Source organism: Macrosteles quadrilineatus, unplaced genomic scaffold (assembly GCF_028750875.1).
Source record: "Macrosteles quadrilineatus isolate MER2022 unplaced genomic scaffold, UCM_ALF_1.0 Scaffold_9__3_contigs__length_116548681, whole genome shotgun sequence".
Classification (NCBI taxonomy): Eukaryota; Metazoa; Arthropoda; class Insecta; order Hemiptera; family Cicadellidae; genus Macrosteles; species Macrosteles quadrilineatus.
The window spans coordinates 1412416-1556594 of record NW_026542602.1 but is presented as its reverse complement, the minus strand read 5'-3'; the positions used below and the strand labels follow the sequence as shown (position 1 = coordinate 1556594).

The 144179-nt window shown below is 33.6% G+C and overlaps 2 protein-coding genes and 2 non-coding genes across 10 annotated transcripts; 2 read left to right on the top strand and 2 right to left on the bottom strand.

The window, feature by feature from the left end:
• Positions 1–32262: 32262 nt before the first annotated feature.
• Trnas-gcu (transfer RNA serine (anticodon GCU)) lies at positions 32263–32344 on the bottom strand. Its single transcript has one exon. It is a non-coding gene; the product is annotated as a tRNA-Ser (tRNA).
• A 14520-nt stretch (positions 32345–46864) lies between these two features.
• On the top strand, positions 46865–46946 carry Trnas-gcu (transfer RNA serine (anticodon GCU)). The gene has a single exon. It is a non-coding gene; the product is annotated as a tRNA-Ser (tRNA).
• Positions 46947–52224: 5278 nt separating this feature from the next.
• On the top strand, positions 52225–101813 carry LOC129002277 (potassium voltage-gated channel protein Shab-like). Of its 6 annotated transcripts, none has more exons than XM_054429959.1 (10): positions 52225–53047; positions 74395–75241; positions 81135–81331; positions 83628–83705; positions 88157–88351; positions 89066–89308; positions 95631–95784; positions 96764–97000; positions 97716–97975; positions 98669–101813. In XM_054429959.1, exons 1-9 carry the CDS (start codon positions 52271–52273, stop codon positions 97964–97966), a joined length of 2979 nt encoding a protein of 992 aa, XP_054285934.1. In that variant the 5' UTR covers positions 52225–52270; the 3' UTR covers positions 97967–97975; positions 98669–101813. The 6 variants fall into 6 exon arrangements, with proteins under 6 accessions (XP_054285934.1, XP_054285933.1, XP_054285932.1 ...); XM_054429958.1 differs by having other exon boundaries at positions 81102–81331; positions 95631–95775; XM_054429957.1 differs by having other exon boundaries at positions 81102–81331.
• Positions 101814–105020: 3207 nt separating this feature from the next.
• On the bottom strand, positions 105021–143606 carry LOC129003140 (transmembrane protein 184B-like). 2 transcript variants are annotated; one of them, XM_054431384.1, is made up of 9 exons: positions 143283–143606; positions 138457–138660; positions 122077–122242; positions 120580–120670; positions 119626–119793; positions 118694–118863; positions 118052–118293; positions 115662–115746; positions 105021–105584 (listed from the first exon to the last, which is right to left on the bottom strand). In XM_054431384.1, exons 2-9 carry the CDS (start codon positions 138655–138657, stop codon positions 105412–105414), a joined length of 1296 nt encoding a protein of 431 aa, XP_054287359.1. In that variant the 5' UTR covers positions 138658–138660; positions 143283–143606; the 3' UTR covers positions 105021–105411. The 2 variants fall into 2 exon arrangements, with proteins under 2 accessions (XP_054287359.1, XP_054287360.1); XM_054431385.1 differs by lacking the exon at positions 105021–105584 and adding an exon at positions 110291–111601.
• Positions 143607–144179: the final 573 nt, after the last annotated feature.

Below are 144179 nucleotides of genomic sequence, written 5' to 3'. Positions count from 1 at the left end.
GGGGTAGAATTCCGGGGTCGTACATTTATGATTTGACCACTGGGGGTACATTTCTGGGGGTAGATTTCCGGGGGTAGATGTCTGGGGGTAGATATCCGGGGGTAGATGTCCGGGGGTAGATGTCTGGGGGTAGATTTCCGGGGGTAAAGTTCCGGTGTCAGGTTTATTAGCATTTTTATTAATTACAACTGTTAAGTAAACCGTGAAATGCGAGTTGATTGAATAAATAATAATTTATCCATCCTAAAAGTTCGCGGCCGGAAATTTACCCCCATACATGTGACGTCAAAGTGACGTAGGCGTTTTTTCATGGGGGTAAATATCCGGGTGTAAAATTTAATTAATTATAACATAGTACTGTAGTACTACTTGGAGCTGTTTCTTCGGGTTCGTAACAGTGAACAGAAAAAGTATTTCAAACAAATTTAAAAAATTTACATGTTGACTTTCTTCCGAGAAGTCGTACCAACTTGAACTTACGAAACTATCAAAGATATTTTCCGTGGGGTGAGAGCTGGTCTTACGGTAGACTGCGGGGACCTCGCTTCCCTAGGTCTCGGGTTCAAATCCCACCAAAGATTTTATAACGCTCTACGACCTGAAGTAATGTGTAACAATTTTCCAGCTAGAGTTTCACGACTAGGATGTGAAAATTGAAAACCTCAGATCTTTGAAACCCAGCCAAGTATTAGATTAAAAACAAAATATGTCTGTGGTAATCCTGAGTGAATCAATTATCATTTATCAATCATTGTGATGGGGACGCCACTTAGGTGCGTATTTTAACCCAAATATGAGTGAAGGATGAGTGTAGGATGGTGTGAGGTGATCAATCGTGTTTATGCAACATTTGGGATATTTGGTCAAGTAGGAGGTGGACTGATGCCTCACTTAATAATTTAGTATGGATACAATCCATTTATTGGAAGGTATTATATCACTTAGAAGCATTTGGATTATTCATCGAGTTAGATTAAATTTTGAAATTTATGTTCAATATAGAATGACCCGGTTTATTTTTCTATGCAGGAACAGCTCTAGTTACCATAATACTACTATGACTCAGAACCATTTATATACCCACATTATTTTAAACTGTCTTGTCTGTTGGGATTAAATTCGATTCATTTTAGGAGTGGACAAAGATAACAGAGATTTAATTAATTCTTTTGAAAATTGTTTTATAAAACAACTCTACTAAACTCTTGCACTGTTTCTCAGTGGAAACAACCCTTTTTGAAGTGCAATTTCTTTACTTGAACTCTATACGTTGGATTGATTAGAAATTTTGTCAGTTAAGAATTAGTAAACCAAGTTTCAGTTAAATATACTTGTAATAACTAAACATAGAAGAATTGTTACATGTCATGAGTGTTATAATTTATTTTAAGAAATGTACATTAATATTGATTGTTGCCCAGAGAATCAACATATGTCAATAGTTTTGGTCAACATTATATGTTTAACAGTACCTTGGTTTGCTGCTACAGGGAGGCCAATTAAGTGTGATTTTGCTAATACACTAGTTGCTTGCAAAGTTTGATCAAAATATTTCCATTAACAAGCGAACCATAACATTTTACAGTATTTTCTAAAAGAGTAACATGGGGATTTTGAATTTGCATTTTTTAATTTTCTCCGTAACCAAATAACCGTAAAAAAACACTTTGTTATACTATATTATTAGTTTTTTAAGCTCTTTAATATGGTCTAGAGAGAAATTGGGAACATTAGTGTTTCAGAGTCAAAAATTAGAAAAAAAAATTTTGCACCATAACCCCCCCCCCCCCCCCCCCCCCACGTAAAAACCCTGTTCCCATGGTCCAAGCATGCTGGTTTACCAACTCATTCGAGTTTATCCCGCCTTACACCTTCAAACCAAATTTCATAATAATCGGTATATATAAAATTAAACTAATGGTGTTTTTGGCCTCTAGGGACATCAAAATGAAAAAGTATATCGGTCCTGGGTTCTAGGTCTTACAGTGACACCTAATAATAGTTTCTCAATGGAGAAAACTCCCTCAAAAGTGTTTGAATCCAAACTAAACCACATATTCAACTTCGCCCAAGGTTGACATAGAATCTAATGTATTCATACAAGTAAGGTCACAAGAGTCCCTGCAAAGGTACAACTGCAGATGGTTCTGTATTATGTTAATTATACTGTTTATGAATGCGGTATCAGTACTACCAACTTGAACTAAGTCATACATTAAATACCTAAATAACGAATGCAATCTATGAGAGAGTGGGCGAAATATTTGTAACCAATACTTTACTAGATCAATCTAATTTCTAACCCTTAACTTTGAACAAATTAAAACTGCAAGAATTTTTAAACAAACCTTTGGGAAAAACCTCACTCGTACACTGGATCAACCAAACTTCGGTTGACCTAATTATTGTGCAATAATAGATGAAGCCTGATAATCAGGGATTTGCAGTAATCACAAATTTGTACACCGGGGTAGGGAAGGGGGGGGGTGAAAGCTTATAGATTGTTAGGGCTGTTATCGGAAAGGGGGGGGGGGGGTAAAGCTTTTAGAATATTGGGTCCTAAACGCTACATTGGGTCATGCAGAGAGGCCTACAGAACTGAGCTGGCTTAACAATCAATTATAAATACATTTGGTATTATATTTACATTTTTATTCTAGTTATTTAATTTTAGTTTTGTGAAGAGTTAAGCACAAATTCAAATCCAACTGGGTTTGAGATTCGTTTACAAATCTATAGTGATTTTGTTTAAAACTTTGGGTTTAGTGATTTCATCTATGTTACATGTTGTATTTTATTTGAATACATAATATAATGTGTAAAATTCGTGTCATAATTTGTATAGGATGTTTCATAAAAAAAACTATAGATATAATTACATTGAGCTTAAATATTAAATAAGTTTGTATATGACATCAGGAGACTCATTTCGGAAATGTGTAAATTACATACATGGTAGCCTTACCGTACAGTTTATAAGAGCTATTGCTAGTAATTATGTTTTAAATAAATTTTAGTATTTGTTATAATGTAAAGTATGTTATTATAGGCAATACCATCTATCTCTATTACTACAACATTAGTTGTAGTAATAGAGATCTTTGGACATTACCTGTACTAATTTTTAGTCTTTCATACTAATTCGCCGTTTGCATAACGAGGAGGTAGTTTATTTGGAAAAAATCATTGGACGCTTAGTAAATATTACTAGGAAATATTACTCGCCTTTATTCAGTAAGTCGCCGCTCAGTTGAGAAAACCACATAAGTTCGTTCGATGCTATTAAACCGTCCTTGATTGTGGGTCTAAAAACAATTTGATTAAATAACAGCATGTCATATCAATATGGTTATCCAAGACATTTCACTCCTCTCATTATTTCTCTTATGCATTTTAAAACATTCAGTCCCTGGCTTAAATTAATGAAATTGCTCTAGGACGCTAGGCACGAGCCCGGGATTGTTTTCCTAATTACTTCAGGCTAGACCTAGGTGTTGCGGCAATATCACTTAGATAGAATTGGTGATTTGTCAGGATTTGAACCCGAGACCTCATGGACTTAAGTCCCGCGCTTACCACTATACCAGCTAGCTCCTTCAATTAATGATAGCAATAATTGTTCAACTATCGCACAGTTGGTTGGCGAGGTACCATAGATAATAATAATTTAATATATGTGTTTGTTAGTTGCCACAAAGTCAGTCCAAACAAACAGTTTACTTTTTATTAATAATCTGTTGCTTAAAGTGTGTTTTAAAAAAATGTATTTGGTGATGAACATAGACTAATTAACGAACCCTATCAAGTCTCAAAGTACCTAAAAATTCCCACAGCACCTAAAGCAAAATCATTTTATGCCACTGAATCATACACCGAATTTCTTAGTGAAATCCTTTTGAAAATGTACGTCACATAATTTTATTTCACAAAAGACAGAATTGGGATAGCAAATTTGCGTGAAATAAAGGGGTTAAAAGTCCAGAGTGGGGTGGAAGGGGAGGAGTTAATGCACTTAGAATATTGAGCCCAAAACGCCAGATCATTAGTATGGTGTTATAACAGTCCCAAGGGCCCTCAGACTATTACCACAGACTTTGATATCACTGTCGGTGTCTGTATATCACTATCGGTGTTTGTATATAACTATCAGTGTCTGTGTATACTATCTGGTACCTTTCCATCCCTAGTGGCATTGTAAAGGACCTCATTTATGGATAAGACAAAAATAAATGATACACATTAACCTAGTTTTGTAATCTTCAATTAGGGATGTGGATGGTTTATTGGTTGGAGGGACTCCAGTTTTGAGGTCAAGGGTTCTAATCTGCATTATAAACAATGTAGTTTAAAAAGTTAAAAGAAAAATTGCAGAATCAGAGATTAAGATATGAATGTTTCATAAGTTAATGTAGGACTTTAAAGCATTTAATTGCAAAAGTGTAACAACTCATATAGAGTTTTTAGCTGACATAATTTGTTAGAAGTTTAAATAGGTTAATTGTTTAGGGTGAAACATTTCTCAATTGAAAACTTCCTTCACAGTAACTCGTTTGTTTGTATTGCCTGTTATCGACAAAGATCAGAATCTAAAACGGTTTAATATTAACAACAAATAAAGGTTTTTTAGTTCAAATGCTTACAAATATATTCCATCTTATCGAACGCTTATAAAATTGGTTTGTAGCAGTTTATTTTAATGGTATATGACCTGGAAATATATACTTGAAAATTAACTGTTCGTCCAACTTTTTCGCGAACAAATAGATCAAATTACAATATAAAAGTAAAATACTGACATGATGGCGTTTTCAGAATATTTTCATTATGGTGAAAAAGCTAAACCACTATGGTGACTTATGGTGAATAGACTATGGGAAATAAGTAGTGTAATAAGGCGCGGGCAAAACTTCTGGTTCGATTCAAAGATGCAAACGGAAACGGCAATGGTTCACAAAATAGTAAATCTTAAAATTTTGAATTACATAATTATAGTACCTTAACAATTATGGTAAATTGTATAATACAATAACTTTTTCTCACAATATAAATCTTGAAGATAAAAAAGTTAACAGATTTTTTGTTTAGCTAAGACTGTATGAAAAAGGTGTCATTAGGCCTATTTGTTACATTTTTTTAAAATTAAGTTTAGTAATCTTCGAACTGATTAAAAAAAGTTATACGGTTTCAGCTATTATATTATGTAGCACTAGGATTTTTTTCCCTTCGGTCATACCATTGACACAATGAATCAGCTGTTTTATCAGGCTGAATGCATTTAAATTTGTGTTTTAAGCAAATTAGTCAATTAATTGAATGAATTGAGTCATCCGGAGCTTAAAGCTGTTACACCCATTTCGTATAAACAGAACAGTTAAATTAATTAGATGTCTGCCCTAATGTGTATTATCTTACTACAACATACAAAGTACGTATAATTGAAAGCTTTCTTGATACATTTAGTGGACTTAAACTAATTAGTTTTCATAATTAAACACAATATTCCGTTTCAACTAAAATTTATCTGTAATAAAATGAATGGTAATTGTATAAAACATTAATCGAAGCCATAGAATAAAGTATTCTAGATAAATACGTATACAATTTAAACAAATTGTCGTAGTGGCGATTCATATAAACTATTTCTATTTAACTACTAACATGAAAGGTTTTTACAGCAACAAATTTAATTTATCGTTTGTTATTAGTTTCAATCACCTTATAACTATCTAAGACATTGTTTTTTTTTTTTTTAAGGGTATCGCATTACATTACTTGGTTTGCCTTCAAATTTAACCCAATTAAAATGCACAAGGGTCTTTATTTGTATATGATAGAGCATCATTACAACGATAAAAGTGTACAACTGGTGAGAAACATATACTATCCAAATACTGCATACCAATATAATGAAATACACATACAAACTCCAAACGAAGATAGAAAACCGTATATTAAATGATCAGATGCTTGCTTTTCTAATATTCACCGTTATGATATAATATGAAATCGATTCAAGGGACTAAACTGGTGCCTACCCCTTTAAAATAAATAACATAAAAATTTATTCTCGACCGAAATTAGTTTTTTTGATATCTGTGAGAATCGTTTTTACCAAGTTTAGCTGTATTTTCCCCATCAGGTAGTCTATTAGGAATGTTAGTATCGATTTCGGTGTCAAAAAGATAAATAGCCACATCAATCGACTACAATGTCTCTCCACGGTATAAAACGTGCTGTATGAAAAGGGAGGGGCTTAAAAGGAGGTTTTAGTGGGCTTTTTGTAGCCACCACTCCAAGCTTCATAACTGTGACATGCCATAAACATGCGTTGAAAATTTGCGTTGTTTGAGTACCTAGGTGTTTTAATAGACGTATTATAACTTTTGTGATTGGTGGATATGGAGACTACACAATTTTGTATTTAGACGTGATACATATTAAACTGAAGGATAAAATTTGCTATTTAAGGAAAAATATGAAAACCGTATACGTTGATGACCTTAGAAATAATTATGCCTGGAACGTTCTAAAAGATAATAATTTAAAAAGTAATAGTTTTTTTTATGAGAGTGATGTCCCAGTAGTGCCAAAACATTTTACTCTAACCCCTACTAAATATTTCAGGAACGATTCATTTCTAAATAAGTTATAAGCTAGTTTACTTACATAACATCAAACATAACTTATTTAAACAGATTTTGCCTGTTAAACAGTCAAATTTATCGTTTAAACAATGCACTATTGTTATACTGACACCACCGAACAGCTGTCTGATCCTGTAAACGATGACGTAGTCACAGCTTGCATGCGAGGCAACGGTTGCATGAGTGTCACAAGTGGTTGCAGTCAGGATTATCTGGTTGCAACCAGGTGTTACCTGTTACAAATAACTAATATCTCAGCACATGTCACTGTCACACTGATGCACCTGTGTACATCATATACACTTGCTGTACCAGAATATACACTGATATAGCTGTATACACCTATGATATACATGTATACATCACTAATATAGCTGTATACACCACTGATATACCTGTATACCTACATCACTGACATACCGGTACACATCACTGATATACCTGTATACATCACTGATATAGCTGTATACACCACTGATATAGCTGTATACAACACTGATATAGCTGTATACACCACTGATATAGTTGTATACACCTATGATATAGCTGTATACACCACTGATATAGCTGTATACCTACATTACCGATATAGCTGTATACACCACTGATATAGCTGTATACCCCACTGATTTACCTGTATACCTACATCACTGATATAGCTGTATACACCTATGATATAGCTGTATACACCACTTATATAGATGTATACACCACTGATATAGCTGTATACCCCACTGATTTACCTGTATACCTACATCACTGATATAGCTGTATACACCACTGATTTACCTGTATACCTACATCACTGATATAGCTGTATACACCACCGATATACAGTACCTGTATACATGACTGATAGCTGTACACACCACTGATTTACCTGTATACCTACATCACTGATATAGCTGTATATACCTATGATAAAGCTGTATACACCACTTATATAGCTGTATACACCACTGATATAGCTGTATACACCACTGATTTACCTGTATACCTACATCACTGATATAGCTGTATACACCACCGATATACAGTACCTGTATACATGACTGATAGCTGTACACACCACTGATATACCTGTATATTAGTTGTTTATAGCTGTATACATCACTGATATACCTGTAAATATATCACTGATATAGCTGTATACACCTCTTATATAGCTGTATACACCTCTAACATACCTGTATATATCACTGATATAGCTGCATACAACACTAAAATACAAGACTGATATCTTATATCTATTGGAACCTGTAAACCAACATGTATATTTGAACAATTTCGCAAATAATATCACTATAAAGAAGCGGAAAATTTACTTTGCACGTGCGACAAGGGTATTCCTATACCAGCGTAGTATGTATTGAACTAGCCAACCAAATTATGAAGCAGTAGTAGAACTTTCTCCCTCTATTTCAACATTGCGTGTAGTTGATTGGTGCTTTCATTTAGCTGATTAAATATTAATGGATGTGATAGATTAGATGTATTCAATTGTGTTAACACGATCGACAATAATGCATTTTCCTTGGACATTCAATAATGTTAAGACTTTAATAATTTACAAAAAGAAATTGAAAAAAAAAATACAATGATTTAATCAGTTTAAATATTCCATCGTTATTAAATTCACAAATAAATTTTCATCAAGCACAAATAGTGCTTGGAATAGTTAAGTTACTGCAGTTTGTACCAGGAAATACTTAATGAACTTATATTTAATAAGTGTTTTAATTTAAATCGGTAGCAGTGTCTCATAGCGGCAAATCACTTTGAACAATAATAAATAAGCTTAGTACATTTTTTCACTATCAGTGTAACAATACGGTAAATATTTAATTGTAACATAAATACTTTCCTTAAAATAATTTGTTTACTACTAGCTGTAGAGAAAAAACAAGTACAGTATTGAAGCGTTGAACCTTTTTAACAAAGAATTAAACTCCTTTAACTTTAATATTGTATTAAAATCAGACATTGTGACAATAACTGCTAAAGAATTTAAATTGCTGATAGTCTATGGATGTAGCAAAATGATTACATGTAATAATAAACTATTTTTACAGCGGATTTACATTACAATCAGTTTATTTTAGTAATTCAGCAAAAATGTGATATAGTAACAAAATAATTACTATAGTAAATTATTAAAACTACTTCAATGTAGCAAGCAAAATCAGGATTTTGTAGTGTATAATTTCACCAAAAGTTCCAAACTAATGGCAATATAACAATGCAGATATGTAGAGTTCCAGTGAATTATTTTTTATAATTCAAAATTACCACCAATGTATCAGGCAAAATCAGGGTTGTGTAACGGGTAACTCTTTCGTCAAAGGGTTTAAATTGCCGACAATGTGGCAATGTAATTTCGGCGGTTCGTGTTGTCCCCTCATATCACAGCTGCCGTGTGTGTTAACATTCATGATAGAGGGGCCATGTAAATCGTCAGCACAGTACAATGTTCATGCAATAGAGTATGAAACTCGGCATCAACACACATTACTGGTTAAATTATCTGTTTGGGTCTCTGAACTCAATGCAAGTTGGGGTCGATAATCCCTAAGCGTTCTTGAGTTGATATAACTTGAAAATGTGCGTAGTTAGGTTTTGTATTTTTTGGTGAGATTCACACAGACAAAACATATAGTTTTCAGTCTATCAAATATTTCCACAACCAAAAATAGTTCATCTATCTTGTACATTTAGACTATTATCTAGCAATTTTTATTAAAGCCGACTTTAACGGTGGGTAGTTTAAAATAATGTTTTAGAGAAATGGTTGTAGATAAATATATATGTGTTTGTGATCAAAAACAGCCGGTTTAAATTGTTTGAATTTTATGCTATGGAGTTTGTTCAATTCATCACTTATGGGATCACAGTTTGTTTTTTAAATACCAATAACCTGTTGATTAAGATTTTGGGTTTATGCAATTATAAGTATACGAAAATACGATGCAATAATTCTGCCACTATATTTTAATCTTACCACAATTAATATTGTTAACATTTACATTATAAATACGTATATAGGATGTTGAGGTTTCCCTATAACACTTTTACATCCTATATACACATTACACATCCTATATATACTTCGACTAGTGCTTATAAGGTTAATCGATTTATTTTAAGGAAGACCACAGCCTATCCATGGGGGCGGCTCGCTGCAGCCAATAATGTAATTGTTCCGATACTACTGTCCAATGTATCACTCCCTTACGATTCCCCCCTCATACATTCGTATAGCATTCAGGCCTTGCTAAATAGTTTTAGGGTGGTATTATAAAAGACGAGAGTAATAGTGGCTGGTAGTCCACGGAACATTGGAAGTTTTGGTGTGCTTGAATGTATTTCAGCCCACCCCCATATAATAGAATTATAAATTTCATCACTCGGGCCTAAATTAGATCTGCTTTAAAAGAGCTGTAGTTAAGACCAAGGAAAATCCAAGGATGGATATTTTTAGTAAGCTGTGTTCTGTGTTAATATATTTTTCATAAATGACTACACTTTAGGATAAATAATTCACTAAACGTAAATTTCGTGGACATTTGATTTTACCTGTATAAATTGGCTTTCACAATACTGTAGTTTCCTCTTGACTTGCTATTGTATAGGTTGTTACTATTAATTAGACGCAATATGTATTCCTCCACCGTTACTGTTATTTAGATTCAACGTGTATTCCTTAATACAATAAAAAAATTACATTGAAACTAAAAATGCTTACATTTCAATAAATTAGTTTTAATTTTGGTAAAGGGATAGGCTAAATACTGTAGCAAAATATACAATTCACCTCAAACATAAAAATTTGAAGACTTAATCAGTACTACTTTCTTTGTTACAAGCGGACCAATTTAGTAAAAAGCTGATACCCTTGACTCCATTCTTTTTCGTCCTAAAAAATAAACAAATTTAGCCTCACAAATATATTTAATACAGCAGTTTTTGATACTGTAAGGCGAGATAATAGTATATATCATAACTAGGGAATAAAATGACTCATTTTAACCCGAGGTAAGGTTTTACGATCTAGGTGAAGCCGAGGTCGGAAAATGAGCGAGAATTTAAAAGTCACTTTTTGCCTACGTGGTGAATTATATTTTTCGTCATAATGCATCATTAATTAACAAACGAAGCTAGAAAACGAAATTATTTGTATGTAAAGATAACCTCTCAAAACGACTTCCAGCTTGTTTATAATTCTACTAATGCAAATAAGCAGCTGTTTAGTAGGTGATTCAATCATTTCGTCTAGTACGATTGTAATACAGTACATTGTACCATCGATATGTCGAACAATCGACAACAATAGGCTAAAAATGCTAAAACCTTAACTTATAAATCAATCGATACGATTGCCACCATCGAAATTTACAACTGTTTACAACAGCTGATTTTTACTCCCTAGAGACTTAAAATTATTTTTACTCCCTAGAGAGTAAAAATGCTACTTTGGCCCCGCAACGCATGCATTAAAAACGGCTGTTTTTTTCTGCAGTATGACGAAAAATTAATTTATCTACATTTAAAGAAGGTACGAAATTGTCAGTTTTGGTAGCGCCCACTAGAGGGGGTCTGTTCTACTAGAAGGGTGTCTCATTACTAGCTGTAATGAGGGGGGGGGGAGTGGTGACGTCATAACACTGAACTAAACTGTTGCACACTACTAGGTTTATCAAAGTATAAAAGAGTGTTTTCGCTTTTGACCTAAGTGAAGTGAGTGAATGTAAAAATTAAAATTATCTTATAACTAACAAGCTGTATGTTTGCATACAGCGTTGAGGTTTGGAAAAAAATATAAATGAAAATTTCAAAATAAAATGATAATAAGTTATGATAACACAAATTATTAAACTCTGCACAAACATGTAACTTCTCCTATAAAAACAATTTTGTAGCCCATCAACGCGTGTTAATTTAATAGCTGGGAAAATCAAGTGCTAAAAGAGCAGGAGAGATGTCATGCAGTCTTTTCAGAAAATTTTAGAACCTTAGCTAAGTGACTTCTTTCGTAAATGCGTTTAAATTTTTTTTTTATGTCAAATAATCACATTTTGTAATTTATGCTACATCTGGTATATTTGTGAACTACATAACAAAGAAGTTAATAAAGCTAGAACAAACATTTAAAACTATAATCGTAATAAGTTATAGAATAAAAGGTAATACATAATACATACTCCCTTATCATCCTAAAGGATAAGCTGCAAATAATGTCAATATCGTCATGTAAGTTTTATGTAGAGGTTGTTTTGTTATTTTATGTTAAATTTTAAACAATTTAATTTATGTAATGCATTTTTAATCCCTTGTTTAATCCCTTGTTTTTTATTTCGTTCTCCCTGTTAAGTAAATGTACATAAATCGAAGCTAAAACTAGAGAAAAACTTTTAGTCGACCCATCAGCGTGAAACATAAAAAAACTAAAGATTTTCCAATTCTATAGTCTACATTCTCTATTTAAAAGTCAGTTGTCATGTTTACAGAAAATTGTGGGAACCCACAAACTGGACTAAGTACTACGGACATACTGTACAATTTATGTACAGCTTAAATTAGTGTTAATATTTGTTTTTCTTTGAAACAAAGAAAACATTAACCTGCAGCCTGTAATGATGTTTGTTTCATATCCTGTAACGTTAGAAAGCTCTATTTTCGATTAAATGTTTTCTCTAATTTGAAGACAATTTTACAACTTTTAACTCTTAGCTTATACAACTATAAAAGACAACCAATAGCTTGAAATATTTTGTATTGTTGAACAGTATTCCTCCAAACACATTTTCAGAATAGCTTCATTATAATATTGTTACTGATCCTCCAAAATTTAAATGATGTGTACTTTTACCTCTACAAGTTAATATTTTTTATTAAAATATCTTTTGAGGGTACGTCAAAGTATTACTAAATTTAATTTAAAATCAACTGTATCCCTTAATGCTTTTAGGTGTGAATGAATGAGTTATTTATTTACGATTTCAAGTTTTCACTCCCCTAATTTTTTTTATCGCCCTCTAGAGGCGCCACCTCTTAACACACTGTTGTTTATCCGTTACCATGGCAACCGAACGTCGAAACCGTTTTGTATTCATTCAACCTCATACTTTACCCCTCAGCCCATTAAGAGTGTTAAGAAAACCTCTTTGAAAATGGGGTATTATTTTTTTACTTTTTCAATAGTTAGCCATGATGAACGTGTAGATAGACCATTGATATTTGTCTTTTTAAAAGGTTGTAATTTTTAAAAGATTTTTGTAAGGGAACGGTCCAAACCCTGGTCTTGCTACTATCTAATTTTGACCTTATTGGTAATCATTTTTTTAGCCCGATGACATTTGAAATCTTGGTTGAGAATTGATCTCATGGAATCGAACTAGCAACATAGATTTGAAGGCGAACACTTTAACAACTCGGCAACTAAACAATTTTGTGTTAAACATTTTTGTAAGAATAATTATATTTAAATCATAAGAATGTGGATGTTGCGGACATTTTCTTGGTTGTCGTTAAGTTAACCTAAATGAAAAGTGTTTTGTATAAAATACCAGTGTTATTATGATTAACCTATAACATTAATCAATTCTATACTCGGAGGAAATAATTAAATTTGGAAAGGGGAATTGGAAAGTTGCCATGATTAAATCTTTTTTTTCTTCGATAAATTCGTCAGTAATACAAATTGTAATAATACATAAAACATTATACATAATACATATACATAATACATATAATACATGGAGAAAATAACCATTCGTCCAACAAATTTTAAAGTGTCCCTTATTTTGAAAAGACTAAATCAATTGTTATTTATTATTATTAGTATTGTGTTAGTAAAAAATAATGTAAATTAACTCATACCAAAATAATTTTTACGAATAATCAATAAATTTTACCAGTAATGTATTCTATGTAGAATAAAGAATAAAGCCTATAATTTCCATGAGAAATACATTTTTCCTTTGAAAGTTACACGAAAAATCTCTTTAACAAATGATTTTTAGGCGTTTGTAAATGTAAATCTGTATTAAGCCATAATTTTACACCGAGGTATAGACCCAATATAAAATCAGTATACCAAATTCTATAAGGATGAAAAAGAAGCAAACAGAGTCAAGGAAATACAGTAAGAGAGGGAAAGAGTTAGAACAGGGTAGCCTAAGGGAGCACACCTCTTAAATTAACAGAACCTATTTTTACTCCGCTTTCTGAAAAGCTTTTGTCTTTTGTCTCAAACGTTGTTTTACAATTTTATTTCAGTTTAGTCAGTGCTGTGTTTTTAAGATCGATTTGATCGTTTATGCGTTGAAGATATTTTGTTCAACTGGTTCTTTTTTTGTTTTGATTTATTTGAGATTTTCTTGAAATGTAAAGTTTAGAGTTTTAATCAGGTTTACAAACTTGAGTAGACACATTGGGTATTGTGGTTACTGCACATGACTTCCGCCCAGAGTACCCGGGTTCGAAACCGACCAAACACCAATGACTTTTTAAGCTATTCGATTATACAGGATGTAAATAAAGTCCCGCACTGGATTAATATGTTCTAAACGATAAAAGGTAAATCAATAAGATTTGGTAAATTAAGGGGATACGCCACTATCTCCAACTTTTTTTTTATTTTTAGAATTTCCTCTACTTAGTTAGTATATTCTGTTTATACTTGACTAAATTAGAGGATTTATGCCCAAAAATCTGGCATTTTAAAATTACTTAATTATTTTATATGGGTTTTTAGTTTTTTTCGTTAAAATTTTTAAACATTCGGTTTCTTGAATAACTTTTTTTCTACTGAACCAAATGAGGTATTATGATTATATCCTGATTCAGGATGAAAAGATGAAACTTTCTGTGTATAATTGTTATGGTAACTCAAAGTACAACAATGCTAGGAGACTTTATATTCATAATATAAAAAAATGCTGAAAATTTTTTCAAAATTATTTTTTAAACCCTGATATTTTTAGTAAATATGATGCTATTATGTTCTCTATACACACAAACCTTTATTACTATATTGAGAAGACCTGGTAAAAATTTGAAGCCAATAGGTACAGTACTTTTGGATTTATTCAAACTAATGTACAGGGTGTTTTTTTTTAAACTTGCATCTTTATTTATGTAAAAACCGCAATAGATAGAAATATGCAGTTGGCGGGAATCATCTATTGACGTAGGGGGCACAATTTTTTGGAATTCAACGTTACATTCACATTCCCCCCCTTTCCCCCCTGCCCCCAACTGAATTTTTTTAAACAGCAAGGTACCCCTTGTGACATATCAAATAAAAGAGCATGAAAAAAGAAAATGTTTGATGAAAAAATATTGAAAATCGGTTCATAAATTTGTGAGATATTCCCCCCTCCCCCCCCCGGAACTTAATTTTTTTTTAAAGCAAGGTACCCCTTGTGACATATCAAATGACAGAGCATGAAAAAAGAAAATTTTTGGTGAAAAAAAAATTAAAATCGGCTCATGAATTTGTGAGATAATCCCCCCCCTTTTCCCCTACCCATAACTTGTTTTTTAATAGCAAGGTACCCGCCCTTGTGACATATCAAATGGAAAATAAATTTCACCAAACATTTTCTTTTTTCATGCTCTTTCATTTGATATGTCACAAGGGGTACCTTGCTATTAAAAAAAAATTAAGTTCCGGGGAAGGGGGGGGGAAAGATCTCGCAAATTTATGAACCGATTTTCAATTTTTTTTCATCAAACATTTTCTTTTTTCATGCTCTTTCATTTGATATGTCACAAGGGGTACCTTGCTATTTAAAAAAATTAAGTTGGGGGCAGGGGGGGAAAGGGGGGGAATGTGAATGTAACGTTGAATTCAAAACGATTGGGCCCCCTACGTCAATAGATGATTCCCGCAAACTGCATATTTCTATCTATTGCGGTTTTTACATAAATAAAGATGCAAGTTTTTAAAAAAACACCCTGTATAATAAAAACCTGAAAAACACAAAGTTGAAATAAACGCGTTTAAACTTTACAAAAGAGTCTGCTCATATCAGAACTCGCCTGCACCATATGATATGCCTTCTTTTTCTATCTTCTTTTCTTCCTCTATCAGCTGGGCAGTTTTCAGCATTTTCCTGTACTGTTTGTACTTGTTAGTGTCTCTTTTTTTCCGCAGCTTCAAACGACGAGCGTCCTTTTCCTTAGCGTAATGCACTGTGTAGCTGCCAGGTGAGATACCTGTTGATGAATAAAGGCTTGTCATAGTAATTAAATAACCCTCATTAAATAGACTCACACCCTCTGACACTAAGCCTACAACTTTTTTCTTGGAAAAAACATTGTTTTTGGACATTTACTCCAAATTAGTCCGTGCAGGGCCTCATTTGCATTTTGAGTTTGTCCAGAGCTGCATCTGCTCAAAAGAACATCAGATGAAAGACGGCGATAGAGTGGTAAAACATTATCATAAACAGTTTGATTGATAGGTGTTCTTATGGCATCTTTGTGTTTTCTAGGTTCCCTGCCATTTGCCTTATCCCTTTGAAAAAAGCACCAGCTGTCTTTTCCTGCAGGGCAATTATCATGTCGAGGTGCATCATCTGTTGAGCGACAGTGATCTAAGGTTGCGAATATGGATGTTTTCATTGCTTTTGGATCTCCCAGATTAGATGTCACAGCATTTCTGTAATATTGAGTCAATTTGTTTATTGTCACACCCTTCAGACTACCATGGGCTTTACCTCCAAGCGTAACTTTTTTCTTTTTTTCTTTTGAGTCCTTAGCTTGTCTTTTACTAAAGTCCTTGACTAGGTTTCGCAGGCCGGTGCCAAGTCGCTTAGCAATGTGGTTTACACACTCTTGTTTTTCAATGCTTTTATCACTGCCATATATTTGGAGAGAAGTCAAGTGATCGTGCGTTTTTGAATCACCATCTGACACCATGCTGGTGTAGCGGAATCCTATATCCGTAGACCGTTTCCAAAGACGCTCCGCAGCTTCAGCCTCCATGGCCGGAGAAGATCCATCAAAATTAGCTTGACATGTAAGCCAGTGATCCAGTAACCATTCTTCATATTCATCTGAATCTTCACCTAATTGGCTTGCCTTTGTCTGACACACTCGGCAGTATTTTGAGATTACCTCAAAATCGATAACGAGGCCTGTAATAACTTCAACCACGCACCCTAATCCATATTTGGAGGTATACCCCCTCTTTTGCCATGAACCATCATAACTTACTGTAATGTCCAATGGTTGTTGTGAGTCTAACTCCTCTAATAGGCCTACATCAGTATACGCCTTTACAACTTCAGTTCGTGCTCTTTTTAACGATTTTGATACGTGCTGGTTTGCCGTGTCAATAATTAAATTTATTTGCTTACCGTAGGCAGAGTGATGGATGCATGGCATATTCAGGCCCATGCAAAATAGCTGTAGGCCTGTATGGCCTTTCCCTAAGGATAGAAATGTTTTTGTCATTCGCCTGTTTACATCATATGGTGGTCTAGTTTTGACAGAGGCATCGCTGATTTTTTTTGACGTATCAAAAATCAGGGTTTCACCACATGATAGGCAGTGCACCGATATTTCCCTTGCAAAGCCTTTTATTTTAGAAGCAAAAGCATGGGTATTCACATCCAAGCAAAACTTGCAAGGTAGGCTCTCTAAAAAATTTGTTAGATTGGCCAAATCCACTAAACAATAGGACGGTGCGTTCTCATCGCAATCATTGATTTGTGGATTGTAGGATGATACCAAATCAAAACCGGTTGGTCTTTTATTCACAGGAGCTTCATCTTCAGAATCAGAACTAGGCATAGGCTCTGGTGATAATTGCATATGTCTATTATCAGCAATATGAACTAGGCCTACCTCACTGCTCGTTCCAGGCCGATGGATGTCGTACTCGATGCGCAGAGGACTATCATTGTTCATGTTTTCTCTTGAAAAAATTGTGGCATTGCTGGAAGTTGGCTCTTCTAACTGTTTACAGTTGTTGGCCCACCTCTTAGACACAGATATTCTGTTCAGTGAAGATCTAATTCTTCTCTTTTCTTTTACTCTTCCCATTATTTATATGGCGCGAATGAAAACCAAAAAAAGTAAAACTAAAGTAAACTCAATAATATAATTCCTTTGCACACACTTGGATACTGTATTACTAATTGTTTACTAAAACAACAAACATAACCTCAAAGCAATAATAATAAACAATAACTGCACAACAGCAGATGACAAGACAACAGTGCTGCAAACACAATGGCAGTAATGTATCAGCTGATTAGCAGAACTAAAATTCCCATTACTGGATTGGTAGAGCTAAATTTCCCACTATTTCTATAGACAATGTACTTGTTTTTTACAAAATAAATGTGATTTATACCTTTCCAGTCCACAATTATCATTATCATAACAAATAAAAGTGTAAATATCAAGATCTCTAAGTAATAGTCCAAAATTGCTGTATTTCGCTCAGCGCAATGTTTTATTCATATTTTTTTTTTTATTGGAAGGAGTTGTCAGATTGGCAAAAAAATTTAGGAAAATGTTCACAATTAAATGTACTTTTATAAAATACAACTTTTGGAAAATGTCAAAAAATTCAAAAATATGGCCCGGAGATAGTGGCGTATCCCCACACCTAAATATCTACTTTTTGAAGGAACTCTCAGTTGTCTATCATATTATGGGGACGTCCCGCAAGGAGTCAGAAGGAAATCTTAAATAGAAGCATATGTACGTATATAGAATTATAGGTCTCTACTAGTAGAACACAATGATTATCTATGTTGAATCTCTAATATCTTGTTGAATGTTTGTTTGTCTTGAAAATGAAACCTTCAGATGAGTAGGATTAGGTTTATTTGAAAAGTCCTTTAAGTAAACCATGTTCTTATTATTCTATTATTATATCTATATATTATTCTAATACCTAACCAAGCTATACATCCAGACAAAAATACATTAAATCAAATAACAACTCAAAAGACATAGTGAAAATGCCAAAAATAATTATCATTCCAGTTTCTTAGCATTTAACCTTTTTGATAATAGTGAAGCGAATTTCACACTTCTGAAAGTTAATTATCACTCCTTCCCATTTCAAATCGATTTATATAGTTTTATAGAGTTTGTATTGTCACGCTTTTTACGTAAGATCTGTTCTCTATTTGTCCCAGTATTAAAATTAGGTTGTAAATTGTTGTTTTAAAAAAGCAATTCACGAGGCAATAATAAAGATATTTTCGCCAACATGATCACGGTTTACGAGTGGTGTTTTTCATGTAAAGGGTGTGTCTCAAATCATTAAAGGGGTTTGTGTAGCATGTAGACTATGACCTCATCAACCCCACATTCACTGCTCTCGTAAACACAAATCTTGCAAAATAAACCTTGGACTTGTTTCCGCCCTTTCATGATTCAAACAGAAATGTTTTGGATTCGATTATAATTTCTGAAATAGCTAAATAAATTAGTGTTTTATTATTTTACACTAATTGTAACATACTCTTAGTTTAAATACTATTGTTAAAGTAGGCTTGTGTCTATAACGTGTTTAAAACTCAAATATTCGTTAAATAGTTTTGTATATTCGGAGTTTAAGAGTTTTTGAGTTTTGTTTTCTAATACTTCGTCGAATAAAAGTTAAAATATTTTATTTATGACTAGGCTTAAACCCCTCTTGAGGATGATTTTTTTATGAGCAGTAACAAAATGATAAAAAAAATATTGTTAATACTATCGAACCCTTACAGACTCTATTGATTAATAAAATAGTCAAATTTTATATATAGATCATGAACGCAATTTTATAACTGTTTGTACACGAAAGCTGTGAGTTTTATTAATGAACAAAATGAAAACCCAGGACAAAATGTTCACCATTACAACATTTTAGCTTAGACTATGAATGGTGATATACATTAAATCTTGTGTTTAAAGTTACAACGTGTTTGGGAATGAAAATGAACACAGTTGAATCATAGGTTGAATTGAGTACTGGACAGAAAACTGCTATAAACTATTGCTTTCTGGTGTATGCACTAGATGTTCAACTGACAATCTAATGGCAAAGCTTTTAGCGAATTTCCCATATAGATATAAGCTATTACCATAAGCCTTATGGTAAGACCTAGACCCTAGACCGATTTGATTTTTCGTTTTGAGATCCTCAGACGCCAAAAACATCTCAGTTCAAATTCACATATACATATGTATGTATATGTGTCCGTTAGCTGGATAACACAAGCAAAAATGATTCAATTTTGATTAAATTTGGTACAAACTTACGTTTATTTGAACGAATTTGGGAACCAGCATGATCAGACTATGGGAACTGGGGTTAATGGGGTAAATATTAATTTTTCCCAATTTTTACCCTAAAAACACAAAATTTCCTAATTTATCTCCAAACTATTTTGTGGAGCTTAAAAAAGAAATAATTGTATTACTATCCTTTGTTATTCTTACGGAGAATAAATAAACTGTTGTAGTTTACTTATTTATAGATATTTTTAACCAAATTTGGAAATGTTGTTTATTTTATACTAAGCTAACAACATTGCATTAAAAACACACACCTCAATATCTTCCCTGTAGCAGCAAACCTAAGTACTAACTAAAATTAATGTTATTTAGATAGGAAATAAATCTGACAACTTTTAGGAAATATTTTAGTAGAAGTCCAGGTAAATGGAAATTCCCTTATCCTGCAGGTTTGCTGTAGTGGGGTATTTATAAAATATGCTATCTTTCCTATTCAATCTACGCCGAATTTAGTGTCGAAACGAATAGATAAAATAGAATTTTCAAATTCAGTTCGTGGTTTACTAAAAACGTTCTATTAGGGTTCTACAACGTTCTGAATTCCAACCAAGATTGATTCTAGATCCATTTGTCTTTTGGGCAATCAATTAATAACGCTAGGAATTACCTACGTTTCATTACTGTTCATCTTTAATCATGTCAAAGGTGGAAATAGATATTAAATAAAAAAATCTGACAAATTGTCGACTTTAAAACAAGGCCAGGAATCACTGTCAATGATAAGAAATTGTTCAAAAATGATGTAGACAAACAACGAAAATATTTAAGTTTCGACGTATTTGACTTCAGATTGAATTAGGCACATCCGTTTCTTGAATTTATTCATACATAATTAACGTAGATTTTTTCCCAAGGAAAGTTTGCTATCTCTGTCTCCATAAACGCCAGGGCCACAACTTATTGCAGTCGTAAATAAATAAATACACTGGGGCACCTCGACCTGCCCAAGAGCGGCAGAGTTTTGGGGATTGTTGGGGTCGGTTTGGTAGGGTGGGTGGTTTCCTGCTTGGCAGATCAATTCTTGCTGCGCATGCGCGTCGCTTCACACTCATTCATAATATCAATGTGAAGAGATCGATTCCGTGTACAGATAACGCGTATTTCCAACATCAGTAGTAGTAAACAGTGCTTCTTGAAAGTTTTGAGAATTAGAGATATGATTGGGAATTAAATAATGGGATGAAAAACCTCTAAAGGGTGTTATAGGTTATGTAATTAATTTAAAATGATTCTATCGATGGTTGTAGTCGTATTTGTAAGTGTTGTTCACTATTAGGTACTACAGTAGACATCCGTACTATATGGGCTAATTGCCAAAAATTTTTATTAAAAAAGAACATCTTCGAATGAACTACTCGAGGATTTTGCAAAACTATAATAAACTGTATCAGCAATCTGACACATACTTTCTCCCATTAGCTTGTCAACAACCTTTATCATGGGTAAGTGATGAGAGTAACTATGATATTTAATAAGTAAAATTACAATAGTTTAATCAACTTTTCAACAGTAATTTTAACAGGAATGAATGGATGCACTATTTTGTTTAGAATTATAAGGCCATAGCAGAAGAATTCAATCAGAATCGGTTTTTTTAATACATTTTTTCTGTTTTTAGCGAATTTCCCTATAGGGAAGTAGCTATTACCGTAGGTCTCATGGTAAGACCTAAGCCCGGGACCGATTTACTTTTTCATTTTGATGTCCCCAGAGGCCAAAAACACCATTCGTTCAAATTTTTATATATCTATATATATATATATATATATATATATATATATATATATATATATATATATATATATATGTGTGTGTGTCCATCCGCACGATAACTTGAGTAATTTTTGTCCGATTTTGATGAAATTTGGTTTGAAGGTGTAAGGCGGGATAAACTTGAATGAGTTCGCGAACCAGCATGATCGGACTATGGGAACGGGGGTTTATGGGGGGTTTTATGGGGTAAAAATAGGTTTTTCCCTTTTTTGACCCTAAAAACACAAAATTTCACAATTTCTTTTTAAACCATTTTGTAGAGCTTAAAAAAACAAATAATTTAGTATATTGAAGCGTTATTATGCGCCTAATTGTTACGGAGAAAATTCAAAAAAATTGTAATTTTAAAATTCTCATGTTATTCTTATGGAGAATAAGTCAACTGTTGTAGTTTGCTTGTTTATGAACATATTTTGATCAAATTTGGAAAATATATTAATTTCTTACTAAACCACAGTACCTTTTAATATTTTACATAAAAAAAACCAAATTTTACCCTCCCTGTTGCAGCAAACCTAAGTACTCATTGAACTACAGTAATTCTGTTTAAACTTGGAATAGGCTAAATGTGATATTTTTAAGGAGACATTTTAGTTTAAATCCAATCAGGCAAATGGAAATTCGCTAAGTCTGCAGGTTTGCTGCGGCGGGGGTATTTAATAGGTTTTATGATAAAATAACATAAGTTACAATAACTTTTGAACCATAATTTTTACAGCAATGGGGGGTTGCAATGTGTTGTTTGGAGTTATAAGGAATACACGTACTAATTTCAATAAAAACCGGTTTCTTTTTAAAATACGATTTTCTCTTATTTTAGGCTATGGCATTTTTATGGGAAAATGACATAATTTTGATATCTTTTGAACCGTATTTTTACAGAAATGGGAGTTCTACCATTTTGTTCAGAATTCAAAGGGCTACAACATACTAAATCTCTATTAAAATCGTCCGGGCCATTTTTGAGAAAATTTGATTATTTCGTTATTTAATGAGTTTTTATGGGAAAATCAACATTAAAAATCAAAATTTAAAAATATATAAAAAAAACTCCGGGAGACCATGGATTAGTACCTACATACCAAATTTCATCCAAATCGGACCACAGGTGTAGTCTGTAGCTCTTTACACATCCACACACACACACTCACAAACATTACTTCGAAAACCACTTTTTTGGGTCCAGGGGGCCCAAAACGGATTTATTCACTGAAAACTTTAGTAAGTCGTCAGTAAGATACAAAGAAAAGCCATGAGCTTTTTGATGGTTCGAAAGTAGACCCAGCTGTCTCTGATCAAAGGACTTTAAAAGATCCTGACTAATGAAACAGCTGATCTTAGTCAAGTCAGCTACACATCATTATCATCTTCCATTCCACATTCACCTTGCAATCATTAGCGTTAAACACCTCCAATTATTGTGCTTAGCTCAAAGAATTTATAATCGATTGCAATTCCACAGTAGCAATAATGCACTAAAACCTCTTTGAAACATATCTGCACCAACATCAAACATAACATAACATCAAACCATCGTTAACAGCTGGAATTGCAACTTAGTGACAACACACGATAAACAGAATCAGCTGATGTTGAAATACAATAAAAAATAACTAAACACCACTTGACAAAGTACATGTAGGGTAATGAAACGTAGGCTGATGGTTGGGGGAAGGGGGGGGTAATTATGTTAAGTAAGTAAGGATTAGGCATCCAGGGGATTAAACCCTTCTGGACCTTGTTTAGTAAAACTCTCAGACCGCGTGTAATAACAGATAGCTTAAGCCATTTTGTTTTAATTTTGAGTTCAGTGTGGATCATTATTCAAATCTCATGGTAAACTTTATTTTATTGACTCGTCAATATATTTTGTTGGTTTATTGTTGTGTTTCGACTATATAAGCAAGTTTGCTTTTAAATTTACCTGTGCTTTATAGCAAGGTATGAACCTAAGGTTGTAAAGAAGTTTTGTAGTTGCAAAAAATATTATTATATTTGATTATCGAATTGTTTTGATCATTGAATAGGTGCACTCCGAGGCATGTTTTGAAGTTTTATAATATTCAATAATCTTTAAAGTCTTTGTAAATAAAATGCGTAACAACTAAAATAAAATATAATCTCTGCAGATATTTGTTTACAACAGAAAAGATGATAAATTATTCCTATAAGTTCAACTTAATAGCTTTGAAATGCCGAAGAACACCCGAAGGGGGTTAAGATCGCAAATAGACTACTCCTTAAAACATGGCGTATAGAAAATGTCCCTAATTATAGCAATTGGATTCGGTAATACTTAAAAACGATGTAAGTTTAAATAATGAGTTAGGTACATATGACGAAATAAATAATACAACGTATTATAAGCCAAAGATTAAAATGACATGGAATAGTATAAAACATTGTACTCTAAACATTTTTAGTTTTGGATCGTGAAACCAAACTCTATTCACTTTGATAGTTGACCTAATTACTCGATCAATACAGCCGATGTATGATTAATTATATGAGGTGTAGTACATGTACTCATAACAAATAGCTATAGCGCTATAGCATGTTACCCTAAGTGATTAGTAACCTCATCATATGGTTATCCAAATAATAGGATTCAGGTAATCGGTTTATCAGCTCAGAATGTGTTTGGTCTCAATAATATCAATAGGTACTGTATCAAGTACTCATATCACGAACAAAATAACTTAATAATGGATTAGGCCTAATTGCGGTAAATCTAATACCAGTTTTGCTTAGGGGGTAAAAAACAGGGGAATTAAATCCCACTACCCCAGCTATCTAACCAAAACAAAGAAAATCCTATCCCTAAAAACATTGACTTAAACTACACCCTTGAACTTTAATACAAATTTTACTTATCAAAACCCCCAAACCTTTAAAACACAATTCTTTGCACCAAAATCTTGGATACAATACTAGTGGTCGCTTACCCCATGCAAATGACCGGAGGGCAACCCCCCTAGCAATGGCCCCACTAAATGTTAAACTATCTAGATCCTTACAGTAAACAGTAATTAACTTATTGGTAAAAACAACATCGATGGTGTGAGTCTCGGAAATTGTCTATGGCAATTGAAAGCATTGAGATCCCGTTTTTGAAAGACTTTTTGAATCCAAACTTAATACCCGATGAATCTAGCATTTATGGTTGAGTTTCAAAATAGTGTCTGTGCGACATAGAATACTGTAGTTTGTAGTCAGCAGAAGGAACAAATCTTTCAACATTGTGTGGGTACCTTGTACAGTGGTGATGTGTTATAAAGTTTGGACGTTTTTAAATATGGAAGTTTTAGCAGAAATTGAAAAAAAATGTGTGTGACTTGTAATATTCCTGTGTCACGAATAAAAATGTGTGTAAATAGTAATATTCCTGTGTCACGAATAAAATGTGTGTAAATAGTAATATTCCTGTGTCACGAATAAAATGTGTGTAAATAGTAATATTCCTGTGCCACGAATAAAAATGTGTGTAAATAGTAATATTCCTGTGTCACGAATAAAATTGTGTGTAAATAGTAATATTCCTGTGCCACGAATAAAAATGTGTGTAAATAGTAATATTCCTGTGTCACGAATAAAAATGTGTGTAAATAGTAATATTCCTGTGTCAAGAATAAAAATGTGTGTAAATAGTAATATTCCTGTGTCACGAATAAAAATTTGTGTAAACAGTAATATTCCTGTGTCACGAAAAAATTGGTGTGACTAGTAATATTCATGTGTCACGAATAAGAACGTTAGTCGAGTACCTTTTTGAAACTAAAATAATAGGTAAGGAATCCTTATCAGTACAAAACGCTTCCTTATTATATCACAAAATTAACGATTGGTTTATTGAAAATAAGATATAAACCTCCAACTCAGTAAAGTGTAATAATTGTTAACTCCAAGCGGTGGATTTTCTGGGTACATTAGTCACTGAACATTAATCTCTCAGGGTAAATTACTGATGAGTTTATATAATGACTGTCTCTAAAGTCTGGAGGTGGATTTTTCTTGTATCTGAACAAGTTCTTAAGAAAAAATATTAATATGTATAATTTGTAAGTAAATATAGTCTACTTAGGTCAAATAGTTATTTGATAAATATATACTAAACGACAATACTTGGTGGCAAAAAGTGAAATTAATTCTTTGAAATTTTCAATTTTCATTGAGTAAACCTGTTATTAAGTAAATTCCTACTTAGTTTAACAAAGGGAAAATGTATTGTGAGTTTTAGTCTTTTAACAGTTTGCATATAAATATGTAGCCTAAACAATGTTGTGACTACTAGTATATTTCTGCACACGAGTATTAAAGAGCTATAGCTTTCATTATTAAACTTATTTTCTTTAGAGTTCAAAAATTGAATTTTTATCATTGAAGATTTACGTTTATTTTTTTGAGTTTTGTTTAAATAATAGGTTTAAAATAGCAGATAGTTGCATATTCAAAAGCTTTTTCATCATTTAAATGTTTGCTCTGTTCCATATTTTCATTGTTGTGTAATAAAATATATTTAAGCATTTCAAAAACTTTTCCTACACTCTGTATCTCAATGCCTAACTGAGAAATCTTATAACACCGATAAACTGGCAGAGGTAAGGTTATAATGTTCGAAGTTTCCCCAGCTAGGTAGGAAACCCGATAAGGCTTTTATCATTGGAAACGAGCCAAAAGGACATAATGTAAACATTCAGTATCCTTATGACTATGTACAGTAGTGTGTATTTATACAATTAAAATATTTTTTTCTAAATATTAATTTCATAGGAATCTAATTAATTATGTCAGTAACGTTGTAGTGAATGATATTCAAGTCCTTATCCTGGGTACGAAAATGAATTCCTTCGATTTTCCTTTCTGTATATTATTATGGTTTTGAACTACAAATTTTTATTTTTCCCTCTTATATAAAATTATATAAATTTAACATCATTATTTTAAATATTAGGTGAAATTATATCATAAAGTTTCATTTACTAAAAGTTTGAAAATATTAATTTAAACTTGAGTTGATGGAGCTTAATTTGTTATAAAGTTATATATTATGTGTTCTACACATTATCATCTAAAAATCTAATATTTTGCCTAGCTAGAATCTTTTTCGAATTTAGAATAACAAGGTAAATTTTTACTCGAATGCATTTGTTCTTTTACACTGTAAATGCCAGGTTAGTTTTACCTTCATACTAATGATTTTAAAGATGATAAATACATATACATATAATATACTTTGCGATTTTGAACTGGTAGTCTGAATTAAAACAAATATGAAAAAGAGTTCATATATATCGTGCAATGTATTTTCCGGCTCTCTTTTGTAAAAAATCCCTCGTTTTCCAACGTTTACATCGCCTTGGAAAATTATACACTAGTCATATAATCATTCTAAATGTGATAAGTCTTCCTGTCTCATCTACTGTAGTAGAAAACGTTCTTTTTATTGAAGATACCCCTGAACATTGTTTTTTTTTAATACTTGATAATATATCACCCTTCTAGATATGTTTAAGTCAAGTTTAAGTAGTAGTTTAAGTAGTTCGGTGCTGTTTACATAGAGAGTGTTTAGTTGTTTATTTCTTATTATCTGACATTAAAAATTAGTTCATAAAAAAAATAACAATACATTCTCACACTATTACACTCACACTGTTACGACATGGAACATGGATCAAAATTGTCTTAAGATTTTACAATAGAAAGATACTATCGTACAAAAATTTTGCACAACATTGTAGGCTAGTATAGCCAGAGGAGAAGAGTTAGAACTTACTGAATACTGAACTTGTTCTTAGTAACATTGGTGCGAACCCAGTAGGCTACGACATTTGTCAGCTGTCTGTCAAACCAGTCAAAAACAGCTGACTTCTAAACAGCTGATTTCTTTGAACCACTTTGACAATGTTTACATTTGTCTCATGTAACAGTAAAGCCAATTTTCCTTGTATTCTGAGCAACATATTCCGTTAGATGGATAGAAATTTAAAATTTTGTGCAATCCTTTCTTTAGACTGACTAGCTGTGGGAAGCGTTATTTTGTTAACAAATCTACTTAAATTCTTTGGTTTTGTGTTTTTTGTTAATTTTTATTCCTGTATTTTATAAAACGATTCAAAGTGTTGGTCTTCTTCATACCTCCTGTTCTTAGATATCATCCCTAACTTGATCGCTCAAATAAATTGAAATTACCACATTGTTTTTGTTTTGATTTTTAATCCTGAGACGTTTAACGTTGTCAAAATTATTTAAATTTTCTTATTTAGATAAAATTGTACGGTGTGTTCTCATCAATGTGGGGTCTAGGCATTATTCCTTAGCCAAAAGCAATTTTGTTGTATAAAATGTATACATACATACCTACATGCTTAATACAACACAATATGTAGTATAATATACACAGTTCTTACTAGTATCTAAAGTAAACGATCCTACACACTATTTAGCATAAGTAAATTTACGTTCAAACCACGTAGCGTTGACTTAGTGCTAAAAGATTTATCTTCAAATTGTAAAATCAAAATCTTGTTTTGACGTCTTTCGAGGTTACGATTGAGTGTTCTGGTGTATACTCGATGTTTATTTCTGTTATGAAGTGGATTTGTGCTCTACTCTTTGGTTTAAATATGTAGGGAAACAAATAGATTGAAATAAATTACAAATTTACAAGGTATAACGTTTAATCTCTTGCACTTGCCTAACAGAAACCCATTATCTTGATGACAAATTAATTATAACTCATTCCAGATTCTATTTAATTTTGGATCGAACCCGCAGTCTTTAAGCTAGAAGGTAAACGTTGCAACTACTAGGCAAATCAGGTGTTTACAAGTTATACTAAAATATTGACTAAAAATCTTTGCCCTTGCTTAAACATAGAATGCTCAAAACGTATAAGCGAGTCGACATTTACGGTTATGGTTTAATTGTATTTTATGATCTTCGTGACGGGCCTAGTCGACGTTCAGCCGATGGTGATTTAGTGACAAGGAACTCATTGTATACGTCCTGGCATCAAACTTCATAACTGACTCGTGAATATCAAAACTACATAGATTAAAATTATTACTTAATTCAAATTAAGAAAGGTTTAAAATTCAGAATTGATTTCGTACAGGTAAATCGGTGTCAAGAATAGCAGTAAAATAAATATTATTAATTAGATAGTCTTGTCTATCCGAACCACCAGATCATAGCTTTTGGTGTTTTGAAGGGTTTGAACTCGAAACTCCATTATTGACAGAGAACAATTATTAGTGGTTTGATAGTGATGTTACTTGTTTACATTTTTCGTGTAACTGGAATTTTTACGTCTATTGTCAGGGATTAATCCAAACCTAGATCTTGTTATTAACAACAAACTTAATTAATAGCTCAGCAACTAATATATTATGATCTGTATCAAGATTCTACTCCATATGGTTTATTTTCATGCTATTTATAATTGTTCTCCATACATCACAGCGTCATTTTAGAATCTAGAGTAATTATCAGTAGTTAATTTGTTCTAGATAAATCTACTTTTACGGCATTTTCTTTATTTATGAATTTATTCAGATGGTTTTACAAAACTTGTACTATCCAAAGTCAATGTTTGCATCATGGACGCTGCTGAGTTAACAAAGCGTCGGTCAGCTTTAAATCAGCGGAGTGGACGGCTTTCGATTTACAGAGCCTGACTTTTAATTGGCATTCGGTTGTCCAAAACAAGTCTAACGGTCTGTGTTTGCCTTTTGTGGGAAAACAAACGGAACACTTTGTAGTTACAAGAGGAATCAAATTCAGTATTCAAATTGTATCTTGTTTGTTATTTAGAAAAGAGTGTTTCTATTTATGTTTTACTCAACTCTCTTCTATCCCCAAGTTTGTAAATAAATCATTACTACCTATACCATATAAGACATTTCCGATATTTTAGTATCAAGCATTTCTCATTACTAAAAATACCCCCGCCGCAGCAAGAAAAGAATTTCCATTTACCAGACTGGATTTTAACTAAAATATTCCCTTAAAATTGTCAGAGTTATTATATTTTCCATGTATTTTTTATATTTAATTATTTTTATCTATGCAATAGCAATCTGTTTCACTGGAAGTTATGTTATAATTTATATTCTGCAATATTTTTGGAAATAAAGTATGTTTTGATTTGATTTGATTTGATTTGATTTGATTTGATTTGATTTCATTATTTAATTAGAGTTATTATATTATATTTAAATAACATTAATCAGTACTTAGGTTTGCTGTTACAGGGAAGGTATTTAAGTGTGTTCTTTTAATGAAATGTTGATAGATTAGTATGCAAAAAACGACATTGCCAAATTTTATTAAAATATATCCATAAACAAACATGCTAAAACAGTTTATTTATTTTCCATAAGAATAACATGGGAATTTTAAATTTACAATTTTTTTAATTATCTCCGTAACCGTTAGGCATACCGGTACAACAATGCTTCAGTATACAAAATTATTTTTTTTAAGCTCTACAAAATGTTTTGGAAAGAAATAATGAAATTTTATGTTTTTAGGGTCAAAAATGGGAAACCCCAATTTTTACCCCATAAAACCCCCATAAACCCCCGTTCTCACAGTCCAATTATGTTGGTTCGCAAAATCGTTCGAATAAACGTAGTAGGTTAACAAGTTTGTACCAAATACCATCATTATTGGATCATTTTTGCTCGAGTTATCGCGCTAACGGACACATACATATGTGAATTTGAACGGATGGTGTTTTTGGCGTCTGGGGATCTCAAAACGAAAAAGTAAATCGGTCCCGGGTCTAGGTCTTACCATGAGACCTACGGTAATAGCTTATTCCCGATATAGGAAATCCACTAAAACAAAATAAAAATTGTCTATACCATATGATATCAATGAAAACTATCGTTTCCCATGATGCAATTTAGAGCGAGGGAAAACGATCAGCTGATTTTCTCTTTGTTCTCATTGAATTTATCTTGATTCTGTTTGGTTTTCAATCTGTCCATGTGAAATAAAATTTCTTTTCGTTCGGGTTTGTAATTTATATAAGCTAGTTTGGTTGGGTGATAATACAAATGAAAAATACACACAGCTCAGTATTTTATATATCTTTTGCTTTGTGATAGAAACATTTTTTTATTACATAACCCGTAGCAATAGTGTGTTGTTTTAGTAATTTCTGATCCTTTAGCGAAAACGGGAAAATATTATTTTACACAGTTTAATTAAAATACAGACTAGCCCCAAGGTCATAAGACGCTCAGGTATATTTTTGTGTAAATAATTCTGACCTATAACCATGTTAGTGGGATTAACTTTTAAAAACTTATAGACAAAAATTTTTACTGTAGAGTATTTCTAAGCAGTCTTCAAGCTTTAGATTATTATTTTCAACCCCTTCAAGTTGCATATAGACCGCACCCTTACGGCATGAGCCTCCGTGGCGCAATCGGCTAGCGCGTTCGGCTGTTAACCGAAAGGTTGGTGGTTCGAGCCCACCCGGGGGCGAAAACTTTTAATTTATAAACACTAAGGGTAGGTTACCCCAAAAATTAAATATCAGACAATGAATTTTTATAAGAAACATTTTACAGTGTTTCAAACAGAATGTCGTGTTAAATATTTAAATTTCCGGCACTAAATTGGTTTGTAGGTTGCTTTTGCTAGTCTGAATGTTAATTGTTGAAAATCTTACATTGACAGGACTGGGCCGAACAGTGTCGGATTGGCAAAATAAAAAATTACCGAAAATGGTATTAAAATTAACCCATAATTTAAGAAAAGTAAATATATGATACCTTGCTATGTTCTCATCGGCAAGTTAGTGTTCAAATAAAGTTAGAAAATTTTATTTTTCAAAAACCAAAAGGCTATTTAATTAATACATTACATGTATCAAATTCCGCAATTGCATACTGATAAAGGGTAATTATTATACATTCAGTCTGGTCGGATTATCGAGTGTGTCGTACCACCAAACGCCGAATAATTGAGTGGCAACTGTAGGAAGCGTACGGGTACATGATTTTGTAATCGTTATATTCTTAGTTTTTAAGTTTTTAAATGTGCAGTTTGTAACATATTTAATGTTTTGCAGGTAATGACCTCGTCTATTGGTCCATTTTCAGTGAGTATATGTTAATTAAAATATGTATTGTTTAAATATACTTTGAAACTGAATGACCTGAATGCATTGTGAAAGTAAATAAGTAAATGTATTCTATCGTTTGAATGGTCTAATTGCAAAGTGATTGAGAAGTATTTTTATCAGCTCCTGTTCTCTTTTGAACTGTTAAAAATGTTTAGATGTTTTTTTTTTCGTGAAAAGGGTGTAACATTGAAATACTGGATGAATATAATTTACTATGTATATTTTTTTTATTTAGGCAAAAAATAGTTGCTGTAGGCCTAGAAGAAAAGTTTGGTAGGATTAAGATATTTTTCGATGAGGGTGGTCTTTGAAATCCACTTATTGTGTCAAAATATTGATTTTTTCCCTAACACAACAACTATCAGCCTCAAAAGGGTGCTAAGAATAAAATATTTTTTTCGACGAGGATGGGATTCGAACCCACGCGTGCAGAGCACATTGGATTAGCAGTCCAACGCCTTAACAACTCGGCCACCTCGTCCGTGAGATATAGCACATTACTTTATATAATACAGTTTGTTTATAAATTTTGTTGTGCAGTATAGATGAAAGGCGTAGACATAGTACAGTATTAAGAGTAGATTGTCTACTCCTTTAATCTATGATAGTATTTATAGCTTTTATAAGCGGTTCTCTGTTTGGTACGATGAAGTATAAAATAATAATGATGTATCTACAAATAATAATGTATTTATTAATTTTTGACAATTATGCATTGTATACCAAACGTCAATCAATACAAAAAATGCAATAAATAAGAAAAAATATAATCGCTGTGTAAACTAAGGTCAGAAATTGGGTCTTTTATTTATAAATTCGACCGAACTATATCTTTGACTATATTCAAAAGTAAATGGTAGCATCATTGAGTTTGTATATTACTGTAATAGTAAATAGTACTACAATAGAGATAGTGTACACGTATACGCACATCGTATCACTAAAATTTGAAGCATGCTTTGTGGGGGTTTCATAACTGACAAAGAGTACACTAATATCTCCTAAATTTGTCATCTTTTTAATGCATAATTTACGGGTTTTATGCTATTTCGCTATAATACCTAAGGAGATTATTTTTTTATAATTATGTGTGTTCATTTTGACTAAATGATTTAAAAATTGGTTAAATAACAATAAAAATAAAAATATACGTATTTAAACTAGCCCTGGTTAAACCGGATTTAAACCGTATAAACGTTTTTATCTGGTCTATGAGGATTTTTCATCTGGAGTATTTTTAACCCATATGCAACGATAAGTTGTATAATTTTGTGTACTGCACATTATTTATTTTATTTATAGATTATGTTGGGTACTTTCAAAAAATTCTGTTATGGCCAGTCGTCCTATTTTGCTGAAGCCCAATTTGATGCGTGTTTCGTGTCCAGATTGGAGTTTACAATTCTAGTCATACAAACAACTTATATAGACTGTACCACAAAATTAACCTTGACTTTTTTTTATGCATCAGGGAAGAAATTTTAGCTGATATTTATGGTTAGCAGTAAGGTAAACTTAGTTTCAGCAAAAGTAAATGTTTTTAACACATTCATGAAGGATTGTTAAAAAACATATAGATAAAACTAGATAAAAACCCAGGAAACACAAAATAAAAACAAAACTAAAATGATAAAACAAAAATATCGAAAAATAAACAAATTATCAGTTATACGTTGTAATTAAAAACTGGATATTAAAAAAAAAAACGTGAACAGAAATTAAAATGGATATAACAAATACTGCAGTACTGTTATTGGAGCTAGCATAAGAAATCAAATGAAATATTACACACCCAACGTACCTAAATACACTAAAAAGAAAATGTCTTAAAACACCTACTAACACCACGTACGAAGAAAGGTACAACACAGCAAGGAAAGTATAATTGTAGAACATCATAACTAAATTAAGAACAACATCGAATTTTCTGTGACCTAAAACTGATCAAAAACGGAACCATCAATTTTTAACAACAATCGAATCAATTCATCGATGACATCATACAGTCCACAACTAGGGAGTAAAAGTTGACTATTAGCAGATGAAGTTTGTTTAGCAGAATCAACTGGTGGTTCTCCCGCAGGTTATCAGTGAAATGACAACCATCAAACAGTGGTAGACAGATAAAAATACGGACAGAAACGTCAGCGATCAATAGTTGGTAAAGGTCAAAGGTTATATCCACCCCCTCCCCTCTAACCTCCTCCCCCCCCCCCACCGTCTCACTCTCCTACAAACCTACATTACCTACGTGTCCGGTTGTAAGGTTGTAAATTCTGTAGTATGCTCAATTTGAGGTTATGACTCAGCGTGTGACTGGAGGGGAGGGGGGTTTAGAGCTAGGTTTTATCTATAAATGAGACCTAGATCTCCTTGATCATTGAGAAAATGGTTTGGGGTCAAGAAAAACGTAATCGTTGTCAGTAACAAAGCTACATATGTCTTCAGACTTGGATTCATACTTAACTTAAAATATAATAAAAACTTCTTAGGTTATAAAAAAAAATTTTTTATAAATAGTGGTTTAAAAACCTTATGATGTCAGAGTGATCGTAAGTAGTCTAGTAGTAGGCTACTGCAGTTTCGTTCCCAAGGGGAACTTCATCAGGCTGTCAAGGACATCAAATTCCGTTCCAGGATGTCGTCGAAGTTAAAATCCTTCGATGTCACACATTTAATTACATCAAAAACGAAAAGACTAACACAATAAACTTCACAAAAACACCGGTACCGGGAAAACGATATGCACTGAGGGTAGGTCTAGACGATTTTTTATAGACTATTATTAAAAGTTAGAGTGTGCTTAGATGTCATAACACCTAGTTTCCCTCTTATGCAAATTTTACGAACAGCTGAAATATCAAAACTATGATAAATACCTCACAGCAGCAAACCTGCAGGCTAAGTGAATTTCCATTCTTATGGATTTAAGCGTGGACGCTGATTTCAGTTAAATATATCCTCAATCATATTAGATGTATTCTCTACTTAAATAACATTAGATTCAACACGTGCTTTGGTTTCCTTCTCTACAGGGAAGGAAATAGTGTTGTTTTAGTAAAATGTAAAAACTTGTATAAAATAAATACATTTTTCAAACTAACTAACAGAAAATACCTTTACGTGAATTTTAGCGGATGGTGTATTTTGTCTCTGGAGACATCAAAACGAAAACTCGGATCTTCGTCTAACTATGAGACCCACGGTATCGGTAATAGCTATGGATAAATGTGTATCAATTATTATCGGTAATAATAGGGGGAATTCGCCAAAATATACAATACGATAATAAATGAATGACAGAAGTACATAAAAATAAATATCACATGAGAGATAAATAGATAAGGATAAACGAATATTTCTTTATAAAATACAAGCAAATAGAAGAAATGTTTTGGAACAATAAAGTTGGTGAAAGTAATTTTGGCAAGAAAACTCTGGCGATGGATAACCATATTTCATACTCTGTTGTTTTTATACTATAGTTGCTGTATTGAAAATAAATAATACGTCTTATATTAATATGGTTTCCTTTTTCCTACGTTGAACTGCTATTTTAGCCATAGATATTAAATTAAAATATTATGTTTGTTACTTATTGTTAAAGTGCAAATACATATTTCACTAGTTTCGTGTGCGATTTTATGTTCTTTGACATACGGTATAAAGTTTCTTCTTAGTAAGATTTCTATGTACACACTTACTTAATAGGACATTTGTGGGCGTGGCTGAGGTTTAGTGGGAAGAGCGCATAGTCTCTGAACTAGAGGTCAGAGTTCAAATCCATATGGTCACCAACGGCTTTTAACTGTGATAAATTATGTTTGGCTATGTAAATGTTGGTTCTGGTATAACATAATCAAATATGTCTAACACCTATTATACACTAAAAACTTGCAAGATGGACGGGTTTCAAAAAGTTAAATATGATCAGTATAACATGCCTTGTATTTTAAATTTCGGTCTGTCATGCCCAATACAGGAATGACATGTATTTTGTACATTTGCTGTATTTTAAATTTTTAAACTCTGTGTTGAGATGGATCTAAACGTGTTGGAAGACTGTTTTTGATCATGATACTTAGTGATGATATCGTTACCCTAAACCAACTGAAGCTGTAGGCAATCCGTGAAACCCAACTGAGTAGCTCTGCTCACCATAGTCCAAAGGCGCTGGTTCAATCCTGGTTAAAGTCTAAGTAAGGTTTGAAACTGGACCCAGCTGTCCTTGATGATTGTACTTTTAATAAATGGTCCTGGATAAATAAACAGGTGAACTCATTTAGTAACAAAGCCATACACAGCATCCCATTCTTCTTTACTCATATTTAGATGGAAACACTGCAATAGTATCCCAATCTCAATCAGTAATGTAATAATAATTACAAAGCAACAAGACCAGAGTTTTGACAGTTGCCTTACAAAAAATGTTCATATGCCAATGGGGTAGAGAGACACAATAAATTAATAAAATAAACTAAAAAAATATATCCATCTGCCAGGTGGCAAATTCATTCTAGCTAATAAAGAACTACATTTTCTGAAATGCGATTTTTTAATTTTAACTTTTAAAATTAATGATTGAACAGATTAATTTGACCTAACCACATGACATGTGACTATTATTAATGTCTACATATTGATCTTTCATTAAAATAGTTTCATCGCTTTCCCATAAACATTTGTGCAGATATCTCATACTGAAGCATGGAAAGATGACCTGTTTAGTATGCAACCTAAATATGGGCACCTGCACCTTTTGTTACGACTACGTTATACTCAGGTACAAGACATTGGTGATACCCTCTGATTTAATTTTATGGGTTTTCCCCTCTCTAAACGTGATAAAAAAGTTATGCGAATATAATAGAAGATTTTTCAATATCAATTCACCGATGAAGATGATTTAAGATACAGTAAAATGTACCCCTCCAGTAAATTTACTTTGGAAATCAATTCTTAGAATGGTGTAAATTATTAACGGTAATCCCAAAAGATGAAAGTATAATTTTTATGCTGATTTCTTTGCCGAATGGTTGTCTTCCTGATCTGCTGTAGTCATCTTCTTATGAGAGTTACTTAATTATTAGAAAGTGCATTGTAAAGAACTGTTTTTGTTTCTTTTTCTCTAAAAAATATTCCAAACTGTTCCAATCAAATAAAGTATGTATATTTGTACCATTGATAAAACATACTCCCTTTACATAACTTGCTGAATACAAGTAAGGTGCGTTCCTGCTAGATGTGTCTAGAGTGCATTTTGATATGTATTACTCAGTTCTTGTTTTTCGCCATCTTAATGTTAAATATAAAATATACTTTCATATTTTAAGCTTTGTGCAAGGTATTTTTGAATACCAACAGCGAACACACCAACACACCTGGATATTTTACAACAAGATGAAAAGAGATTTTAGTATACAACGTCTATTCATTGTAGAACCGTTTTTACGTGTAAATTTACAATACAACGCAGAAGTAATTTGTAGTATATTGTGCGAATAAAATACTGCTTCCTACACTATTCGATACATAAGTCGAGAAGTATTTATTTCTTTATAAATGTTGAAGGAATAAACTCATTATTACATAGAAGTCCGATTACGTATGATACCCGTTGTAACTGGTAGAAATCAATATCCAGTATTAAATATTTTATACCTACACATTTGTCGTCATTTAATTATTCACTATATAGTTGACATATCAAAATGTGTTGAAAGGCGTATTCTATGTACGTATAAACGCGAATTCTTAAACCACTATTCAAGAACTTCATTTTTGGTTGTGTTATTTTCGGAACAGTTATTTAAAAATTAATATTATTTTGCAATTATCACAGCCTTATAGAAAAGCAATTTTGGCAAGGGGGGTTGCAGCCCCGAAACTACCCCTGGTTACGCCCAACTATAAATTACTGTAAGCTGTGCAAGTTTTATTTACAGCACTGTTCTGTTCGGTCATAGCCACGCCTTGAGCGTCCAAAACATAATTCGCCAATTTCCGTGAGTTTATTACTCGGCGGATTTGGAAGTTCGCCACCCGGGAAATCGTTGTTTTCCCCGAAACAGTTGGCAATATGTAAAAGACGTTACTGCATACGGTCAATGATTTATGTACCGTACTATTGTACTGTAACTTGTTTTGGACGTTTGTTTAAACTTGAATAACTGTTCAGTAAATCCTTTAAATATATTGGTTTGGACAATTTCACCTTATTTTTTATTTTATTAGATTTTTGCAACGCTGACACAAGGTGCGTAAAAGCACAGAAAACATACTATAAAAAAAATAGTAATATGTTTTCTGTGGTAAAAGGTAAGATGAGTGAAATAATTAGATTACAGCTGTTACTTGCCAGGATCAGCTGTTTATTTGGCTAGAGCTTTTTATTAACGGCCAAGAACATTTCCAGTTTCAACCGAAAAAGGTTTTTGGCCTTTTGGGATTGAACTGGTGATATTCTGGTTACAAGGCCAGCCCTACACTCAGCTACGAGCTACACATAATATATTATACACTTATTTTCGGGTGATTGTTAAAATATGATTCAATCCTTTCTAAAACTTTCCTATTGTGTCTTTACTTATACTCATTTTAATTTACAAGAAATTAAATACTTTAATATAAAAATCCTGTAACATTATTATGGTTAATTATTTTTTTTGTGAAAACAAAACCAATTAATCAGTTAAACGTCATAACAAATTGAATAAAAGCTAGCAACAGAACCACATCATTTTTTTCCAACTATTTTCGCTACATGATTTAAACACATCTATATATTTCCAGTTGTGAGAAAACATACGAAGATGTAAAGGCAACTGCAAGCATTTTGATGAATCAGTATTGGATTTGGCAGTCACCAGTTCAATAATTTATGCATTGTGGATGCTTTATCCCTTTAATATTTAATTTCCGTAAAAATATGAAAGAGGCGATATCACTGAGTCAAATGTACAGTTTCGAGAGGCTGATGAAAAAAACATGAGTTTTGATTTTCAGCACAAACCCTATCCGAATAGAGTCACATATCTGCATATCGTATTCAATACTGTATGTTGACAAAAATGTCTATAACATAGAACATGTTCATCTTCTCCATCCGTTCATATTTAAATGCACAATCTTACTAATATTATAAATGTGAAAGTTTGTGTTTGTTTGTTTGAAGTTCAATCACGCATGAACCACTAGACGGATTGGGCTGAAATTTGGCATGATGATAGCTCACATTCCCGTTTAACATATAGGCATATTCTTATCTCAAACATCCTTTCGGGCTCTGCCCCAGTGGCTCTGTAGTTCCCCATGTTAACCTTATGAGTACTCATATTATATTTAAAGGGAATTAATCAAAGAATTTAGTCAGCTGTTTCAACTAAAAAAGTTAGTTCTATGATATACAAAAGCAATAAAAGGTTATAAGATTTACCAACAGGGTGCAGCACTATAATTCTTTTTGCATTTATGTAAACAGCTAATTTGAACTAAGCAGCAACAAAAATCTTTGATACGCAATGAGAACTGTCAAAGTAGGATTGTTTACAGTTATGTCTATGTTTTTAATGTCAAGAATAATTTGTGATTTTTTTGTGAAATCGTAATAATTTTTTGGTTGTTTATGTGAAGTGGTAGAACATTATGGCTATGGTAGATGTGTAATACCATAAGTATACCGTCAATTTAAAGAAGCAAATTTTATCAAACTTTGTCCTCCCCCATTTCAAACTCAAAGCTTGAGTAAACTTGCCAACCCCATACGAAGGACGGGTACTCTGCTAGTATTAAATACAATTTTATTCAAATGACTATTTTGATTCCGTCTCAATTTGGTTAACTTTGCAACACATTTTGTTTAAAATATCTATTTACTGAATAAAAAAATTATTTACTAGAATAGGCTATTTAAAATGTTACCCAGAAAATGTAGTAGATGTATCAAAAGGTGTACATTTTAAATCATTAGTGTTCATTATTTACTATAATATCTCTAGCTGTTTATTTGATCATAGTATAATTTTCTGTGTGAAAATTAGTTTCTAATTTTTGTTTTTTATGTTTGCTCCTCATGCTAGTAAAACAATCAAAACGCCCATTTGTCCATATAAGTCCACATGGTTAGTGTTACTAGTCTAAATTAATACATGACACTCTAACCACTAACTTTGTTTAATAAACAGGAGGGATAAATAAAAATGTCCCTGAGTGCGATGAAGACACTCTTGAAGCTAAGAGCCATCGACAAGATCACCATTCAGGCTCGTATTGGGCACAACACCCCAAAAGTACCCCGCCCCTCCCCGCCCCTTAGAAACTGAAAATACAATCACATCTTAGGAGGAATATAAAAATTATTGACTTGTAAAATCTCCTGACTTTTGAAAACAAAACTTTATACTCACGTTTCTCTTTTTTATATCACTAGCGTGGAAAAATAGCGAATAGAAATGTCTGTTTAAAGTTTTCTTCGGACAAAAACTCATTAATCTTTTAACGGTATTTCGAAAACTGTACAGAACCCTTCTTGGTTTTAAGATTGGGATTTAGACTGACAACCTTCTCAAGTATTAAACATCTATGCATTTAGCTTAGTACGAACGATTTCTCAAATTTGTATTTCAATAATTGACACTTACGTAATACACAACAGACGAATAAAATATCTATTTGATTTTACATAGTTTAAATCTTATGTAATATTCAATTTTGCAAAATGAATAAGTAGTACCATAAGTTAAAAATACTGCATATAGGTTTACAGTCCTTAGCTGGGGGCTTTAATGTTAGTTCGCTCCAATCTATGTTGTTGAGTGAGGTTTATGTGGATGGTTTCGAAAAACCTATATAATTTTAAAATATTGCTTGTCCTTTGGAATTATTTCCAAAGATTTAACACCAAATCGTACAATCCGTCCTAAAGTACATCAGGGTTTCCAAACGTGACCATCAAAAACGCAATTAAAACTGCATTTATTTCACAAAAGGATTAGAATACTGCTTACACTATTTAAAGTAACTGATTATTTTGTTATGTTGTTTATCAACTTGGTTAGCTATGTATTTTGGTGACAGTTAAATCAATATAAAATCAAATTTGTCCCTGTCTGTATGCATTAATGGATTACCTAACCTATAATCGGTTTTCATTGATCTGTTTTCATGCAATGATAGTAACACGATCCAATCATTGGGCAAAAACCTATAATTCCCTTAAGCTAAAATAATTTTTTTAGTATTAATGTTTATCGGTACCACTCATTTTATGTATTAAAAATGTTTGTAATGTTTCGTAGCTTTACTAGGCATGCGGCCTCAGGTCCGCCAATTGAGCGGAGTAAGCAAGCTTTGATATAAACAAATAATTTTAATTAGTTTTCATGATTCAAATTGAATACATGATGACGTCACCATAGCAACAATCCAATTGAGTTCTCGTGGTTGGTTGGAAGAGTTGAAGGAAATATGAATCCAGTCAGATGTTTCTATTAGGTCATTGATTTTTAATTGTATATATGAGTAATAGTAAAACTGTGTGTTTGTAATAGCATAAAGATACGTATTATTTTGTCAATATCCTAATGTTTGTTTAGCTCCCATTTATGTTATAGGCCTCTTTCCCATTTTCCTTCTCATTTTCTCCAACTAAAACATTTAGCCAATTAGTAAACTTTGCTCAGCAAACAGAATGACAGAAGAAGGTGACTATATATAGCAATACCATAGTCAATGGTCACCACAGGAAATAAGGCGTGGCTAATTTCACGAGCTGATGATACCCTGAAAAAGATGTTGGTTGCCGCAACGCTTGTGGCATTGAATTGGTGACGTTTGCGCTAGCTCCGCCCCATTGCCAAAATATAGGCATACCGGGTACTGTACTCAATAAATAGATTAGATTTTACAGACGGCACTGGATAGAGAATTGATGAATTAAACAAGAATATATATATTCCTCATGCTAAATTACATCATGATTGAGTAAAATACTGTATATGCATAATAAACTACTGTACAACAAAATTATTAAAATCAAATATAAAAGACGTTTTTATATTAGGCTATGGCAATTTAATTTGAGAACCTGCACTGTGTTGATGTACCCTAAAGCCTATTTATTGGGTTGTACTGTACTAAATTTTCAACCTGACATAAAAATGCCAACATGCTGAAAGGTATTAACCGTTCAACAATTAAACATCCTACGTTTTAATAAAATATAAAAACCGAATTGAGTACAGATGTAATTGTAAACCTCCAAGCGGTGGATTTTCTGGGTACATTAGTCACTGAACATTAATCTCTCAGGGTAAATTCCTGATGAGTTTATATAACTACTGTCTCTAGAGTCTAAAGGTGGCTTGTTGTTTTCTATTTTACCTGAATCATTTCAACCATCTTCGTCTCGGAACCAAATCAACTAATACAGTAGTTAATAATTTCAATTATTCAATTATCAACATATTAATCGTTGCTATGGAGACGCTAGTTGTTTATTTTAACCCATATTTTAGTGAAGGATGGAGTGTAGTAATTACGTAGACTAACCAACACAAGCAGACTTCTCATCCCATTGTAAATTTTGAATCTCGTTTTTGTGTCTAGTTCATGTCCGGTGACACTTATATTGAGTCGACAAAATTTTGTTTCTATTATTTTAGGGTATTTTCATGATTTGTGCTTTACCGTTTGGTTAAATAACTAGGGGAGGAGTTATTGTTTATGATTAGATCGTTTTATTTGGTTATAAGAGGGTTTTAAGGACTGAAATAACAAGAAACAGAAGACATTCTATCTATATGGATCAGCTGTCGCCAATATTTTACTAAAAAAGAATGTAGTTTTGGAGCCAGTCACAGATTGCGCTAGTGTCTAAAACTCTATTTTGTACCTTATTTTTCGTTACTGACATAGTTACTGGGTCACAACAGTTGCTATAGCTCATAATAAGTCATTCCATCAGTTTGACTTGGTAAAAACCATAATGTGATCGGCAGAAATCGGTAATTTAGATCAGCGCAATCTGTAGGTGGCTCACATCAACTAAGACTATGTTTTATCTGTTTTAATGATCCGTGTAGCTTTGTTACTAAGATCAGCTGTTTTATTAGTCCGTATCATTTATTTAAATCCCAATGATCAGGAACAGCTGAGTCCAGTTTCGAACAATCAAAATGCTACTGACTTTTCAGGATGGATCCGGCAACCTTTTGATTGTTATGCGAGCACTGTAACCACTCAGCTCATCATTATAATTTCCAATCATTCTATTGATTTCGATAAAGAAACATGTTGTTACATTACATTTTGTTAAATAGTAACAACACAATTTAAGAATCAAAATATTAGCAAAACAAAGAGACTTTGTTTTAAAATTTATTTTTTTGTTTCTACACAGTTTTGGGTCAGTTAGAACCATTGCGTTCAGAAGACATAATCATCTAAATGATATTCTTAATTTTGTAGCTTAATCGTCAAACCGTTTGTATATTTATCCCTAAATCTAAATAGATTCTTTAATAGTTACAGTACAGTTAACTAAATCCAAGATTAAGTGACACATAAAGCGAATTTACTTAAAATATTCAAATTTTCTTCCTATGTTTTCAATTAGAGGAAAACTTTACTGTTACCTTCAATGGTTTTAATATCATAATTAATAAAGTTTAAATCTTTAGCTTCAATTGGAGAAATATTTAACTGTTTAAACATTTTTGTACGCCCTTCATCCGAACACCAAACTGAGAAAAATGTAATAACCTCCTTATACACTGGTAAAGGTTATAATGTTCGAAGGTTCCTCGGCTAGGGAAGAAACTCGATAAGGCTTTTATCATTGGAAACGCGCCAAAAGACATAATGTAAGCATACAGTATCTGTATTAGTCTTTAACCATTTTAAGTTGTGAGTTTACAAAATATCGATTTGTTAAGAAGTCAAATATTTAGTTGTGTTCGTCATGTTGATTTCTTGAAATTCAAGAACGTAAATGATACAGGTTTAATTGTAAAAAGTAATGAAAAAATATTTTTCAAATTACAGCATAATTCCATAAAGGGAGAAATAGTCACTACACATAATTAAAAATACACAAATTAATAATGCAATATTTGAAATGTTAAACAATTGAAAAGGATAGCAAAATTCTAACACAATACACATTGAACATACTGTATAATATATACTGTATTTACATTTAGGGAGATCATTAACTAATTGTAGGAGTAAAAAAACCTGTGTATGAAGAAAAAAACACGTTGAATTTATAGTTTTTGTTAAATGCAAATAATCATTTACTGAAGAATGCAAACATTCCAGATTCCTTTGTCGGCCTCAACAAAAACAAAGACTTGAAAACTGTCAGACAAAACAATTTCTTTCCTTTTAATCTCTGACCACTTGATCTGGTCTTGGCGTAAATCTAGCAAGAATAGACAGTTTGTAAAAGTTTAAGTTAAAGTTTTTCCCTCGAGTTTCGAAATAGAGTTAAAAAACATTTTTATATTGTAGTTCTAAGGTCGTAGTTTGCATTTTTTTGCCCGCGTTTCTCAACGTTGTGTGAACATTAAGTTAAAAATATTATGTTAGAAATAATTCAAAAAACGGTTGCATATTTTTCAAATTGTTCTTTACGGGTTGGTTTTTTAATCCTCCTAGGTTATAACACAATAGTTAATGCAGTGGGTCAATTCAATATGCATTGTTGAAAGAACCTTAAAATTGATTAAATAAACGGTATCAGCAATCTGACACATACTTTCTCCCATTAGCTTGTCAACAACCTTATCATGGGTAAGCGGTGGGAGTAAATTATGATATTTTATGGGGTAAATCACTGAAGCTGCAATTAATTTTGAACCTCAATTTTTACAGCAACGGGGGTTGTACTATTTTGTTCAGAATGAACGGCCGATTTTATTTTAATCTATTTCCTCGTCGTTTTACAAGTTTAACTTTTAAAATGCAAATTACTTACATAAAAAACTAACTACCTAAATCAATAATCAGTTCAGTATTGCTTTTGGGAGTTCCTGGAAATTATTTAAACTTTTTTATTTATTTATTCATACAGTCTATAATACATCCATCCATCTATAAAGGAAACTATATGAAATCATGGTATGGTAAAGTAACGCCAATTTCTATGAAGATTAAAAAATATAACTATGAATTTATTGAAACTTTTTTAATAGACCATAGTATATGATTCCTAAATTTTGGAAAATATAAAAATTCTTAAGATGATTGAATTAAAACCCGACAATTTTAAACCTGTAATAATAATGCTCAATTTTAAACTATGTTTATTAACGGGAAGGTTGAGCAGTATGAACAAACATTTCCCAAACATTAATGAAGCTGGTTTAAAAGTTAAATAACCTGAGGTTAAGTTAAGTCGTTTTGAATTCTTTGTCTAAACTTGCCCAGTGTTCTCCAGTGTAAGCGCATTTTGCAGTTTATTTCTTGTTTTAATCCATTTCATGAGTATTTTTGCGTCATAAAAATAAACTTGTATACACTATGGAATATCTCTGAAGTACGTATTATACCTGCTAGGCAACCTTGGGTTCGAATCCTACCCACGAAAACAAATATTTCTAGCAAACCTAACTTATTGAGGTTCTAAAAAAACGAGTTTTGTAATTACCAAGTACAGTACTTGGCTGACCCATTATCAAAGTACTTATATAGTCCCAAAAAGGGGGTTTAATTATTTCTACCATAATAACAATAGTTCTAAAATATTCTTCAACATTAATTTCTTTTCCCAAAAATATCAAAGGTGTTTGAATAATTTGTTGTATACCATGTTGTCAGTATGGAATCTTAATTAATACTCTCCATTGCTTGTTTGCTAAATAGTTACGTATAATACACCTTTCTGAATAACTCAGAAATAAATGTTTAAATGAAAAAAAAACAACATCAAATGAAGAGGTCGCCCTAAAGTTAGCCATTTTAGCGTAACTTATTATTGGAAGGTCAGAATGAAAAATAGCGAAAACTAAGTATGAAACTCTTAACTACGCAACTCAAACAAACTGATTTGCGTATGTTTTTAACGCAAAAGAAATACAGTAGTATAAAAAAAGTTGCATACATTTTTAACAAATATCTCAGTTCTAGTTAGTTTCTACCCCTACGACTTTCTGACATGTCAAAAAGTATGAAAATCTGCGGAAAATTTTAAAATATTTTACCTAGAAGGGAACGAACAACAGACATTGCCTGTCAAGTATTCTCAATCAAAACATGTCTGTCTATCATGCGATTCTCAGTACAGCAAGACTCGTACATAAACATGTCCTAGCTCAAACTGGATGCTTGAAAAACATAAATGTCACCAGATGTGAAATATGGTATTAATGTTGTATATTGATTTTCTGAAGAAAACTTCAACTTATTGATAAGCTGTATGCAAATTCAACATTTCCCCTCATAGATTTATCATCCTTATGATCAGCTTAAAATGTAAGTACCGTTGATGTAGATGTCTTTGTCGTGTCCTCGAAAGGAGTATAATTATTAAAAGTTCCAAAGCTCTAAAATTTAAAACAAAATAAATTGTTTAAATATTTAAGTAGGGTACACTTTCTTTGTTATAATAACTCAATTTAGACATATAATGTTTCATTATAGATTTTAAGCAAAATTGTGAGTGGAACAATTAGAAAATTGAAGAAAACTAACCTAACATAACCTCCTTAAAATAAACCGTATTGTGAATTTCAACTTGATATGTTTGATATACAATCCACAATTCAATCAATATTTTGTTGCTATCAAAATAAGTAATAAATTAAAAATTTCCGAGGGAGATCTTTAATGGATATAATGGTAATTTAAATAACTTGCGTTTACTTTAATGGATATAGTCAAAGATATACTTCTTCGTTCCAAACAGAGAACAGCTTGTAAATGCTGTAAATATTTATAAAAATTTATACAACAATGTTTATAAACAAACTGTACTATATAAAGTAATATGTTATATCTCACGGACGAGGTGGCCGAGTGGTTAAGGCGTTGGACTGCTAATCCAATGTGCTCTGCACGCGTGGGTTCGAATCCCATCCTCGTCGAGAAAAATTTTGAAAAACTTGCTAAAGTCAAATTTAAAAAATTCCCGCTGGTAAGAGTAATAATTAGAACCAATCACGTTGTTTTTTTATTTAATCTAGGGTATATTTGGATTAAATATAACCGTTGACTATTGGATACTGAAGGTAGTGAAAGATATAACGTAAAATTAGTTCTTTATTAGATTTTGCAAACCTCCAATAACCGTAAGGAATTACTTATATTCAACAAAGTTATTTTTATAGATTTTTAGTAATACCGAGGCAAAAATGTGGTTCGGATTCTACTATAAACTGTAGGTCCCTTAGTTACCATTAGCTGTATGTGCTATTAATTAACAGCAGTTGTGTCTAAGGAATAGTTCGGCCTTAGTCACTAACAAGACTACAAGATCGCCCCACTCATCCTACACTCATCTCCATTCTTACTTGGCTTAAAATACCTACCTTTGTATGGTCGCCATTTCAAAGAAAAAGTATTAAAAGTATTTATGTATCTGTTTGGGAAAAAATAGGATGACTTTTCTTTTAATCGTTTTTTAGGGTTGTTGAAAACTGAAATATGAAGTGTATTACTTATTTATACCACAATATCAAAATATATTATTAGTTTAGTTTAGCTGGCATGTTAAGTATAGAACTTTCTAGAAACAACTTTCTATGCATACTTAGTTGAAAACTTCATTAGGCGCAGCTAGTATATTGGACTGATACCAAAAACTTATCGGAAAAGTGCAATGTAAAAGTATTCCAATATTTATATGGTGTATTTTTTCTTTTGTAATTTCACCAAGCTTAGATTGTTGTTTGTAAAGTGTTCCCTAGAGGACAGTGTATAATTTTAATTATATGGACCAAAATGTAAATAAACCTTAAAAATATCCCCCTCATGGAGAAACACTTAGAGGAACATTTTTTACGCACTGAAACCTTATGGACCAGATATGAATCAAATTCTAAACTTAAGACTAGATTTAACTGTAGGTCCAAACATCAAACTTAGAGTAATACTAATAGACTAATGGTAGCATCCAAAGTCAATGGTTTCAGCTATAGAGGCTAACGCGAAAGAACAAACATCAGTCAGCTTTAAATCACAAGTGTGGACAGCTTCCGATTTACAGACCCTGATTTCTAATTGTCGCTCGGTTGTTGAAAACAAGTCAAACGATTCTTATTTGCCTTTTGCAAGGATCGAATTTAGCAGCAATTAATCTACTTTAAATTAATTAATTAATCCTTAACAAGTTGTAAATTTGCAATTAAATCAAGGAGGAACATTGGATCCATCAACGCACTAAAATTTAATCAGACATGAAACTGTTTCCAATTTCTCCATGGAGTTTGCACATGGAGTATGGAGCATGGAGTGTATGCACTTGTAGTATTCTGTCGACGATTGTAGAATAGCACAAGTTTGGCAGTTTGTATGTGTGCCATTGTTGAATGCGTCTTTATGTAAATCAGCACTTTAACTCCATACAACTTTAGCCAGCTGAGTTCACGTCACTCCCGCCAAATATACCTCTGACTCCCGCTAAAATGTTCGTTTACTGTGCAGGTATAGGCTACCAAGTTCGGTTTATCTTATAAACTTTTTTATCTAAACTCAGGTACCCATGCATTTTATTAATCATATCGTCTATCCCCAATACTTTGTTTGTCTAACAATGTTAGTAAATTACAGGGACGCGAATGGGGAAGACCTTCCGTCTTAAAGGGTTCATATCTTGAAAAACCCCTGTTACTTTTAGTTAAGTGACAACGGTGTCAATGTCATGGCCCAGTTGATCGGAGCCTATCGTTACAAACTATGACGCGGGTGTCCTCCAATGCCTTAGTCGACGGGTTTCAACTATGAATCGTAGATAATCTCAAATAGAACCCTATTAGTTAATACATGACACTAAGTAACTTCGAGTGAAAAAGGACGAAGAACCACCGGAGCCAGAAAGCGAGGGTTGATTTGTTTTGAATGCCTATGAACATCTTGTAGATGTTTAAACAGAACTGCAGAAGCTGTCTTAATAGTTTGTATATTTTAGAAATCATGATCCTATCCCGAGATGAGTAAGAAGAGGACTTTAATGTGTCTCAGCTGGTAAGGTAGTCACTATAGTTCGGCCGCTTAGAAAACGACCTGCGCGCTAATGCTAAACCAATGCTGGAGGAGGTCGCTTTCTAAGCGGCCGAACTATAGGCGTATGCCGTATAGGACTGTGGAGAGGAATTTATTTACCCTACAACAAGTGATGCAGTCTTCCTGCTCGTGAGTAGTTATGTAATGATTCCTTCGGGCACAAGGTGAGGGTGAGAGCCCTGAAATAGGGTACAGTCCTAGAACGGGGTACAGCCCTAGAACGGAGTACAGCCCCAAAATAGGGTACAGTCCTAGAATAGGGTACAGTCCTAGAATAGGGTACAGTCCTAGAAAGGGGTACAGTCCCAGAACGGGGTACAGTCCCAGAACGGGGTACAGTCCCAGAATGGGGTATAGTCCTAGAACGGGGGTCGTCAAAGTCCGGACACTCAGAGAGCAGTCTTCTGCAGTTCCTTTTCATAAAATCCGCCTATAATTTCTTCCCCATTTTGATCGGCAATCCTATAAGTAACCGGTCTAGTGTTTAGAATTCGTGCTATTGTAAATATCTCCGAAGTCCAGTTTTAACCCTATTTTTAACCCTATGTCGGACTGTACCCTATTTTGGGGCTGTACCCTATTCTAGGACTGTACCCTATTTCGGGGCTGTACCCTATTTCAGGGCTCTCACCCTCACCCTGTGCCCGAAGGAATCATTACATAACTACTCTCGTGCGTTTGGGTAAACTTCATCCTTTTTGGTCCTTCTTAATTCTCTTTAACACCGGGACAGTTTCATAATTTCGAAAGTACCCAGACCATCAAGTGCCACTACAACCTAAATAGAACCCTCGTCAAAGAGTTGTAAATGAAAGGTGTGCTCTGGGAAACTCTGGAGCTATAAGTCGGGTACACAGTTTGTGCAGATTTTTCAAGGAGTGCATTTTGATATTATCAGCTCACCTTTAGGGTCACCATTGAACTCCATCTGCTAATCGGTTCAGCTGCAACTGTGGCTAGAAGGAGTGGCCTTGAATATGGAGCCAAAAAGAATCTATTGGTCACATCCTTAAGACTTATGCGTGCTTACAGTATCGGGTTTCGTATCCGTATCAGTAGTTTAGTAAAATATAAACACAGATCGTGTTTTAAATATCCACTAATCCCACAACTTGCACGACGTCGTTGTAATCTACCATGTTACTTCCAGTTCGTAGGCGAGGGTCGCGTGCACGTCCAAACCGTGTTCCTATTAAAGAAATGAATTAATTAGTCCAAGCATACAAGTTGTGCCTCATTCACCAACACTAGACGTGTTCATTAATGAACCATGCCTTTGAAACAGAGCTTATCGTGTTCAATCAATTACAAAGTACAATACGTTATGAAGTTGTCACGAAATAGCCAAGTTAATTTGGAATGGGCTATTTTAGTTGCGGATGGAATATCTTGTAGTGTGTCCTTTTGGTGATATTAAAAGTTGCTGCTGCTAATGCAATTAATTTATTATTATGTGTTTCTAGTGGCTAATGTATTGAATCCAGGGCAAAAAGGACGTGGTTTTCCCGGCAAAACCAAATGAAATTTGAAGAGTTTTGACCACTTTTTCCTATATGGGTTTGTGATTCTTCTCTACAAAATTCCACTGCCTAGGAACCATCAAGTGAAAATAGTTGTTAACTATATTTTTTTCTTTCCATTGATACTTTGTTCGGAGGGTTAAGGTTAAAGTAAATATTTTTGACAATCCGAGGACCCATGTAGCTGGTGAAACCTAATATTTATAATCATCACATTTTATTTTGAACGATGCGTACAAAGTAGACCACGATAAAAAGGTTGGTCTGATCAAAGAGAGGGAAGAGTAGCAGTGTTTATAGTAAAGTTGTCCAGTTGCCATAATGCAGTGGACACGTTAAGAAGTGCTGTTTATTTAATGTCGTGTACTTCTATATCCCACTCAATTGTTGTTGTAAAGTTTTCGTTTGCGACCCAAATTACGGATTTTGCTTTGTTCTTCAGGCAATCCATACATTTGGTGAATACATTCAGAACAACAGGAAATATGTCATCCGCAGGAGACAAGTTACATCACAAAATGTCAAACGAGTTAGCAGCGGTAATAACAATATCCAACCCTCAGCTCGTGAACAAGCACTTGCTCTCGGCATATGAAGACGTTACAAACCCTTAAGACCTTTTTAGCGAATTTCCCTATAGGGAAGTAGCTATTACCGTAGGTCTCATGGTAAGACTTAGGCCCGGGACCGATTTACTTTTTCATTTTGATGTCCCCAGAGGCCAAAAACACCATTCGTTCAAATTTGTATATATGTATATATATATATATATATATATATATAGATTTATATATATATATATGTCCGTGAACACGATAACTTGAGTAATTTTTATCCGATTTTGATGACATTTGGTTTGAAGGTGTAAGGCGGGATAAACTTGAATGAGTTCGCGATCCAGCATGATCGGACCATGGGAACAGGGTTTTATGGGGGGTTTTATGGGGTAAAAATGGGGTTTTCTCACTTTTTACCCTCAAAACACAAAATTTCCCAATTTTTCTCTAAACCTTCTTAAAGAGCTTAAAAAAACAAACAATTCAGTATATCAAAGTGTTTTTGTACGGTTATTGGTTACGGAGAAAACTAAAAAAATGGTAAATTTAAAATTCCCATGTTATTCTTATGGAGAATATTGTAAAATGTTGTAGTTTGCTTGTTTATGGATATATTTTGATCAAAGTTGGCAAATTTATTTATTTTATAGTAAGCTATCAATATTTTACTAAAAACACACTACTTTATTAGTTTCCTTGTAGCAGCAAACCTAGGTACTCGTTAAACCTAATAATGTTATTTAAATAGATCAATTGAAAATCAATTCGGACAAATGGAAATTCGCTTAGACGGCAGGTTTGCTGCGGCGGGGGTATTTTTCTTTTCCACCTACAAAATTTACATGGGCCATTAGTGTATAGGGGATTATTTAACGTTAAGTTAGCCTTCTTTGTAACAATATGTTAATATTACTTTATTTTAAATGCATACAAACTGTGAATCCTAGATAACCTAAAATAGAACACTGTTAGTTAATAAATGTCAACAAATAGGGTCAACAAGTACGTTAATACATGAACATTTGTGTTGTCTGTTCCAGATCACGCAGGATGGAGCGGCGGGGGGTGCGGGTGAGGAGGGACGGGGTCGGTCGGGGGTAGACGGGGGGTATGGCGGGACCCGACCCGTCGGTGGTGAAATGGGACGACTCCAAGCCGACAGACCGGGACGCCGGGATCCGATGGGACGACAAGCCCGCAGACAGAGACTCGGGAGTGCGATGGGACGAGAGGACCGCGGAGCGCGACATGAGAGACCGAGATCCTTCGGTGGTGCGATGGGAGGACGCGAAGGAAGTGAGGTTTCCGTCCCCTCCACTCCCTTTGAACCTCCAGAACCGCTCACACTCCCGGTCCATGTCCTCCCTCCCTCCCGAGCCCTTCATGATCATGCGGTCGAAGGCGCTGAACCGCCGTGTGTGTATCAACGTGGGTGGTGTGAAGCACGAGGTGTTGTGGCGGACCCTAGAACGCCTTCCACACACGCGCCTCGGCCGCCTCCGAGACTGCAACACCCACGAGGCCATCACAGAGCTGTGTGACGACTACTCGCTCATAGACAACGAATACTTCTTCGATAGGCATCCCAAGAGTTTTTCATCCATCCTGAACTTTTACCGGACCGGAAAGCTCCACCTGGTGGACGAGATGTGTGTGCTCGCGTTCTCCGACGACCTGGAGTACTGGGGCGTGGACGAGCTGTACCTGGAGTCGTGCTGCCAACACAAGTACCACCAGAGGAAGGAGCACGTCCACGAGGAGATGAGGAAGGAGGCGGAGTCCCTGAGGCAGAGGGATGAGGAGGAGTTCGGGGAGGGAAAGTGTGCACATTACCAGCAGTTCCTGTGGGACCTTCTGGAGAAGCCCACCACGTCCATAGCAGCCCGGGTGAGTCATACAGCTGACCATTCTCTTCCTCGGGTCCTACCAATGATTGACCCTTCTTACCTTTAAGGCTCTCTATTGCTTTACTATACAGGCCTCTCGGAGAACCTAATGGGTTGACAGTTAATAGAGAAACCTATTGCTAAATAGAACATTGCCAATACAGTACTTTGTACATATCAAATTATTTAATTAAGCGTCTACAGTCACACTTTATACAGTGTCGTGGCTTTCTGTGTAAAACCGTGTCATTCTACAGGACAGGTAACATGGCACGAAGATTCAGCTTCATTGCAGATGGCACCGAAGTAGTTCTCCGTTTCTACTTTAAAGATGGCCATCTGCAACGAGGCCAACATGTCAGATCAAAATACCGGTAAAACTACATCTTTTACCCCCGAAAATCACAATATTGTATAGTATATACAACTTTTAATCATTGAATCAACTCTGTACAAATGAAAATTCAGATGATGCCCATAAACGATAATTCTACTACCTTATAACGTAAATACATTTTTCCCCAAATATGCCAAAAAAGTAAAAAGTAGTAGGTATCAATGTATAACATAACATAATAGGCCTAACTACAATAGAAAATGTTTGTACCTATACCCTCTTTTATTTTTGTTTTGCAACTTTTCTAGGAAGTGTTTTAGTTTTTTGCATTTATTAGTTTCATTTTAAAAGTCGGTCGACTGGCTTGACTAGCAATTGACATGTCGGTGAAGTGGCCGCCTCCTCTGGTATAGACCGCGCGTGTTATGGGTCTCTTTGCATTAACATAGCTCATATTCAAAATAACAAGTTTTATTTTAACACAGCTGGTATTTTAATTTAAAGTGTCCGGCAATAGGCTTGACTAGCAAGTAATTGGTCAAATTGTGCACGCCTGAGAAGTATATCTATAATCTCACATGGGCTCATTAACACGGCTAAATGTTTTATTTTTAAATATCGGTCAACTGGTTATCCTATTAATTGGCATGTCGGTCAAATGGTCAACCTGTTAAATAAACCCTTAATTATATGCATCACGTTGAATTAGCGTTCCTTCGAATCAGAATAAATCTCACATTTGCTCATTAAGACGGCAGAATGTGCTATTTTTAAATATCGGTCAACTGGTTATCCTATTAATTGGCATGTCAGTCAAATGGTCAACCTATTAAATACACCCTTAATTATACGCATCGCGTTGAATTAGTGTTACTTAGACTCCAAATAAATCTCACATGTGCTCATTAACACGGTTGAATGTGTTATTTTTAAATATCGGTCAACTGGTTTGTCTATTAATTGGCATGTCGGTCAAATGGTCAACCTATGAAATACACCCCCAATTATACGTATCGCGTTGAATTAGTGTTAAGATTCAAAATAAATCTCACAGGTGCTTATTAACGGCTGTATCTCATTTCCATGCAATTATGGCACGAGTGGCAACCCTGTGGCTGTAAGGGAGGGTATATTGACGCGGTAAAGTAATTTCCTGCGCGTAGGGTGGCAGCCCTGATTGACTACAGCGCTCCACATCACTGTGCTTGTAATTATACTGTCACACTTCACTAAGCTTCGCCCCCCACCTCCTCTTACTCTTCATCGGACGGATCTGTTCTTGAGTTCTTGATTGTTTTCGTTACCTGTTGTCGTCGCTACAACATGTTTTAAATTAGTGTATTGAAAAACAATCCAATTTTCTTTGCAATATGATAATGACTAGGTAGTTATCATAGTGCTCTCTCTAAATCTGAGGGTTGCTAATTCGATCCTGATTTATTTATTAGTCAGAAATAATTTGGCATTTTACTGATAACAAAGAGTTTACCCGAGTTTGGACGGTTCCCTTAACATAATTATTGAAAAATATCAATTTCGTTAGAGTGAATATGTAACTTTGATCAAACTTTGCCTAGTTGTACTTGGTTACGTCACCGGTTCAGATCTCTAACCTAACCGAAAATAAAAGGTTTTACTAACCAACTGATTATTTATAGGCCTAATATGAAAAAATTTGAGGAGCGAGCTGGTCTAGTGGTTAGAGCTCGGGACTTCGGTTCAAGAGGTCCCGGGTTCAAATCCCACCAAAACACCATTGGATTTTATCTAAGAGATAATGCCGCAACGCCTAGGTCTAGCCTTAAGTAATGTGAAAAACAAGCACAGGCTCGTGCCTAACAAACAATCCTAGGACAATAAATATATACATATATGAAAAAATAAACACAACACTTAATCCACGCTTCTGTCAACAGTGGAAAAATAATCTTTCAGATTATTGTTTAAGTATTATGTTTGCATTCGAATCTAAAGCTTAGTAATCACTGTAGCGAGGAGTAAATATTTTAAGGGCGGGTTTTCTTATTTCCCCAACTCAACGAATAAATTCCACTTTCCAGGAGGAAGCAATGTCCAAATTACTGTAGTGCGTGGAACGTGACAGGGTTTTAAACCGGAATGAAGCAAACCCGCAGTTGCTTAATCGTTAGTATAGAGCGCCGAGGAAAGTGTAGAAGATTTCAAAACATTCAGGGTATTTTTTTTTATATAAAACATTTAAACTAGCCATTTATGGGCGAATAAGTTTAATTGTTGTTTAACTTTATATTAGACATTATTAGACATTATATTAGAATGTCGGAATATAATCTCCAAATATTAATTTCACTCTTAAAAGTTTTTTCAGATCAGAATTTGTATTTTAAATCCTTAAAAAACATTTTTCCAAATGTTTATTTTATCTTACAGATTACATTTGCCAATACATCTTATATTTGCCCAATAATGTACTTCGTGATTGTGTATTACACAACTAATGTACCACCATTAGATTTTATATTACACTAAAACTATGGGAATGTACTACAGACTCCTTATTTTGTAACCCTTGATTTTGAGGGTCACCAATCCCGCAAGCAAGGACAACAAATTTAGGAGTTTAAGCACAGAATATATACTACTATTACCTTAATAGAAGTAATAGGTAATAGAAGTATATTTTCTGTGGTTTAAGAGAGCTCGCTCCCCTATTGGGTTGCTAAGTTTTGCCAGGTTATGTTATGTTAGGTTATGCTAGGCTATGTTAGGTTTTGTTAGGTTATGCTAGGTTATCTTAGGCTATATTAGGTTATGTTATAAGATTACTAACCTATATTACTTCGCAAACACAATAATAATTTCAAAATCAACTTACTGAAATTCTTCAACCCTTGAGTTCATCAAGGCCTTACAACAGTAAAATATAACAATGTGATGTGACGAAAACCATAATTTTAAAGACAACATAATTACTGTATTTTTATCTCTTACATTTTCTTCAGTAAAATCAGCTGTTCGATTTCACAAACTTACTCGACTCGACTGTTTCTTTTTGCCGAAAGAAACTTATCACCTATGAAATATATATCAAAAACAGCCGTTTTCTTACAATGTCATGGTTTATTATTTAGTCGAAATGGTGTGGAAGACTACTATGGAGAACTGTTGCATCCACTATTGATCGTCTGTCTGGCGTGTGCGAGGGACTTCACTGATAAGAGCCGCTGGACACGCAACTCGCTTATCAGTTCACCCTTATCACGTGGTTGATTGGCCTAACTGAAGGTGTTTCGGTGCTTCACATTCACTACTTGGGTCTTTAGGCCCTAATCCTTACTACTTTTGAATTTGTTTATTGAAAAATGTTTAGGTTTCTCTTTTTTTCCTCTAGGATTGATACTACAAATAAATGTACTTTGGTATTATACCGACCACACTGATAAATCGACTTCCAAATAAGATTTTAATTAGTTTAAATAACAAAATCTTACTAACCTAACCCAGCCTAACCACCCTTAGGCTAGGTTAAGTTATAATAATTATGTAAGGTCGTCATAATACGTATGTAACCAAATAAAACATTTTAAGTGGGATTTTTAACGAATAGTAATTTGTAAATAACGAACCTATATTCGATTTTTTACATACATAGTGTACAATTAATTGTATAAAAATCATAAACAAACACTGGTTTATAAATTTATCAGTCTTGCCAGGTCTGACTAAATACCTCTACTTAATTAATAGCTAAAATAAATTTACAAACAAAAAATAATATACGAAATTTAGAATAAATTGATTTATGTTATCTATATGCAAAAGAAAATATCGGGGCTCCAATGCAATGCCTGTTTGGAGGTTCCGTTTTGGATTTTGAAATTTTAAAAAATCAACTTTAAAAATTAGATAAGTAAGTAATACAAAACCAATTTCAGTCGTTTTACGTTAAACACTTGCTACGAAAATTTGTGATATGGTTACGTGACCAGTAGGAAAAGTTAATTTTTTTTGTAGATGAGTGGTAGATGGCGCCACTCATCCTTCACTCATATTTGGGTTAAAATACGCACATAGTGGCGTCCCCATCTTAAATAATTGATAATTTATTGAAGGTTAGGTTATGTTAGAATTTTGCGAACCTGTTACACGATAATTATTTTAATTCCAAAACTATCAAAACGTTAATGAAATCATAATTGCATTTGCAGATTATGTAGCCTCATTGTTAAACCAACCGAAACAATGGCCTTGGCAAGGATCGACTTTGGATACAGCCTGAATGGGTGGTTTCCTGATAAAACTGATAAGAAACACGGCAACTTCTTATCTGGCCGGTAGCTGTTCACCGATGCACTTACATTTGCATTTTATTGTCGAGTGCGCAAAATAACTAGCAAAATGGCCATCCGCAATGGTATATATCTTACAGTTGCATGGGTTACACTGCAAGCCTTTCATATTATCAAATCATTTGTGAAGATTTCTTCTTTAAAATAATCGTGAAGGATGGATTATTAGTTTTAAAAATGTTTGTGTATTTGTTTGCCATATATTTTCAAGAAGAGGGAAGTCACTCTTTTACAGTGCGCCGCGGCGTTTAGTTTATGTTAGGTTAGGTTCAGTTTATTTTATGGTAATGTCAAACAAGGTACTATTTACAAAATCTATAATTTTCTAAACACAAGAAAAATGGAACATGAGTACAAATTTAACCTTGTATATTTGTTTTTACAAATTAAACATTTGAACTTTTATTATTAAACACTACCTTGTTTGTCACAACTTCATAATCTAAACTGAACTAAGCGGAGCTAAACTTTACTAACCTGACCTAACCTAACCTAAACTAACCTGACCTAAGCTAACCTAACCTAAACTAACCTAACCTAAACTAACCTAACCTAAACTAACCTAACCTAAGCTAGCCTAACCTAAACTAACCTAACCTAAACTAACATAACCTAACCTGACCTAAACTAACCTAACCTAAACTAACCTGACCTACACTAACCTGACCTAAACTAACCTAACCTAAACTAACCTGACCTACACTAACCTGACCTAAACTAACCTGACCTACACTAACCTAACCTAAACTAACCTAACCTAAACTAACCTAACCTAAACTAACCTAACCTAAACTAACATAACCTAACCTAAACTAACCTAACCTAAACTAACCTAACCTAAACTAACCTAACCTAAACTAACCTGACCTAAGCTAACCCAACCCTTGTAGCACTGTGAAAGAGTGGTGGGCGGCTCCTCTTGAGAAGACTCGCATACAACCTTCTCACATTACAGTCACAATTGTTTGTTTTCTTTCAACTAATGAATTTACACTTCTAAAGTAGATCCATTTATGTGAACCAGTTGTGGCTCATTTTTCAATCGAATAATTTTATCAGATGAACTTCTAACGGAGTGTGCCAATTTCTCTCTATTATCTCCCTTAATTTTCAAAACGTTGGTAATTAAAGTGTGTTTAGATATGGTAAACTAAGGTGCCATTTCAGTTTATTAAAAAAGTCAGTGTGTACTATAGAAATCTTTAGTAATTGAACGCAGTACACTCTTGCGGTTCAATTCAACTGTGTTCATTTTCGTCGTAAAACTGGGCAAACATTTTAACACAAACTGTTTACTACATATTTATACGATTACAATATACTATTACAGGGGTGGGGATGACACTAGTCGTTTTGGCGCCAACAATTATAGAACCTGAATGCACAAAAAATACGCTATAAAGAAGTTATAACTTAAGTTATTTAATTAGAAAGAATGAGTTGTTATACAGAAATCCGAAAAGGTATGTGCTATATCAGTATATTAATTCGTGTTTAATGGTAGTACTTAACAAGATATTAACAACATTTTTATCTTGCTTACTAAAAACATCGCCAAACGTGTTTACAGCTAATGTAAGAAGCAAAAGTAAGAATAGATAAGTAATTACTGGTCAGAAAAAAACTAGGCACACGTCGGTGATAAGAAACACGCAAACTCTTATCAATAAGGTCGTTCGAGTTGTACATTGCAACAATTTAGCAATGCAAAATTGCTGGATCGACAAAAACTACGAGACGAGATAACAATTGCATTATTACACTTGCTAGAGTGTCGAGAAGTTTGTTTTGTACTGAATCATACTAATTTGTGAGTAAAGAAATGGGTGTCGAAAATAAATCAACAACAATCTATAATAGTAGTTTACGCAACGATTGCGTAAATGTAGTGTTAACGAAAAGAGTAGAAAATGGTACGAGCCTAGGCAAGTACCTTAAAACTTCTACGAGTGTCGTTAACACTATTTACGCGAGTTTCGTACACTACTTTACCTACGACAGTGTTTTAATTACTAAAAATCACTACTCATAACTTCTAAGAGAGACTATGTTTTCGAACCTCTCATTGCCACTGACAGTAATGCAAAGAAACACTGTACCAAACACTAATTGCACCACTCAACAATTAAATTGACCTGAACAGCTGATTAGTTGAAGTTTGATTACAATTTTACTTCTTCTCTCTCAATCCTTGAACCTCATTGGTCCGTTGTTATGAGTAAAACTATGCTGTTATGAAAGTAAACAATGATGTTATTGAAACTTTTAAATTCTAAGAACTAAACTGAAACGGTTTATTTAAAAACTGTCGTAGGTAAACACATATTACATATTACACACACTCAGTAACTGTTTATTCTATAACTATAAATTTGGCATTCGTGTAGATAAATCAAAGACATGTTATGAGTTGTTTTGTGTATTATAAGAGTTTAGTTATTTAGATAGGATTTCAACTGAAACAAACCACTTATGTGGAATCAGTTAACAATCATGCCACGTATATATATTGGGAAATCACAATAATCATTACTGATTATATATTTTGGCGTTTCCAATAGGAAAGTATTTATATTGTCGATTGAATGTCCTTCAAATCCACAGGTTGCGACGAGTAGGTTTTAAATTAAAGGTAAATAAAAGGGTTTCAAAGGCAATAGTTACTGGACATCAAACAGCTGATAACATTTTCCTCAGCTGGTCTTTAAGGATAAATCTATGACTGAGTTTAAAATGAGGATTCATTCTAGAGACTATTTTTACTTGCATTGCAGACAACTTTTGCCCTTTAGTTGTTGACATTCCAAAGAAGGGCAAATGTCAAGCGTCGAAATGAGACAAAGTTCAAGGAAACAACTTTTGAACTTGATTCATTACAAATTGTATGCAAAAGTCAACTGGCGATTCTACGCAATGCATTCCGTTGTTTTGCCATCAGAAACATGTTAAGTTACAACACTATTTCGTTGCGAATCACGCTAAGTGGTTATAAAATACAATATTATGTCAAGAAAGGTGAAATTTTGTTACAGTACCAATTATTACGTTGTAATACCAATTATTTTTTAGGTTAGGTTACTTAATGGTTATTAGGCTGCAAAAAACATTTTTCATATCCAAAATACCTATTTTTATGAATGCCAATTCGAATCGTACTCAAAGCAAATATGATGTGCTGGTTAAACAATCAATCTATACATCAATTATTTTGAAAATGGGGACGCTATCTAGATGCGAAATATGATTGAAGAATGAATGTATGTTTTATCTATGGTATAATGCAGAGAGGGTGGTCTGTGTGTAGTGTTATTACTGACTAAGATCAGCTGTTTCATTAGCAAGGGCCATAATGATCGGGAACAGAAATCTTGGCATCTATATATATAATAGGCTAAGACGTTTTTTGTTAATCGAACTCCTCCGTTATTATTTGCCCAATTTTGACATTAGAGGTCTCAAAATAAAGGTTAAAACGTGTAGTTGTGCCCAACGGTATTAGATTTTTGATAAAGTTGTTGGTAAGGGCGTCAGAGGCCCTTAAAGTCAGTTTTTTCTCCATAAGGATAACATGGGAGATATTTTTAATTTATAAAAACATATGTTTTTAGTTGAAAATAGTCAAAGTCTACTACCTAAAAAATTAATTCCAAAAACAGTGACTGTGATTTGATCAACAACAAAGTCTTGAAAAAATTGCCATCTGAGCCCAAGGTGTTCGAAATCATTTATAGTTTGCTTGGAGATAATTTGAACGCCCATCTAGAATGCCCAGCAGAGTTTTTAAACAATATGGAGGTCGGTGGATTGCCAAGACACCGATTGATTTAAAAAACGGGGCAATGGTTTTATTGATGAGGAATATCAATACACCAAGAAGGGCCTCATTAATGGAACAAGACTCCAAGTGGCCAAAATGGTTAACAATTTAATAGAATGTAAAAGTCCTAACTGGAACAAGTGAGAGGGGACATATTTTGATTCCGAGGATAAAAATGTGCCCGTTGGAAACAAACTTACCATTTAAAATGGAAAGCTGCCAATTTCTGTTAGCTTTATCATTTGCAATGATAATCAATAAAGCACAAGGGCAATCACTTAAAAGAGAAGCACTGCTCTTACCCAGACCAGTTTTCAGTCATGGGCTTTATGTTGCTTTAAGTAGGGCTACATATTTTGATGGTGTACCCATATTCATCGCGGAAAATTCTGACCAGGGTAATTTTCCTGAAGGTGATTGATTTCACAACTAAAAACTTAGTAAGTTATTCAAGGAAGTACTTTTGTAAATAAAATAGGATAGAAAATGGATTCTCTACTTTCCATCTAAGGCTTCATTCATTACTGTATTTTATTTTCGACTTAGAATCAATATATAACACGATGGATTTGTTTTCTAAATTGATATGTTGTTTTGCGGCGCGATGAGCAGCACGGGTTCACTAGTGTTTAATAATTCAAATAGAGCATTATCACCGATAAGCCGTAGTCAATAGTATTACAATATGATTAGATCGTTTCCCTTGTAGTTATAGAATCACAGAAAAAGTCTAAATTGTAAAATAAATTTTTATGTTCATTTAGTAGTGTAACCATAACGAAGGAAGGGAGTTGAAATTAGGCGAGTAGGTTAGAACTTTTAAAGGTAGCAATAAGAAATGTTATATGTCTAAAATGATATTAGAATTAGCTACAAGTCATTCCAATTCAGGTTAAGTGTAAGAAAGGCCATGAGACCAACCTGGCCTAATTAAATGAAATAAGAGAAGAATTTAATTTATTTTGCAATCATAAAACTATGCTTATTTCAAAAGCTTATTCTGCCTTATGATTACAAATTGGCTTTTTCGATATTTCACACCAATGATAACTTTTCAAAGTAAAATAACTAATTTATCATGTATATCAAATCAATTGATAGTAATTGGACTTCTGCAAAATGGAAGACTCTAGTAGAAGCTGTCTCTTGGGCCTAATATCCGATTAAATCCGATCTGTCCAAATCAATTGTATAAATAAAATAAATTTATAAAGATCGTTGCATCAGACATTTGTACTTTTTTATTGTAATAGTTTCTTTGGTCGTTAAAAATTTTATTTTAATTTTTTACGCATATACACAATTTCAAGCATATTATTCTTTAAAGATTTCCTAATGCATAATGTTCCATATGACATGTCCCCCAAAAGATATTTCATGTTAAAATTTTTTATGGTAAACAAGTAAGTATCTTTTAAAAGTGGGAATATCACCTCACCAAAGAACTTTGAAAGTCTTGAGGACGGAGTGTTATTGAAACTGAAATAAACGTATAATCGTATAATAACTTAGTAATCGATTATGTAAACTATCTTTGTGCAAGTTTTGGCGAATTTGGTCCCAAAAGCTTACCAAGTATATGACAAAATATGAGGAGTGTAGTTATAGCAGTATGGCTGTTTTCATGGTGTAATTTAGTTTGGCTAAGGGGCTTTTTCGTGAAGTAACGAATGGCAGGTACTCCATTATCATAAAAATACACACAATTTACTAAATATTATCTCCTTATTTACCAATCCATTTGGTAACTCCATATCTACATTACAGTGGAAATACGCGTTCATCACTTCTCGTCAAGTTACGTATCATACTCTGAAGTGACAAAGAAGTACACTTTCCTTTGTTCCCGATCGGTGGAAGGGGGGATTATACTGGGGGGGGGGGGGTGAGGTATAGAGAAGTATGGAGCCGACGGTGCAAATACAAGACAGAAACTTCAATGTGAAGCCTTCCCTTACCTATTGTGTGTACAAATGAAGCCTTTGTTATTAGATTGAAAATATTGTAGTTCAGTTTGTCAAAATCACGAATCTTAACATTCATGTATATGTTTTCGACCTCCAATGTCAGTACAGTTCATTATTTTAAAATATTTAAAAGATACTTTTCTAAAACTGCAATTTAATGCATTACGTATTTCCAGTTTATTTATTAAAAACATGTTTATGAGGTTAAAGACTAAAACGTTTTTGGATGAAATTGACGTCTTTCAATTTCTTTAAGGAATCTTGTTCTCATTGAAAATAACAGTCAAATTTAGGGCAAATGAGATAACAGATAAATTTTAATTCTCCACTGTTGAAACTTTTTAGTATTATGATCAGGAAAATTTATGACACTAATCTTTGAAATAAACATGTATTTGAATCAGTGAAAATATTAATGTCTTATACTCCAATTAATAGTTTTCATTGGTTTAGTTATGATTAAAATTTAGGTTGTATTTAGTTATTAGTTGTCAAATATAATTAGCAATAATATAAACCAATTATTAAGGCTTTACAGTTTCGGAAAGTAATTAATCTTGATTGAATTTAATTTCTCCAACTCATAATTGATGCTGTGTTCAGATTTGTTGAAGATTGCCTAGTTAAATAGCGCTCTCCTTCAAATGTAAAGCTATTCATTTCGATATCCCAAGAGGCAAAAAAATAGTTGTTGAAATTCACATATCCGGTTCTTATGAAGTTAGTAGTCTTTATTAGTAACTGAATGGGAGAGAAAACTGTGTTAGCAGGTAGGATGTTATTTTTGAACCAATTTTTTGTTATTTCTTTCTTTACTTTTTAGCGAATTTATCATATAGGGAATAAGCTATTACCGTAGGTCTCGTGGTAAGACCTATACCGTAAGCGTAAGCGTGATAACTCGAGCAAAAATGGTACGATTTTGATGGAATTTGGTAATGCGTGGAAACCTACGTTTATTCAAACGAGTTCGCGAACCAGCATGATCGGACTATGGGAACAGGGGATTATGGGGTTTTTTATGCGTTAAAAATTGGTTTTTTCCCATTTTTACCCTAACAACACTAAATTTCACAATTTCTTTCCAACCCATTTTGCAGAGCTTAAAAAGTTTATATTTGGAGCGTTGTGGACATAATCAAAAAAAGTAAATTTAAAATTCCTATGCTATTCTTATGGAGAATAAACAAACTGTTGTGGTTTGGTTGTTTATGGACATATTTTAATTGAATTTGGCCATTTTATTTATTTCATACTAAAGCTATCAACATTTCAATAAAAATCACACGTCAATCCCAGCAACAGCAAACCTAAGTACTCATTAAAATTAATCTTATTTTAATAGGAAATTAATCTGACAATTTTAAGGCAATATTTTATTAGAAATCCAACCAAGTAAATGGAAATTCGCTTAGTCTGCAGGTTTACTGCGATGGAGGTATTTTATTTGTGATATTGTTTTTGTTATTTATGTAACCACAAGGAATGGAATATGTCAAAAAACCATTCACGATTCATGGTCTTATGGACCTCAGTTTTGAAGAAAAACTGCAGGGGAAATGTGTAGTAGAAGGTAGAACTGGCCCAAAGACAACACCAATAACAGTATAAGACCTTATAGCGTTTGTGACGTCATAGCCATAAAACTGGAACCCTATTGATCTATGCGGCCGCTAGCTCCAAGCCCAAATGTCTTGCCCTATATTGTGGAATGTAAGAAAAGGAAAATTCAGATCTTCTACGTTATGATCCCTTTCCTTTTTTATCCAAACCAACTGACATTAAAGTAAATAAAATGTTTGTTGGTGCAAAGGTCTAAGATCCACGTTCATAATACTATGTAATGTGTGTATAATAATTTACAAACAAATTTGTTATGATCCAATCTAGATGGTTAGATACCCGCTAAAACTACTATGCTGTTTTGTATTGTTATTTACCACCAAATCTGTAAGGATCCAAACAAGACCATAAGATCCTTGCGAAAATGCGACAATTTTTTAAATAGTAATTAACGAACATCATAATGGAATAATGAACAGATTATAATGAATCAAAAAAACATGCCAAATTTCTTAGAAAATAAAATGTTTATAAGTCTACATTGAAATTTAATTTCCAGTATCCAAGAAATTAGGTAAAATTTTAACAAAGGCTTAAAACATATTCTTTTTGATGGTACATATAATAATAATCATAATAATAATCTATCTATATATTAATAGGCAAGCATGTTTCTTTAAAACCTTTTTTCTCAGCTCGTGTGCATCGTAGGGAAAATCTACGCATACTGTTAGAAAGCTATTTTCCTGTAGGTGTGCAGAATCCCTTTATAAATTAAAATAGGCTCAAAAATAAGCACAAAAAATGAATGTAAAATTTTGAAAAATTTAACATGGATATTATGAGTTGCCATGCTGGTGACGAAATAACACCGAAATATAAACAGAAAATCAAAACAAATGGAAGAAACTCCAATCACATGTTCTATTCAAAGTGTGGAATAAAAATAAAGAAGTCTGTACGTTAAATATTTTTGGTCGATTTTCGACCACTGGACGACCTCTAGTAATAATTAATTCACGGTTTCAAAATAACTGTACTTCCCTAATCCATTTTCAATCAACCTGGGCATACCGATTAATAAAATATTGTACATAGATTCAGCTAGGATGAAACTGACAAGTTTCAAGTATGGATCAACTATAAGTTCTCGTTACCAAGATTAACTGCACACTTTTCCACATTTATTATAATATTAAATCAAGCAGTACTATACCGACGGTACTTTTAAAGAAGAGTTTTTAATTCACTTGTAAGTTCAAAGTTGCACAATTCTGGGTGACAAACCGCAAGGTGTTACATGAGAAGACACACAAATGTAAACAAAATGTACAAAGTTAATGTTTTTGTTTTCAACAAGTTTACCTAAGCACCTGTCACTGTCGAGGCAACAGGCTGAATATTTTCATAAAGGATGACAGATTTGTCTGACGTCAGCACACAAAAGATCTCTCCTCAACCCTTACTTTATTACTTAAACTACTTCGCGTTAACTCCAACACTTAGACGCCCGCCTTCGTACAACTTACTTCATTTGCTTTGTTCTCAGATGTTTTAGAATTTATGATTATTTATTTTTGAGTTATACCAACTCAGACTTACTTACTATTGTTACAATTACAACTTAGATTACTTGTACATTTAGTTTATATTGTTACAATACAACAAGACTACTTTCACCTTTACTTTATATTGTTGCAATACAACTTATACTACTTTCGCCTTTACTTTATATTGTTGCAATACAACTTAGACTACTTTCACCTTTACTTTATATTGTTACAATACAACTTAGACTACTTTCACATTTACTTTATATTGTTACAATACAACTTAGACTACTTTCACCTTTACTTTATATTGTTGCAATACAACTTAGACTACTTTCACCTTTACTTTATATTGTAACAATACATCTTAGACTACTTTCACCTTTACTTTATATTGTTGCAATACAACTTAGACTACTTTCACCTTTACTTTTACCTTTACGCTTTAACTAAAAGGGTTAAGTAATGCAAAGAACTACGTTCACATCCGGGCCAAGTTTTTCGGAAAGAACTTTCGAAACCGTCAAAACCATATCATGTTAACGTTCTTTGTATAGGATTCGGGCCAGTCTTTGGTTTATTTTTTATTCCTACTGTTTCTGTTCTTATATTCGTGGCTAAAATATCGTCACTTTTTAGGCTCTAGTGACAAAATATCCTATTTAACTGTTTTAACGCACTATTTTTTAAAATCTAATTTTTTGCTCTCTTTCTAGCCAAAGAGTATAGAACACACTATACGATTTGTACCAAAATAACAACTAAATCCACAGCATGAGCTCGCTAAAACGTAACCGGAATCTTCAAATTTTACAAAAGTTCAAGGAAGAAAATGTTCTTGCATAACAATCACGACACCTTTGCTAAGATAAACAGTACAGCTTGAACGATCAAACTATTTATACTAAAAACGTTGAGTTAAATTGAAAAAGGAACTCATACAAAATAACAACAAATACAGATAAAAACTTTTAACACGTAAAATAAAATGTAAAATTACCTATACAATAATTATACAGCACAAATACTTAACAGAGTCATTATACAAGTCCGATATCTACACTTAAATGAGTGTACAGTAGGTGGGGTTAAAATATATTTAAGGGTTCGTTTTTAGATATGCATTACAAAATAAAAGAACGAGTAGTCTTCCAGAGGGGTTCTTTCCCTCGTCGTGGCTGTTCAGGTCCCGGAAATCCTGAGGGTAACCACCCCTCCACCGTCGTACTTGCTCGATTTACACTAAGGACGAACGGCTCTTACAAATAAAAAATTCAAAACCTTTTACGTACATGCGTTTGTAATTTAGAATGAAATTGAAATTGGGATGGATTATTTCTGTCTGATGAGTTTTTTGTACTAATTATGATGAAAAAATGACTGCAGAAAAGTAAATTCAGTTTTTGTACATTTGAAACTGAAATTATATGATGATTTTTGACCTATTGTTAATATTATAAGTGTTCGTGAATCAGTTGTTATCTAATTTCAGCTGATTATCAGGTGGTTTTACGTATTGTTAGGTCCAATAGAAGACAGGCGTAATTTCTTTACTTCCAGAAATGTAGATTTAACAATTGGCGATGGGAAAAGTACATTTACCACAAAACTAAAAGTGTATGTGGATAATGATAGTTATAATAATGTCTCTAACAACAAATGAAAGTTATGGAAATTCAGTATGCAACGCACAAATAATTCAAACGTGTAGGTTTCTTACCCTCCCTCTCATATCACTGTCACTACCAGATATTGTCAATGCCATATGAATGTCATGTGCGCTAACTCGATTTCGTTGATTAAGCATTCGTCTAAGCATTGATTATAGAAGCGAGGGTTGTATAGCCTGAACTTCAATGGACTAACTGAGCTGTATATTAAATCAATTGTTGAATTTTCTAATTGTAAGTAATTATTATTACTATTATCTTTGCCACGGGATATCTAATGACAACTGCTTGGTCCATTTATACGTACATTGTTTACTGATATTTTGTACTCTCAAACTATATTTTTTTACTTTATTATCTCTTATGATGTATAATTTATTTTTCAATTTTCCGTTGACGTTTAATTCGGAGAAATTTAAAGGATAACCATATTTCCAACTTAATTTGGAATGGTTAGTTATGTTATTATGTTTGGATAGTCTACCCCCTTATGGACCCTTAAAACAATCCCTATATTACCTAAACGTAAATTTATGTAAGCACCGTTTTGATGTTTTCCTTACCTGCTTAACGGAACGAGACTTAAACAATTTCAAGACGATGTCATGAAGAAAGTATAAATGTGTCCTACTTACCTTGTGTAAAGAAATCCATACAAAGGGATCGGATAAGGTTAGTCTCTCAGCGAAATTCCAAGTTTCTGGGACGATTTTATTTGTGAGAGAAATTCGGCGCCATCCAACCCCCCCCCCCCTCAATACGGAACTGCGATCTGAAACAATGAGTTGTAAGCTTCTTCGCTAAAACGCGTGTATTGTTTAATTACTTAACGAACTGATTCTGCTGGATTTTACTGCATCGAACCCTGTGCGGTATTATGATGTATTCAAAAAAGTTTAAGTTCCTTTGTTGAAACGTGTATAATGTTTTACTATGGCGAACTAATGCTTCTATATTTTGCCTAATTGATCCTCTGTTTAATTATATACACTAGAGGTCGTCCAGTGGTCGAAAACTCGGCCAAAAATATGTAATTGGCTTCTCTTTTTCCACCCCACGCTGTAAATACAACATGTGATTAGAGTTTCTTCCATTTGTTTTGATTTTCTGTTATATTTGGTTCATATTTCATATTTGGTTGTTATTTTGTTACCAGCATGGGAACCCGATTAACTAAACTAAACCGATTAGCAACTAAAGATAGTGTTAACGACACGGGTAGAAAATTTAAGGTACGAGCCTTGGCGAGTGCCTTAAAAACTTCTACGAGTGTCGTTAACACTATTTACGCGAGTTGCGTACACTACTTTACCTACGATTGTGTTTTAATTACTAAAAATCACTACTCATAACTTCTAAGAGAGGTTAAGTTTTTGTTTATAACTCTAATTGCCACTGACAGTGATGCAACGAAACATTGTATCAAATACTAATTGCACCAATCAACAATTAAATTGGCCTGGACAGCTGATAAGTTGAATTTCGAATCATTACAATTTTGCTTCTCCTCTCTCAATCCTAGAACCTCATTGGTCCGTTACCCGTGTTGTTATGAGTAAAACTGCTGTTATGAAAGTAAACAATGCTGTTATGAGATACTTTTCAATTCTAAGAACTGTACTGAAACGGCTACTTTAAAAAACGGTCGTAGGTAAAATTTATAACATAATCCTAAAATGCTGGTGTACCAACGTTTCATCAAAATCGGCTGTTTTTTATAACCTATTGGTGCCGTTGACCAATACAAATAGGTTAGTAAAATATTAGACAATTCATTAACTGTTTTTTATTTTAAAAACTTTGCTTTAACTCCGAGAGGCCTTTTCTTATGTCGCTTCAGCAAAACGCTATCGCCCTTTCTTCTTTCTCTTTTCTTCTAACATTTCCCACTGTCTTTCTCTTGTGCTATTTACAATAAGAATTAGTATATGTAGACTGTAAGCTTTCATTTAAAAATTTAAATTCAAACTGTTTACTAAATTTACCAAGTTCTTTCTGTCTTTCTCTTTCTCTAATGCCCTGCTTCGTCATAGTATTAACATTTATTTTATGGAGAAACTTTGAATGGGATTTTAAATATGTCATAGTGTATTTTTTACGATATTTAAAAGCTTTAAAAGCTGCAAATATATTAGCAATATTTTTTAACATTAATATCTGATAGTGAGCTGTTTTATTTGTTTCCATAAATTTTGTTTATTTAATTTAAGCACATATTCGTACTTAACACGAATACTAGAAATATTTTCTAGTATTCGTGGTACTTACAATGCGAACTACTGGTCTTATCACGAACTATTGTTTTCTTTCCTCTATAATAATTAACTGTTTTTATTCATTCTTATACACTCACATGCAATAGTAAAAGTAAACAGTTTATGTATAAAATAATTGTCCGGCTAAATATAAAATCATATATTATATGATACAGACAATTGGAAAAATAACATAAATCATAATATTAAATGCTCGTAAATTTTCCAGTATTTGTAAATTGAGTTATAAACAGTATTTGTAACAGTTGTTGTTTCTTTGTTACCCTAATTTTACTTGTATATTGACTATTGTATAAATAGGATAACCTTTCCTAATCAAATACATTATGTGCTTTTGTTATAGTTATCAATTGTTTTTTGTGTTTTAACATTTGTTTTACTAATCTCAGTAAAATAACTAACCCAGAATATTAACTTATTAAATTTTTGCTTAAACTGAACAAAACATGAAACTTCCTGTGGGTAACAAACTAATGGGTTACTGTTATTGTTATTGTAACTAATTGTGTCATTGTTGTTGGTGTTGTTGCTGTTGTTGTCGCTTGTTCTAGATGTCGGCTTGGCTTGGGAGGCTGTGAGGGAATGGGCGACGCGACGACTTCGACCCCGCGAGTGGCTACCTGGGCTGGCAAACGGCGCCCCTACACTGTGAAACACACACAAACATGAAACATACGGAAACACAAACAACAACGGACACTGTGAAACACACACAAACATGACACATACGGAAACACAAACAACAACGGACACTGTGAAACACAAAAAATAACTACACTCTAAAAAACAAACAACAACATTGTGAAACCCAAACAACGACACTCTAAAACACAAACAACAAAGGACACTGTGAAACACAAAAAAATAACTACACTCTAAAAAACAAACAACAACATTGTGAAACCCAAACAACGACACTCTAAAACACAAACAACAAAGGACACTGTGAAACACAAAAAAATAACTACACTCTAAAAAACAAACAACAACATTGTGAAACCCAAACAACGACACTCTAAAACACAAACAACAAAGGACACTGTGAAACACAAAAAAAATAACTACACTCTAAAAAACAAACAACAACATTGTGAAACCCAAACAACGACACTCTAAAACACAAACAACAACGGACACTGTGAAACACAAAAAAATAACTACACTCTAAAAAACAAACAACAACATTGTGAAACCCAAACAACGACACTCTGAAACACAAACAGTGATACTGTGAGACACAAACGACTCTGTGAAACACAAACCACGACTATGTAAAACACAAACAACGACACTCTGAAACACAAACAATGATACTGTGAAACACAAACAACAAAGGACACTGTGAAACACAAAAAAATAACTACACTCTAAAAAACAAACAACAACATTGTGAAACCCAAACAACGACACTCTAAAACACAAACAACAACGGACACTGTGAAACACAAAAAAATAACTACACTCTAAAAAACAAACAACAACGGACACTGTGAAACACAAAAAAATAACTACACTCTAAAAAACAAACAACTACATTGTGAAACCCAAACAACGACACTCTAAAACACAAACAACAAAGGACACTGTGAAACACAAAAAAATAACTACACTCTAAAAAACAAACAACAACATTGTGAAACCCAAACAACGACACTCTAAAACACAAACAACAACGGACACTGTGAAACACAAAAAAATAACTACACTCTAAAAAACAAACAACAACATTGTGAAACCCAAACAACGACACTCTGAAACACAAACAGTAATACTGTGAGACACAAACGACTCTGTGAAACACAAACCACGACTATGTAAAACACAAACAACGACACTCTGAAAAACAAACAATGATACTGTGAAACACAAACAACAAAGAACACTGTGAAACACAAAAAAATAACTACACTCTAAAAAACAAACAACAACATTGTGAAACCCAAACAACGACACTCTAAAACACAAACAACAACGGACACTGTGAAACACAAAAAAATAACTACACTCTAAAAAACAAACAACAACATTGTGAAACCCAAACAACGACACTCTGAAACACAAACAGTGATACTGTGAGACACAAACCACGACTATGTAAAACACAAACAACGACACTCTGAAACACAAACAATGATACTGTGAAACACAAACTACTCTGTGAAACACAAACAACAAAACTGTGAAATACAAAACAAGAACTATGTGAAATATGAACAAAACTTTTAAACACAAACAACAACTCTGTGTAACACAAAACAATGACTCTATGAAACACAAAACAACGACAATGTGAAACACAAACAACGACACTGCGAAACATATAAGGGCTCTATGAAACCCAAACAACGACACTTTGAAACACAAACAAAACACTGTGAAACACAAACAACTGCTAAATTGACATATGAAATAAAGAATTATAAAGATGATGAAGTAGTATATTTAAACAGAAAAAAATACAGAAACACAACATTATTAATGTAATGATCAAACGTTTAAGTACACAAAACTATAAGTAAACCGCAAAGGATGAAGAACGCTATTACTCCAGTTAAAATAGATTTAATACTGTAACACTGATGACAAACTTAATTTTTAATGAAACCTCTAGACAAAACTTTCCACCCCAAAACCTAAACTACAAATAATTTTGCGTAGTCTTCTCCTGAATTGCTTGGCCAAGAAGCTAGCAAGTTCTAGAGCAGACTTCGCCTCCACTTGTAACAAATATGCGTCGTTTGCCAGCAATCTTCCAGGACCGACGATGCAAATACCACTTTGTTTTAGACCGTTTTATCTGTACGCAAAAATTATGAAAAGTTTAAGTGCTGGGAAGGATACACATAGTTTAGACAGTCTTATATTTTTTTAGGTTAGATACTTCTGTAATTATTTTATTTACATTCTTATCGAAGCACAATACCGCGTAGACTGAAAAATCCAATAATCTAAGATTTTTTTAAGTAATTCTTGTTAGGAACTGGAAGAAAAGTTCTCAAAGGATAGGACTCAAAATGATTCTACAATAATTCTACGATGAGTTAAACCCTGTTTATGTTTGTCAACTCAACCTGTCCAGTGATTGGTTGTACGATGTTCCTTCTTCTGTCTTCTCTTTTCTGTCTTCTAACGCTTTGCTGTGTCGCCTGGGTCTTTTGCACTCACATTAACACATTAACACTAACATGCTGGATGTAACTATAGAGTAACTTGCGTGGCTTTGCTTCTGCAGTAAAACGCTGGCCAACTTGCTACATCTGTAGTATACAAGTACATACACTTTATAAATGTTTGTTGTTTTACACATTTTGGCTTTATCAAATTTTTGAAGGGTCACTTGACCTTTTTTTTCAAAATTAGAACATTAAGTGAACATTTTGTAAATGTACATTAAGTTTTACAAATGTATATTTAGAGTGCAAACTGAAACTTTAATGTACAGCCAAATTCAATTGGAAACTATTACTATATAGTAATAAAGAAAACCAACACATATTCTCGGTTTTCAAAATCTGTTTATCAAATCACACATATATTTATACTTCACATTTATATAACTGTAACTTAAACTTTGAAAATACAGAACAATTATTCACTCCCATCTCAGATACTGTTTTCAGATTGGACCTAATTGAATGTTTTACGAAATCACAACAGTTGATCAATATTTCTGATCTCTCAACTCTATCACTTGTAAATTGACCACACTTTCCACCATCAGACCCAAGCTTCAGGAGATCTTCCGATGGGAATGCTGACAAACTATTGTGTTTGTGAACATGAAAGGTCCGATCAAAACTGTATCGAGAGTGGGATAAAGTGAGGAATTGGTGTTCACAGGTCATAGCTGTCATCTCAATATTGTTCATCGTGTTGTCCACGATAGCTCTCACTCTAAACACCATTCCGCAAATGCAAGTGAACGACGAGAAGGGCGCAGTCCAAGACAATCCCCAGTTAGCCATGGTAGAGGCAGTCTGTATCACTTGGTTCACTCTAGAATACGTTCTGCGCTTCAGTGCGTCCCCGAACAAGTGGAAGTTCTTCAAAGGCGGTCTAAACGTCATAGATCTCTTAGCCATTCTGCCCTATTACGTATCACTCTTCCTCGTGGAGACCAATAAGAACGCGACGGACCAGTTCCAAGACGTCCGCAGAGTCGTGCAGATTTTCCGGATCATGAGGATATTGAGGATTTTAAAACTCGCGAGACATTCCACCGGTCTGCAATCCCTCGGGTTCACCTTGAGAAACTCGTACAAGGAGTTGGGCCTCCTCATGCTCTTCCTAGCCATGGGCGTGTTGATATTCTCGAGTCTCGCGTACTTTGCCGAGAAGGAGGAACCGGGGACCAAGTTTATCTCTATTCCGGAGACGTTCTGGTGGGCGGGAATCACTATGACCACAGTAGGATATGGCGACATCTACCCGACCACTCCCCTTGGGAAGGTTATTGGTAGTGTTTGCTGTATCTGTGGAGTCCTGGTCATTGCGCTGCCCATTCCCATCATAGTGAACAACTTCGCCGAGTTCTACAAGAACCAGATGCGGCGAGAGAAGGCGCTGAAGAGGCGGGAAGCGCTGGAGAGAGCTAAGCGAGAGGGCAGCATCGTCAGCTTCCATCACATCAATCTAAGAGACGCTTTCGCTAAGAGCATGGATCTAATAGATGTCATTGTAGACACGGGTGAGTCCAATTTGTTTACATACTCAAAACTTGTTCAAAATATACCGATACTTTCAATTAGCAATATAGTATATATGCAGAAGGATTTTCAGTAAGTTATTGTATAAGATGAAAACCAAGACTATTGTCTGGGTGGCCGAGTTGTTTCAATGCTTTTCTCCAAAACTGAAGGTCGCTGGTCCGATTTCAAACGGTGCCAACTCTGGCCCCAGTTGCCAATTTACATCAAGTCATCAGTTATTGATGCTGTTTAACAAAAATTCTACTCTAGATAGTTACAAACCAAATTCAGAGCATTCCCCCTACAAAAATTAATAAGATTCTCTCAAACCTTATCTAGATTTGTTGAATAATATGCAAAGTTTTCATAGTTTGGGAAACTGAGAACAGACCCCATCTTCAAATGAAATATTGGAATAACCACGAAACATTAATTAATTGGAATCAGCCAAAAGTAGGGAAAACATTTTATACAGTACTAATTTACTTCATTTAGATAAAGTGAATTAGTGCTGTGTCGAATTTTAATTCAAACAAAAACTATTTGTGTGGTTAAAAACATTACAAACATTATCGTGCCCTGAGAAGTAAATTCTCAATGTGCTTGTATATCTGCACCAAACCACCCATGGGACATTGATTTGTGCAGCTGCCTTGTATGGTCTGTGATTATCCTTGCAAATGCCTGCTATCCTCTAGTAATTATCATACAACCTGTATATCAGATAGGCATTTCCGACATCAGATGTTCTATACCCCTTCACTTAATAACCTGCTTCCAACTCCTTGCTTAGAATTATGAGGACACTCAACTTCACCACAAACATTACATTTTTATTACGTTTGCTAATTTCATCATATTATGAATATATTTTATTATTTTTATTCGAGTCCCCTAGTTCACAAATTAAGAACATAAACTGAAAGATACAAATATTTCACCGAATTATATTAGGAAGGTTTTTGAACAAATGATATCTTTAATATCCTTTAATAAAATGCCGCGGCATTGGTGTGTGGCAATATCACACTGGACAGCCTATTATTATTATTATTATTATTATTGTTGTTGACATGGTAATAACAGAACAGTAAAGTGACATAAACATTGTACAGAAGCTCCATCATGAATTAGTGCAACAGCTGTTTTGGCAAGCTGAAAATTCTCGCTGCAGCCTTTTTTTGGAGGGAACCATGATTACTCTTATAATTCTTCAGTTTAGAAACTTAGATGGAAAGAGCACATCTCTCTCTATAAAGTAAAAGGCAAATGCAGTAAACAATAAATTAATTCAAGGATAAGAAGTAGATAGATGAAAAGGTTTAACTCCTGAGAAAAGTACAAGACACGGTCTGGAAATAATCATCAAAGTGCCAATTCATGAAAAAAATATCAAAGAAACAATAAATTCTCACATGACAAGAACAGGTTTGGCTTTGTTAAATCACTGAGCAATTAAGTATAGTGACTGTACTTAAAAACAATGAAAGATACACAGGAGGTACCGGTAACAACCTTTCTACGAAATTTTCAAGCGTCTGGGAAACAACAATATTCCAACTCGTGGAAGATGAAAGTACGTTGTCAAGAAAATTTTTAAAAACTCTCAAATGGTGAGAACACTCCTAGCTTGACAGGAATTAATTAATTGTATAAAAGATACATTAACATGTCGAAACCTTTCAAAGAAATTTTCAAGATAAAGTCTAAAATATATTCATCAAAGCTGCAATTCATGGAAAAGTCGACAGAAACAAGTAAACTCCCAAGGCGGTTGTGATACTTTGGGCAGGTATATCTGCCCCTAGCTCTGCGAAAAGAACCCCCTAGGATTCTGCCCCTAGGGCAGCTGGTCTCTGGGGACATTTTGTAAATCCCCTACGATGAGCAAGGGATGTCCATGTATTTTGTATCTGAGCATTACAAACTAAAGAAATCCCCACAGAGAGAAATAGAAAAAAGTTCCTCCAAGTTCTTAAGAAATAATTTCAATAGTGTTCTCAACAAAAATAATTTAAAAATTCCACTAGCGTAGATAGACACTCAAAAAATAAACATGAAAATACTGGCACATATTTTTTATAGCAAGGAAAATAGTCAATTTAAATATATTTTTGAGGTAGAAAATTATTTTGTGGTACAACATAAATCGGATTGCTGAGTTTTGAATCCTCTGTATGCGTCCCATGTCTTCCCAAGTATATTGTTGCCATATGTAAAATAAAGGACTAGAAAAGCAGTAGTAAAACACTAACAGTATCAAAAACTGCATAAGGTGCATACAGACATTAAACATTAACTGACATTAACTGCATACAGGTTAAGTGTAAGAAAGGGCCATGTGGCCCTAACTTTTGCCTGGATAAATAAATAATATTTCATTCATTCATTCAAGGTGAAGATTTTGCAGCCTCATGCAGGGAACCTCTGAACCTGTACAGAGTCTTAACATTGCACGTTGAGAGATATAAATTACAACATTATCTAAAAGAACCTAGAACATGACAAGATTAATACACAAACAGAATACAGTAGAACTTGAAAACACAATAACTGAAAACTATTGTGTCATAATGTTCCTATAAAGTATTGGATTTCAAAATCCTCCATTTTTATAGATAGATGTTTATGACTCTAGTATAGAGGATACTTTAACCAATGTTCTTGACAATTGATATTAAATTGAGGTATGTTATGGCCAGTAACCAACCAGAATGACAATTTTATTTCATACAGTTTTAGGAGACGTGTTTCGGCTTCTTCAATATATAAAACGTAAAATTAACCTAAAAATTTCTAATTTTGAGCAATTATATAGATAAAATTAGGTTAATACACACAACCCACAAAATCTTTAATTATTGCATGTAAAAGTTTAGTTCCAGTACAGTCAATAATGAAATATGAATCGTAATTTTCAAACATATTGTTTGTTGGACCAGACAAAAGGTTTCATGAAACATTTACTTGCCGGACTGCAGACCAGCTGTTTTATTCAAGAACAACAGTCCCAAGTCTTGGCATAGTCTAAACCCTGCTTTATGGACATGTCGCCGCAGTTTAAGTTATTCATGACTTCCGAGTTATAGATGGACAAACTAACGATAGCGGTCGCACTACACAGTGACTGTGAAGTTCCGAGTTGTTTAAAAAACAAATTTTAAACAAAAACACTATTTTAATGAAATTTTTTCGGAAACTTGCCTTAACTTCATTCTTTATGTATAATTTCACTCATATTTGGATTTAAATGTGTCCACTTCTGTATCCAATTTAATTTATGATAGTAATAATAACTTAATAATAGGACTAAAAAGTGTCCATAAAATATTTCCTTCTTGTGTTTACTGGTGTGGAGTTTTATTTTAACAAATCTAGATTGTAAACTTTTTAAACATATATCCAAATCAATGGTTTTCTTAAGCCAGTATTAATATTTTGTTTTGTCTTGTGTATCTACCAGGAAAATTAAAGAGTATCATATGTTATCTAGATTTAATTGTTTTTACATTTGTTTGGATGGAGACAACAAGACAGATAGGTTTTTGAGTTTTTCAACTTTAATTGTTGAACTATCCTTTCCAACCTTCATCCATTCCGTTCTTTATTCCAACTAAAAACCGCCATTGTTTATTGTTTATGTTTCTTCTGGATTTGGGCAGATTCAAGTTTTGGATTGATGACTGGTGATAGCTTAAACCATGGAATACTTTAATGGTAAAAAGCGGATTTTTGTTTTTTCGGGTTTGGGTCTTTGAATTTTGTTTTAGTAAAGTACCTTACTTGGCAACTACTTTGATTTTTAATTATTTTAAAGAGATCCAACTTAGTTTTTAGTGTAGGCCCTATAGTTATCTTAACTAAGAAAATTCTGTCAGTTCTATGAGTATAGCCCCATTTCTATGTGAAGAAGTCCCATTTAGGACAAAATATCAGTGATTTTAAGAACTTATTTTGTATCTATTGGCCCTTGAGATATCTTAATATCTTAAGATATATATTTTTTCATGAAAGTTATCTGAACTTTATCCTCTTAAAAAAGTTCACCAGCCACTAGGTTCCTTTAAAATATAATTTAGTTGAAACGTAATTGCATTTTCACATTGTACATGTCACCATGATTCATTTAATAACCTTATTGTTTAACCTTGTTTATGTTCTTTACTGGATATGGCGCTGTCTTCAACTCTTTCTCCTCGATGATTTATCAACTTGGACCCTTTTAATGGTAATTTTGAATTGAGTTTGGATTTTGGGAATGACAACTAAACTGGAGTGGTATTCCTGAAAGTTTGCATTTCTAAGATTAACCAAACACCTTAACCATTTAAGCCTGCAGTGCGTTCAAACACCTGAGGGATTAGGAAACCCCATGGAAACCCTTGGGGTCTCCTAATCCCTTAGGTGCCACGGCTGTTTGAACGCACTGTAAATGCCAGTGTATTTCCTACCATGAGTAACAAAATTAAACTGTCCCTTAAAACTGTTTTTATACGCTTAACTCAACAGAGTAGACCTACTATAGTTCGGCCGCTTAGAAAACGAACTGCGCGCTAATGCTAAACCAATGCTGGAGGAGGTCGCTTTCTAAGCGGCCGAACTATAACTGCAGCCTGTATTTAAAACAAATACGCCAAACAATTTGGTTTATCCGTATTACATATTGTTAGGTAGTTAGTAAAAATGGTCTAAGGTATTGCATTAATCAAGAAACTGTTGTGCAGATTTTTTTGTGATCCACTAAAGAAGGCAGTAGAAAGTTTTTGGAATTTTGGGTTGGGAATTTTTAAGATTAAAAGATTGCCTGCCATTTTCTACTAATCATTAAACAAATTATTATGTTTGTGCTTTGTGATGAAAAATCAAGAAAACCTAGGCATTACTAATAGTTCAGGGTCTATGAAGGTTAAATAATTGTATAAGAATGTAGTGACTCAAGTTGAGATGTGGTTTTCATTTCTTTTGTATAAATTTGAATTTTTTTCTTTATTTCCCTCATTTCAGTTATAACTTTTTTTGCACTGAGTTATTTTATGATAGTATTTTTTGTAGTAGTATTTACTTGTTTACCAGCTAGACTAATGCCCTTTTACAGTAAGAGTTAACTCTTGTTCTAGTTTTACCATAGACAAAAAGAATTAAATATAGACTATCAGCCGTGCTGCGGTTACCATGGTTACCATAGGTTCTGGCGCACACCGCTGGGAGCGCCGTGTAGTTACATACGCTGTAACTACATGTAACTACATGGCACTACCTGCACAGCTGACGGTCTACATTTAATTACTTTTGTCTATGGTTTTACTTTTATATAGTTTGTTCTGTAAATTGACCACTATATTGTTTAGTCAGATGATTTATTATTTTTAAATAATCACGAATAGCGCTACGTTAATAAGGTCAAAAATTGTATTCATCTGATTTATTTTTATGTAAACTTTTGACTTATGCAGCCGGTGAATATTTTATTTTATTCAATAATTATTTTTTAAGTTTATACGTTTTGTCACCTTACTACAAAGTACACACATTTAAAAAATGTTTTAACTAATTTTCTGGGTGTATCCAAGTGATTATTGTGCTCGCCTTCAAATCTGAAGGTCGCTGGTTCGATTCAAAGTGATTGATTCTATCAATTAATGATGCTCTAACAAAAGTTTGACATTGGATGGTAACAAGACTAGTGTTTCGACCGTTCCTTACAAATTGATTTTAAAATGTACTGAAAATATATTAATATTTTTTTAACCGTCAGCTGTAGTTAACTATTTTCTGTTTCCTCAACTCAAATACCCAAATTATATGATGACAAATGTAAGTTTGAATAAATGTAAAATATTCACTAATTACACATTTCAGACGCTGTACTCGGACATAACCTGTCCACTGCAGATGGTAACAGCACAGAAGGCGAGAGTGGAAGCGTTAACCCCGCACAGACCGGACCCGGGTGTTATAGAAACCACGAACACTTCACCTCCAGACACCGCAGGCCCCCTGTACAGCCCCCCTTGCTGGACCTGGACCCGCCCGAGGCCCCGCCACAGCCACAAAGTCCCCCTCATCAACAAAACCCTCCTACAAGTCCGGTAAGTCGACCACCAATGGGTACAGCTACCAACTCTCAGCCATCAATACATACAACAACCAACCTTTAGCCATCAATGGTTTAACACTGTGTTATTACAATTAACAATAACATGAAGGAATATTGCTTACATTTCAGATTACCATCATAAAAACTGCATTACAATATCAAGTTTCACACATAAAACACATAAAATTTCACAAAATTTCGGTACTTTGAATCTGATCTAGTTAGAAAGTACCTACAAAAAATATAACAAGATTACACAAACCCACCCAACTATTGAAAAATCACAAACAAAAAACATCGCAGAGAACTGTATAATAGGAAAAACTTAAAGAAATCCTGAAAGAAAACAACAATTAGGACAAAAATTAGTTGGTAAAGAAAATGGACATGTCTACACATGAATGTGGTTCCAGCTTAAAGTCATAAACACATTTTTTTCACTAATAGGTAATAGTGATAGAAAATGTTTGCAACAATCTTTCAAATAACATAACTCTTCACCTTCACCATTAATTTCAAACACAGGAAAATTGTTGTGTCTGTTTGTAAAATTATTGAAAGCTAGTGAACTACCTAAGCCAGAATAATTTGTTTATCGAAATTATATTGATTTGGAATCAAAGAATGCTACTTCATTTCAATATTGAATAAATATTTATTTGCTTATATTAATTGTTTGTTGGATTAAAAGAGATTTTATATTATTATTTTCATATATAATTTTTTACCAGAGGAGTACACCTATTATGATACAACTTAATTCACTGTAGGTAATCATTTATAAAATAAAATAGATGTATACGCATTTTAAAATAAAACTGTATAGAACATTTCAAAAGTTTTTATAATAATTTTAAAACATTATAAATCCACCAGTAAATGTATTTTCTGTTCCAATCTACTAACATTTCAAAATCTAATACAATCATCATCCAAACTGGTGATATTGAAAATTTGTCAACTCATGAAATCAATTAACCTAGAAAGCAAGACTATTGAAACATTGCATGGTTATAAATCATTTTTGTTGTTGAGTTACACAGCAAAGTTAATATTTTGCATGTCGATCTAGGAACATTTTGTTTTTGTAAAGTTGGCAATTCCAACTTGTGTTTTTCAGGTTGGGAACTATTCAAGTCTGGCTAAGCTAAATGTATGTCTTCCAAAACTGTAACTTGATAATGCTGCTTGTAATGTCTGTCATGTGTTATGTCTTTCTGTCACATTTGTACAGAATATTTCATTTTCACAACACCACTCGGAGTTTCATTTTGAAACTTAACATTTGTGTAAATAGTGACACTTATACAGTTTTGACAAGTGGTGCTGTGACCATTGTTTTCTAAAATACAGTTGTTGTTTCAAAATTTTAAGAATAAATTAAATTCCATACTGACATTTTTTGTTTCTACTTAGAGTATAATGTAAAGTATTATAGTTTTATAGAAAAATATTAATTTTATCTAGCTTTTTTATTGGTTGTGAAGGTTAAAAGGAGGCATTATCATTTATAATTTGAAGTTTTAGATTTTACTCATTCAGGACGGTGCTGGTAAGTTTTCAAAGTAGCAAGAGAGACACAATAAAGGTTTTCGAATAAAAAAATGATAATGGATCTCTTTTTTTCCTGAATTTAAACTCTTTTTTCTTTGAAAATAGTTAGATATCCAAAGATTCTACTACAGTTAAAGATATATTTTTCATTGTATGGTTTTTTTATGTTCAGATTCATTTTTGAGCTTTGACACACTGATTTCTTGATTTCATTAAATTAAAAAGATTAATTGAAAAGTGCTCTGAAACTATTAGCCAAGCCAAATTTAATAAAATCAATTAAAAAACCGTATATATTGTTTTCATGACTTGAAATATGTATAATCTTGAAACGTCTTCAGAAGATTAATATATGGTTGATCTTGAAAGTCTTGTAATTTGTATCAGTTATTGCGAAATCTGCTTAAAATATATTTAGCTGACATTGATTTAACAAGTGCAAATTCTTCAAATTTATTTTAAAGATTAATTTTATCGACAGGGCAGAACTTAGATTTTGAAGTACATTTAAAATAAAACACATTTTTTCATACCATAGAAATGTAATGCCCCTAGACTTAACTGACATTAAAATAAAGATTACATTACCCGTATTTTAGTCAGTGTGTTGTCCATGAAGTATTAATAAATTCAAATTGTTCTAATCATTTAAATTAATCTGTATTTTAGAATGCATCAACATTTCTGTGTTTTGTGCTTTCTGTTATCCTCTTCAGGCTCTGTCTTATGTATAGGCGAATGAATCTAGCAACGCATTGGCTAAGCTGGAAGAAATACCGACAGAGTTCGAGTGTTGTTTTTGCAATACCAAGGTAGTATAGCGAGAAATATACTGAATATACCATGGGTATTCCTTGTTAGCTGCTTGGCACGGTTGTATTTTAACTGGTGTATGTAGATATTTCTTATCTCTTTTCTTTGCTTACATTAACTTATTATTTAAGTTTTATAGCTTAGGAATTGTTAAAAGTCAGTAAATGTTGCAGATAGACATTAATCTGATTTGTTACAACTCATTGTAATTCAAAAGAATTTTAAAAATATATTTAACCGAGACTGACTTTGGATAAAATAAGTAGCTAGCCTACCAGTGCGTAAAATCTGAAGTTCTGATGATGATGCTAAATTGAATTTGACTAAATTGAAATCGGACGCAGACGGACTGTGAGACTAAAGGTAGTGATGTTGTAGTTTTATGTCTCAGTGATGCCACTTAAAATTGATCAGTTCTGTTCGTCCTTGTACTGTACTCGGGACTGGCTCACCCCTTGTTTTGTTCAATATTCCGCTCACAGGCCCAAGGCCATATTTCCCTAAAGGCGAACACAGATCACTTGCCAGGGGCCTTGGTCCGGGAGGGGGAGGCCCCTCAACTTGACTTGAGGCCTCAATAGAATTTTTTCTCTCTTGAAAAAGAATTTCACCGATCTGTAAGGAGCTTGATTTTTTAACCAAGCTTTTACTATCACGGTATCCGAAAACATCTGCAAAGATCAGAAACCCAATGTTGCCGTGATTGCAGAAAACAATGGTAATGTTATGCAAAAGGTATTTACGAATGTGTTGTAAACCTACCCACGGTTTTCCACGATTGCGTAAGACGTATCCGATTTCACTGTAACTGCTGTGGCGCTTATTTCGTTGTGACAGAAGATGATTTTGTTTTTTTTTATCAAGAGTGCCGCAGTTGAATTAATTTAAACAAATTATACTAAAAACATAATTAATCTACAGCATATACTTTCCAAAGCAACCCAATTTTGGCACCCACCTATTCTTTTCCCTACAGCACTATACTCTGAACACTTATGAATCCTACTAATATTTTGTGCATTTAGAACTTTCTCAAATTTAAATGTGTAGAATTTGTGTGCTTTCAGTCTGTAGCTGCTTACATAATACCACTTCAGCATTTTACTTTTATTATCACTGACTGTTATCTTGTTTTCCTCTTTTAGAATTTAAATAGTTCTTTGGTCTGAAAGGTTGGTATTAACTGCTAGGAAATATATCATATGTTGTAAAGTATTTAGCTTATTTTGGTGTTTTCCGTCAAGCGAAAATTACAACATACACAAACCAACCAAATTGTCTTTAGAAAACCCATAAGGATTAATCTATAAGAAAATAGGTTGATCAATAATATGATTCATTATGTTTATTATTTCTGTCAATTTCAAACACTGGACCTTAGTAAACAATCATATTATTAGAGATGTCCTTATTATGATAAATTTTGGGTTTTGATCATTTTTGAGTTAAATGTCTAATTTTATCTAATCAACACTCAAGTATCTGTATAGTACATTATTTCAGTATGATATTTTTCTGAATCCATCACTACAACTACAGTGTAATAGAAACAGTTTGTTTAGATTCTGTACCATATTCTGTGAAAATTTCTCTTGAACAAGTCGCTAAAGCATTTCCTTGATCCATCTGTCAATGTCATTTGAGTATTCCTTTATTTATGTTAGGTTTATGGCAGTATTATTTCTTTATGATCAGGACTCGTTAAATAATGCAAAAAAATACAAATCAAATCATAAATGTTTGTTATAAACTAAGACTTAAAAGATTTACAATTTTTATTTCACGTGAATATAGAAAAATTAGGGTATGTGAAAGGTGACTGATTATTAAAATATCCATTCTTTCTCTTTTCTGTCTTTGCTTCTTTCTTGCTATCAATGCTGTCTAAAGGTTATGAACTAGGAAATATAAAAGCAAAACCAATGCTGTGTGCTAGGAGAATCTCTTTTGTTCAGTTCAAGGAGGTTATTTATAGTGATTAGTTAAAATTAATCAACATTTAACTTTTAAGAATTGTAAAAGTTACATTTTGTCGGTTTTTGGTGACTTCCAGTGTTGTATTTAACTGTTATGGCAAAATGCCTTTGCATGGAGAGCTTTTGACGTTTCGTTTCTTTGTAAATTACTTTCCGCATGAAGCCTATTCAAATTTCACGCGAAACTATTCGGACTTCTCGAATATTATTGGTCGAAATTTCAGGATGAAGACCAGTTCGCAGATGTTGAATCCGATTCAGTTTCATCTGGTTAGGTGAGTTTGGTGGTCAGTTTTGTGCTGAAAGTTTGCTAAAGTCGAGTTCAACTGCTAAATTTCTGCTCAAGTTTTCTGCTTGCAGTGTTTAACTAATTGTTCAGTGTTGGTAAGTGTCACTAAAAACTAACTCTTCTGATAATTCCTGAACTGGTTGACATGGAAGCTGCTGCGTGATTTATTTTTGGACACTTATGCCCCTGAGATTATTTTTATTGATTACACTATGACTATTTTCATTGTGTTTTTCACATAGGTGATAAGTTAACGGTAGCAACTGATTAGACGAGTGACTACCAAGAGCCCACTCATCCTGTTAACTTTAAATCGAGTTGAACCTTCATCCTAGCCAAAACGGCACAATTTAAAATTACAAATTTGTTGCAAAACCTAATTGTTATTAGGCAATATTTTAACACGTTCGCTACTGATCGCCACATATTTGCGACACTGTGGTCATTGCCACAGCCCGAGGTATACATTTTAATATTATATTACATATAGACCGGGTGTCACTTGGTTAACAGTACACACAGACCACAAGCCAGTGATGCAGCAAAGTAAAAAACAGTTTTGCCAACTATTTTATGACGTCACTAATCATCATATCCACAGACCAAGTGACGCACATATGCGACAGACATCCCTGTAGTTCACTGCAGAGAAAACAGGGTCTTCCAATAGACCGTTATGAAGATATAAGGTTTTTTATAACATTGGGACACCGACGCAAATATGCGACGTCAGTCTATTTTAATGTGACGAGCCGTCGCATATTTGCTACGGCAATCTATGGGTAGAAACCGTCCATCGGATATATGCGTCGCTGGTCCATATGAATAAAAAAATTTCATACTATTGAGGTAGCGAATGTGTTAATTAGGTTGTAATAGTTTTGCTCAAACATCGACATCACAAATAATACAAGTAGTTGTCACTTATCTATGGTTGAAACATATTAGATATGGTTATATTGATGGATAAAGAATGTTTTGCCACATCAAATTGAAAAAAGGCCTAAAGTCAGGAGAGGCGTTTCGCAATACGCCACTTACAACCATCAAATTACATTTTAAAAAGTAGTTAAAAACATAAAAAGAAAGTGGTAAGTTTCAAGATTTATATTATTTAAAAACCTCTAAATTTTGGTTGTACTGCTGTGAAATATTACAGTTTCCTAGAATATTAATGAAAAATTAGCAACCCTGATGATATTCTTTGACTCTATTACAATAATTATCAATTTTATCTTTTAACAAATTTTAATTTGCCAGTTAAAAGTTCTTGTATTTTTTACCATAACGATAATATTAAAATTTTATTTTACATTTCTACCATTACTTACAGGGTAAGTACCACACTTTGCTGCATGAAACGCTTGCATAGAGCATGGTATTTGCCAGTCATATTTTTAGCAATAGAATATATATTTGTGATCAATTTCAGTTTAACCATGTTTCTTCTGTAATTTAAGCCATTTAATCAATAGTAAAATTGTGAATACAAAAATTAACAAAAAATTAAACTTCTACGTAGGAGGGACGGGTTCGATTCCGCTCATCCACAAGAAACCAATGAGTTCAAACTGCTTACCTAAAATCATTTGAATAACTCCTCTCCCAACTTCTCTGAAAAATGCCCCTCGGTGTGGATAAGAAAAATAAATAATTAAATATTCTTACCTAAAGATGTTTGATTTCCTGTATAGAAAACAGCAGGTGTTGATTAACACTACAAATGCATATTTCCAACATCAACACAGGTAATGTAATCCTATACTTGACAATCCAGACCAATCCAATAAGAAATTTCAACATGTCAATGCACTTAAAACCAAATAGTGACAACTACACAATTTCTTGACCATATCTCATTTCCTTACAGGTAAGCACCCCACAAATAATTTCCAATACCGTATATCAAAGCATATGATTTTGCATGTCCAAAACAAAAAAGTCTAACAGTTAGATTATTTACATGGTTTATTTGCATCAAGGTAAAGAGGTATTGTTCGATACTCTTGACAAGTCCCATTTTGGGGCTAGATACTATTTATTTATCAGCTTTGCCTCACTCGTAAACCACTATCTTGCTCTGAAATAAGTAACTTCCATGAGCAGTGAAATATACTGAGAGCAAAACACAACATTAACTACTCGTGTTGACCAACAACAACACTAATATATGTTGACCTGACAGGACTACAAAGACTTCATAGACGCAGAGAGTCTCATGCCGCTAGCTACCTCAGACTTTCGCAACCCTGTGTGCCTGGAGATGAAGTTGATGAGGAGTGGGCGAGGAGCCTACGAGGGAACTGGAGTCATGGAGATAGGCAGTGTGGACAGCAGCGATACATACGCTAGCTGCACAACTCAACCGTTCAATAGTCAGGTAAGGGTGTTTAAAAACTATTAACTTCCTTCCAGAACTCCTAAAGCAAGAAACCAAATTCCACTTAAGAACTGACAGACTGCCACAGATTCGAGAGACAGGTCCGAGAGTCCTATCTACGCTGCACTGGAGGTTTTACAAACCTGGTTAATGAAAGAAACCTGTATTTAGTGCTCACCAAATCAGAAGGTTTCAGTACAATCCTGAGAAAAGTCAAGCTTTTTAATGTTTGTACACATCATAGACCCCAGCAGCAATTTTTCAGGGGGAAACTGGTACCTCACAGAGTTTGGTTTGTTTTAAACATGTTTCCATTGCCCCTCCCCCTTCACAGCAGGTGCTTATGTTAGATATTGGACCCAAATGTCGTTGATCATCAAACTTTTGATAAACAGTCCTGACTAAAGAACCTGCTTAGTCAGTAATAAAACTAACATCTTAATCATTCAATAGTCATCCTTGACTGATCTTTTACTCAAAATATGCAATATGGTGTGACATTGAGGTTGAAATCTAATCTAATTTAAGTTTGCACAAATATTCTCAAACAACCTAAAAATGTTTGTGATGCTTGTCCTGTTCTCCATGGACATGTAAATAAAGGATATTGTCTATTGTTATTATGATCTATGATCCAGTGTCTATGAGCTATCGCCTATTGTCTATCATCTGTTGTAAGTTTATTGTTAACTTACCCTCAGCATGTTCCCGCAGGGAGATCTTGCAGAGACCCCGTGTGATCAGTTGGACACCAGCAACTTGTACATAAACCCCCTGGAGAGCCCCAGTCCCTGCGGGGGTGTCAAGAAGAGTGCCTCAGGCGACCCCGGACTGCGGAGTCTCGGGGCGTCACCTCTTGACGAGACGTACCGAGGGTTCGGGGCGACTGATCACGGAAGTCGGGGCAGCCTCAATGACACTCCCCTGCCTAAACATCGGAAGACAAGATTCCAACAGGTAATTGACACTTTTTACTGTGTCACAACTTATGTAGCCGTTTCAAAGTTAAATGGTTACTCTTTATTAAGGATATTGGAAATGGCTTAGATAGATCAATTACAGCAAAAACGTCTGGATTGCAAACATCGGAAGACCAGATTATTTAAACCGGTGATTGGAGTTGTGTTTTTTGTGTTATAACTTTTGCTAGCTATTTCAAAGTTAAACGGTTACTCTTACATGATTGAGGTTTTACTGGTACTGTGGCTAAATATGGCTAAAATCATTTTAGGAACTTCAACTGATCGTTATGCTGCGCAGTCATCATATCACGGCCGTATTCCCCTAACGGCGGACACGGCGGTTGCCGGGAGCCTCGGCCTAGGAGGGCTAGGAGGGGTCTCACTTGGGGCCTCAAACTTTTTCTCTTCAATTCAATTCAATTCAATTCAAATTCTCTTTATTCATTCACAGTACAAGTTTTTATACAATGAATAGCGTCAAATAAATATTAAGATGAATTATGCTTTACTTATCGCTAAAACAATCATTATCTTTTCAAAACAAATTTTAAGCTTAAGAATAATAAACAAAACAAAATTAAATCAAATCATCTTTCTAAACTATCATTTATGATTTCTCTTGAATTCCAAAATTCATCCAAAGAATACAAAGACAATGAAAGGAGATAATTTTTCAATCTTTTTTTAAAAACGTCAAAACGTTTTTCCTCTATTATAACTTTAGGTAAATTAAATAAGAATTTTATGCCAATGAAACTACATTTCTTCTCAAAAAACTTAAATTTATGTCGTTCAACCTGCCTAGTATGCCTTAATTTATAGTGTCGAATATTTGTACTATTAGTTTGGAGGTTTAATTTTTTTACATGTAATATAGTTTCATAAATATACAAGTCATAGACTGTCATAACACCTAATTTAGAAAAAAATGGTTTCATTGATTGGCGTTTATTTTTAATTTTGAAAATAATTCGGAGTGCTTTTTTTTGATGATGAAGAATTTTATCCAAATTTTTCTGGGTAGTTCCTCCATAAATTGCTAAACCATAGGATATGTGAGAATTTATTAATGCAAAGTATATGGTTTTTAAAGTATCAATATCACACACCCTTGACATTTGTCGCAGGGCGTACTGTATCTACCTTTTGACATTTTATCAATTACATGCTCAACATGCTTATCCCAATTTAGGTTTTGATCCAATATCAATCCGAGAAATTTCGTGTACTCCACTTGACTCAAGTTTGAATTATCAAGGTAAATATTCGGGTTCAATTTACATCTTGATTGTTTTGTGGAGAATGATACAAAATTTGATTTACTGTAATTTATTAGGAGATTTTTGCTACTTGAGAAATCATTAATTGATAAAAGATTTAGAAAAGATTTCAGTTCGACTTCCTCTTGGGAATTGCCTGTAACTGTGATGTTGGTGTCATCAGCATAAAGACACACTGAACTTCCTCCATCGACAGCTAGTGGGAACCCCTTCATATAACAAAGAAATAAAAGAGGGCCCAAAATAGATCCCTGGGGGACACCATATTTAATATTTTTGTATTCAGAGTAAACATTTTGAGTATAAGAGTATTTATTATTTGGATGGCAGAAATTATGCTGTATTTGGACACATTGTTGCCTTCCTTGCAAGTATGAACTGAACCACTTAAGCTCTTTATTATTTATATTTAAGCCGTGAAGAATTTCTATCAATTTCTTATGTGAAACAGAGTCAAATGCTTTTGAAAAGTCGAGAAAAATTCCAATTACCTTCTCATTTCTGTCAATGGAGTCAATTATTGATTCAATAAAATCGATACCAGCAGTTATCGTAGATTTTCCCTGTCGGAAGCCATGTTGCTCGGGATCCAACAATTTGTTTGATTCAAGGAAGGTTAAAAGCTGGTTATATACTACTTTTTCATAAATTTTTGAAAACACAGGCAATAACGAGATTGGTCTATAACTTGTGGGATCATATTCGTCCCCCTTTTTAGTTTTTATAGACCGGTACTATTTTGGCAACTTTTAATTTATGAGGAAAGATACCACAAATTAAAGAGGAATTTATGATATGAGTTAATGGTTTTGATATGAGAGGAAAAGCATGTTTAACAATGGTAACTGGTATGTCATCCATCCCTGTTGAGAATTTATTATCTAATGACTTAACTATCTTTTCTATTAGCCTTTCATCAACTTCTCTAAATTTGAAGCTGCAGGTTGGTTGGGGTGGTTTTCTAAGGTTAGATTCAATACCGGTACTTGTAGTATTTTTATTAATGTTTGGAAGAACAAGGTCATCAACCACATTAATAAAAAAGTTGTTCAGAATATTACCTACGTAAGTTGGGTTTGATTCGATTTTATCGTTGAACAAAATTTTCAAATTTTTACCAGGCTTTGTCTTAGTATTTACTTCAGAATTAATAATTTTCCAAATTGATTTGGATTTATTTGTGGATTTTGTTATTTTGTCATTGAAGTATTGTTTTTTATTGTCTATCAGCTGAATTTTTAATTCTTTTTTTAATTGTTTGATTTTATTTTTTAGAGGCTCAGACTTAAGTGTTCTATATTGTTTTTCTAAGTTCACTAAATTTTTTTTCTTCATTTTAATGTCATTGGAAATCCATGAATTAGAAGTAGTAGTTTTTTCTACTTGGAACATTTTAGGGAAACTAGTTTTAAAGGCATGTACAAAAATCGAAATAAAAACATCATACTTAGTTTCTACAGTGGCTTGATATACTTCAGACCAATCTTCTTTAGCTAATAGTGTTAAAAATAAATTTATATTAGTCTCAGAAAAACTCCTCCTAAACACTTTATTTATACTCTTAATTTTACTTTTTATTCCATATACCTCAAATAATTGGCCATCATGGTCAGAAATACATGTTAAAATACCATATGCTATGGTTTTTTTGCATTCAATATTAGTAATGAAATTATCTATAGCAGTTTCTGATTCGGATGTTATTCTTGTGGGAAAGTCTACTTTATACTCCAAATTATGTGATTTTAAGATATTCTTAAATAAATAATATGTTTTATCTTTGTTTAGAACATTAATATTAAAGTCTCCAGCTATGACAATATTTTTAAATTTACTACTCAATATGCTACACATCAAATCAAATTTTTCTAAAAATATTTCAGTTAAACAGTGAATTGGAGATCTATATAAACATACTAAAATAAAAGAAAATTGATTTTCAGTGATTAAAGATAAACAACACTCAAATTTTTTTTCCTCTATAAGATCCTGGATTGCTTTTATTTTTATACTTTTACTTTTAATAGCTTTGCTTGATGTATTCTTGATAAATGTATTTCTCCGATAACGTCTCATACAAATATGATACTAATATTATTATCATAATTTGTGGGTTTTTTCCCACTATTGCGGGACGTTGGTGAAATCTGGTGCAACCACAAAAAATCTTCACCATTTTGCCGTTAACGTAGGAGTTATCACTATTCATTCCTGATCACGGAAGATGTCCAGGATTTTATCGCGACATGGGAGTCAAAGATCATGGCCCCACGAACTCCGAAGATCTTCACGGTTTTGCCGTGAGGGGAGGAGATGAAGATGATGTCTTCACAATCGCGCATGATTTTCACAATTTCTTCCCGGCCACATGAGATGTCCATGATTTCGCCGTGATCGGAAGAGATGAAGATGACGTTTCCACGCTCGCCTAAGATGCTAACAATTTCTCCCGGGCCATAGGAGTTCATGATTTCACCGTGATCAGAGAATACGAAGATGATATCTCCGCGATTGCGTATGATGTTCACAATCCCTTTTCGACCGCGGCAGATGTCCACGATTTTACAGTGACCACAGAAGACGCTTACAATTTGGCCGCAATTACAGATTTTGTATAAACCTTTTACAGTATATCAATTACAGTAATATCTTTAAACAATTTATTTTCAAAACTACCAAATTTTGATCTGATGCCCGAAGGTAAAAAATTCTTACTCAACCCGAAAGAAATGAAAAATGTATGGCCTACGACCTAAGACCCCTAATATTATTATTCAAAAAGTTAATAGACTTATTTATTAGCTTGTCTCCTAGGTGATTTTGCCGATCGGATTGTTGGAAACAGAAGTTCATTTATTGAGTTGAAGCAATACCACAAGCATTTCTTAACCCTAAAGTTCCAACCTTCGAAGAATCAGATAGGGGCCTCTCTGGTGAGCCCGGGGCCTCATATTTTAAATACAGCCTTGCATCACAACGTTCTTCATTACTTCTGTACTAGAATCCAATTTCCATCTGTTAGATTTTGTTTTACGTGAGGCAAACATTTCTAAAACAATGAACACAGATTTTGTAGTTCTGATTTTTATATGAACTTATTTTGTAACATTTAATAGTTTAATGTATTCTCCATTTTAAAAATATTTTAGTGATGTTTTTCACCTAAAATACTTAGAACTGATGTAAAAATATTTGTTTTTTTCAGATTTTGGCCTTCATCTAGATTTGCTCAATTTATCACAAGTCCTCAAATAATTTATTATTTTAGGCATAAGGACAAGTCCATAATAAATAAATTTAATACATAGACATTCTTGTTTAATTTTAACCAAACTACTGTATTGCAGAGCACATATAAACATGTAAATATATTGTGGAGTATACTGATTTTCAAAGTAATTGGTTTGTTTAGTGACTATCTACAAAAAGTATCCTCTAAAAATTACACAAGATTCAATAATAACAATAGTAAACAAATTTATAGAATTCACTATGTGAAATTGCTTGCTAAAATGTTTAAGATTATTGTTGGTATTTTTATAAAAAACTTTTCAATAAATTCCCTCTTAATACACTATAACACTGCCCAAATCAGTTCAGAATCAATTATCAAACTACTTTTTCAACCTTTTGATTCAAACACAGTTTTAATTAAACATTCAAATACTTGAAAATCACCATCATATTGGGGACAAGTAAGGGATGATTTCCAAGAACTGGTATGAAAATCAACTTAACAATCAACCCTTTGTGGTAGATGTTAGATTTGATCGTTTGTTTATAAATTTTAAACTTGATTTGTGATGATTTAGAAACCTTCATAGCCAAAAATCTTGCTATAGTTTCAGTTCAAATGGTTGTTAATATTCAGTATTTAGCTTAGAGATGTCTTATTCTGAAGTTAGTTTAATGCTTGGCCCCTTTAAATCCCGATAAAATGATAGTTAGGTGGAGTATAGAATTTTTACTATTGTTCAAGTATGTTAGTATGAGATGATAACTATAATAGTTAATTCCTTCCATTTTAGATTCTTACTTGGAAATTAACAAATATCTTGTCAATTGTGTAAAATATTTTTTTGATGGATGCCATTACGTCTATTTGTGTGTGTTTATATAGAATAGAGCATAAATTCATTATAGATATAGAAATATTACTTAATGTTTGTGTGTTAATAGTGTGTGTCATCATAGACATTTTCACAAAATTTTAGAATTTTTTACTGTTAGAGGCACATAGACTGGTTTTCTTAGTTTCCTGTATATATTCTGTTTGTTTTTACCTGATTACAGTATTTTTAGAAGATTTGGTAAGTATTATTTGTAATAAAACAATGTATTGAACAAATTTATCAATGCCACATGAGCTGTAGTGTTAAGCAAAATTTATGTTGACTAAATAATCTATAAATTTTGATTCATAAAATCAGTACAGTATTTATTATTTTTATTTTGGATTAATTTCTCCCTACTAAGTTACATCATAACAATATATTTTTATACATGCCGTACCAAAAAGTAAAAAAAATATCTGTTTCAAGCTGTTAGGTATTATTAACTTGGCAAATAGAGTCTTGAACTAAGGGGCACATAGTCATGAGTTACCTCATTTCTTTTAGTCAGGAATAAGTAAGTGTGGTCTTAGTATTTTATTTTTTTCTGGAGAAATTAGTATCTGCATAAGACATGTAAGACAGATTGAATGAAAATTTACTTGTATTAAGCACTGTGGAAAGAGAACTTTTTTACATTCAGAAGTAAAATACACAAATCTTGACCACTTTAAATGTCCACTATTTGCCAATTATCCAATTAAACTGTATATATAATATGATTTAACCCAAATTTTTCACTAGTAATTAGTAAAATGCAAATGGTCTAAGTATTAAGGAGTGCTAGGAGGGAAAATTCAATCTACTCTTTTTATCTCTTGAATTACTTTGAAATTTATCTTCATGGCAGTGAATCTGGCAACCAGCAATATAAATGCGTATTTTATATTTAACACATTTATTTAACACTTATTTTACTTTTCAGCCAAAATTGGGAGAATCTCTTGGCCGAGAATCACAAGAGAGTTTGGAGACGATAAAGCGGCGAAGACCTTCGTTTATGCCTTCAAAATCGCTCGCCACCGCCACCCGAATCATAAACCAGCATCTATTTGGCCTTCAAACTCTTAGTAAGCCGGGTAAATAATGGTTATATTTATAAAGTGTTGTTTCATACAACAATTGAAACCTACAAACCAGAGAAAATATAATTAATCAAATTTTAAGTACGCTTATAGCTTGAAATAAGCATGTGACCAACTTGATGGACCTATGACGCTATTTTAATTTTAATGTTTGTAAAGTTTGTACATTGCCTATAATATATCTATTGATTTAGAAAACATCTTCCCAAGTTACCTAGAAAGCTGTATAAACAATAGCTAACTAATTTTATTATGAATAGAATAGCCAGATCCTTCAGTTCAGAAGTTTTCTGAATTCATTTTACACTCCATAGATTAGTTCTGAATCCATTTTTGATAGGGATTTTTTTCTTTATGAAAGTGTTATAAAATAGCTCTGTTTTAAACAAAAAAATACCAAAATACAAACTTTTGTCAAACCTGAGGTGGGAAATACCGTTACTGTGCAATAATAGTCAGGAACCTCCCTTTTCTTTTCGGTATTAAGTGAAATAATATTATTATTATTGTCACCCATTACAACCTCGTCAAGGACTTTTCAGCCAGAAATCTGTTAATGAAGACACGATCAGCACTTATTTCACTTGATTGTTCTAACAGTTCAGGTAACGTTACAAAAATAATTCTATTCTCAATAGTAATTTAAGGCCAAAGTACTATACCTAATGCTTTTAATAGGAGGACCACATTTAGCAGGATATTTATTTCATTTGCTCATTTAAACAATTTTGATGACGTTACTAAAATATGGTAAATAAGTACTCAGTAACATATTAACAGGGTAATAGGTTAGGTACACTTCCGTATTATTTATCCTATAATGTTAAATAACAATTAACCACCTCTATCTCAAACATGATGTAGGTTAGGTATACATTAAAAACTCATTTGCACTGATAAATACCTTACCTTACTTAACTTACCATAGTATTATTTCCCTACCAAACTTTACAAAAGTAAAATTTATTTCCAGCAAAAAATGGGGAGAGCCGTTCTTCACTATCTGTTGACTCCATTGACAGCAGAAGTTGTACAACTCCGGAGACCCACCGCAGGTCCAAGTCCATTCTGAAGAAGCATGAGACTTGCGCAAACCACAGAGGTCGGGCTAACGATGACCCGGAAACCGAGAAACTGATATCGGACTCAGCCTCGGGGGCCGGCTCAGACTACTCACCTGGCAAGAGTCCGCCAGCACTCAGAGCTATAGGTTGGGACGCAGTTAGACAAAACTCTATAAAAATACACTTAGAATACATGAAACTAACCAAACATATGACCATCTCAATGGGGTGTTTCTTTTTGGTGTAAATAAGGATTAGTTACGCCAGGATTAGTAGATAAGTATAGTTCATGTTTCTTCACCTACATTTCTGAAACTAAAACTCCATAATCTGCTGTAGGTCTGCATCTAATAAGACAAAACACATCTAAACAGCTTAATCTACTGAGGTCTTTTCTGGTAGACAATTAGAAGATTTCAGCGATCACTAAGAACAGCTAACTCAAGCGACGCTAAGCGTAGGAAGAAGAAATCTCAACAACAATACTCTTCCTTGACAAATTCTATTGATATGTATAACCTTACTTTCATATCGAACTCAAAATAGTCATTATGCACCTAAGTCCAAAACGACCCAAACATAACCAACAAATAATAAAGTAAATGTACAAATTGCTGCAAGGAAAATCATTAATTGCTGCACGGACTATAAAACCATACTCGAATGTCCAACAAGCAAGTATCTTGTCATAACACAAATTTAATTTTGACAACCAATAGGCTTAGGCCACTCATTTATCGTAATGTAGAAGAATTACTTAGTCCCACAATAGGGTGTAGAATCATCCAGTGCCAACTATACTTATACGTTTTACACTTACTATAATTTTGAGGGTCAATACTTATCTCAAATCACTTTCAGGTCCGTTGCGGTCACCCAACGCCACCAAACCTCAAGCGCTTCCCATCAAGTTTGTCGGGATCTCCGGCGCCGCCTCCAACAACCCCTCGGACATGACGTTGCTGCAGGAACTGCTGGGCTCGACTGCGGCTCCCCCTCCACTATACATCTGTCCTCCGCCGCCTCCCATGGAGCACTCTCCCACCGAGGAGACGAAGCTGCTGCTCCACCACGGTGACTCCACCTCTCACCATCCGCTCCACTCCTCATAGCAGTCACAGGTGAGAAATAGCTCATGTGTCTCCATTCACCCAGAGAAGTCCCCGATAGTATTTCAATTGGTCAGTTCCTTGACAATGAAACTTTAAACGTCCCTTTCCCTTAATTTTATGGGTAGCTGAGTGGTAAGCTCGTCTTCAAACCTGAAGGTCGCTGGTTTGATTCCAAGCAAGATCTTTTCTGGACCCAAATGTCATTTGTCAATGGGTTATCAATTAATGAGGCTATCTGACATAAGGTCAACGTTAGACAGTAACAAGGGGGTTTACCCAACAACAGGGTTTGGGCTGTTCCATAAATAAGATGAGTAGCTGAATAATTATTTTAACTGAGAACTGAGTTGTTTGGTAGAAGATGCGTCCTTTTTTTTAACCCTAGAAGATTAATTTACTAAGTGTGATGTGGGGAAATCGAGGAAATCAGTATGTTGACCAACATCTTGCTGATTGTTACTGCTAATCAAAAAAAGATTAATTTTTGGTCACAATATCCTATTCATGAACAAACTCGGCAACATGTAAAACTAAACTATAATGAAGCTGTATGTAGATAGAACATCCTATGTTGAAAAGTAACAGTCTGGCTAATGTATGCAATTGTACTAACATATTGTGTACACTTTTTACAGAGATGAATTCTACAAAATTTGTTTGAGGAACTGTTAAATGTTCTAATCAAGTTGCTGTTTTGTGTAGGGAGGGCCATGCCCCGACTCCACTCACAAGCATATCGGCAGAAAAACAACGACCTCCGCTGTAGTCGTCAAGACTTCACCCCTTCAAGCATTCCGTAGACTTATCGAGCCAGACTCAGGGAACGAGTGTCGTGCGAAAGCGAGTGTTTGTATAATAAAAACTCTGTCACACCGTGCTCTACTGTACATTCGTATTGGACTCACAACTCCTTTTTTACAAGTTTTATTTTCCTACCTAGATCCGCAAAGCTGAAATGTGTATTATATTATTGAAAATCGTTTCTGTAAGACAAAACGAAAATGTAAAATTGTTTCTGCAAAATAAAATGTAAGTAGGGAATTAAGGTTGCTCAAATCGAAACAGGCAACTTTCAACTAAAGCGGTGAAGCTGGTTGGATCGCGTTGCTGTATTTTGTTACGTAAGCTTACAAAACGTTTCCAGTTGTGTTACACATTCAATGAAAGGGATCAAATAGCGTAGAAGCTGTTGTAGTGGTTATATTTTTAGGCTGTGTACATATCTAGTTACATGATTACCAATTTTATCTGAAAGTTGCATTTTGTATGATATGAATCATATGTCGTTGATTTCTATTATGTAATCTATTGTTCCTATAATTTCTGTAAAAATAAAAAGTAAACCTGCAAAATCTAGCTTTAACAAAATTGTGTTTGGAATTTGACTGTTCAGAAATTCCCGTTCAAGAATTTAAATTTTAAACAGAATATTATTGTACGATTTTTAATTATTCTGCACTTTAAGTTGTTTAAAAAAAATCAAATATAAATTGAATGACAGAGCTATTAAAACCAGAGGATGTGTGTAACGATCTTACCTGCAAACTTTCCCATGAGTTTTGTGTAAAAATTATACTTATTTAAATTTACTCTAAAGCACCAATGTTACTCCCAATAGTAATTATTGTTAAGACCGCATTGAAGGTAAAGTAAAATCAATTCAAGTAAGAAAATAACTAGATTTTCTAATTGATATCTGCTGCTAACCAGAAAAAAACCTCACCATCATGAAGACAGTATAACAATTTTACAAAGAAAAAATCTCAACACTTTTTTACAGTTATGTTCTTCTCCAAACAGAAAACATGATTGGAAAACACGACTCATGTTATATTTGATCGTTATAAACAAATCCAAAAACAAATTCATTTGCAGAATATTCTTATGTACCGGTTTTCGTTATATTTTTGACAATGCTAACATTGATGAATCAAAGATTTTAATTAGAGTTTTAATCAGATACAGTTACGGGTATAAATTTACAATCAATGAGAAAGTATTCCACACAATTTACAAAGAGTTGTTTTACGTGTTTGATTCACAGTGTGTTAAAATTTATGTGTTTACTAACAAACCGAATTACAACTATTTATCCACAAGATATGCTAAGTTTATAACGGCCTATATTCGGTTAAGCACAAAGTATTAAACTATGCTTTAACATTTTACTCATAACATTCCTATACTTTAGTATACTACTTTGCTGAAATATATACTTATAAAACAAAACATAAAGTTTCTGATAAGAAAACTAAAAAAACTAAAAATTGTTGACTGATGTTCGTTAAGCTAACTTTGGTACTTAGTAATATTGTTAAATTTGTATTCAAGAAAATAATTAACAATCTTTTTGTAAATATAATAAATGTGATTGAGGAAAAGGTTTTATGTTAGAAGGGTTACAGAGTTTATGGGAGTTGTCGGTTAACTTGACCTAAGTCAAATTGTTTTCTTAAGCTATGTTTTAGGCCTAATTCCAACCATGTCTTCACCTACTGTCTATTTCATATTTAAATGGAAGAAAACATTTGTTACATAACTAAACCGGTTAACATAACATTAAAAATTGAATCAGGCAATCAAGTAAAATGATTTAGCTTTAAAATATTGAAACAGCAATGTAAAAAATAAAACTATTGTACACAAACAGATATACATACCTAATACAAGAGGTTATTGCTTTTTGAAATGACACACTACATTTCATTACAACGAAGTTTAAAAAAAAAAGCATTAAAACTTGCGACCGGTTATTTAATGCAAAAAGTTATAACTCAAAATATATATTTAATTTGAATAAATGCTTACTTTGAACTAAATACATCAAAGGAAAACCACCCCTAATTGTGTGTTAAGCATTAATCTTTTGAGTATTGACAGGACTACACATTCCATTTCTATGTTAAAGTTGCCGTCAAATTTGGAGTAAAATGAACGTAGTTGAGTTGAGCCGTTGACGATGAATGAATTAATAAATTATGAATGAATGGAAAATGGTATTTATTGGCACAAAACGTTCAGAGTTGTAATATCTTGACAGATTAAACAATCTGACAGTGATTTATATTGCCAACTTTACCCAGTCAAACTGACAGGACAGCTTATTGTAAGCTAAAGCATCTTTTACAACAACTATATCTTAGGAATAAAAACTAAGGGAAGAATTTTAGACTGTAGTACACCCAGTGATTATCCTTCTACATGTTCCCGCTTAGCATTTTTTAAACCAAAAAGAACATGGCTGAATGAACCACTCGTCTGCGACTGTCTAAAATTCATTTTTCTCCGTTAGTTTTTGTTTTGTTGATTTGGCGTAAGGGTAAAATAAGCTGTAGTTAAAAAATTTCCTTTAAAAAGTTAAGTACGTAACTGTAACTTGGTTAAAACGTTACCATGTTTTATCTAAATCAAATCAGTGATTTACACATAGAGTTGGTAGCTTGATTCAATTAAGTTTATTTTTATTCTAAAACTTACATGTTTTGTAAAAATTCTAAACTCATCCTCCATATATTCAGTTTCAGCATTGTCATGCACCATCTAGATAATCAATTAAACTTTTTAGAAATACTTTACCAACAAAATATCGACTTAAAATTAAACCGATAAAAATTTAATCAATAAATACAATTTAGACTTCCAACTAAATGAGAAATAGACAGTAACAATACAATATGCCCTGTACAATGTTACGCCCTGCAAGCAATATATGTGCTAGTGCCTGATGGCCTCATTAAGTTTGTCATTATGTCCGACAGTAGGCGCTGCGCATGTACTGTATGTATAATCTCACACTAAGCACCCGTTGTTACTATTGGTGCAATCAGTAAACATTTTTTGAATTATTTCAACGTTTACCGTTTTTTCACCCTGTCTCACAGCAGAGTGTATGAAAAAGAATGTTTGTAAGGTAAGTATTTTTATTTTGCATAGTGGCACTATATGCTAGACATCGTAGCAGAAAAAAGTAGATGGTTGAGATGGTTTTAGCATACTATGAGAATAAGTAAAAATTCCACCACAAAGAACATACTTGATAGAAACCCCGAAGGCAGAAGACCACCTTAGCATCCTTAGCAGAAGCTAGGATGGAGGGATAAAGTACAAAAAGACATTAGAAGATTGGGAAGGAATGAAAATTATGCTCAAGAAAGAGACACCTGGAGGCAGTGCATGGGCGAGGCCAAGTACCTCTTAAGAGTCTTAAGGGTGCGCTTTACCTCCACTCGGAAATCTCAGCTCAGGCTTCAGTAGCTATGTTTCACCATTGGACAGCGCTGCGAGAAGTGCTTGCAGACGTTTCAAAGATTACTGTTTTAGAATTAACAAATAATGATAGCTACACATTTTAAATGGCTTATAGTAGTACAAAGACCCATCTATAGTTCTGCGTTTTTCAATAAATGTTCAAAAAAACATATTTTTTAATAAGTTAAGGCTAGTTGAAAAGACCCTTTTTTCTTGTACTACAACTCAAGTTTATAAGGTGTGTATTTAAAATAATTGAAATATAGAAACAAAGAACTATAGAAAATTTCATCCTCTTTAATATGAGACCTTAACTTTGATTCTACCTTCAATGTAGCAAGTGAAAACAGAAATCTTGCAAACCCTTGCATTCGGTTGCACGTCAGGGGTAAAGCTTAAGGTACCAGTGGCCACTCCAGTAAGTAAGTACAATGGCACTAACAATTAATTCTGGCTCCCCTCTATAAGGTATAGAAAAGTAATAAAAATCATGGGTATTCTATGATCTTAATAAATATGTTAGAAAAATATGAATTTATGATTACAAAAGTACAATTTACGTCATCATACTAGTTGAACTTTGCTTTAGTTTAAGTGTTTTCCGGTCTTATCTTCTCTTGGCTCCCGCTAAGTAGACCATCTTACCTGATCTACAGAGAAGTAAGGTACGGTTTTAGAGGTTTGGACTGCATTCCCTAACGAGTGTTCAAAATTTATTCAAACAAAATACCACAAGCGTACACACTAAAAAAATTAAGTCCTTATATAAACGGAGAATACTAGGGGCAACCAAGTTGTTTCTACTGTTGAAAAATCTAGAAGAGGGATATAAAGTTGTCAGGGAAGCCAAGTGGTTATGGTCTTCAAGTCTAAGGTCGCTGGTTCGATTCCAAGAGATTGTTAGCAGACTCCGACGCCGGTTGTCATTGGACTATCAATTAATGATGCTTTTTTAGCAATCGGTTGACGTTAAATAGTTAACAGGACCAGAATTAGGATCATTTCCAATCAAAAAACATGGTAAAAGTTTTTTTTTATTATATGGACCTGGGATGAAATTAAAACAGAGATGCCTTTTACGATATTTTTTATTCAAAATATCTAGTGCTTAGCCAAAAGCTATAGTGAAGATAAACTCCAAACAATAGTAAAAATATTTCAGCTAGAACTGTCGTCTTATCATAACTCTCCAAGTTTGAGTAACACCAAACCATCAACACAAGGAATTACATTTGGCCATTTTAACAACATTAAAACAAATCAAAACAATCAAATACAAAGGAAATACGACTCATAAAAACAATATTATGTATCATTGAAAAAATCATTGGTTTAAGTAAAAGCAAATGTTCCTATTGATATAGAAATATATCACAGGAAGGAAACCAACTTAAATCTGGAATGATTTGTTCGTCATGGAATTCTTTGTCAGCATAGGATACCTCATTATAAAATGGGCGAAACGTCTGGTTATGTACACAGTATAAATACCGACTTGCCACGGTTCTCACTCGAAGACAGAGAATTCAGTGATGAAACCGGCCGCTTAAGCCTACGAATGAAGATGATTGTTTATGTTCAAACAAAGATTAAGGCAACATCTACTTTAGTTTAAAAAATTATCTAACCGTCTTAAAAACAAAATATACTCATTGTAAAAAATACTAAACTCAAATTAAAATACAAGTAAGTAAGTACAATATCCAAAACAATAAACTATTTCAACAAGTTGATTATTACTGATTATTATTATTATAATGAGCTTCAATATAACTAATACCCGCAAACCTATGGAAATAGTCAATTAAGTCGGTCAACTAATAAAATAGTTCTGTCATTCGAGTATTATAAAAACTAGAGCAGCATCACCCTACAAAGTATTGTTAAATATAAATCAAATAACATAAAAGATAAACATATCCAAATAATAACACGAAATAAATACACTCGTACAACTAGTTGTCTTATATTTTATCTTAAGTACACTATATTATATATCTTTGGCAAGTGTAACAAAATCAACAAAATAAAAACATTGTATATTTGTTCATCTCACTCTTTTATCCCTACATTCCATATTTACACAATAATTTCCTACTAATCTTCATCTGTGTCGATGTAAACGTAAACTAATCACAAACAAATTTGTACAGTATGTATTACAATAATTCTATAGAAGTGGGCAGCTTATGTTTACAGTGCATGAAGATCAACTGGATTATTTGAAGAGTAATGAAAATTAATTATATTTTGTTAGCATAAGTAAAAGATGAGCGAGAAACTACTTATTAACTTCAATAAATGACACAGCTTTATGTCTAAATGGACTGTTTGCCTTTTAGTTGTACATTACCCTCGTGTCAACATCTTTTTACATATTTACCATTAGTATTAAAATTACAACAAAAAGATAAGTAGTTGAGAGTTTTGTAATAATATATGACTAGAAACTTCTGTGAGCAATTATTTATGATCAACGTCGAGTTTTATGTTTTGTTATTCGGACTCATTTTATTTAAGCTATAACGATAAAAAAAATTCACAAATGTTTTAAAATTTGAAAATCTTGATTCAATGCATGATTACATAAGTTTTCAAAGGTGTGATAATTTAACAAAATATGTTTCACTTGTATTCTGAAGTTTTTCTTCTTGAAGATAGATGAAATTAAACTTTAGAATTTTTTTAGTTTAGATATAAAAAAAACTTTGGTGCTTTCATTGATAATATTTATTTACAAATGTAATCAGTTAATATTATAAAGTGTTTTCCTAATACTTTTGATTGAAACAAAAACTAAGTATAATCCAAAAAGTGTTGTTCTTAATTAAAAGGTAATCAAACGTTAAAGTTTTTATTTTGTCAGTTCAATTTGACCATTATTATTCTGACATTTCTTCACATAGGTTCATCATACAAAACTTCATAACTTTAAGAACTACTCAGGAAGAAAAATAACTTTTAGATTACTATTAAAAATTACACAACCTTTTGTCATAATGGAAAAAATATCACGACAAACAAAAATTGTGTTTTTCCGACGGTTTTCAACACGGGATACAAATACTTATTACCGACAACATTTACAGAGTTTAAAACCGTCTAGTTTGTATTACAATGATAGCTGCACCACGTTGTAAAGATATTATAGACACAAGTCAATGCTTTAGCAGAATGAGAATATTCTGTACCAATAATTACTGGAATTCATCATCTGAGGAGAGCAGCATAGTTTTCTCGTTGTACCCCGAGCTGATGGTCGCAACTCGCTGGCTAGGCGCTGTCGTCTGCTTCTTTGGGTGGGGTGTATGTGGGGGGTCGTCGGCGTCGTACCCCCCTGCTCTGGAATTCCTTTGAGCCCCTCCTGTAACTGTGGAACAAAATATTGACACGCAGTAGAGAAAATGGTTGTATATTTTACTGATTGCGCGAAAATAACAGCAACAAACGTTCTTAGGACCTTCCACTGTTACTGTATAGTATGTTACGCTACAGGATGAGAAGCAGTAAAAGCATCATGGTTCCAGGATTTCTAGTGAGTACCTACCTGGATATGTCATATACGATACTTTTTGCCACATTACCAATAAATATACATTATTTATAATTTTAAAAAAAATGTTTGCCACACTACCAGTAACAGATACAGGATAAGTAAAACACAACCTCTATCACAACACTCTTAAGTACACTATACAATTTTAACAGAATCAACAACTATTTTAAAAGGTTACGTTTTTAGACCTTTTCAATATTTATTTTGTGATAGTACAATGTGCCTGGCCAAACGTGTCTAATATTTATCGTGTAGCTCAAGTGGTACGTGAAACCTAACCTACGATCACTAGTGCCATCTTGTGCTTAAACTGGCAAACGCCCCATTCAGCTGACGGTGGCATGGTTGGTAGCTACTACTGTTTGTACTAAGGAATTGCAATGATGAGTGTAGTGTTGAGGTATTTCGCGGGTTCGAATCCCGTAATTGTGAATTCTATATTGAGCTTGCTAATGTGTGGCTTAGCTGGAGATGAGGGTCCACCTTAACACGTACGCGGCGGCACGTCAAATTCCGGGCGTATCCCCAGTGCGGTGCAGCCCGCAGCGTCAAACAAACCCGATTGCCGCGTGTGACTGGCTTTCCAATTTCGGTCTGACAAATAGCAAATAACGTGCGAGGATGTCCTGCTTTAAGACGAGAGTCAACGTAGTTCGCTAAACACTCACAGATAGCAGCACTGCTTGGAACATAACCGGTCCCATGGGAATTGTATTGCCAAATGGAGGGAAAAAGGCGGGACAAAAAGTAGATTTTTGAGATTGCCAGAGGGAGATTTTCGGGGAAATTTACTACCAACATACACCACAACAAAATACAGTATACTATTGAGCAGTGCTGTGCGAGGTTTCAAGTTTCTAGCTCTAATCCTGGCTTAAAAATAAATCATTTCATACTGCATTGCAGCTTGGGAGCGGACGCACCCACCAGGATGGCATTAGGGTTCCGTGTGGGAGCGATCGCTCCCATGCCGCCGCGAACGTGTTAAACAATGCCCGGCTTAAGTGGATTTTGACGGAATTACTGAGTTAAATAAGGATTGCACACAACACACAACAGCTGTTTTACCTCTTTTTACATTGGTATAGAGGAGGAGGAATCAGATTTTTCTTGTTTGGCTTTTATTTTGGTTGAAAGCACAAAAAATACTTCAAATAACACTCACAAGTCTTGTTAGTAAACAGAATAAGTGTAAATATATTATTACCAGTGTTATTTAAGGTATTTTTTGTGTATTCAGGTAATTTAATATCAAGTAAGATGCTGATAAAGAAAATATTTATTTTGGTGTTGAAAAATAAATATGCTAAGACATAAAAGGACATAACCTAAAAATAAAATATTAATAGAGGAATTTAAACAGTTTTGTTGTCAATGGGTTGAAAATTTTGTGATTCTCCATACAAAATACTTCTGACATGAACACTAATAAAAAAATGGTGAGTTTATCATGACAAACTACAGCTTATTGATCTTTCTCCAACGTTTTACTGTTGTAGGTTGTACAGAATTGCTGCTGCAACACCTCAAGTTTAGAGATATCAAGATTATCTTCTGTAATGGAAAATGGTGCTTTAATACTTAAATAGAATGGATTAATTTAGTGAATTGTTGGGCCATTGGATAGTGCGACGGACTACGAATTCATGACAGCAAAGTCGTGGGTTCACATCCTCGTGCTCACCACACAAGCTTTATCAGTACGGTTCACTCTTGCACTGCACCGGCTCGCCCATTACTTCAGTGGATACGTTACACACAGTCCCAAGGCCTAGTGTATTGGCAAATGCATGGTTAAAAGAAGCTGCCAGCCTCATATTTATTTAAAAAAATATTAGCTATCCCTGATTAAAGGACTTTAAACAAGTGGTTCTGGCTAAAAAATCTGCTGATCTCAGACAGCAACAAAGCTCAACTTGTCCATCCAACACTCATCCTTCAATCATCTTTGCTTAAAACACACATCCTGGTGTGTCAGCTTCATATCTTATCTTATCTTGAACCATTTGTAGAAATGTAATTTTGCCATGGATGTTCTTTGCTAAGTTGCCATAATATTTTACACATCAAAATCATCAAACACATTTTTTATCTAATCCTTTTTTTTAGATCAATTAAATGAAAAAAAATTTCTGCAAGTTCTAAGTTACAAATTATCAAATTATGGAAACTTAATGTGAAAATATGCATGCTTGACAAACTAATTTATCATTTCATGACTCAAAATGTTACATAGATTAAGTATTACGTGTGATCATGGTGAACCATAGGATGCATTTTGTCTGTAGGCAATACAGACGTTAAATGTTATTTTCCTGAGTTAAATGCAGTGCAAAGTTCTCGTCTTGCAAACATGTGGGAGGAAAAGGTTACTAAAGCATTGACTCTGTTTAAGCCATCAACAGTAAAAAACCAAATCAAATGTTTGATAATCCAAAAAAATAGTTGAAGGTCAACTCCCCCCGGTTCTCAGGCATAAAATTAAAAAAATTTCAGATCAAAACTTACCTTTTTAAAATAACAATTATTAGTACCTTACTGGTTTTTATTTTATTTTAAAACATATCCACGCTTGGATGGCGAGGCCAAAAACCTTTTGGGGTTTGAGTGGCCGCGTAGGTAAGGTAAGTACCTTCCTCGACATTAAAAAATATACAAAGACCCTAAACTGTTTAAACCAGAATAGCGGTTAAACCTATAATCATCTCCCTCTCATAGTAAAATTGGGAGCATTTCATGCAATTACATGTTTTATTTTACCACGTGCTACAACCTTTTTAAGGGAACCAACGTAACACTGTTAATAAATGGATATTCAGCATGCAACTGACGATTATTTTAAATCACATGTCTCATACCAAATTCTAGTACAGCTTACAGACTTTTTCCACTCATCAAATTCATTATTCAACTACGATTCAAGATTTCTTCGTTTGACTGGACAAGAAGTAAATTTATGAAACACAACTAATATTTCTGAAGTCTTGGTCTTTAAAAAGGTTGAGGAAGGTTGAGATAACTAACCGAGCTGGGAGGTCAAAAGATTTGACAAGGTGCCGCTGAAACTAGGCTATCATAGGGTACACCCGATTGTTGATGTAAAAGATTTTTTTAGCGAATTTCCCTATAGGGAAGTAGCTATTACCGTAGGTGGCACGGTAAGACCTAGAACCGGGACCGATTTACTTTTTCATTTTGATGTCCCCAGAGGCCAAAAACACCATTCGTTCAAATTTTTATATATGTATATATATATATATGTATATAGATTTATATATATATATATATATATATATATATACGTCCGTGAACGCGATAACTTGAGTAATTTTTGTCCGATTTTGATGAAATTTGGTTTAAAGGTGTAAAGCGGGATAAACTTGAATGAGTTCGCGAACCATCACGATCGGACCATGGGAATGGGGCTTTACGGGGGGTTTTATGGGGTAAAAATTGGTTTTTCTCACTTTTGACCCTCAAAACACAAAATTTCCAGATTTCTCTTTAAACCTTTTTAAAGAGCTTAAAAAAACAAATAATTTAGTATATAAAAGTATTTTTGTTCGATTATTAGTAACGGAGAAAATTAAAAAAATTGTAAATTTAAAATTCCCATGTTATTCTTATGGAGAATATTGTCAAATGTTGTAGTTTGCTTGTTTATGGATATATTTTGATCAAACTTGACAAATTTATTTATTTTGTACTAAGCTATCAAAATTTTACTCAAAAACACACTTTATTAGTTTCCTTGTAGCAGCAAACCTAGGTACTCGTTAAACCTAATGTTATTAAAATATATTTAACTGAAAATCAATTTAGACAAATGGAAATTCGCTTAGTTGGCAGGTTTGCTGCGGCGGGGGTATTTTTATTTTACAGCACAAAGAAAGTTCTATATTTTGGAAGCCCTGTGTGTCCCAGAATTTAAGGTTTAAACCAAAAGAATGGTTTGCAACACCTTACATTTTAGAAAATATGAAGCTAACAGACAGTTTCACCCAGGCCTTTAAAATGCTACGTTTACCACATTGAGTTATGTAAACAGCTGATTTCGCAACATCCTAGTGTGTTCCAGGATAAGATTTGGACAAAAGTAAAATGTAAGAAACATTATAAAAATAAAATGAATATTGTGATGAAGTAAAAAAAAAAACTTAATGGATATCTTTGTGTGAAAATGGGTTGAGATCACAGGATGATAATTTATTCTTTAGCTTCAACTGCACTCAATGTGATCAAACGTATTAAGTAAAAAATTAAATCCGTTAGTTATAAAAAGTGGGGAAAAATGTTATTGCTAGATAGTCAAAATTTGATGAAAATGGGCAAAACAAATTGTAAAACTGGGGTAAAAAAAAACCTATGAAAATCTAAAAAATTCTACACTTAACAACTCATGTTAATAATGTCAAAATCTCTAAAAATATGAGCAAGTTAAAACAAATAACAAGCAAAAACAACACTAGGGGTTACATGCTAAAAATATAGAAAGGAGTAAAATAAAAATGAGCACACCGTTACATCCAATTAGCTATATTTAACCTATAAATCTAAATAAATACACAACTCGTTACAAAAATTACAATATCTTAGAACAAAATACTATGTTAAACGACATAAAATCCTACACATGGAATGTGTTTTTAACTTATGCTAAGAATGTATTGCAACAGATATCCCATGAATCGCAATATACAAAGCATTCACGAATTAAAACATATCACAAATATAAAAAAATAACCTAGACACTGAATATTAAGTTTGTTCGTGCATTTGATTTAAAGCCGTTTTATATGTTTAGCAAGATTACAGTTACTTTAAACATTTAATGTACTTAAACAACTAAACAAAATTAAACTGCTTAAATTAGGCCTACATTGAAAAATGAGTGATTCAGCTAGTTTAGTTTCTAAATAAAATTCAGAAAAACTTTCAAATTTAGTTTTTAAGTAAAATTTATCTACTTTAAAAAACCTTCTATTCAAACTTTTAGTTATATTTTAATTCCCTAAGTTACAGCAATAGGTTTTATTTGCCAAGTCAACAACAAAAAAATACAGTTTTTAAAGCAATCAAAATAAATTATCCTTATGTTAATGCATATTTTATCGAGGACAACAACAAAGCCCTATTTAAAGCCAATGGTTAACAGGAACAATAAAAATGTATGTAATGGGTACAAAAAATAATAAGATGTATGATGAAATGAGGCCAATAATGTTAACAAATTTACACAAAATAAGGCACTTGGATGATATAAGTAAATTGAAACTAAGAAATATATCAAATCTGGTTGGTAGAAATAATTCTGCTTCAAGATTCAAGCAACGATTTTTTTTATGTTTAAAGATAGTATGTTATTTCTAAAGGATATTGTTCTTTTTCCTATTATAGGAGAATACTCTGCTAAATACTGATATAACTCAATAGTTAGTCGGACTTATCATAAGACTAAGCTAATACAATACTTACAATAAAATGTGACAAGGCTAAACAGTAACATTTTGATTGTATAGCAATTTTAAACTGCACAACTACTTTATTGTACGATTGAAAAATATAAATACTGTAAATTCAATACTAAGTTTACTCTCGAGCAGAAATGTGATATGCTATCCTTCCAATCATACCAACCAGGTTTGAAACGGGGCAAAATACACTGAATTGAACGTCGTAACATGCGAGGAAAGAGCAATAATTGCATGCCAACGCAACGATCACAGTCATGCAGCAAGACAGGGGTGCCACTACGCAGCACACAGGGAGCAGGTGCGCCAACTACGCAGTTCACAATTTGTCATAAGGCTGATTGGTGGAAGATCCGACTTCTGCAAAACAGAGAGAAAGTCATGCAAAGCCAAGATTGGACGAGCTAGGTGAATGTTGATTGATAGAGGAATAGTTTGGCTTTAAATTATAAAAATAAAAATAATCTTATCAGTAGCGATTTTAGACTAAAATAACTGTTGCATTGAAAAATATTAATTTTCTTGCATTGTTTTGCAGTTATAAAAATTAAGGGTGTTATGATTTTTAGCAAAATTATTAGTTTTTAAGCCTAATTTAGGCTTTTTAAGGAAAGATTTTATTTTAGATAAAAGAACAAAAGTAAATTTTCCAGAAGACTTTATACAGCTTGTATCATCTTGCGTTTTTTATCAAAAGTACATCACCAACCCAGATTAAATGTCCAAAGCATTGTGACTAAGTGAAATTGTGTATCGAAAGTGCCTACTTGCTGTGTGAATTAGGAAATCAATATACAAAAGATTGAAGATAGAATATTTCGTCATTAGACCCAAAGGAATTTTTTTCGACCTAAGCTCAATTTTAATAGCCGTGGAAAAGATGGTGTCAGAAAATGAGCTAAGCTCAAACACATTTTTCTCTGTGAGATGAACAATATTTTATGTCCTACTGCACCATTGTTAAAGCAAAATAATTTACAAACGGAAATTTCGTACATTGTTTATACCTTTGTAAATTAGTTCCCAGAATGGTTCCTTTTTTGTTTTGATACAAACAGCTGATACTGTTATTTATATGTATTATGTATCACTCCACCAACACAATATTTTACTACCAAAGTTCTTTTACTTTTAAATTTGTCTGAATGTCTAAAAAGTCGTATATTTTCATTTTCAGTTACATATTATACAATACAACAAAATGACACAACAAAGATTTATGGTGATTCAATGTTAATCGGGACTGCTGGGTACAGCTGATGTACTAGACTCCAGTTGATTTTTTTCTCTCTAGAGAAAAGAGTTACTTTAGTCCCGCAACACATGTAGTGAAAAAGCCGTTTTTGCAGCAGTATGACAAAAAAAATATTATTTAAGCTTTACCACACCCTTTACTAAACACTTGTTAAGCTTTTCACTTGGTTCATTAGTGTGTGTTCAAAAAAATATACATTTGCTATTTACAATAAAAAGGTTATGGAAGAAGAAATTAACTACGAAGAAAACCAAACTCCACTAGTTTTATTGAGCTATGTTTGCCAAGATTGAGACAGATAATGTAAATTCTCATTTCCCTTGTTGGGAGATGTAAAACCAGGTCCTATCGCTGATTATTTGAGATTACATTTCAGCTTTGATGAAAATTACCACCTGGAAAGAGGCTGAAACATCACTTCATGCTTAAAAAAAGCTACAAAAGATCAGCAATATGACACGGTTTTACCCCAACACGAATTTTTGTTTTTTTAGAGGTTGGCGGTCACTTAACCTTGCATTTGCCCGTCCACATGGACTAACTGCCTGTGCGTGGAACATCCATGCAAAGCAAGGAGTGAGCTGGTACAATACAAAGGTGAACTGTACTGATAAAAGTTTTCGGCAGTCACCAGGATCCGAACCCACGACATCGCTGCCTTGGGTTTGAAGTCTGTGACTGACAGTGTGATTGTGGAAGCCTTTAGTCTAAATGAAAATGTTGTACGTTTGATGCTGATTTTATGGTTTGTATTGTATCAAAAGAAACTTCAACTGTTATTTATTAATAATTTATTTTTGTAAAAAAAATACAACCGACTTCAAACGCTCTAAAAAGAATGAAATAATTTCAATAAAGTAAACTTTTGTATTAGGCAAGCTCACGTATTTAAAGTCGGCGCGGCTCTATGATGATTTTTGATACAAAATTTAAAGAGGGTGTCCATATTGCAGGTGACTATCTATAACTAAAGGGGTTAATCTGCATGTCCTTTTCATAGTTATGCGTTAAGTGTTATTTTATTACCGTAATCAGAGATCGGCATCATAGTGGTATTAACGAGTATCTTTAAAAATATTATAACGCATTTAAATGTTTCTAACTAAGAAAAGTAACGTTTTAATACTAAACTAGCTTCTTTTCCCTATCACAATATCAAACTAAATTATTTTCCTATTCATATAGAACATTTGTGTGTGTTATTTTCATGATGCATTTATTCTGAAGTAAACATAAAATACAAGAAAATATTTCCTTTAATATATAAACAAAACAATTCAGAATTTTTTTTTACATATTTATGTTATCCAGCTACAATTTATTGATTTTCAAAATACACACACAATATTTAATTTCAATCATATTTGCAGTTTGAGCCACGCCGACTTGAAATACGTAAGCTTGCCTAATACAAAAGTTTACTTTATTGAAATTATTTCATTCTTTTTAGAGCGTTTGAAGTCGGTTGTATTTTTTTTACAAAAATAAATTATTTCATTATTTTTAGTGACTATAATTTTTTATGTATTAATTACTTGAGGTTTTTTGATAAGCAAAACTGTTTGAAACAATCAAAAGCTCCACAGAACAATCATTATTTTAAAACTGCTTGAGGCACCTGTTCAGGTTACATAATCAATGGGTATGAAAATAAACATTTTGAGATATTCCTTAAGAAAGAAAGAGTTGTCCATTACATTAGGCCTAATGAAAAACTAATTGTCTTTTCTAGATACATTGAAATGTCAGACATCATCGTTTCCTGCAATCAGTGTACTTCTACATTATAAAAATAAATACAGTAACGTCTCAAGCCTTTTGGAACAATATGAAAGTTATTCCTCAGCTACCAGCACTAAAAAATCTCTCAAAAGTGGAAAATTGGTCGTTAACACGTATAGTACCTTTGGAAAATATTATATGAAAGATTGGTTCGGCTAAAAGTGGTGCAAGCCATGTAGGTGGTTTTGTTTGATCAAGATATAGCCTAGTCGAAATTGCAAATCATCTTCATAATAGGCATAATAGTAATGATAAGATATAGTAACTGGGTAGAGAATATCAATAAACATTCCACATCTGCAAATGCATGTTTAGTAATTAAAATATTTTACATTTTTAAGACAATTGACGACTATGCACTGTCACACTTTTTAGGTCGTGTACGTGTAAGGAATAATTGCATTTAATTTATATTTAGAACTGTTTTACGAATGCTTTGGTTTTCACAATACACCTTTATTTGTCAATATCATACAGCTATTCACTGAAACATATGTTTTTGTAAGTCAGAATATTCAATAGGTACTAAAAACAGAATTACTGTATACACAAATCAGGTCAAACGTTAAAATACATTTTTTATAGTAACCAAAACAAAATGCATTTTTCTCAATGTAATTCATTAAGGCTCCATGGCAAGAAATAGTTTATTGATCAATATGAAGCAACTGTTTCATGAATAATTGTCTGTAGCTTCATTTAAATGGTTTCAACTTACAGCTGTAGGAATGTTATTATTATTTATTGCCTTCTCTGCACAAATGTAAACAATCTGAACAAATGTAAACAAAATAAGTGTTGAATATTTAAGGTTTTAAGAATTTTTCACCGAAACAAATTTTATACTTAAAGATAATATATAAGGTACCAAATAGAAACTCTCCTGGTTATTTTGGTGGTGGAACCACACTGATCGGTAAAAGAATCACAGAGAAATTGGTGAACATACATAGAAAAAAAAAAACATCGCCACAAACAAATTGAGAACCTCCTCCTTTTGTTGGTAGTGGGGAAGTCGGTTAAAAATGTCAGTTCTGGATAACTCAACAACCCCTAAACTCAACAACCTCTGGGTCCACAAATTGGCGATTTAGTGAAGATTTACTGAACACCAGGATTGAACACTACACCTACAGAATCAGTGTTCAATTAATGTTTCATCTAATCACGAGAAGCGAGCTGGTCTAGTTGTAGAGTGTAGGGCTTCGGTCCCCGAAGTCCTGTGTTCAAATCCCGCCAATGTATTTTTCCTATGTGATAGGACCCAATCTTCTGGGCCTAGCCTCATGTAATGTGTAGCCTATGACGGTTCTGAGCTAAAACCTAGCCACCTTGGATGTTAAAGTGGGACAACTAAGAAAAGTATTTGATCAAATTACTTACCAGAGCTGTATTGCGTATACTGCTGGTATTGAGGGTGGAAGTTATGGATGGCATCCGTCATTATGTCTTTTGGATTCATCGTCTCCTGAAATACAAAAGAACAACTGTTTACAGGGTGTCTAGTTTATTTCCATTATAAAATTCAAGACTTATTCCAGACTTTTCAAGACTAATTCCAGATTTTTCAAGACTAGTTTTTTCAACAATTAGTGGGTGTTGATACCAAAATGTATCGATTCTCAATTCTTGATACCGATACCAATTTTTATAGCTTAACCAAATTTTCTAAATAATACTACACCCTGTCTTTGTCATAAAGTAGTATTATGATAATGTGGTGTTTTCAAGTAAAGAAATAATGCAGCAATAAAAAATTCTAACTAGCAAATTTGGTTTTTTTTATCATGAAATCTTCCACATACCGTACGTTTAGACATCATCATTGACTGCAGCGGTTACAGAAACGTGATCGTCGTCGTCCGCGATCACGGCAAAATCATGGACATTTCCCGCGGCCGTGTAGACATCGTCGTCTCCCGCGGTCATGGAAACGTCATCGTCATCTCCCACAGTCACGGAAACGTCATCGTCATCTCCCGCGGTCACGGAAACGTCATCGTCGTCGTCCGCGATCGTGACAAAATCATGAACATATCCCGCGGCCGAGCAGATATCATCGTCGTCTCCCGCGGTCACGGAAACGTCATCGTCATCTCCCGCGGTCACGGAAACGTCATCGTCATCTCCCGCGGTCACGGAAACGTCATCGTCATCTCCCGCGGTCACGGAAACGTCATCGTCATTTCCCGCGGCCGAGCAGATATCATCGTCGTCTCCCGCGGTCAAGGAAACGTCATCGTCATCTCCCGCGGTCACGGAAACGTCATTGTCGTCGTCCGCGATCGCGGCAAAATCATGAACATTTCCCGCGGCTGTTTATACATCACCGTCATCTCCCGCGGTCACGGAAACGTTATCGTCGTCTTCCGCGATCACGGCAAAATCATGGAACATTTCCCGCGGCCGTGTAGACCTCATCGTCGTCTCCCGCGGTCACGGAAACGTCATCGTCGTCTCCCGCGGTCACGGAAACGTCATCGTCGTCTCCCGCGGTCACGGAAACGTCATCGTCGTCTCCCGCGGTCACGGAAACGTCATCGTCGTCTCCCGCGGTCACGGAAACGTCATCGTCGTTTCCCGCGGTCACGGAAACGTCATCGTCATCTCCCGCGGTCACGGAAACGTCATCGTCGTCGTCCGCGATCGTGGCAAAATCATGAACATTTCCCGCGGCTGTTTAGACATCACCGTCATCTCCCGCGGTCACGGAAACGTTATCGTCGTCGTCCGCGATCACGGCAAAATCATGAACATTTCCCGCGGCCGTGTAGACATCATTGTCGTCTCCTGAGGTCACGGAAACATCATCATCATCTCCCGCGGTCGCGGAAACGTCATCGTCGTCTCCCGCGGTCTCGGAAACGTCATCGTCGTCTCCCGCGGCCACGGTAACGTCATCGTCGTCGTCCACTATCACGGCAAAATCGTGAACGTTTCCCGAGGCCGTGTAGACATCATCATTATTGGCTTTCGCGGTTACGTAAACGCAAGACGACGATCGCGGCAAAATCATGAAAATTCCCGACTTCGAAATAAAATTTAAGACTAAATCCCGACTTTTCAAGACCATTTTGAAATTCAATACTAATTCCCGACTTTCCCGATTTTCCCGACTACTAGACACCCTGTGTTTAGTTTGGAAACAACGGAAGGGAACTCTTTATATTCACTAACTGTTTCATACATTTTCAAAGACAGTGTGATGGTTGATGGGGACTACCAATTAAGCTTGAGAAAACAAAAGGACACAGAAAGAAACTTTCTGATTAGATACAACGCACACATCGTCAGGAACTGTTCGACCGTGTAAACGCTTACAGCCAAAATAAATTTTTAAATAGATTTCTTCCTGTGTCTTGTCAAGTGCAGCATTAGTGTCAGAACTATCTGAGTTGTTCCCGAGTCGGCTCAAGTGAAGCCAACACACAGAAAATATCTGCAAAGATACAAATGTAAAAATAACCAAGGGCATCTAAATACTATACAACCGCATATCAATCAATATATAGCCCATTCCATGGAAGATGTTCTTGATCTTGCTATTACTAGGGGGTGCAACTAAGAGAGAACAACTCCCCTGCAAAAGACGTTCACGATTTTGCCGTAGTTGTGGAGGACGTTCACTATGTTGCCACGACTGCAGAAGACTTTCGGGACAACATTTTAGACCCGACATTACCCTACCTGAAGATAAAAAGCCTGCTAATAACCAACACACATTTGTATTCTATAACTCCTTCAGATTATACGGCAAAAAACCTCTAAGGTACCTTCAAGCTGGAGGAGATGCTCTGCATGGTGACACTGCGGCCAGAAGCATCAGTGATGCAGCCTGTGGCATACACCCTGTAGGGGAAAGCAGCTCGGAGTGCGAGGGCAGCAAACAGCATCTCAATACAGATGAGGAAGTTCTGGTAGCCGGCAGACACAGTACCAGCACTGGTTGGGGTCCCGTAGCTGTCCACCACTGGCTCTATCACACCAGCCTTCTCTAGCACAGCCAATAGTGTACCTGGGACACAATTAGCTACAATTAGTCCATGAACCATGACTAGAAGAAGTTAACAATTTTGCCTCGACCGCGGAAGACATTCACCATTTCGCCAAGACTACAGAAGACCTCATGATTTCACCATGGCCGCAAAAGATATTTACAATGTTGGAATCTTGTGTGACAGCATGATATAATAACAATTTCACCATGATAAAGGGCACATCATGTACAATATTATGTATAAACTGGTTTTAGTATTACAATTAATCATTTTTTTAATTGCTACTTTCCAAAAAGCACTCAATTCTGTCCCAAGAAGGGTAAAACTTTTGATCCGACCCGACCTGAAGTATAAAAGTGTGGCCTACAGACCCCTACAATAAAAAGCTTACGTAACAAGACAAATCTTCACATTTACCTTGCCAAAAAGAGAGGAAGATGACCGACTTGATGGTGCAGAACTTGAGCACAGGTTCAAACGGGGTTAGCAGTTCTCGAGTTGCGAAATAGAAGAGGTAGAGACCATACAGAGCCAGACTGACGGAGAAGTTGTATATGATGGTGACATAGAGGTAGCCACCGTCCAAGCTGCAGAACAAACAAGGTAAATAAGATGAGGAAAAGTAAGGGGCAAGTTAGTAGAGTTCATAAGGAAAGATTTGGACTTTTCTTAATGCTAAGTGTTTTTAACTAATCTACGTTTCAAGAGGTTTTAAGTAAGCCTATCTCCTAACTCTACATTTAGCTACCTAATGAATATTCCTAACATTATTAGGTAGCTAGATGAAGTGTTAGGATATGCGCAAGGCTTTAAGCAGCTATCACTTATCATTATTGTATATGCTGCATACAACACACAACACAGTTAATCAACATTTATACAAGCATCTCCACCTGATATCTTAGTAAATTAAAACTTGTAACTAAAAGCAAATTATCAAGCAAATGGATGTTTTGACTTGTGATTATGTGTTAAAATTGGGAAAACCATAATGGTTTCAATGGGAGACAAACTAAAAGCCTTGGAATAACTTTTGTAGGGACATAATTTCATGAAGTTTAACATATTCCTACATTTTTATTTGGAGGGGAGCGAAATGGTCTAGTCCTTGAGGTCCTGGGTTCAAATCCTGCCAAACACCAATGGATTTTATCAAAGTAATAATACCACGACCCTCTAGGCCTAACTTTAAGTGGTTCCAGGCTATAGCCTAGCGTCCTAGAATGTAAATGTGGGCCATGGGAAAAATAATGGTTAATTTTTGTGTTACCTCGACCTTTTGTTTATCCGACTTAATCGAAGCCAGTTTAGGATAAGTCCGAACTTTACTTTATCACATGTCAACTAACCTCCAATCACCGTCGTGGTAGTGCCCGAAGGACTGCAGTACAATGATGACAAACGCCATGACCGGCTTGACCAGACAGAACTGAAGAGTGGCTTGCTTGCAGAACCTGAGGAACCCGATGGTGTAGGTCTTACCTCCCAGACAACACGTTCCATACACGCAGTTGGACCTGAACAGAGAAAACAGTTTGATCAAAATATATCCATAAACAAGCCAACTACAACAGTTTACAATTTCTCCATAAGAATAACATGGGAATTTTAAATTAACAATTTTTTAAATTTTTTCCCTAACCAATCATCGTACAAAAACACTTGGATATACTAAATTATTTGCTTTTTTAAGCTCTTTAAAAAGGTCTGGAGAAAAATTTATAAATTCTGTGTTTTAAGGGTAAAAAATGAGAAAAACTGTTTTACATCTGGCAAAAGTGTCAGATTAACATGAAACCCTTAAACTAGATGCAAACCAATGTTGAGGATAGAATTCAAAATTATTATAATGGAAGAAGTGTCTAATCCCATAATAATCTCCTGACTTTCCTAGGTATTTACATTTTTGAATGTCTCTTTTTTACAAAAAGTTTTAAAAATTTTAGAAACCTTAAGAAAATCTCTAAAAATCAATTTATGTAATTGACAAAAGTATTTCAGTATTTCAGATCACCTTAAGAATGGCAGTTAATTTTTTTTATTAGTTAGTTGTAAAATTCATATGTCATATAATTTATTTTTTTCTTAAAGTTTTGTTTAGTTTTTTTTATCACATTGTCTGATGTTTATCGCTGTAATGTAAAATAATTTTCCTGACAATAAAGAAATGATTTCTTCTGTAAAGTTTTATAAGTTTATTCTACTATGGAAAAATTCTCACCAAATAAAATCGCCAGGGAAAGATATTGTTGCAAGTTAAAGTACTTGAGAGAGTGAGAAGAGCAGTAAAAGTTTGCACAAACCTGATTGGCTTGCCTCGTATCTCGCTCATAATATTGCCTTCTCCTCCGAGATACTCGTAGCACAGACTGAGGAAGTTGTAGATCACAAAAGCTGTAACAACCAAACTCGTCAAAACCATTCTTATTTTTAATTTTAATTTTCTATTTAGGCCTACTTTTTGTTTGTGTATGTCTATGTCTGAGGTATTTTTTAATGTTTTTGTACGGAAACGGTCCAATCCCTGTTCTTGTTAGTATCTGATGTTGAACTTTTGTTAGATCTTGTTTGGAATCGAACCAGCGGCCTTCAGATTTAAAGGCAACCTTTCGGCTACCCAGACACCTAGTTAATATAAGATTGCAAATCTTATGTCTTTTGGTCAACAAATGTATTTTTCCAGAATCAAAAACGTTACTGTAATTAAATACAGGATGAAATTGAAACCCCGCAATTAAACTTAAGGACACATCATAAATAATTACAACATTAATAACTGAACAAGATATTTAATATATGCCCAAGCAGACCCATTTATGCAGGGATACACAAATTCTTACATTTTTAACGAACACATACATTTCAGACCAAGACATTTTTCTTTTGCAAATTTTAAAATGTAAAAATATTCTATTAATGCTATATTTTTTTTCTAATATGAATATAAATGGATTGTAAGTGTAGGTAATAATGTAGATTGTAACGTCTAAATGTAAGTGAATGAAGTGTGTGAAAGATTATGAAAGTAAACATGTACTTCATTGTATAGTTAAACAAATATTTTAACTAACAAAAATTGTTCAAGTATAATTACAATTCATCCTAACCTCTTTATGTAATTTAAGCCATTGAACTGAAGATTTCTACTGAAAACCGTGGCTTCTTCCCATTTAAACGTCACTTATGATGTTGAAGCCATTTCCCCTCCAGTACAACAGTCAATGGGCCGTGACAGATTTACAATGGCAGTTATGGATTTCAGAAGAATGGTTCATTAACGTTTGAGGTGATCATATCCTTGAGAACAATTCAACTCTCGAGAGATTACAAAAGTCCACTTTCACGGTTGACAGACCACACCAGACATGGGCTTAAATTAACACAGCATGGTGGTTTATGGCTTGGTTTGGTGGGGAGCGAGCTGGACTAGTGGAGGTGCGCAGAGCTTTGATCCTTGAGGTACTGGGTTCAAATCCCACCAATGGATTTTATCTATGCAATAATGCCACAACCCTTCAGTCTTAGCTTGTGGTAATGAATCAAACGGTTACGAGCTAGCCCAGCATTCTATGTTAACCCATTGGAGAAGGAATTAATGTGCTGCCTTCAGTGCCCAAAGTCAGCAATTAATTTTACTGAATTTGTAGATTTTTACTCTAATTGTTATAGAAAGAAAACCGTATGAGAAACGTTCGTAAGTCGGCGCCAATGGGTTAAGGTATGAAATGAGAAAATAATGCCATAGGAGTGTAGCCTCAGACTTACAAAAGTATTAGTCAAGTAACAAATATTCACAATACCTTCATAGCAGTCTCGTACAGTGAAGAAGTAAACGTAGTAACTCTCGCTGTTGAAGAACAACAAACTGACCCACGAGTGCAGGCCGTAGATGGGGACAATGAAGAGAATCCTGATGATCCATCTCTGCTCCGAAGGGTTGGTGTACCAACGCAGATGTCTGTATATCTGCAACAAGATATCAGCTGATTAGTTGGTTTAGTATAAGATTAGACTTAGGAACAATCTGAACGCCTTTTATGCGACTTCCCACTTCTGCGTTTGTCGGTTGATTATTTGTACAAACATAACCTTACTTCACCTAACCTGACCTGACTCAGTGAGCGACAGACAACAGCTCGGTTTGCCATTTCATTATTTGTACTAACCTAACCTAATCTGAGATTACCTAGCCTAACCTGGCCAGACATGAAGTGACTCAGTGTGTGAATCACTATCTCCAAAAGTCAGTGACTTTGTTTGGTGAGCTAGAATTTAACGTTCAGTAAAAAGGAGTTTTTCAGTGAGAATTAGGCCTACGTTTTAAAATAAAAAATTATTTCAACAATGTACGACCTGTGGTGAACAACCTCTAATTATTAGATTTCCAACACCGTAGGTAGTATAGTATTTTGATAGTGTTTAATTAATTTTTTTACAATACCAGCAAACACAAAAAAAGCCAATTGAGCTGGAAAATATTTCTAAGTGTGTATTAAAATTGTAACAGGTCATCTAGTAAAAAGAAGAATCATCCAAATGATTTATATAGCTTGCCTTCTTATTTGAATGTAGATGGTTTAATACCAATCGGGATCAATTCTAGACCAAGATGCCATTATTTGTCATAGAGTTATTTAAAAGGTGAACATAAGTTCAATATCAGGTTTTACACAGATGATACAGTTTCTGATTTTATACGGTTTCCTTACATAAAATCATTGAAAATTCAATGGTGTGAAAAACACAAAATATATTTTTTAATAACAAAAACTGAAAATTGAATGTAGTAGGTAATGTTATTTATAATAAATTTTACAATAAAAATAAAAAGCTTACACTCGAGAAAAATACTAAATTTAGCTAACTTCTGTCACAATATTTCTCGAAGTTGGAATTGCATGCGAAATGAGTCCTCATCCCAGGACAAAAGTTGATTAAGTTTTTTCAAAGCATGAAAGTTATTCCGGCAAAAAGCTTAAACACGGAACGTAACAATAAGGTAAGAGGGGTTATATTCTATTACTCCCCGGAGTGACTAAATTAGGTTAACGTTTGTTTAATCATACGTCTCTTCACTTAACCCTGTTATTTAACCGCCAGTATTTATGCTGGAAATGGAATGTGATAAGGGTTTTTCTCGAGGAGTGGATAATTTTAATGAGGCACTCAACTAAAGTGAGATAATCACCGAGCAGGACCTCTCGGCAAACTTTGAAGACTAGTTATTTTTTAGTGCTAAAAGGAAATTTTTACACTTTTATGAAGGGTTTTTTGTGTTACTACTATAGCTAGGGAGTGTGGTTGCAGTATATACAGTAACACCAGATGAGGGAATGTGTTTATTTTTCAAAATCAGATATATTTGATTTAACGAATGTAAAATAGCATGTATCTCCTAGAAAATGGTTAAAAAAGAAATAGCAAAATTTATGGTTTGAGGGGAAAAAACAGAAAAAAAATATTTTTACCTCCATAAAACTCTGTTCCCATCCATAGTACCGATCTAACTGGTTTGTGAAATCGTTAGAATAGTTAGAAGTAGTTTTAGACAATTTTTAATTTCATTGAAATCAGAAGATTTGTCTCAGAGTTATCGAACTAACAGACACATATAAACAAATTTGATAAAAGGAAGGTATTTTAAGCCTCCATAGTCATCAAAACATAAAAGTAAATTGTTCCCGGGTCCAGGTCTTGGAGCGTATTTGGTCGGAGACCAAATAGCTTATTCCTTTATAGGAAATTTGCTAAAATACCGTATCCTTCATTGCATAGTTTTTAGTCTAGTTACACTGAATAGTATTAAGAAGATAATATGACTAAAACTCTTTAATATCCCTAGTATAACAATAATCCACATCTTGAGAAACACATCAGCCTTACAGAAACACAAATTCAAAAATAATGAAAACCTTAAAGTTTTATCCATATTGATCTCCAACATAAAACACTATTTAATCGCTAAAATCCTTTCCATACAACCTCTTTAAAGCAAAAATTAGTCTAGTCATCATAACATTAATTGAAGAAGAAATAAATTATAGAGGTAAATTTGATTTTAAGTTCAAAATCAATAAAAGAAAACATTTATTAAAGAACCAATTTGATTAATCATAGCTTTTTTTTACTGCTAATCAAGAACAGACATAAATGTACTTGAGGCTAAACAAGAGTGATGAATAAAAACCAGTTGATTAAATGTTTGATGAAGTGAGTTGTGCAGCGATGTTGAACTTGGGAATCTTCAGATCTTCGTCATTCTCTCTCTAAATATTACGAGAAATATTATCTCTTGCTTATAAAATTAGGACAGCAAGAAACTTTGTAGTAAAGTTTAAATATGAGCATAGTTCTGATTAGCTTAAGCAAAGTTTATTTTAGCCACAGCATAGAGATTTAAAATACTTCTTTCCAATTTTCAAAACTGATAAACAATTAGTTTCAAATTGGGAATTTTACAAAAGGGAATAGTATTGATCTTTAAATTTATAGTTGTAAAACAATAACAATTTGTATCCCTTCTATGTTCTAGAATCGTTTCCCACATTACTTCAGGCTAGCTTAATAGGGGTTAATGCATTAGATCACTAGCATAAAATCCATTGGGGGTTTGCAGGATTTAAAACCGGTGAGCTCAGGGACCAAAGTCCTGCGCTTTAACACTAGACCAGCTCGCTAACCCAGAAAACAATTAGAGTACCATCAATAGAACCAATTTTACTATAAAGTATTATGATTAATTTAAATGAACTGATGGTGGAATTATAGAAACGACCTTTTAAAAGTGTCATTAACTTAAATTTATATTTACTACCGAAAGTATCATTGACAACTGACAACTGACAATTCTTTATTGCACATAACATCTGTTACAATTATTACAAACGTAATACACAGACAGGTACGTTATGAATGTTTCATTTTTAAACTTACAATGTAATATTTTGCTTGAATTGTTTTATTTTAAAATTTAATAATGGTCTAAGACTGAGTACTGAGTCAAATTATCAAAAGCACAATATGAAAGTCCTCTGAACAGTAGCAATCTTTATGTGACATTTTATCTAAATTGGTCCAAAGGTTTCCGTGTGACGAAAGGCAGAGGCATTATTTTTTTAAATTACCTATGTATGTAGATTGATCACATTTCTACAAAAATATACCAAATTACTATTCCGCTTTAAATAAATACTGAACAATTAGTCAAAATTCAACGACACTTTCTACGGAAACACAGTTCCAATATTTATGCAGCAAGAACTAGACGGCCGACCCATACTATCAATAATGCAAAGGCAAAGGGTGTTATAACTCTTTGGCACAAATCCTCAAAAACACATAACTCAGTTTCTTATCGAGGATCAGTGACAAGGATTTCCAGACGGATAAAAAATATTTTTTGAATCTTGTTAAATTTTGAACCCATTTAGGATAATATACGTTAATGTAGGTAGTTTAAAATACCATTGACGTTTGAATCCTAAAGGACAAATTGAAATTCCATCTATATGGATCAGCTGTCGCCTATCAATCAAATCGGACACAGTTTAATAAGCCACTCAGAAAGCACATAAGTTTAAACTTTTTTCACTTTTAGATTGAGTTACCAAGATGTAGCTGATATTAAGTAAAAGTTACATTGACTTACTAAAATTATATTAATCAGAACAATATTGTACAACAGCAGTTAATTTACATCAGAGATCTGTTGTTGGCAAAATGATCTGAACAACTAGCTTCATCTTCAACATGGAGATGTAAAGTATACTTCACAGTACCAGTAACACAATAAAAAAGTACAACAAATTAAATTTTAAAAAAGTAATAAACATTGGATTAAAACTGTAGGCCCTATTCTTTTAATTGTCTTACTAAATATTACTGTTCATTAAAAAAAATTAAAAGCAAAATGCATATACATATATTTTTTAATGAATCAAAGTTCACCAGAATAAATTACCAGTAAAATGTCTCATTTTTTTAGGCTAAAATGATTAAACTAATGTATTCTTATTTGTATTTCAACTCAGACATTTTATAGTTTTTTTTTAGTCAGCAGTCCAAATGCTGATTGCCATTTAATACAGTACTATCTAAACTTTTTAGACAGCATCATTAATTCATAGCCCATATGATAAACTACACAATATTAGGAATCGAGATCGAACTAGGAAATTACGTTGTGTCTTATCCATCAACCATAGAGACGATCTACATTACAATCAGAGTATGGTAACAACGACCGATTGCACGATATTGTGTTCCGCCTCGCGTATCAAGACAGGATGACCAAAGAGTTCGCGACTGACTGGATATGGGTGAAAGCTGAAATCAGAGGAAACAGAGAGAGGTTGTATGTGTGTAGGCCTTTACAGGTGACAGATAACAGGGGATTAGTAACCAGCTTGCCATGTTAAACTGTCAGCTGATAACAAGTCGGCGGAGTTTGCAACAAAACCCACTGTGTCTGCGAATATGACTTTTAGCTTTAGCATTGTTGGAGTTTCATTAAATTCATGGAATTTCTTCCATTTTTACCACTATATAAGGTGTAACAATACATACTGGTAATGTACGGTTTGTTTAGGCTTTGACTCGTTTCCAACATACTTGTATAACCTAACCGTTAACACAATTTGTAGCCAATTAAACATTCAACCTGTAAACTATATGCTTAATGTAAAGATTCAAAGTTTTTCAGTAAAGTTAAGTAAACAGTAAGAAAGAGAAAGACTGGAAAGTCACCATAACAAAGTCGTGTTAGCATTGTAAATTTATCATCTAACTCATTTACCTTCGTACTTCATCTTCAACATTCAAACGCATTATATCCTTGGTCTCGATGTGAACTATTTTGTAATTTTGAAAATACCAAAAATTCAATTGGTATTATAGTTGAATACCTCTGTTGCAGCAAATGTGCAGACTAAATAAATGTATTTTTTGTATTTCCATTTGGATTTTTACAAATATTTCCATCAATATGTCAGATTTATTCCCTATACATTAAAATTAACTTTAACAATTTAATAAAGCATGACTTTAGTGAAATGTTAGTAGCCCAGTGTAAAATAAACAAATTTGGTGGTAAAAGCAATAAAGAAGAAAATAACAGTATGCTAATTTTAAATTTACTGGGTTTTTAAAATGTGCATTGTAATTAGCTTACAACGCTTCAATATAATAATTTTTTTTGTTTTTCAACCTCTAAAAAATTGTTTGGAAAAAAATTGTGTAATTTTATATTTTAGGGCCAAAAATATTAAAACTCAATTTTTACCCCCATAAAACCCCGTTTCTCATAGTCCCATCATCCTGGTTCACAAACTCGTTCAAATAAACGTATGTTCATACATTTTTGCTAAATTTTAACTATGATCGAGATTTAAGATATTTTTATTCTAGTTATCGTGCTATAATATATGAATCTGAACAGATCCCTGTAGTGATTTTGCCATCTAGGAACATCATAAAAAATAAATACAAATTTTTTAATCCATTCCGGGTCTAGGATTACTATAAACCTATTGCAATAGCTTCTTCTCCTACAGGGGAAATTCGTTAATACACAATATATTGCAGACAACAAATTGAGATAGCAAGAACACAGAGGCTGAGTTATTACATTACTCTTTGGACGTCAAACAGTTTTATAGACACAGACATGATATTGGCTATTTGACATCCTTTGTGCTTTAATATTCTGAACAACGTGTATACAGCTAGGCTATTTGCATTCTTGTTTCAATTATATTTTCAAATACAAGTGCTGATTTCCTGGTTCACATTTTGAATGTTAAGAAAAATTTAAAAGCTATGGATTGTTGAAACACCCTTTATTAATTAATTTACATGTTTGCTTTTAAGTACGTACAAATTTTAATTTTGATTGCATTAATTGACAAGCATTCCATTGTCATGTTAAATGTACAATATTTATTCATTTTTATGTTTTGGCAAGTTGTAAGCTTTGTCAATCTTGTGCTTGTAACAAAAGTAGTCAGTAGAATTTTGTTGACAAAATTTTGGATTGGTGGAAGCAAAATCAAATCAAATCAAAAATGCCTTTATTTAGCAAGCGTTCCTCAGTATATACTTCTTTACTGGATAACTCTTGTAAATTTACTAATACTATAATTAATACTAAAAATACTAAAATTGTACTATAACTTCCTAGTGGCTCCTCACAATTATGTAATGTCTTGAGAACTGGTTTGAAACTAGTAGTTTTCATTTTATTGTTACAGTATAATTATTTGCACAAAACTCTCAGACAGAGCGTTTTCATTCAAATCATAAAACTAGTTAAACATATGTTGAGAGTACATATAACAAAATTTAAACTCTCTTAGCTGAATTTGTATGTGTTTAATTATCTATTGATTTTTTAAAGTATTTTCTTTGTAAGTAAACAGTTAAACCCCTAACATTATTACCTAGAATATGTTAGAATACATCATTATTCAATAGCCCAATGAAAAACAGCATCTAGATCCAGGATCTGCTCTGTTCGGGATTGAACTGGCTAACTTCAGATCTGAAGGCAAGCACTAACCATTCATCTACATGTTACATTTTACTTTTAAATCACTTCCTGGACACCATGATCCGTGCAGGAATCTACTACTGAGGGTCATTTCCTTCAACACAGGATTACAAAGTGAAAGTGCTGGGAACTAGGATTGTCTGTGTGAAACTCCCTAACATGTCTTGTGACCTACATCACATCATACAGGTCGACTACACAAAACCTCTGTTTTATTGATTTATATTGTCTAAAAGCCTAATTCATGCTGAATTCCTTAAATCAAACTTTTAGTTTGTCTAAAAATAATTATTTGTAAGTCTTGATCGTCCAAATTAAACTAAAAAATAACTTCAAGTAAAAAATACACATGTAAGCCTAAAAAATACTAAACATGTTAGGTTTGGTCCCTATTCATTATTTTCATCAGTGGTATAGATCAGCTAATAACAAAACATAAAATAAAAAAATTGTAGACATTTTTGATTACATAGTGAACATTTTTTATTATTATTAGTTATTATTCAGGTTTTTAGATTAGTTTTTTTAGTATTTTACTATTTCCATGTAATTTTATTTTGACCTGCGTTGTTTCGTATCAGTTTTGAATAGTGAAAAACGATCTTATTTAAATACATTATTTCCATAAAACCACTATAGATAGCTCACTTTTTACATTTTTTTTTATTATTCATTGAAGAGAAGGTGGCACTGCTACTTTTAGCTATTTATACTTTGTTGTGGGATTTATCATAATTTCATTAACATTATAAACTACTTTGATAGCCAATACTCGGTAAATTGTAGTCATCAAAACTCAACATGAGGTAATATTTCTTACAAAAACGTCCACATAATATCTAAGTAAGGAAAATGTACTCGGTTGTATACAAAGAAAGCGTAAATAAAAGACGATAAGACAATACAGTTGGTATATTGAGGTCACGGGACAGTTACCGATGTAGCTACAGCATACAGATAACCTGGTACTGTTATGTTAACATTCTATCAACTGTTGCCTCCCTCTCCGCGCTGGCTACTTCCACTGTAGGGTGGTTTTATAGTGATATTGAACATAATATAAGGGAGGAAGTCAAAACGATGTTCAAGTCCTTCACTTTAATGAATAAATTAAGTGTTTGTCAAACAGTGAAAACTGTTGTTTGCAATAAATAAGTTGTAGGATAAAACGTTCTTTTAAATTACAAAAATCTGCTGGAGCTAATAGCATTAAAATCTTATGGTTATGCCAAAGAAAAAGGTTCACATTAATATGTACGGTATTAAATAAAATTTTTTCTTAAAATTGATTCAGTTTACCTTTGAGTACCTCAAATTGTAGCCAATTCCATATCAAATAATACCCTTTATTAAAATTTAAATAATTGTAGCGTAAAAATAGTTTAGTAGGCCTAATTTAAAACTTTGTTCAGAGAGTAGGAGATTGAGTAATAACTATTTAATTTAACTTTCTTTAAGCGAGACGAAAAACTGCTTACCAAACCGAGACGAAATTGTCGCTTGATTATTAGTTTATCACTATTTTTTAAGTAAATATCTTTATGATTAACTATACAGACCACTTATCTCAATTTATTTACTGTTGTTGGATAAATTATATCATCTTAAATAGGCTAGCCTACATGTGTTTATTTTAACAATTATAATCCACAACAAACTACAAGCCTTTGAGCTTACGAGGATTTTTTTATTCTGAAATCTTTGCCAAAGATCATAAACGTTCATGAAATACAAAACTATTTGTCGTAAATCATTTAGACATTTTTTGCAACAGTGTATAACAGTGTAGTTTATAAGATTTAAGAAACGCTGCAAAAGTCGCCTTTAGAGTAACATGCTTCTTTTCACAGCAAAATTCTTCCCCCCCCCCCCTCCCCCGCCCCGCTCTCAAAGAGTGGAGAAGGGGGAGAGGGGATGAGAGAAGTTGCATAATCAGACAATGTTATGAAACTCAGTAACGCCACAAAGCCTCAGACAATTGTGGTCACAATGGTTTAACACCAACACCTCGGCATCCAACTGAACTATCTTCCAGGCTATTGTAAACTTGGAACATTGTCCACTGATCTTTATCAAGCGACCTTGTGTTTGTTCACAACCGTATCATTCCTTCATTGGCATTTTACATAGTGGTGTCTATATGAATATAGTAGTGTATTCCAACTCTTTTTAACTCTTACACAATACTGTGTAAGAATTTACAAGACGGTATATAAGATGTTAAATGGCAAATGATTTTGACCAATTATACCAGTCATCAGGACTAATAGGAGACTGAAACAAATGGTGACCTGTTGGAAGACGTATGTTGTTTGTATAAAAAGTATGCATGCAAAAATATCCTTCAACAATGTGTCATATTGTAATTAATTTACTTTATCAATAACCGATCATGTGTAACTTTCCCTGTATGCAAGGAGGAGTTTCAACTGAAGCAAGTCTGTGAATGGGAAGTTGTAGTAGAAGAACATTACATAACATGACAATCAATAGTTTGAGAACTGTCAAAACAAATTAGCACATCTCTATAAATAAATTGGCACTGGACAACAAACTTGTGACAGTTCAAATCTCTACCTAATCCCAAACAGTAATAAAATAGAAATACGAAGAATAGTGAAAGCTTTGACTAATAATAGATCGAGTAAAAACTATCAATGGCTTTTACTGTAGTGAGTTCTCCAATACAAAGTTAAGTTCTTGCCTGAGCGTCTAATCCATTTTTTTCTAAGTAGGTGATCTACAGCTTATGCAGGCTTTGAACCATCAGGTCACACTGTCAGCAGCTATACTGATTTTTTGTGAAAGATACCATATCAGGTCATTGATCGGAATATCTAATGTGGATTTAATGACAAACATTTATCTAGGTTAATTTTGGGAAAAGAATCAGACTGTAGGGGAATGACCAAAGAGAATTGTGGGATAACAAAGGAATTTAATGCGGTTTGCGGTCTCTTTTAACCTTGCATTTTCCAGTCTATAATAGGCCTTGGTTCTGTGCATGGAACACAAGCAAAGTAAGGAGTAAACTGGTACAGTATGGTGAACTGATACTGATCAAATTTGGTGGAGGGAACCAAGACGCGGACACACGACTGCCAAGGCTTCAAATCTGTCATGCTACTAAGCCACCAACTTACAATAATTCTATTTAAATTTTATAAGAATCAAACTAGGCCCGTCAAGTACTTATTGTGTCCTGGAATAATTATGCTCAAATTATGAAAATACACTAGTTTTGTTAATCAAAACAACATTTTTGACAAGAAAAAAAATTAAAAACAAACATAGATAATATTGTCAAACATCAGCTGATTAAATGAAATATACAGCAGTACTTAAGTTTCAATGACCGATCCAAGAGACAGCATGACGTAGCCTACTTTTATGATGTCATAGTGAGATCATTTTCTTCTCCTCTCTACAGACTTCACCAATGAGAACTTTTTTTGTATGGTACATATTACCAGAATATATTAAAACATTAAATAACATTAAGTATTAAATTTTAACTTGGATATTTTTCTGTTGCGTGACATATTTTGTAGGTTTTAGTAGGCAATTTGTTCTTTTGGCAATGTTTTATCTATCTACAACAGAATATGGAAATGTCTGTGAATTAAGGAATTTTTACTTTCTCCAAAAATCTTAAATCAGTTTTTGTAAACCAATTATTTGTAAACCAAAGTCTTTCAAACTTTTCACAACAATAAAGGTTTCCACTCGGGTTTCAACTCTCTCCAGTACATGTCTTGATAATATTATTACTAATATTTCAGCCCTAATATATGTTTGTCTTATGTTGTACAAAATGGTTTATCTGACCACTTTACTCAGTATCTTAATGTGAATTGTGAGTCTATCATTAGAAAACATAAGAAACCTGTTATTAACAAAGAAAACAATATCTGTGAGACATTTTTCTAGGGTAACTATTTCCAACTTTCTTAATGTTTAAAAATCAGAGGATTGGCCTTACTTCTTCCAGAATGTCAATTTAACATAAGATGTAAATCTTCTTTATATATTAGTATTTTTACATTTTTTCAAACTACATTTTGATGCTTGCTTTCCATTAGTTAAGTCTAAGGATAGTCTAGATTTATTTAAGTTGTCAAACGTAATACCAGTTATAAAAAAGGCGATCCAAAAGATTTAGCTAATTACAGACCAATTTCATTACTCCTGGCATTCTCCAAAATGTTTGAAAAAATATTTTTAATAGCTTGTATGATTACTTTAACATTGTCAAATTTTTAATTAACATAAATCAGTATGGATTCATGTAAGGTAAACGCACTGTAGACGCAATATTTATCATTGTATCTGAGGTAGTGGATGCTCTTGACAGTTTGCAGAGCAAATGACTGTACGGTTTATATATTATTAGTTTTTATGTTGATATTCTTAATACTATTGACACTATTCATGTATATTTTGTACAAAATGAATACAGGATGATTTGATTTGATTTAAAGCAAACAAAAACATATTTAGACCTGCATATTTTTAAGTTGCAGGATGGGTTTTTGATCATGTATATGCTACCTATTCATTTTGACATTTTTGTATCCTTCACTTGAAAACTGTATCTTTGATTTTAGCATAACATTGTTGGACTCCCCACAAAGACTAAATTTGTTTAACAAAGGTTAAAAATGTTCATCTTGTATTCAGTTGCAGGCTTTTTACATTTAAGTAATTTATAATTCCTCTTTTATTAGTCTTTCTTAAATAGATTGGACAACGTCACCTTTACTTTCAGCATTAAATTAATGAGCATTCCAAGAAAATTTAATTCTTCCTCATAAAACCTTAAGTACGTGATTAGGAAGCAGTTTTTTATACCATATAAAGACAGACAACTAGCAACGTGAAAGTAACTCCTACTAAGACATAGGTATTCTTCTCGAATGGCCGAGAGAAACCAAGGCAGTAACAAAGAAAGGCATATCCCACAGCTGTGAGACTGTTTTGATGACAAAGAAGTCAGTGTCTTCACTCGATGGCGTGGCCTGGTGAAAGGCTTGTTGGACAGAGGGGTGGAGGGGGGGAGGGGGAACTTGTTTGCCTTGATCTGACCTCACTGCCAGCCTCAATTGAAAGTTTTGATCATCCTACAACGGTATTTCACAAACTATAGACAATTTTGCATCATTTTGAAATTTGACCTTCAGAAATTTTTTTTTACATTGATGATTAATTTGCGGAAACTTAGGTTTTTTATCTATCTGTTTACCTGCTATATATAACAATTAAAGGTGAAAAAGAGGGGAAAATACCATAAGAAAGGAAAGAATCTCATTCTTTGAACGTTTACTTTAGGTCTTCAATATGAGACAGTGAGCAGGAAAATCGTGGTAAAATTGTGGAACAGCAAAACCGACATCAAGTGTATTACGCCTACAGAAATAAAAGAATAGATGAGAGAACTAGAAATTTCTATTGAGGATTGAAAAAAATAAGGAAAAACTTAAAGCACTACAAGATAAACACACAGCACTATTGTTTAAGTAGGCCTAATTAATCAAGGGATCAGTGAGGATGATTTGAAACGGAGAAAGAAATTACAGTCTAACTGAATGAAAAAGTACTGGGATTGAACAAGTAAAGACAGACAACAAGAAAAATGAAGAAAAATCTTCCCATTAAAATAACTTGAGTGGTCTAATGTTGGACATCTAGGCTAAACAAAAATAAATAAATAAAATAAGAATTAGGTGTTTGTCTATCCGTCTTTCCAACAAGCATAATCTACTGAACCAATTAAGCTAAAATTAAAGAAAATAGCTCCTGCACCAGGGATTATTACAGGCCTAGTCCTGTTTTAATGTCAACCAAGGACTCTGCCAACTTGGGTTTTTAAAGTTCTGAGGTGGAGTTTTGAGGGATAAAAAATATTAATTGGTCTGCTTTATGGAAACAAAAGGAAAAACAGAAAGGATCTTATATACCTTGTAGGCTTAACTACATATAAAATCAAATGCTCTTCTGTATGTCTGTACTTTATCATTACCAAACCGTTGATTTAATCATTATTAAAATTTGGGAAATTGCCTTTCGTTTCTATAGATTCAATATATTCTATATTGCCTAGGAAGTTTTCTGTCTTGTTCCCAATAATAAAATCTATTACTCCTCCGGCCTCTGGCTTTTAAAAACAACATGTTAAGCATGTGGGAATTATTTTTAATGGTTTGCTTCCATGGAAAGAAAAAGTGGTTAACTAGTAAAGTAGTTAGTAGTGGTACTTAAAATTTTTAGAACTTTTTTAATTGGCACGAATCAGTTCTCTGAATACGTACTGCAAGTAGACTTTTCATCCTACAGCTAAGTGTGAAGCCTGTGTTTAACATCTGGTTTTACGCATGTTGAACCAATTTTTTCTCCTCTTTTCTACTAAATTTTACAATGTGAACTTTGATTCACCGCGAAAATACCAGAGGAAACACAATAAATCAAATAGACGAGTTTTATCTGGTTACCGTACATAGTTTACACAAAATAATTGTACACATTGTTTCAACTGCAAATCGAAAAAATCTATCTAAAATTCAATTTATAAATAAACATTAACTTAAAAAAACTAAACAATGAAAACCATAATGTCCATGCACAACCCTGGATTCAATTCCTTACGAATGCTTACAAAAGTGACAAAGAAAGTAAAAAAGAAGAGATGAGCGGAAGGACAAAGTTTTGACGGTCAATGCCACCGTGACCAATCAATCTCATGGTTTTGGCCGCGACTGTTCCGTATAACAAGGATAGAATTTACTGTCTGAGGTACTCTGATCGTGAAATAAGAACAGTGTAAAATATGAAGATTTGATACCTGGTTTGAAATTAATAGAGTATTTCTGTTTAAACGAAAAGCATAACTGTACAAACTAAAAGGTAAAAATACTTAATTTTTTCTCGGTATTTACTTAAGAGTCTATGTTGCTGTAGCAACTCATTTCAAAAGACGTGTTTTTATACAAAAAAAACTACATTAATAGCCTAAATAGAATAGACTTTTGATTTATTTTGAAAACTACATGAAAAAGTAGACCTAATACAAAAAGTTGGTTTTGTCCCTCCTATAGATATTTTATTTCCCCTGCCAAGGTCAAGGATGTTGACGAAGATCATGTTGAATGTGTATTACAGAGTGGTTTCAGAATGTAAAGTTAGGTCAGGGTTTCATAGCATTCTTAACATAGTACATAGTTTACACAAAATAATTTTACATATTTTACACAAGTAGAAAGTACTTTAATATGGGAAGGTAGGTCATTGCTTTAGTAAGACATTGACAAACTTTGTATAGACCTAGCCTAGCTGAATACAAATAGAGATTGAGTAGTAGGATGGCTACGCTACGCCACTGAACGCTAGCGCTCGCGCCACAGAGGATTAGAGCAAGCACGCAAATTATCTATTAATTTAGATGTTTTATATCTGACAACACTGATGTGAAGGAAAAGAAGGAAAGAATTATACAAGGCTTTCGTGTTAATACAAGAATATAATACAATATTTATTAAAACCTTTTACGGTACGGGTACATTTAACGTTTAAGTATTAGGCGTACCGGTATAGTTGTAGTTTTCTTCCGTCTCTTCTACATATTTACTCTATGATTTATTATTTGTTAAACACTTAAAATTTAAATCCTATTTACAATGTTATTTAGTTGCAGCTTCTATGTAAGCTATTGTTTTATCAATTAGGCCTATTAGAATTTTTTTTTGTCCTAGGACGCTAGGCACGAGCCTGGAAGTGTTTTTCACATTACTTCAGCTAGTCCTAGAGGTTGCGGCATCATCACTTAGATCAAATCCATTGGTGACTTGGCGGGGATCGAACCCGGGACCTCAGGGACTGAAATCCCGCGCTCTAACCACTACACCAGCTCGCTCCCCATCAATTATTAGAATGATGACGTTTACTATACAAAGTAAAAATTAACGAAAGCGATAGATAAAATTATTTTATTCAAGAGAGGATTGACATTTTTCTCTGGTTATGGTGGCTATTATTTTTGTCTTATTTTACTTTCGTTTTCAGTTATTTATCAAAATATTGCTCATTCTCGAAATAATTTTTGACACTATTTCTTTAAAATTTACTCCACAAATACAAACAGTTTCAGCTATTTCTAAAATATCGATATCATAAAAAGACATAAAGACATAAAAAAACAGCCAATACAGAAGAACAACTGCACACTAATTAGCATATAGGCTACATGTTGCCGCTAATTTTAGTTATTCGCTAATTCCACCTAATTCTACCAAGATGGTGGTCGCTACGCCACTATTGGTTGATGAACGCAAAATTAAAAGTTTCCGCTAGTCCCGCCTTCCAATTGTCTGTTGCAAGAATATTTTCAATGGATTAGTTATTAATGGTGGCGCAATAACAGAATGAATGAAGTAATATTTTTATTTCTCATAATACTACATATAATAACGTGTAAATATAACACATTCTTAAAATCCATAACAAACAAAAAGCAAAATTAATAAAACTAAAAAGAAAAGGCATTTTTGTTTAGGCTACGGTATTTAATTACGAAGACATTAAGTCGTGCAGTGTGCACAGTGTACGTGTAAACTTGATGGTTGGATTGTAGTAAATAGTTAACCTGTCTTTGAAATGCATTCAATGCTGTGCTGTTGGCTGTAATAATATATTACTTATCACGGGAAAATATAAGGAACACAGGTAGAGCTTTTCAGTTATAACTGAACTTCTGTACTGGTTGGGAATGTATGTGTATTAAAGCAATATTTGATACAAAAGTAATATTCTTGAGGATAACCAAAAGGCATTTTAACCTGCTTGAAATAATTCAGTTGGCCTACATTAATTAACTGTTAGCTATGCGATACTACACTACAGCTTGCGGGCAGCGCTAATCGCCATGCCGCGCCTAAAAACTGAGATTTGGTCGCTCTGTTCAACCCAATATTTTAACAAAACTAAGCATGATAGTAAGAAAAGTTGAATACAAACAGTAAAGTATATTTAATTATCTACAACTTTCTCACACAGACGAAACTTCTCTGAGCAACAAACAAAAATTTTAGTAGGCGACTAACTTTTTCACTTCACTTTTCCAAAATTATTCTATGTGTTAATTAAAAAAAATACATATATACTACCAAAAGAAATTTTAATTTTCAAAACCATACCATTGGCATTATGGGTTTATTCTCTAGCTCTGTACCAAATTTCAAAATTTTATCTCAGCAATTGTAAGGGTGTAAAAATGCAGTAGGCCTATATTTAAACCACGACCACTAGTTCCGTACTACCGTAATGGTGAAATGGCCGGGAGTTAATGCTCAGTGCGACGTTGCCAATTCTCGCTGGCCGCAGCCTGTAGTTAAAGGTGGCCGTGGTAGTAGCCTTTGATTAGATCTTTTTACTAAACTAGCTGATTTTTTAAACAGGATCATTTATTAAAAGCCGAATGATTACGGACAACTCAGTTCAGCTTCAAAACGTTAAAGACTGTATGTTAAACAGAGTCAAACTGGCAACATCATCAGAGGAGCACTATGTAACTATCGTTTTCAGCTACCCAGCTAATTAAGAATATCTCTATCAGAATATCTCTATCTGAATCAGAGTAACTAACCTGTTGGCATGTGAGGAAGAGTGCTACCCATACAAAGGCTCCGGCAATGCCTTGTGCGAGCCTCGTCTGGAGGAAGATAGGTTCCGCATGAGGGTAGGTAGGCCAAGGCGTGGTGGAGGGTGTGGGGGAGGGGGAACTTACATTGGGAGGGAATACAGAACTAGCGGCGGAGCTAGACACTACGGGGGGCGAACTTGTCATGGTCTGAAACAGAAGAAATACATGATCAGGATAGTCTTTTGTGAAACAGTGTAACTAGAAATTTAATGTAACTTAGCCGGTATCATGACAAAATAAGAGGGTTTTACCAACTAGAGAAGTTAAATCAGACTCCTAGGATTGGTGTCAATGGAACAAACTTTGATATTTTGACGTAGGTCCTAATACTTATTTAGCCTAAAACTGTTCAATCAGTTTTTACAAGACAGCAAAGCACTTTGTGAGCTTATTTTAGCTGCATATGATTCATGGATTGACGTGTAGAATAAAGTTAGTGAGAATAACCTGTATACCTAACTTAGCCTAATGTTTCTGATCCAGAATCACTTTATAAGTTAATTTAGCCACAGGTGAGCCCATTTGAAGTACTTACCCGGTTAAGCTTATCAACTGAGATTGGAAACATAGGCCTACAACTTATTTTAAACAAAATAACTTAACTTACAAGTGAAGGATGAGTGTTTAAAATGGAGGGAAATAGATGCCAGGAGTACCTAGCTTTTTTACTTAGACCAACTGTTTCATTAGTTAGGACATTAGGTACAGAGAAGTAAGGTACAGAGGAAACACTTCTTAATAAAAATGGGACAACCCTGCGCTTTTAGGTGTAGTACCGGTAGCCTATGTTGTCACTGAAATAATACTTGTGACGATCAAGGAAGAGCCCCAGCAGCGAGCATTATGAGAAAATTTATATCGCACGTGGTCTTCCTCCACTAAGATAAGTGTTAGTAAAGTAGTATGTGATGGCGAGGGGGTATTGTTGGAACTTTTCCCTAGACAACAGCACTAACTTAGTGCTAGACACCATTTAAGTTAAGTACGGTACGGTACCTACGTATATCTTTGAATGTTGTAACTTTGGATTTTGGTAGATAGGCTAAGTTAGCATCTAGGCCTATAACTCAATTGATGGTCCGATGATAAATGGAGGGACGAGCTCGCTTGCAATCAAACCAGCGACCACAGAGATGATGAAAACAAATACTTCCTGTAGGCTTAAGCTAAGTTAAGGGGATTCACCACTGAAAAGGGTGATTTTTTTTATTTAATGAGGAAAGTGGTGAAACTATTTTTTTTCTAGTAGGGTATAATGTAAAAAAAAATAGAAAAATTGTGGTTTACTTCTAAATTCAAATTATAGGTGGAAAAAAAAATAAAATAGAGATTTTTCGGTCAATTTGTAAGGGTTTTAAAAAATCGATATTCTGAAGAGAGCACTTTATGGATTTTGATAAATTTGGTGTTTTTTTAAAGATAATTATCTAAACTTAATATTTAGGTAGATTCATAATAATATCTCGGATACTTTTTTTGCTGTGACACATTAAATATAATTTTTCTTGAGAAAAAAGAATTATTAAACAAAAAAAAATATTTTTCAGTAACTAATTACCTTAGATACCTAATTCTACCTAAATATTTGCCTAATATTGTCTAGAATAAGTAGTAAAAATTTCAACAATGTACCTTTAGTGGCTCTCAAGATATATCAAATTTTGTCTTGAAAAACGTGGAATTTCAATGTTGCGGAAAACCGCATTTGAATAAGAAGGTGTACTGTAATCAATGATATAAATTAAAATAAACTGATAAATAAGGAAAAAACTTATTTTATTGTTACATTATCTTATTGTTTCACAAAATAGGTAAATATCAAACAGGCCTACTTCAGAGAAACATTTAAAAATATATAAGTCTTAGGCCTAAGCCAAATTTAATCCATCGGAAAGTTTGAATCACTCGCCGTTATGGGCATTTTAAAATTCTCCTGCACCATAAGTTTGGCCCTCTTCTTGTATCTTCCTCTGTTCTTCTTCCATTTGTGCCTGTCTCAGTTTTCTTCTGTACTCACTAAATTTCATCTTCTTTCTGGTTTGAGCCAGTTTCAGCCTCTTTTTGTCAAAACTCTTCGCGATTCTTGCGGTCGATCTTCCAGGACTTATACCAACTGATCGCTGCAGATCAAGCATGCTTTGGTTGTATCCAGTGTTGTACTGGCATATGGCTTCACTAACACCGATTCCCAGTCTTGTTTTAGAAGAGAAAGAAGTCTTAGGACATTTTGTCCAAATTACTCCATGGAGTGCCTCATTCGCGTTTTGCGTTTTTCCTGAAATGCACCTCTGGAGCAATGCATCGCTTGAGAGCCGTTGGTATAAGGGGAGGATCTTAGATACAACTCTTTCTGTCAAAGGTGTTTTTATTTTTACTTGGTGTGCCTCTGGTGTTTCACCCTTAGCAATAGCCCTGTTGTAAAAACACCATGATTCTGATCCTTGTGGGCATTTACCATGCATAGGTTTTTCATCGGTTGACGAGCAATGGGATAGAGTAGCAAAAATTGCTGCTTTCATTTTTTTTACATCACCTAAATTGCCTTGAATGGCATTCCTATAGTAGGTAGTTAATTTGTCAATTGTGCTTCCCTTCAAGCTACCATACGACTTCCCACCCAGAGGCTCGCCCTTGCCGGAGTTGTCTTTTACAATGTTTCTGAGACCAGTGCCAAGGCGCTTTGCCACATGATTCAGACATTCCACCTTTTCAATTGTATGATCTTTGTAAATATTCATATTAGTCAAGTGGCTGAATGTTTTAGAGTCACCATCAGATACAATAGTGGTGTAGCGGAAGCCGTGGTTCTCCGAGCGCATCCAAATTCGCGCAGCTGCCTCTGTCTCCATTGCTGGTGAAGATCCATGGTAATTCTGTTGACAATTGGGTTTGTGATGGGCATACCAGTCCCTAAAACGGATAGAGTCATTACCAAGCTCTTTTTTCTTCTGTTCACAAAGCCTACAATATTTAGATAGGACTTCGTAGTCGATTACAAGGCCAGTTACTACATCGATACAGCAACCCACTCCGTTTTTCGAGGTAAACCCCCGCTTCTGCCAACTTCCATCGAAACTGACTGCAATGTTTATGGGCTCTGGTTCATCCAAAGATATATTATCTATTACTGAATAGGCTTTTCTTACCTCTTGTCTAGCTTTCTCCAATGATTCCTTTGCTACGCTATCGTATTTGGCATGTATCTGCTTGATGTGTTTGTTGTATGCAAAATTGTTCATTGCTTTCATATTCATTATCATACTGAAAGCTTCCATACCCCTGTGTCCTTTACCAATACTTAAAAATCCTTGAACCATTCTACGGTTTACGTCAAACGACTGTCGAGTCGAATTTTCATCACAGTTGTTGGTTGTTGTAGACGTGTTGAGAGTATCTTCGTATTCACAGTCACTGCACTTTACATTGAAAAAATTTGCATAGCCTTTAGCTGGCAACTGGTTTACCTGTAAGTTACCCACACATTGAGGACATTTGAAGTTTTGTAAAAATGATGTCAGCTTGTTTCCATCTACCAACACATATTTAGGTGCATTTTCATCTACATCCACTTTGATGTTGTAGCTTTCGTAAAGAGCGAAACCCGTTGGTTGTTCAAAAACACCAGTAGGCTTATTCCTACCTGACTCAGAAGTACTAGGCCTAGAAATATCAGTTTCTGGAAGTATAACCTCACTTTCATCACTTATGTCCATTTCAACACTTACTAATTCTATGGGCTTCACTTCATACCTTTTCAAAATGTTTCTCTTGTTTCGCACTGCAGTATTTACTTTACTTTTTTTCACTCTACCCATATTTAGTATTTTAGCTTATAAAATTATCACTAGCAAATACACAAAAACCAAAACATCAGACAAAATAAATTCAGTTCAGTTGTTTGTTGACATTGCACAACTGGACTAAGGATCAGCTGATCATCTGACTCCACAGTTGATGTCATATGGTTTTTTGTGCATTACAAAGAATATAAAAGTAAGTAAATTTATGAAGGTGTGATTTTATTTTAGGCTTTTATAGCTATGATTATTTGTAAATAAAGGCATATATTACACAAAATCATATGATATATAAAACCTAAGCTGAAACATTACGTAATACCGTAATACATTAAACTTTAAAAATTCGTGAACGTGCAATAACACAAAAAATATATATTTTTTAATGAAAATAACATTCAGACATGACTTATATCATACTTTTTGGATGTAATAGGGTCCAATGTACAAAGAAATGAAAAAAAAATTTTTTTTAATTTTTTATGATTTTTGCCTATTTTCAGTGGTGAATCCCCTTAAGTAGGCTAGGCCTTAAGTTACTTTAAGAATTGTTGGTACAAGAGGAGACCTATCTTAGAAGGTTTCAACTTTTTTAACTTGCTACTACGCCTAAATTGTCAAAGTAGACTTGGAATAGGTAAGTTGGCCTATAACATAGCCTTTTTATAAGTTAGGCACTAACTTAACTTATTTAATTTATATAGGCCTATGGTTTAAAAAATGTTCAAGTATACTTAAGGAGGTTTCCTCTATTTAAAAGCATGCGAGAACATAATGCACATAGCCTAAACCTATAAACTCGGGTTAAATTAGTTTTGCAGACTTGGCTTTCAAGTTATGGCTGGTCAAGTGTAGCCTATGTTGAATTAGAACATGGTATCACGCCATCTCCATAACATAACCTTAGGTACCATATTTATGATTAAAATCAACCTTCTTTGTCCTATCTAAGTGAACATTACTTGATCTTACCGAATATAAAAAGAGGAACTTTCAACACATATGTCAGAATAATCCTTTGAGAATCGGATTTGACAACACCACCAGTAAAACTTATCCCACTGCACTAACGTTGGAATTAACACATTCACTAACAAACCGATTCATTACTATTTCAAATAATTCACAATATACGGTTCAATCACTCGCTATTTATCAATAAGCAAAGATTTAACAACGCGAAACGGAGGATCCACTTCTGACAGAAGGAGAAGACATAACGGAACTTATTTTGACAACTCCACTGCGCATGGCAATGGCACACTTTGGCGCATGCGCAAACACGATACTCACGGCTGCCGAAACGTAACACTACTGAACTGAACTGAAACGCTGAAGCTGAAAACTGAAGCTGAATCACTCACTGAACTGAAAATCAGTGAGGACTCTAGTCAAAATAAGGGTACGATGTCATAGCTTATAATGTCATAGCTTATAATTGCGAATTTGTTGCATAGCCTATAATCTTAAAAATGTGGCATAACTTATAATGGGAAATTTAAATTGTTACATAGCTTATAATCGTAGAAATGTGGCATAGCTTATAACAGTTTTCTTAAAATGTGGCAGGGGTAGCGGATTTCTACCCCCGGATATTTACCCCCATGAAAAAACGCCTACGTCATTTTGACGTCACGAGGGGCGGGGCCTATACACGGTCGAGAAACAGCCCGCGACTGGAAATTTACCCCCAATATATTATTAAATAATCAACATGTAATTGTTTGATTATAAAGTGATTTGCCATAGCACGGAAATCTACCCCCGGATATCTACCCCCAGACATTTACCCCCGGATATCTACCCCCGGACATCTACCCCCGGACATCTACCCCCAGATATCTACCCCCGGACATCTACCCCCGGACA

Bases quoted from the DNA above. Each gene is read 5' to 3' on its own strand.
- LOC129002277 (XM_054429957.1), top strand. From the start codon at position 52,271: ATGGCGGGACCCGACCCGTCGGTGGTGAAATGGGACGACTCCAAGCCG. The intron at 83,706-88,156 runs GTAGTATAGCGA...TTGACCTGACAG, and splicing joins GTTGTTTTTGCAATACCAAG to GACTACAAAGACTTCATAGA. The intron at 89,309-95,630 runs GTAATTGACACT...TTTACTTTTCAG, and splicing joins GGAAGACAAGATTCCAACAG to CCAAAATTGGGAGAATCTCT.
- LOC129003140 (XM_054431384.1), bottom strand. From the start codon at position 138,657: ATGACAAGTTCGCCCCCCGTAGTGTCTAGCTCCGCCGCTAGTTCTGTA. The intron at 115,747-118,051 runs GTACCTTAGAGG...TTTGTATTTCAG, and splicing joins GCATCTCCTCCAGCTTGAAG to GAGACGATGAATCCAAAAGA. The intron at 105,585-115,661 runs GTAAGTAATTTG...TTTGTTCCACAG, and splicing joins GTATACGCAATACAGCTCTG to TTACAGGAGGGGCTCAAAGG.